This window comes from Stenella coeruleoalba (assembly GCF_951394435.1).
Source record: "Stenella coeruleoalba genome assembly, chromosome: 1".
In the NCBI taxonomy this organism is placed as follows: domain Eukaryota; kingdom Metazoa; phylum Chordata; class Mammalia; order Artiodactyla; family Delphinidae; genus Stenella; species Stenella coeruleoalba.
In genome coordinates this window covers 32,406,666-32,519,631 of record NC_137169.1, presented here as the reverse complement: position 1 = coordinate 32,519,631, position 112,966 = coordinate 32,406,666, and the positions used below count along the sequence as shown (strand labels likewise).

Here is a 112,966-nt window from a genome sequence, read left to right as displayed (position 1 = left end):
CTACTAATAAAGAAAAATGTTGCAATTAAATTAATACACAGTTTTTTACAGTGTAGAATTTTATTTTATACTTAATGAAGGAGCTCTTTCAGCCAGACTGGCATGGATTCTTGGCATGGATTTTCGTTACATCTCATGCTGCTCTGTTTCTGTGCCTTTTTATGTACATCATAATTTTTTCATTGTAATGCCAAACCACTCTGTAACTTTTACGACATTTAACATAGTAATTAAACGCAACAGTTCCAGTACCAACAATGCACATAACTTAACCAATGCTTGGGCACTGACAGTCAATAACAACAATACCTCAACTACTGATTTCAAGTCAACTTCATCCCTGTAAAATAAGTGGAGGTGGGGGGGAGAAAAAAAATAATCCAGTGAGAAACTGGGCAAAGAACATGATGATTAGACAATTCACAGAAGAGAAATCCAAATAGTCAACAAGCATATGAAAAGATAGCCAAACATGCAAATTAAAAGTAATAATGAGACATCACTTTACACCCAAACTGGGCAAAAATAAGAACTATAACAGCTATTGCAAGTGGGAATGCAGGGAGAGATTACTCCCATACGTTGATTATAGAAGTGGACACCTGTCTTTCTGGAAAGTAATCTGGAAACATCTCTTAAAATAAAAAATACATACTCTTTTTACAAATCATTCCTACTTTGAGAATCTATCCCTTGGAAAAAATAGTGTTGTTACAAAGGACAACTGTACAAGAATTGTTATTGCAGAACTGGTTTTACTGGCAGAAGATAGGAAAGTAAATGCCCACCACTATGGAAACTGCTGAATAAACGATGATTGGCCCACACCAAGAACTTTAAAAAGGCCTTATAAATGAATCAGTTGGAGCTATACCATCACTTGGTGGGATTTCCACGAGATATTTTTAAATGAGAAAGTATTAAATTAAATCATGTGAATTTCTTAATATTTGATCAGTTTTGACATACAAAAAGGCAATATATGATTCAGACTAATAATTATCCCCCAAATATGTATATTTGTGTGTATATATACAGGTATATGTGTGTATGTAAATATACTACTTATTATATGCATACTTACATTGGTGCAGAGTATCTGAATGTAGAGAAAAATACATGCTACACTGTTAACATGCACAAATTAAACAAAAGGAACATAACATGATCCTAAAGCAGATCATTGTAACACTGTGCTTGAACTGGGGATTTATGCCAAATGATGCTGGCTGCATTATATTGAAGCTTTCAACTCCCTTTATTTCAATAAATGTGTTGAAAAAGAGAACAAATTTTTCTACTGTAAATAGGAAAGCATTACATGCCACAAAATAAATAAAAATACTGAATCCAAGAAATTAAAAATTTAAATAAAACAATGAAAAGAAGAAATAATAACTCAGTCAATTTACAAAAGTACATATCTGAAAATAAGTTTCTCAATGCAAAGAATGGAATTGTTTATCAATTTAAAAGTAGGGAGAGATATTTGGATTGATGTCACTGAAAAAAAAAAAAAAAGATGGGCTTCTACATTAATGTTTCTACTTTTCAGATTTGATATGAGCCAGTACTGGAAATCCTAATTCACTTGCATGCATGGTATATAAGGACAAGATAACTGCATTTCTGATGGAGTTAGAAACTAACCAAAATTATGAGAAATTTTTGTCTAATAATTATTTCAATAGGACATCTAATACAATACCTAGAATTTGATCTTCAAAATGTGTCAAGTTGTTTGATTAAAGATCGGAGATACTGGAGAGAGGGCTCCTTATCTATTCAACTCTGCCACCAGATTCAGAAAATCCCTACGAAGACATTTTAGCAAGTCTTTCAAGTGTCTCTTCATAATCTTCAAAATATAGTACCAGAGAGTAGTTCAGATGAGTTAATCAGCATATCATCCAAACAAAAGGAACCCAACTCACCATTTTATTTTATTTTTATAGATAAAAGAACTTTTTTTTTTAATTAAAAAAATTATTTATTTTTGGCCGCGCTGCACGGCTTGTGGGATCTTAATTCCCCCACCAGGGATTGAGCCCAGGTCCATGGCAGTGAAAGTGCTGAGTCCCAACCACTGGACCACCAGGGAAGTCCCCCAACTCACCATTTTAAAGAGGTCCACCCCACGGCTCCAGTTACACAACATTGTTATTCAATGATTTTGATCTTTCAAGTGGAAAACTGGTTTAAACCTTGCCTTGCAGGACTGCATTTAGATTGTTCAAAGGATAAATCTATCTGGAGCCAGTGCCAGTTAGGAACATGCTCTTACAAATGTGATCCAGAAAGATGAAGTCATTTTAGCATCTTGAAGAGATGCTGCTCTTCAGTGGTTTCATTCAGAACCAATGAGCTTCTGAATGAAACAGAACGTGTTTGAAATCATTGCCCATCTCTTCATGGATCTGAGAAAATGGGAGAATTCAGTGACCCTCTCTTATAGGACTGATAATCTTAACTTTGTTAGGTATTTATCTTAAACCTTCACGCCCAGATTCTCCCTGTGCATAATTGGTAAATTTTATTCAAATCACCACTACTGTTCACATTTCTATTACAATTTTCAGCCTTATCCTTTAGAAATACCATTTTCACCACTGATTCATGATAGGGTCAAAAGGAAATTAACATTATGATTAGTGAGAGAGTGAGGCCCAATTCAATTTACAATTATATAAACTTCTACATATTTTCCATCACAAATGATTGTCAACTTCCAGCAGGAGGAACTGTGCTAGCACTCAGAATCATCTATACTATACTATCTATACTATCCATGCTTATGATGGTAAGTTTAGTTACAGTCGCCGACGCTGTTTGTGTCCTGTGCATACCCTTCAGACTTCCCAGTGTGCTTCAGCGATGCCAGCTGCCAGTATCTGCATCTCTGTGGTTGGGCAAGGAATTAACACTGATAACCCTCCCACTACACCCACCACCGGGGCTCAACCGATGACTCTTGCCGGTTGGCTTGACAATACCTCGTCTGCTCACCACTAGGTGGAATGATTCTGAGATTTGTATTATGCAGTTTCCCAGAGTTTCAGTGTGATTAAGCTCCAGTCTCCTACAGAGATAACTAGCTTAATAGTGTATCCTTTACTGGCTATCTTCTTTTCCCTGTCTCATTTCCCCCACCCCCTATTGGTATTTCCCAAATAAACTACTTGTGCCCAACCCTTTGTCAGGATGTGTTTCCGAGAGAACCCAAATCAGTCACTGAATGTGTGAACAATGATCTTACAAGTCATGCAGTCCTTGTAAGGTGAGTGCCTTACCAGCCTACACTACTCTAATCCCAAGCAATAATATCCTTGAAATTCCATATTTAATGTACCAATTATATTTCTTCTAATACACATTAAAAATAAATACATAGAAAATTCATCAAGCTATACATGTATAGTTTGTATACTTTCCTATATGTAAGATATACTTCAATTAAACAGTTAAAAAGATAAATATGTAGCAATTAAAATTGTCTTTCACATAGAGAACAGACTTGTGGTTGCCAAGGGGGAGGGCGGTGGGGGAGGGATGGACTGGGAGTTTGGGATTAGTAGATGCAAACTATAACATATAGAATGGAGGAACAACAAGGTCTTACTGTACAGCACAGGGAACTATATTCAATGTCTTGAGATAAACCATAATGGAAAAGAATATAAAAAGGAATGTATATATTTGTATAACTGGGTCACTTTTCTGTGCAGCAAAAATGAACACAACAGTTTAAATCAACTATACTTCAATTAAAAATAAAAAATAAAATTGTCTGAAAGTCATCCCTGGTTCTGAGCTTCTGCTTCCAGTGAATTCATTCAGTTTATAAATCATCTTGCCACTCCACTTAAAAAATCCAGAATTTTGCTGGAGTCCTTTCTCCTCAAAGGAACAACCTTCACTAACACATGAGAGTTAACAGATGGTTACTCTTTCTTCTCTTGTCCTCTCTGGAACAATCCTCCAGGGTCCGTTGGTTTCACTAGGGGGTGGGCACTCAAAGCTAATGCCCTTTCTCCATCCTGGGAGACAATGGGAGAGATTAAAGCCACCTTCTTCTTGCTTTCCTTAAACTCCCACAATATTCATAAACCAGACTGAACAGTCTTATGAAAACTTTTATGGGAGAGTCAGGGAAATTCAGAATTACAATCGTAATGAACTTGAACTCTCTTAGAAAGAAAGTACTTGACACTTTGGACTTCACAAGGACTGTAGTCACAACCCTCGTCCCACAGGTGTTATTGTCCTTGAGGCTCTCAGTCCATAACTCTCTTCCCTGGGAAAACTGTACCCCTTTCCAAAAGAAGGGTCCCATCCTCTGGCCTTTCTGCCTTATTAGCCCTTGTCTTGTGGTCTTAAGTTCTAGTTAAAGGGAGCAGATGGAACACATGTACTTAGCTCCGCTCCCTCACAAAATCCCATCATAACTGCAGAAAAAAGGGATTTAAAACCGAAAGCATAAATCCAGAAGACAAGAAATGGATGAATGATGATAGCTTTATGAGTTCTTAAAAGGCTGAATCCTAAGTGAGCAGTGGGGAAAGCCAAGAAGCAACCTGATTTGCATTACAGAATCCCCAAAAGCAAACAAATTGGTTGCCTGGGGTACTTCTGGAAATGGGGAGTGAAAGCAATGTTAAACATAGAATATTGGTTGCAAATCTGTTAGAAGCAGTTAGATTTCCAGCATCTCTACAGTACTCCACAGTCAGGTGACTGTCCTTTATCTCTCTGTGGGAGACTGGAGGAGTAGTATAAGGAGAAGATAAAACAGAGGGGTCTCTGAACTGAAGAACACCAGGCACAGTTGAGGGCAGGTACTATGCTGGAAATGGAGGAGGGAATGGGGCAAGGACACATGAAAATTTGCACACGGAACTTGAGACTCCCAGTCTTCTTCCCAGAATGCTTCCACACAGGTCTGTACTCCCTGGGTAGCAAATTTGAAAACACTTCTCCAGTGACTCCAATCGGCCCAAGAGAAAAAGATCTAAAGATACTGACATGGAAGCTTCTCCAAAGATATGGCCCAGGCAGACCACTACCCAGTTCATTATGGGCAGCTCTGGTCCCATGGCACCTAGGGTCTCATGATCTGGGATTCAATCCCCACCAAGGCCAGGTGGGGAAATAGTTACTTGCCAAAGAGGGCATAGCTTTGAAAACCATAATTGCCTTCTTGGTGATTCTTTAATTGGGGCTTATAAGAGTGTCCAAACAGTATCCTGATCTGCTACTGATCTACTGAATCATGCGGACTGAGGGAAGAAGTACCTGTAGCCTGAACAACAGGAACATTTGTCACTCTGGACTCCACTTGAAGTAGGCAGTTTTTCAGGTCACCTCCAAAATCCGTTGTGTCAACACAGCCAACTATGGTATATTTGCTTTACAAATCCAAAGGGACTCATCAAGTGCAGTACTTCTTTTTTAATACAGAGGGTAGCAAGTTCAGCATCGTGTTCTTTCCTTTAAAAGGGTCAGCCCGGGGACTTCCCTGGTGGTCCAGTGGTTAAGACTCCACGCTCCCAATGCAGGGGCCACGAGTTTGATCACTGGTCACGGTGTGGCCAAAAAATAAAAAAAATAAAAGAATCAGCCCAACATGCCTCAAATAATTCATTGATGTGGCAGGACTCCTTGTAGATTAGATTACATGATAGATTGCCTATTACTTCCTGCTTAAAACAATAATAATCATTTATTATCTCTCACAGTTCCCATAAGTCAGAAATACAGACAGGGCACAGTGCAGACAGCTTGTCTTTGTGCCATTATGTTGGGAGCCTAACTGAAAGACTCAAAGGCAAAGAGCTGGTCGGTGCTTTGTGACCACCTAGAGGGGTGGGATAGGGAGGGTGGGAGGGAGGGAGACGCAAGAGGGAAGAGATATGGGAACATATGTATAACTGATGCACTTTGTTATAAAGCAGAAACTAACACACCATTGTAAAGCAATTATACTCCAATAAAGATGTTAAAAAAAAAAAAAGGCAAAGAGCTGGAATCATCTGAAGGTTATTTACTGCCATGTAGGCCTGGCCAGGGCTGTTGGCCAGAAACCCACATATGACTTCTCTATGTGGCCTGGGCTTTCTCAAAATCTGTTGCCTTGGTATGAAGGGCAAGAGTCCCGAGACAGAGAGAGAGCCAGGAAGAAGACATATGTATTGCCCTTTTATAACCTAGCCTGAGAAGTCACACAGTGTCATATCTGCTGCATTCTATTGGTTGAGGCAGTTATAAAGGACTACTCATGTTCAAAGGGAGAGAAAATAGATCCCACCTTTCAATGGAAGAATGCCAGTGTGGGATGGGGTATATGTTGGTGGGAGCCATCTTGGAAAATACAATCTACTGTGGTGAGAGAGCCAAAGCCTCTACAGATTGAACAATTGCATAGATCTAAGAGGTGTCATATTCCTCAGATGGGGTGGTAAACTCACACTGCTGTTCTACCAAGGGAAAGCAAATTCCTTCTGATATTTTTGTTTATCAGGATAAATTCCCTCTCCAAAATTATAATGTTAATAGACATATACCATGTGTCAAACACTATCCTGATTAGATTCAGTAAGGAAATAACTTCTGGAAAAGCACCTGTAATGAGTATCACCGAGTTTGGAGGTATTAACCTGAAGAAGTTAATGGTAATTTACTGTCTTTCTCCCAAACCCATCCATCTTTTGCACCAGCTAGACTGAAGTTAAATGGACATGTGGTTCTTAAATTCTCCCAGAGATGTAATACTGCTACTGATTTATTATTTTGATAGGGAAGAGCTCCAGGAGCTTCCTCTTCTCCACTCTTTTCTCAACAGTCCTTACTTCACTGGTCAGCAAGCCAACGTGAGAATCTTTCAATTGCTAAGGGCATCTTTTCCAACTAGACACTCAGAAATGGGGAAACTACTACGGGAGGGGTTTAAGGTTCCTTCGGGCCTATGGTGAGACTGAATTAGTTCAAAACTCCATCATTACCTGATCTCTATATGCTTCCATTCTGACAAGTGGCCAACATTATGGGTACTAAGGACATACTGATAGCTAACAGTTAGTGTCCAACTGTTGCCAAAGTGTTTGTGTAGTTTCCCTAGCGTATTGACCCAGGTAAAATGGTAACGGGTCCCTTTGGGGAAAGCCAGAAGTAAGATACACATTGTACACTTATGGGGCTTTTATAAGCTCCCTCCTCAAGGACACCTGGACTCTGCATTTTTCCATCGGCTCTAGGTCTTTGAACTAGCTCAGGTCTAGCAATAGAATACAGGGCTACATTTTTATCTTGATGACATCTGTCTCCAAACCTGGAGAAATTTTGGCTATGCAGATCAAGCAGGGCTTTAGTGAGCTGCTACTTATCTGGGTTCCTATCCTCAATTAATCACCTCCAAAGATCTTGGTATCCATTCTGATTACCATAAATTGCAGGTGGGCCACTGTTAAAGGCTACTATTGGAAACGTCCCAACTCCACTGAAGATAGGGAGTACACTTTAGCATTCTTGGCCTCTAGAGAACACCTGCTAAGTCATGTTTTAAGGATTCTAAAACTCCTATAAGAAAGTATGTCTCAAGCCACTGGGTAAAGGGAATGCCTTCAGGGTTCTACCAGGGACAGGTTGGGAAAAGGGATGACATATTTGGTAATTCATTCCAGAATTCCTTGAGTTTTGGAATCTTTTCTCTACATTATACAAAGGAATTTCTGTCTTCCCAGCTTTTAGGATTGGCCAATATAATGTTTATCTATTTTAAATATGCCCAGATGCTGCATCCAGGACATTAAATCTAAGATCTGTGGTACGTGCATGCATGCCAATACATACCACCTGACCCTAAATTACATCTTGGTCTTCTTGATCGAACACTCAATATTTTCATATGGATTCCTCATATTTTTGCCAATGACTGTGTAAGTCCCTTCTTCCAGGTATTATTTGCTCCCTGATGTGATATGATGTACTCCAGATAAACTATGAGATATTCTTGTCAAAATATTTAATGTGAATCTAGACATACTTTCTAGTTTCCAGGTAGATGAAAATTGTAGAACTTTCTACGAATTGGCTTCAAAAAGTCAATGTCATGGGGAAAAAAGGTAGAGACATTGTTCCAAATGAAAAGAAACTGAATAGACCAAATGCAATGCATAAACCTAAATTGGATCTTGGTTAAAAAAAAAAAAGGAACAGAAGACATTCTTGGGATAACTGGCAAAAATTAAAAATGGACAGAATTTTAGGTGGTATTGAATTATTGTTAACCTTCATTGGTATGAAAATGGTATGGTGGTTATATAGAAGAATATATCACTCTTAGAAGGTGCATGCTCAAATATTTAATGGTGAAGTATCATTATGTCTGCAACATACTTTCAAACGACACAGTGAAAAATGTTTTCAACATTAAGTTTGTGAGATTTCTCTATGTGGTTGTATATAACTCTGGTTTGGCAATTTCCATTGCTGTTTAGTATTCTATTACATAAATATACTACAATTTCTTTACCCATTTTTCTGCTGATGGACATCTGGATTGTCTCTGGTTTGGCGATATCATGAATAATGATGAACATTCTTATGCTCATGTGCATGCATTTCTATTTGGTGTATACCGAGGAGCAGAATTACTGAATTATAGGTATATCTATGTAGCAACATTAGTAGATAATACTAAACCATTTTCCAAAGTAGTTGTATCAATTTATGCTCCTACCAGTTGTGTGTTCCCATTGCTCCACATATTTGCCAACACTTGGATTATCTTTTTTCATTTTAGCCATTCTAGTAGGTGTTTAGCGATGTCTCATTGTGGTTTTTATTTGTATTTCCCCAATTACTAATGAGATTGGGCATCCCTTCATATGTTTGTTAGTCATTTAGGTAGCCTCTTGAAGTGCCTAGTCAGGTCCACATTGTCTTTTTCCATTAGCTTGCCTTTTTCTCGTTTTGCAGTTCTTCATATATTCTGAATACAAGCCCTTTATCATGTGTTTCAAATATTTTCCCTTACTCTGTGGTTAGCCTTTCTACTCTGTTAATGGAATCTTTTGATAAACAGTTCTTAAATTTAATCTAATCAAAGTATACAGATGGCAAACAAACATTTGAAAAGATATTCAACACTACATATTAGGTGACTGCAAATTAAAACAGCAGTGAGGTACTACTACACACCTATTAGAATGGCCTAAATCCAAAAACACTGACAACACCAAATGCTAGCAAGGATGTGGAGCAATAGGAACGCTCATTCATCACTGGTAGGAATGCAAAATGGTTCAGCCACTTTGGAAGACACTTGGCAATTTCTTACAAAACTAAATATACTCTTATCATATTATCATGCTCCTTGGTAATAACTCAAATGGACTGGAAATTTATGTCTACACAAAAACCTGCACACAGATATTTATAGCAACTTTATTTATAATTGCCAAAACTTGGAAGCAACCAAGATGTCCTTCAGTAAGTGAATAGATAAAATAAACTGTGGCACATTCAGGCTCTGAAATACTATTCAGCACTAAAAAGAAATGAGCTAACAAGCCATGAAAAGACAAAAATGCATATTACTAAGTAAAAGAAGTCAATCTGAAAAGGTTACAAACTGTATGATTCCAGCTCTATGACATTCTGGAAAAGGCAAAACTATGGAGACAGTAAAAAAAAAAAAAATCATTAGTTTCCAGGAGTTATGTGAGAGCAAGGGATGGATATGCAGAGCACAGAGGGTTTTCAAGACAGTGAAACTATTCTGTATTATACTATAATGGTGAATACATGTCATTGTACTTTCGTCAAAACCCATAGAATATACAACACCGAAATGAACCATAATGTAAATTATGATAATGACCTGTTGGTGTAGGTTCATTGTTTGTAATAAATGTACAGCTCCGGTGCAGGATGTCACAAGCGGAGGAGGCTAGGTGGGGGACAGGGGCATATGGGAACTCTCTGTACTTTCTGCTCAATTTCGTCGTGAACCTAAAACCACTCTAAAAAATATAGTTGTTAATTGTTTTAAATAGTTTTACCACAGGACTTTTTGGAGCCATTACTATTTGCTTTTGTTTTGTTTTGGTTTGGTGCGCACTGCACAGCTTGCAGGATCTTAGTTCCCCGACCACGGATAGACCCAGGACAACCAGGTGCAGTGAAAGCACCGAGTCCTAACCATTGGGCTGCCAGAGAATTCCTTTTTTTTTTTTTTTGGATATTATACTCTAGATCTGTCAGTACAAGAAGTGATACAACATGCAGTCTTTTCCAAACTTATTTTAGCATTTTTGTGTTACCCTTTTAGCACCCCACGTGCCTCATAAGCTGTTCGTGAAATGCTGCTCCAAGCAGCTCCAGTCTCCCCACCTCCACTACCAAGGCTCTCATTCAGCTCTTGCCCTGCTCTGGTTCCCTAGACCTGGTCTTGTTCTCTCAAACACACTGTTGTCAGCAATCCAAGAGTGAGCCGCCTGATACTCAGATCTGACCATGTCACTCCACTGTTTACAATGCTTTAGGCTAAACTCCTTCCTAGGGTGAAGGAAGCCCCCCGTGATCTGGCCCAAACCCACTTGAGTCTCACCTCTCACCACACCTTGACTCACATCACATCTTAGAAACAGAACTGCTTGTGCTTCCTGGAATGTTCTGTGCTCTTGCAGGTTTCTGTCTCTTCCTTCACATGGTACTGTCTGGACGACTCTTCTCCTCACCCCCACCTCACCCACTGGTTAACTCCTCCCTGGCCCCCAGGACTCAGCTCAAATGCCTCTGACCTTAGGAAGGCTTCCCTGACCTTCCTAGCTCCCATAAAACATGTAAAAGAGATTCTAAGTCTGTTGCCCCATGATTCTGTAAGCTTCTTGAGAGCAGGGACTACGTCAGATTCATTTTTTTCTTATCTCTTCTTCCCAAATTCTAAAAGCTGATGGCCCCCAAGGCTCAGTCCTCTTCTCTTCATGCTCTCTCCTTAGGCGATTTCATCTGGTCTCATGGCTTTACATACCATCCACACCCTGATGACTCCCAAACCAATACCTCCACCGAACGATTTCCAACGCAGACGCCTACCTTTGCTCTCATTTTTTTCCAGATCTCCACACGATTGGCTCCTTATTCAGGTCTCAGTTCCAATGTAACCTCCTTCTGACTGTTCCATCCAAACGGTCCCATATCCACCCTCTAAACTTGTCTTACCTTGTATTATTACTACCTGAAATCAAATAATTTAGTTACTTGTTTATTGTCCATCTCTCCTACCACTCTACCCCATGAGATCAGGGAGTTTTGATTCAGTGCTTCATTCCAGAGCCTAAGACAGTGCTTGGCACATTGTAAGCACTTGTTAAATATTTGTTGAATGAATTAATACCTAACACATAATGGCACACAATATGTGCTAACATTTGAGTGCAAAGTGCCCTGTGTGCTAAATGCACCACAGGAATTGCTTCATTTTACCTTAAGTATTACCATGAGTCCCATTTTACACTGAGACCCAGGGGCTGAGTAGCTTGCCCAGGTCACAGAGTAAGAAGGGATATGAACACTGGCAGTCTGATCCAGAGCTGACTTTCTTAGCCACTGTGCTATCCTCTCACTTACACCTGGAAGTATTCAAAAGGTGTACTCCAAGGAAGGGTGGGTGTGGGCTCAGCTTTTTATTGGCTGGAGGCTGGGGGGGGAGTGCTTCTAGTTCTGATGTTCTGGGACTCCAGTAGGTACAGAAATCCAGAGTTCCCTCCCTCACAACTCTAGACACCCCTGGAGAAAGGCCCCCTTTCTGACTGCCTGGGCCTGGTCCTGGCCCCTGGGTATGTTCTGTACAAAGTTTTTTGTTTTTTAATGGAAACACAGTTGACTTACAATGTTGTGCTAATCTCTGCTGTATAGCAAAGTGACTCAGTTATATACATATATACATTCTTTTTTTATATTCTTTTCCATTATGTTGCTTATCCATCCTAAATATAATAGTTTTCAAAAATACGGAAAGTGAGGGAACTGCCCCTGGAAAGCAGAAAACCTGCGTGGAACTCACCCTCCTCCAAGAGGGACACAGTGAGAGCAAGCGAGCGGTCCTTCCCTGCAATATTTATTAAGGAATTTACACATACACAGGAGAAAGGCAACCAGGAGTTGTGATTCCCAAAGATGAAATCTTTTAAGCAAAGTTTTCTTGTTTTAATTTTCAAGTAGGGTGAACGATGACTAAGAGGAAAGCTGCCCAGGCACTCTGCCTCATACACCTGGACAGGTGGGGACACAGAGCAGCCTGGACACACCGGCAGGAGAGAGCAACTGGCAGGGCGGAGAGGGGAAAGGAGGACGGGAGCTACCAATGAGATTGTACCTTTTTTTAACTAAAGAAAAACTGGCAACAGTTTTAGGCTGTTGTTAAATTAACTCCTCTCTGTTGCAAACCTAAAACTAAAAAAACAAAACCAAAAATACCCAGAGCAGATGGGGAGGGAGTGGGAGGTGGAATACACACACACACACACACACACACACACACACACACACACAAGCAGTACACATGTTAAGCTCTGCATTCCCACGGGAGGGGTTGGTCCTCCAGCCACAAAGTCAGATCCTACTGAAGGCAGGATGGAGGCAGGGAAATGGGTGTGTGTTTTTGTGGGGAACCTTCGTAGAGTCTTTGGTGTTAATAAAGGCTGGCCGAAGCAGCAAGTCCTGAAGCCTCAGATCCAGAAAGCAATTCAGGGCAAAGTAGAGTCATATTTTTGCTCGTCCTCGTAGGAGGGCGTTTGCCTCATGCCAGGGCTAGGGCCAACCTGCTCTAAGACTCAAGGAATATTTAATTTGATTTCATTACTTTCTTCATTCCCGTAAGTCAGGGGAGCATGATGCCTCTGTTTTCACCTCAAATTTAAACATATGGAAATAGCTTATCAGACCTTTCTGAGTCTGATAGGAGGTTTCACCTGGTGGGAAAGGTGCTCAAAGGTGTGCACATTGATCCTGCTCTAAGTGCCTTCTGCCAACAGTTGCTAAGGTGCTGGTACGAGGAGAGGACCAGGGCTGAGGCTGGGGAGGGAGTCAGGAGAGCTAGGGGACAGGCACGACAGAAAACAACAGAGAGGTCCGCGTGTTTGGGATGTGGCTGGGCTGGGCAGAATGCCAAGTCCCAAGTGACGGATTGAGCAGTTTCTAAACCAAACAGAGAGAGGTAGGAAAGGGGATGGGGGTGGGGGAGCAGCTGGGGAAAGAGGAAACGGGGAGAGAGGCGGCTGAGGAGAGTGGTAGTCATCCAGGTGCGTTGTGTTTATTTCCACATCTGAGGGCTGAGAGTCTGATTTGCTGCCTGTCCGTTCCCGCCGTTCATGGACTGTCCATAGCTCAGCATGCCGTTGGCGCCACAGAAGTTCATCCCAGCCATCTGCTGGGTCATCTGAAAGGGAGAGAGGAGACTCTCAGACCAGGCTGTGGGCCTGTGGCCAATTAGAGCAACAGGCAGGGAAGGAGTCCTTCCGCCTGCGGGGAGGGGAGAGTGAGACAAAGGGGAGCTCTGTCGTGGTACATAACTGCCCTGAACCCTCTCGGATCATTCCGAGGATACCAGACCACGAAGATGAAGGCCTTTCCAGAAGGGAGATGTTGTCTGAGACTAGTGCTCAGTAAGGGGAAGGGGGAATCCTGGAGCGAGTCAACATAAAAGCGGCATGGGAGGTTAGTCTCTCTCTCTTTTCCAATCTCTCATCCTGAAAAGAAGGGGCCTGTTGTGAACTGGCCGTGGCCAACCCTGAGAGTATAAAGAGAAGCCTCCACGCTGGTGCGCCTGTCTTATCTCCAGCAGAGTCATTACTGACAGTGTCAGGGAAAGTACTCCAGCAGAGAGAAGAAGAAGAAAAGGAAACTGGACGATTCAGAATGAACAAAGGAAGGCAAAAAAAAAAAAAAAAAAAAAAAAAAAAAGACCAACATGTCTTCAGGACTTCAGTGTATGAGAAGGGAAATTGCTGGGAGAAAAGAGTCGGTGGCATCAGGCCTGGGTGGGGTTGGGGCCTCTTTATGAATTCAATTGAAAGCCTGGGCTCTGGCAGTGAACAGAAGAAGCTATTTCTCAAAGAAAAATGCCTTAAATTTCCCAAGCCTGGTCCATTTTCTGTTTAAGTTCTTTTCCTTTAGGAGAAGGTATAACTATTTTCCTTCCACCAGCTTTTAAAGAAAATTTCAAATTTACAGAAAGGTTGAAAGAATAGTACAATGAAACCCATATATCGCTCCTTAAATTCACCAATTGTTAACATTTTTGCCTTATTCTCTCTCTGATATATACATATGTGTCAGCTTTTTAAAATTTTTGATGGGCACTGAAAATTGCACATATCGTGACATTTCACCCCTTAATAAGTCAGGAGTCATCTCATAAGAAAGAATACTTTCCTAGAACCACATTACAACTAATATGTCCAAGATGTTTAATATTAACACTATATTCTAATATACATTACGTTTCAATTTTACATCTCTTTAGTCTCCTTTAATCTAGAAGAGTTCCCCCTCCATTTTTCCCTGACACTGTTTTAAGAGTCCAGGTTGGTTATTTTACAGAAAATACTTCAATTTAGATTTATCTCATGTTTTCTTATGACTGGATCCAAGTTAAATGTTTTGGGCAAAACTTCTATGTAAGTGATAATGTGTCCTTCTTAGTATAAGATACCAGGAAGCACATGAAATTAATGTGCCCCACTGTTGATAATTCTATGTTTGATCACTTATCTAAGGTTGTATCCATCATATGTTCTTTCACTGTACTTAATAAGTAATCTGAAGGGTATTTCTTTGAGAATGTGTGAATACCCTGTTCTTTCTACAATTATTAGTTGTCACTCTTCAGCAAAGAAGGCTTTCCCTCCTTCTATCCCACACCCACTTTTAAAAAATATCACTATGGACTCATGGATTTTTTTTCTTGTCTACAGAGTCTAAAAGTTTACTGGGATATGTTAGAGTTGACCATTCTGAGTCAATTTTTCCAGATACACAGTGGGTTCTTTCAATACTATATTCAAGTCTTTTATTTCTAAGAATGGTTTTGTATTATAGTTTTAAATATATTAATTCTGTTCCACTATTTTGTCTTTTTCTTTGGGAGTCTCCAAATATATTTATGTTAGGTCTTCTTTGCCTAACTTCTGCATTACTTTCTCTCTGATTCTTATTACAGCTCTCTATATTTAGTTCTCTTCTCTGAGCTGTTTCATGCCTTTCCTCAATGCCAAATATATTTTCAGTTGAATCTATTCTCCTTTGACTAACTTGTAATTCAGTCTATTTCTAAAATAATTGTGTCATTTTTCAATTTGTTTCCTGAGTTCAGTAAACTTTCACTTCACAACTTCCACTTTTTGTCCATTTTGCTTGTAAGTTTTTAAATTTCTGATTCAGGCTGTTTTGTCTTATCTGCAAGTGTTTGTTATAGGACATTTAATTCAGATTGGTGGATTGTGTAACAGTTTTCTTCTACTTCGTGACTGCTTTTGGGGAAGAATTTCCACTTCCTGAAATGTTTTGATTTTTCATTTTCTTCTCACGGTAGTTTTGTACGAATGTCATCTGCCACTTTCTGTTTAGTTTGTAGCGCTCTATTTTTCCAAATCAGCAATAATACACACAAGTGAGAGGGTCTGGGCAGACTACTAGATTTGTTAGTACAAGAGCGCCCTCTTCTGTTAGTATAGTGAAATGATTATTTGGTGTGAAGGAGAATGGTGGATCTTCTGATTTTGTGATTCTCTTTTCCACTTCTCATTTCTTACTTCCCCTTCGCCACCAGGTCTCCAAAGAGCACCCCCTCCTTCTAGGTCATCCCCATCTCTCCTAGACACATGCTTTTCCGAAGCTACCACCCATAAACCTATATATTTCAAGTCCCTTGTTTTTGATTCTCCAAGTAACCGGAGTTCTACTCCACCACGTCTCAGACCTCTTCTCAGCATGTCTCTAATCAGGACAGGGCCTTCCCTTTCTAGGGGGTGATTTTATCTATGCTCTGTCACCTCTAGCCCCCTGCTCCCTCTCCTCTTTTCACATGGTCTCTCTGTGATGCTGGCTCTGCTGGCTTTCGGTGTTTATGTGCCTACTGTCATGTAGTTTGAGGTTTGTCGTATTCTATTAGCTGCGGTAGTCGTGAGTTATGGGTGCTTTTATCTGCACTCATTGTTTCTCTGTATAGGTTGTTTTGATGAATGTGTGGAGAGTTTTAGAATTAGGCAGTTACCCTTATTCTACAGGAACCCAAAATGCCTTAGAAAGTCTGAGGTTAGACAGATCTTCTGTTAAAAAAATAAATAAATGAAGCAAACCCGAGAATGTCTCTGGCAATATCTCATTTACACTGTAAGGATTCAAAGGGTAAGGGAGAGACACTAAGTGAGACAGACTTGAGGGAGGCTCAAAACTCTTGTGCTGAGTGAAATGGAGCCGCTTACCTGAGTAAGGTTCCACTGCAGCTGCTGAGCTGGCTGAACCCCATACATAGTCTGGGGCATAGCTGCCATGCCTGCCATGTAGCCAGCCTGCTGGGTGGTCATCATTCCGTTTGGCACACCCATCATGGATGCCTGCATGCCACCCATATAGCCTGCAGGCATGGCCATGGGGGCAACCATACCAGAAGCTCCTGGCTGAGCTACCATGCCTACTGGTGGGGGCATCATGCTCCCCATTAGGCTGTTAGGAGGTGTAACCCCAGGGAAGCTGGGGTAGGCTGTGGGATATGCCATCTGAGCAGGAGCCATGAACATTGCTGCCAAGAAAACATACATACAGATCTGTTAAAGAGGAACGCGTACAAGGTGAGTCCAAACTCTCACCGGCTGCTCCTTTCCAGCTAGAATTCCTCACGATTACTCAACTCAGAATGCTCTTTTACACAGCACAACGGTTGGACAGAGCCCCTACAGGACTTGCTATGGCTTCCAGCGGGCTGCTGACCCAGCCACTTCCCCTTTAGGGTCCAGATCCGGACCCTGGGTCAGACCCCACAGAGCTGTGATGCCAGACCCCACGGAAGTATGGCTCTGAGTTACGTTAACCTCTATCTCCTGATACTTGGTAGCTTCACAAGGAATGTCATGTTCAGGTTTGTTTGGAGTGTGATGTCCTGGCCCCCAGAGCAACTAACCCTGTCACAACAAATGATTCCTGCATGTAAGGCCTCACGTTTTTGTCCGGCACATTGCCGTGACCCCCATGAACTCTACCTTGGGCAGGCATCTGAGGCGTCTGGGATCCATACAGTGAAAGGATGGAGTCTTTAGAGAGCTGCTTCTTGCCTGTTTCTTCTGATTTGCTCCCTGGCTCTGGAAACAGGTTTAGGTTTTCGGGAACACTCCCCGCGGTTGGCATGGAACCTACAACCTTAGGGCAAAGAGGGAGGGGGGTGGGGATTGGAATGGTCCTCATGGGGGGTCTCTGTAAGGACCTCCCGCACCTCTCTGCCGCTTCTAACATTTGCAAAGGAATTTGTGGCTCGAGTTAATAGCTTCCTGACACTTTTACCATACAAATATCTGGAAACACCTGATAGTTAAGCTCTGGTACAATTCTTTGTTCTTTAGCAAAACAATGTGATTTGGTGGAAAACTAACACATAAACAAATAAAAATGACCTACAACCGATGCATCCAGAGAGAACTGAACTAAGATCCCAGTGCCACCACTTACTAGTTGTGCAACAAGAAACTAGTCACATTAACTTTTCTGAACTAACATGTCCTCATCTATAAAAGATCCATTTTGCAGGGTTGTGGTGAGTATTTTAGTCTTTTTTTTTTTTGCGGTATGCGGGGCTCTCACTGCTGTGGCCTCTCCCGTTGCGGAGCACAGGCTGCAGACGCGCAAGCTCAGTGGCCATGGCTCACGGGCCCAGCCGCTCCGCGGCATGTGGGATCTTCCCGGACCAGGGCACGAACCCGTGTCCCCTGCATCGGCAGGCGGACTCTCAACCACTGCGCCACCAGGGAAGCCCTGTGGTGAGTATTTTAAATCATAAATGAAATATACAAAATGAGACACAAAATCACCTAGCACTGTGCCTGTTGTACACAGCAGGTATTCCACACACGTTAGCCATTAAAGGTTTCAAGTCTTTCCTACTTACAAACTCTCTGGCAATAACTCAGGCTGAGGAGCTGACCTAGAGGATCAGCCTTTACAATCTGACACACCTTCAACAGAAGTCCACTCAAAGGGCCCACTCTTTTGGGGCAGGAGACAACATGGAATGAATAGTAATCTTAGGCTGTAACAGAGATGATAGCGTTAAGGGAAGAATCAAGAAAACCAAAGTCCAATTCCACCAAGGAAGCATGACTTGGTTCCATGATTAAGTTATCAAAATCACCCTTTCCAGAATGCCCTTTAATCCTGAGGCACCTACAAGACTCACCTTTCTGGAAACCGAAGAAGAGGGAGATGGAACAGAGGCCAAAAGATCTAAATCCTTCTCTAGGGTATTACTGGTCTTACTGTTTGCAATGGAACAGGACACAGGAGCATCTGGAAAGACAGATCAAAGTTAAAACGTAGCACTGCTCGTTAAGCCCATTCCTTCCTTCTATTCTAGACACAAAGCAGCGAAGGCCCACATGCTCCATCATGGACCCAGAAATCTATGCTCTGGAACCACCCAGCTTGGATGGGGCATCTCACAAGAGGCCTCACCCCACATTCCCCAGAACAGTCTGGAGAAGACTGTAGTCCAGCTTTCAGGCAAAGGACAGCAGAAACCCAGGCTCGAAGGCTATGTTAGCACCACCACAAGGGGGCTGGCTGGCTCCTTTCGGGCTATTTGAGGAGCAAAGCTGTGTAGGACTCATTTTCAGAGAGAAATGAAAAGTACAGATACTAGAAGCCGAAGTACCCAATAACCTAAATCAGCAGGAATGGACTGACACAAAGTATAGCCATCAATACTGTGAAAGGTAAGAACAGGCTCTTATTTCTGAAAGGGGTAGAACCACTAGCTCAGGGTTTCAAAAGTTTGGAGGAAAATCATGATCACAAGGTAATGGGCTGCCTCAGAAACAGGATGCACCTGGAAAATGAGAGGGATGGGGGCAGGGCTCACAGGTGCTGGTTTAGTGAAACTTGCTAACGTTTAATGAATGCTTAGTTTGTGCTGGGCAAGGAGCTAAGAGTTTTAGAGGCATCATCTCTTTTAACCTTTCCAACATCATCTTTGAAGTAGACTCGTATCATCCTTACTACATAGGTTAGGAAAGTAATGTTTAGAGGTTGAGTAAGCTACCCAAGGTCACATAGATAGTAAGTGGCAGAGTTGGGACTTTGGCTTCAAAGGCCATGCTCCACCACTACTGTACTTAACCACTACTCTATCACTGTACATTTTTCACAGTACAGTGAAAAATGAAACACCTCTTAGAACAACTGCTCAGATGTAAAACAACAGGAAGAACACGAGGGAACAATCTTAGTGACGAAGCCACCAACTGAAGAGTCCCATCTCTACCTATCTTCCCAGGATCACAGAGAATTCATCAAAATTTGTATGATTATGGGAGTGGAAAAGTCTAACTCTTACCAAGGCCCAACAAATCCATGACAGGTGCTGTGGATTTCGGGGAACATTTCCGAGGTAGCTGTAGATCTTCTTTTTTCTGTGGCTAAGGTGAAAATACGTTACAGAAAAAAATAAGCAGGTGTTTTTGAACCTTCTATTCTCCTCTCTACTGTAAAGCCACAGGGATTCTTGTGGCATGGTTGCTGTTATTCAAAGAGAGTTACCAAAGAAACACAACTCAGGAAGTATCGTGTGAAAAAATCAAGTCAGGAGGCACAGTGCAGAAATCAAAGCTAAAGTGAAAAACAAAGCTGTCATCTGTGCTTATTTGGCTTTCTGAAGAGACAGACCTTTCTGAAACCAAGACAACCACAGATCAGGGTATCCAACAGGAGCAGCAGCTTCTGGTCCCAGGAAAAGCCAAGAATAAAGGCAGGTGTCCGACGGTACAAGAGCCAGCACATCTCCCAGTGATTAGAAAACCTTTAATACCGAAAAGGAGCTCAGTTAAAGGTTACCTAATTCACTCTGCCAGTATCACTAAGGAACGTGTTCTGCAGACAGTGCAATTCAGAATGATGATAAAAGACCCTTCCTTAAGCAAATAGTAAAAAGTCCTCTTTCCCAAGAATCTAAACTCCTATAGTGGAGCATCTACTAACACTGCCACAATATGTCCTGTGGGAAAAGAAAGGTGTCTACTTCCATATGACAGAGAAAGAATACAAGAAGGGATGGTTTAAAATGGATGAGGATAGCCTGGCTTCTGGACTGTCCTTAACCACAACAGGAAAACGAGGTAAAGAAGGTCTAAGGAGAGAAGGACTAATGTAGCCTCTGCTCAGAAGGTGTCACAGAGCCTTGGCATTCTGCCATGAAACGTGCCTCTTGCTCAGATGGGACAGATGCATTTCCTAAGCTCCCATCTGGACCCCAAAAGAAGTGTTACAGAGCAGATCAGGCAGCAACAAGGCAATGAGAAAGCAGCAGAAATGTCAGCGGGTGATCTAACCCAAACGTGGCCCCCCTTTAGCCCCAGGTGCAACGGTGCGATATGCTATCAACACCACCCCACCTGTCCCCTCCACATGTGAACACGCCATGTGAACAAGGCCGTCCACACAGTGCACATACTTCCCCACTTACCATTTTAACTTTCTCAAAAACAACAGGTTCCATTTTTTTCTCCGGAGCTGGTTCGCTCCCTCTTTTCCACTTGTCATCTTTTTCTTTCTATGATGATTTAACAAAACAAGACAAAGAACAGGCCCCATGGTGACTAACAGTTCAACAAATTATAACCTCAAATGGCCCAAAAGGACACAAATATCCCTACTGAATCTGATGTAGGAGTCTGACAAACTCGGGGTTTCTTGGTGTGGGGCATGAGCGTTGGCCTCTTCCACCCTGGCCTCAAGACTGCAAGAGGCATCTTTCAAATTTCTTAAGCACCTCCCTCCTTGTTCTGTCTAACACACTTATGACCGCTAGTGTGCAGATGGGGTTATCTACAGGGGTTAAACCATTTCACCGGTTTTGCTGCCCCCTTTTGACCCTAGTTTAACTTGCTCAACTTGGCACAGGGGTGAATACTGTTCATCTTACTCGGCATACAGCCTTTGTGATTTTCTAACTTCCATCAGAAGTTTTCTCCCACTTCATCTCCTTTTTTAAAAATAAGAAAATAAACCAAGCTTAAAGATTAGAAAAACAAAAACCAAGAAAATAAGGCAAAAATGAGTAAAAGGATTCAAGTATCCCTTTTAGGGTGTCCTGAATGCATCATCTGTATAAAACCAAAAAGCACATCAAAACCAGAATATTAGAAAGTCTTTCTCAGTTTTTGTTACTTTCAGAGGCAGTTTCATAATACTTTCACAGATTATACCGTTACTGGTCACATTTTTATCATCAAATCTCAATGCATAACAGAGCCACAAAGTAAACAAGAACACAGGCATATAAAAGGAAGTAGAGGCGGCGGAGGCGGGGCTCGCGTCGGGCGAGCCGCAGGCAGTGGTCGAGGAGGCGAAGCGGCGGACGGCAGCCCGACAAATAGCGCCCGCGCTGCGGCCCACGGGACCGCGCCGCGACCTCCCGGGCCGGCGCCGAGGAGCGCCTGCCGCCGCCGCCGCCGCGCGCGTACCAAGGTTATGAACGTGATTTCTGATGAAACTGGATTGGAATAATTTTCATGATTTTTGTGTATTTATATATATTTTAAAATTTTGCATTTGACTTAAAGTGCCGTGAGAAAATCTGCGTGTTGCAAGGTGGTGCTAGCCACCTCCTTGATTTGGGTGCTCTTGGATATGTTCCTGCTGCGTTACTTCAGTGAATGCAACAACTGTGATGAAAAATAGAGAGAGGACTTCCTGCTGGGGATGTTCTAGAGCCAGTACAAAAGCCTCATGAAAGTCCTGGAGAAATAGGGAAACCAGTCGTCATTCCTACTAAAGAGGGTCAAGAAAAGATGAAAGACATGTTTAAAATCTATCAGTTCAATTTAACGGCAAGTGAGATGACTGCACTCAACAGATCTTTACCAGATGTTAGGTTAGAAGGGTGTAAAACAAAGGTGGATCCAGATAATATTCCTGAATACAAGGAATATTATCACAACGAGTGTGGTGATTGTTTCCCACAATGAGGCTTGGAGCACACTTCTGCGAACTGTCCATAGTGTCATTAATCGCTCACCAAGACACATGCGAGATGAAATTGTTCTAGTAGATGAGGCCAGTGAAAGAGACTTTTTGAAAAGACCTCTAGAGAGTTATGTGAAAAAATTAAATTACCAGTTCATGTCATTCGAATGAAGCCATGCTCTGGATTGATCAGAGCTAGGTTAAAAGGAGCTGCAGTGTCTAAAGGCCAAGTGATCACCTTTTAAGATGCTCACTGTGAGTGTACAGTGGGGTGGCTGGAGCCTCTCTTAGCCAGGATCAAACATGACAGGAAGACAGTGGACTATCCTATCATTGATGTGATCAGTGATGATACTTTTGAGTACAAGGCGGGTTCTGACATGACCTATGGCGGATTCAACTGGAAGCTTAATTTTCGCTGGTATCCTGTTCCCCAAAGAGAAATGGACAGAAGGAAAGGTGATTGAATTCTTCCTGTGAGAACACCTACAATGGCAGGAGGCCTTTTTTCAATAGACAGAGATTACTTTCAGGAAATTGGAACATATGATGCTGGAATGGATATTTGGGGAGGAGAAAACCTAGAAATTTCCTTTAGGATTTGGCAGTGTGGAGGAACTTTGGAGATTGTTACTTGCTCACATGTTGGACATGTGTTTCAGAAAGCTACACCCTGCACGTTTCCAGGAGGCACAGGGCAGATTATCAATAAAAATAACAGATGACTTGCAGAAGTGTGTATGGATGAATTCAAGCATTTCTTCTATATAATTTATCCAGGTGTTACAAAGGTAGATTATGGAGATATATCACCAAGACTTGGTCTAAGACGCAAACCCCAATGCAGACCTTTCTTTTGGTACCTAGAGAATATTTATGCAGATTCTCAGATTCCACATCACTATTTCTCTTTGGGAGAGATACGAAATGTGGAAACAAATCAGTGTCTGGATAACATGGCTAGAGAATGAAAAAGCTGGAATTTTTAACTGTCATGGTATGGGAGGTAATCAGGTTTTCTCTTACACTGCCAACAAAGAAATTAGAACAGATGACCTTTGCTTGGGTGTCTCCAAACTTAATGGCCCAGTCACAATGCTCAAATGCTACCACCTAAAAGGCAACCAACTTTGGAAGTATGACCCGGTGAAATTAACCCTGCAGCCTGCGAACAGTAATCAGTGCCTAGATAAAGCCACAGAAGAGGATAGCCAGGTGTCCAGCATTAGAGACTGCAATGGAAGCCAGTCCTAGCAGTGGCTTCTTTGAAATGTCACCCTTCCAGAATTCTGAGACCAAATTTACAAAGAAAGAAAAAAATAAGGATTGACGGGGCTACCTCAGCATCCATTTCTGCCACATTCTTAAGTAGCAAAAAAGGAAAAGTGCTTTCCTCCTGTAGGATGTAGGGTTTATCAGCCATGAAAACTTAGACTGCTCTTGCTTTCACTAGCTGTGAACCGGCCCTCCTGTCCAAGGATACGAAACTACGTAGTAGCAAGACTGTGCACACTGATGTTTACAAGATTGGAAGAGTCTTTCATCAAGAATCATTGTAGGGCTTCCCTGGTGGCGCAGTGGTTGAGCGTCCGCCTGCCGATGCAGGGGACACGGGTTCGTGCCCCGGTCCGGGAGAGTCCCACGTACCGCGGAGCGGCTACGCCCGTGAGCCATGGCTGCTGAGCCTGCGCGTCCGGAGCCTGTGCTCCGCAACGGGAGAGGCCACAACAGTGAGAGGCCCGCGTACCACAAAAAAAAAAAAAAAAAAGAATCATTGTAAAGAATATTCAGACTGAAACAATCTACGAAATGTGATTTCCAGAGAGCTGTACCTTTTATGGTTTGCTTGCACATCAGTAATTTCTGCTGAATATGCTGTTATAATGAAGAGACGTTCAAGATTTTTTTTCTGATTAGAACTGGTAGCCAGTGTATTAAATATTGATATAAAAAAATGAAAAAGAACTGGAACCAGATTCAGAATCATGAAAACATTTTTATAACAATTTAAAAAACTGTATTAAACAGGGTTTAAAGGAAATTAAAACAGAACTATGAGAAGTACAATTTGTTATAGTATCAAATTTCTATATAGATTTTATACCTCAGTGGGGAAAAATAACGATTCCGATGACATTCATTCTGTTTTCACCTGTGATAGTCATGGATGCTTTTCTTTTCCCTTGGGGTGCTGAAATTGAGCTGAAAAAGTGGCTCTTTGAACATAGTTTTAATGCTTTCTACAGTTTTTTTAATTTAGTTTGTGGGCTGTTGGAATTGTAATTTTTAATTGCCTTCAAAATATGGAGATTTAAAATAACGTCTGGTCTCACTGAACAAGTTTGATATCTCAGTTGCTCTTGGGTCAACTGGCTTATAGACCTTCTCTCATACACACAAATTTCTTGTTAGATTTTCAACTTCCTAACTTGATTCAACTGATTATGCTTAATACCCAAGATTCATACTACTGTACTACAGATTTTTCGCAGCAATAAATCTTCTGTTCTTTGTTTATGATTCCACTCAACAAAAGGCCTGTAGAAGTGATTTATTATTTGGGTATTTGGAGATGATACATTTGATGGTTTTTTGGAAAACTTTTTTCACTGCATACTCAGATGTGCTTCATTGTCAAGTGCATATTTACATTAGGTTCTTGAATCGTAATGTTGATCTGCTGCTTTTTTAAAAAATAAAATTTGACTAAAAACAAAAGGAAGTATAGCATACACATGAAAAATGGTCAGCCCTGCTAATGATCGAAAAGTGAAATTTAAAATTCATTTTGGGGGGAATTCCCTGGAGGTCCAGTGGTTAGAACTCTGCGCTTACATTGCTGAGGGCCCATGTTCAATCCCTGGTTGGGGAGCTAAGATCCCTCAAGCTGCAAGGCATAGCCAAAAAAAGCACTTTTTGAGGGAGAAAAATCTTAATGATAATATCTAATATTGGTAGGGACTGAGTAAAACTACCACTCTTACCCAATGCTGAGAAGACAGTATAAAATAGCACAACTTCTAGAAAGTATATTGGCAAAAGTACAAAGAGATAAATACTGAAACCCTTTACCCTAGATAATACGGTATTTTGTAATGTATCTTAAGAAAATAATCCAAAACATGGAAAAGGTTATATACACCAAGAACTTCATCCCAGAATTTTATATGCTGAAGAAAAACTTAACCTTTATGCCACAGGGGAGAATAGTAAAATAAACTGTGATCTAGTTACTCACTGAATAAGATTCAACAATTACAAGTTGTGAAAATTAACAAGTAACGTTACAAAAAAAATGATCTGTTAAGTCGAGTGAAAGCAGGAGACATTCTATATAACTGTATTATAATTACGCCTCCAAAAAGTAGGAGAAAATGGGGGAACACACCAAAACGATAATCATTAGTAAAGATAAGAGTAGGCATGGATTTTCCACTTTAACTTTCATATTATCTATAAAGTGGTATTATACTCATGAAGAACACATGCAGCTATGTCTGTTTCATGCATAGTGTAATGCTTTAATACAGAACACTATTTCTTGAAGTTAAAAATGTCTTATCTGTCCATTTAAAAAGAATACTCTTTAATTAACAAAGCCAGTTTCTTTTAGATTTGATAATAAATGCCTTCACTTAGCAAATATTAATTCTTGGCATATAAATCTTTGCAAGAGTATTTTTTAAAAATCTAAGTACATCAAATAAAAAAGTTTGAAATAGCTCTTCGGCACATAGGAAATATTTCCTTCCTAAATGAAAACATTCAGTGAGTAAAACAGGCTGCTTTCATGGGTACGGTACACCAGCAACCTAATTACGAATGAACACTATCTATCTCCATATGGCTACTCTTTCCTCTTCTCCCACCTTCTGAATTATCTCAGATACCTTTTTCTGACCTTGTCTGATTTCATATGGTCTGGTACAATGAATAGAGCTAAGGAAACAGACCATAGTTTTCTAGTGAAAGGAAACGTTTGTGCTTTGGTTTCAAACCCTTTTTGATGATGCCATCCAAGCCACAGCTGTGCACTGGGTTAATTCTTTCTTGGGACAGTTACAATAACTTCCAGGTCCCTTTTCTGGATGACTGTGAGGTAAGAGTCCTTCATACTAAGTTGAGAAGGAATTATCTTTACCTAACTACACGTATTACCCTGCACTTGCCTACACTGAAATTCACCTCCCAGTTAGTGTCCTTTTTCACACAAGCTCAAAAGATCAGTCTGGAGCTGATTCCAATTAGCTTGACTTTAAATTACCTGGAAGGGCTTAGAGCCCTGTGTAAACTTAATGATTTCACTGGCTAGTATATCTTCCATTAAAATAAATAACAGATAGAAGATAGAGGATAGCTAGATAGGTCCTTGGCTAGAACTGGAGAATCCCATATTCTCCATACTTCCTTGGTTAGAGAAACAGTTAATTATTCCAAGGCAAATTTACTATAGAATCTTGTCAAAGGCTTTTTGAAGGTCTAAATAGTCATATTGATTGGTTCCACTCTAGTTGTCATTAGTCAGGCATATTTTCTTCTTCCAGAAACCGTGTTGTATTTCCTCCCATATGTTATACTTGTCCAGTTATCATACACTGTATTTCAGATTCTAACTACACGCCTAGGATGAAAAGTGTACTTGGCGACTGGGAGTCTCCTAAAACCCCCTCTCAAGAACAAGGGTCCCATTGGCAGTCTGTCGACACACTGGAAATAATATGCTGGTCAAACTGAAGGAAACTCTGGTGCTTTAATTACACCTAATTTTGTTGACGGCATTTACAGCAAAAAAATGCACGCACACACACACACACACACACACACACACACACACACACACGTGTATATACATACACACACATATTATTCTGTTTGGTCTAGTATGCCCAACATGTCCATTTGAAGAATTTGGAACTGGGAATCACTAACACCTAAATCCAAATCATGGTAAAGAATTCACTGGTGGTTGGTCCATCCCTGCGGCAAAAGTTTGCTCCATGATACCTCATGGTCTTGATTCTATAGCTGGCTTTTTTTTTTCTTTATGGACTTAGAGTATTTTGGTAGCTGTTCTTCAAATTCCCACCTGGGCTGATTAATAAGCAAATTACTTATTATGAACAAAACTTGAAAGATTTACAACCAACCCTAAAGGCATTGATGTCCAGACTTCGGTCCATGTATTTCTTCTTCTCATATTTATCTCGAATAAATCCCTCGACAGCTCTGCAAAAAGCTTATTAAGGATAAATCAAACAAATCTTTCTCATGGAATGACTATAAAAGGTCAATTTGTATCTCATGGAACATTGTTCTCCTCTCTCCCTCCTGCCTGGTTTCCCCATATGGCTCCTGTCTCTTCACGTGGGGTTTCCCTGACCAAAACCTTTAAATGCCTCCTTCGTGGTTACTGCAGGGAATCACCATTTCCTAGGATTTTCCTTCAGAGTAATGATAGCAGAAAATGGGATCAATCTTCATTTTGACATCAGTGGAGCCTGTGGCTGTTCTAGAATACAGGTAAAGCAGTCAGTTATCTATTTTAAAGTCCTTCAGTCAACAAGTCTTAAACAAAGGCACCCGAGTGCCCCTTATAACCTCTTGTGCCCCACTGCCAGATTCTGATCAGTGGATCCTCTGCAGGGCCCCAAATCTGCATTTAACAGGTTCCACCTGCACCCACCAAAAGCAAACTCTAACAAGATGGTCTACAAATCACATTTTGAGAAGCACTGCGTTCAGGGGGTTTGGTTTTGTGAGCTGGGTGCTATCTCCTTTTGAGGGGATGGGGGAAGAAAGTTATGGATTAACTGGTCAACAACAGTTAATTCTTTGAGCTAGGACATAAAAGGGTGTTAAAAATGAATGGTTGTTTTGCTAACTCAACATAGCACAATAAATATTCTTTTTATCAAACAATGGTTTCAGAGATCCAAAAATTATTAGAGATGTCACTTTATGGAAGAATTCACAGTGAACCACTGCAGTCTTAATTCCTGAACAGTTTTCCCCACATGACACCACCATTCTGACATTAGACAGTATATGTGGACTTCCTGTGTGTCTTGGTTGCTGGAGAGAGGAAAAGCCAGACTTCGACTAATCCACATATAAATATGGCCCAGTCAGATCATGGGTTCTGAGTCTTGTGTGACTCTCCCAAAACACCAAAAAAACCACTCAGCCTTCTGAGTTGCTCCAGAAAAGATACGGGTCTATTTGAGGTCGCCGAAAGGTCTCAGGCAGGTAGGCTTCATAAAGTCGGTTTGCCTTTCCATTCCCCATCTCTTGCATGCACTGCAATAAAAAAGATGTGGAAACAAGGAATGTCACATCAGGAAAGAACTGAAAAACTTCTCACCCAATTGTACCATTTTACAATTGAAGAACCAACCTAGGGAGTGGGAGAACCGAGATTTAAGCCTGTCTTCTGGTTTCCAATCCATGATTCTCTCTGCTCTACTCCCAACCATTTACTTTCACAGCTGTCTTTCCTGCCACCCCTCCTCCTTTTATTGAAAGATTTGTCTGACAGGATACATTTAATTCAATAATAATTCAAGATCCCATGTGAAAGTCCAAGACATAGCTGCCAATCAAAATGTCTACTTGGCAGGCAATAATCAGTGCCTAATCAGGCAGGCAATAATCAGGAACAACTACAATTCTGAGTTTATAGCAGTAATTAACCTATTCCGTTGTAGTACCAATAAATGTGCTTCTCATTAGGCTTTTGAAAGACTCTTTAACACTTGTGAGAGAGAAATTCCAAGATTTTAAAAAATCTTCAAATTTCCAAATACCTCCATGGCATGTAATTTCCTTCATAAGATACAGTAAAGTGTAACTGGAAAATATAACTAACCTTTTAGTCCTTTAGTGAATCCATAAAAATAATCTAAAGTAACTTCTAAAGCCATTTTCTATTAGGAATAACCTCTTATTTCTAACACCAACTTTAGCAACTCGTTTTGTTTGGAGCTTCTTTCCCCCAAAACAAAGGAAAAAAAATTTTTTTTTTAAATTACTTTAACAAGTTTCAATGCAGGAAGAGAATATAGAACAATGAAGCCACATCGAGGTGCAGCTCTTGGGCCAGGCTGGACTCACTAACTTAAGTGTCTCATGCCCAGCCCACCAACCTAACAGCAAGCAAGATTCATATATGCATTTCTGCAATAAAACACTATTATAAGTCTATGTGTTGGAGGGTTTTCTTCTTTTAAGTGAGTATCTAAAACTATAAATGTTAGATCTGCAAATGCCAAGGCCCTTAGAAAATAATCCAAAGATCCCCCTTTATACCTTCACGGATCCACGGGGTCCTAGTCCATAGACTATTAGTGCTTTGAAGGAAGCAAAATATAAGTAGAATAACCTGTGTCTTAAATACAAAGATTAAAAATGTTAAATGCGACATACGTGTTTAACAACTAAACTGTCCTTTACCTTCACCTTTATGCCCAGTTTGACTGAAATTCATCCGGAACTACTTTTACATGGAAATATGGGAGCAGTTGACTCACTCTTGGGCTGTGTAAATACCTGGATCTGTTCCTGAGTCCACTGGTCGAGGTTAACTGATTTTACCCTGGATATGTGCACCCCGAGATTCCTGTGGATTCCAGCACATCGAATGCAGATGAACACACCAATGTTCCAGGAGGCCCATCGTGGTCCTGTGAAGGTCAGGAAGAGGGCAATAAAGTACCAGTTAAAACAACATTCAAGACCCAAAGTGGAATATTTAGGTTATCAGACAACATTTCTGCTAGAACATAAGTGAGAGAACTGTTACCACAATCATCTTTAAAAAACTTTTTTTTAGATTTTATTTTAATTTTTTTGGCTGTGCTGTGCAGCTTGCAGGATCTTAGTTCCCCAACCAGGGATTGAACCTAGGCCCTGGCAGTGAAAGTGCTGAGTCCTACCCACTGGACTGCCAGGGAATTCCCATAATCACCTTTCTTTAAAAAACTGGTTTTGTTCATTCCTCCAAGAATCAGCTTTCTTTAAGTTTAAATTTTTTTAAGTGTACAACACAGTGGTTTTTAGTATTCTCAGACAGTGGTACACCATCACCACTATCTAATTCTGGTGATGGTGTACACCCCAAAAAGAAATCTCAACCCCATTAGCAAGCAGTCCCCATTTCCTCCCAACTTCCCCCCACCCCAGACCCAGGCAACCACAAATCTACTTTCTGTCTCTGTAGATCTGCCAATTCTGGACATTTATATAAATGGATTATATAATGTGTGGGCATTTGACTAGGGAGCAGCTTTTTACAGTATCTGATAATGTAAGTGTTGAAATGCAAATATTATAATACTGTTACTCATGGTTTTTAAAAATCCCAGGAGAACAATGGGAAGTCATGTCACATTCTATTTAGTATCTTACACGAACAGCCCTCCCTCAAGAAACATTTCAATGGTAGTGAGACCTGGATTCAGTTTTCCTACCAGGAAAAAAGATACAGACATGCCATGCCAGCTCAAGGCTCAGCCTGAAATTTAAAACTTTGTTTATCTTCCCCTCCCAACCAGGCCTATAAAATATGCATCCAGATTCACTTACTAGGATCCTTTCCCCTCGGGCTGATGTCCCTACTTTACCCAACTACAGAATTATTTAGATTCACAATTGTCAAATAATAAAGACACTTATAGCAATAAAAAAGAAATCTCAGATATGTATTTCAGTAAAATTCTGTTACATAATCTCCCATCCCCTGCCAACTTTGCTCACCCTAATAATCACTCTGGGAAATTTTCAAACTCTTCTTCATAATTTTTATACAGGATGAAACTGACTTACTTTTATATGACGCCTGCCAAACACCTGCTGAAAAATCACTAATATTTCCTCTGCCATCATTCCACTAAGCAGAAATTTACCACATAAAGAAGGATGATGTCAAAGTTAGAGGTTTTGATAAAGAGGTGAAAAGACACTAATTGATTTTCTACAGAGATAAAGAGGACCTGCATTTGGAGCAACAAAGGACATGAGGTTTCAATTCTGCTGGACACAGATAATAGTTTGGTTGGTCTAAGGGTTTTGGCAGCAGTTTTAATAAGGGAATGCTAAAATCATATGGCAGAAAATTATTCTTAGAAATTTGAATCTGCAATTACTATAAGTAAGAATGTAATTTTTGGACAAAGATATTACTGATACTATGGCAAAAACTACAAATACAGAAGGCTCAAGTCCTCCTTATAACCACCAGGTGGTGTTCTCTGCCTCAAATTTTATCCCAATACCCTCTTACTGCTCTAATCTTGCTAGGCTCAGATTTGTCTTCTAAAAAGACCTTCAGTCCCTTCAAATCCCCAGATTTGCACAGTAGATCTGCTATGTAGCCAATAAACACACAAATGATCCACACACTTCTTCCAGTGGGAGTTAACATAAACACAAAACAGAAAACCTAAATAGATGTGAATGAGGTTCCTTAGCGTGCTGTATGTCTATTTTGGGTTACAGTTTTCATAAAGGAACTCAGATAAAATCTAAATTATACAGGATTTAAAATGGGACCAAAAGTTAATATTTCATGTTTCTTTACCATTTTCCCTTTGCTCGAGATTCTAGAACTCATAAGATAGTTACATTATATTTGCTTGCTAACAAAATCAGAAGCCAAAAACACTAATTAAAAGGTAGCTGTGGGACTTCCCTGGTGGTGCAGTGGTTAAGAATCTGCCTGCCAATGCAGGTGACATGGGTTCGATCCCTGGTCCGGGAAGCAACTAAGCCCGTGTGCCGCAACTACTGAGCCTGCGCTCTAGAGCCCGCGAGCCACAACTACTGAAGGCCACACGCCTAGAGCCCATGCTCCACAACAAGAGAAGCCACTGCAGTGAGAAGCCCGCGCACCGCAATGAAGAGTAGCCCCTGTTCACTGTAACTACAGAAAGCCCGTGCTCAGCAACAAAGACCCAACGCAGCCAAAAATAAAATTAAAAATTAAAAAAGTAAAAAGTTACCTGTGGAATGTTATGCTATTTGCTTCCTGACCCTAAGTCTGGAGAAGGTGATTCCCAAACATCTAAGCTACTGTCACAACTGTGGAATTTCTCCAGATCCCGTTCCAGAGTATTTAACGTCTCTTTGCCTTGGAGGAATACAAGACTAAATCCTGATATTCTGGAGCCACTAACAAGGCCTCAGTATAGAAACATAGGCAATGAAAGGTCATGAAAGGTCAGAGGAAGCCTTCTCTGCTCCCCCTCCCACATCCCTCTTAAAACCTTTTCCCAGTGAAACACGGACAATTCTATCTCAGACACTCAGCCTCCTTTAGTTTTAAGCCACTAGATTTATTAATCAATAACTGCACGCTCCATAAAGGATTCTGAAATTGGAGAAAGGGAAAACACAGGAGAGATACTTCTATGGCTGAAAATATGGGAAAATGGTGTTGTTATTAAAAGCATAATCTTTGCAGCCAGAAAAAAACTTACATTTCGAAGGTCAGCTTCATCAATGATTAGCTGTGTGACCTTCAGAGAGATACTTAAGCTTCCTAAACCCCAGTTTCCTCATCTACAAAATGTGCACAATAATATTCACCTCACAGTGCTGAGAATATGGAGGGGTAATAATAAAAGAGAGCTACATATAAAAACATGGCATAGAATGAGATTACTGGAACCCATTTTCCATTCATCTCCTTCATGATAAGAGCATGTTTTGTTTTGTTTTTTAATTAATTAATTTATTTTTGGCTGTGTTGGGTCTTCATTGTTGCGCCCAGGCTTTCTCTAGTTGCGGTGAGTGGGGGCTACTTTTCGTTGCGGTGCACGGGCTTCTCATTGCAGTGGCTTCTCTTTGTTGCAGAGCACAGGCTCTAGGCATGCGGGCTTCAGTAGTTGTGGCATGTGGGCTCAGTAGTTGTGGCTCGCGGGCTCTAGAGTGCAGGCTCAGTAGTTGTGGTGCACGGGATTAGTTGCTCCGTGGTATGTGGGATCTTCCCCGACCAGGTCTCGAACCCGTGTCCCCTGCATTGGCAGGTGGATTCTTAACCACTGCGCCACCAGGGAAGTCCGAAAAGGGCATGTTAATGAATTCATATGTATAAGCCAACACTATGCAACACCACAGAATGCTGCTTGTTAGACAGGAATGTGAGTTCTAGTCCTAAAACGTCAGAATCAAAATCAACGGACTGAAGAGCAGAAAGAAACTTACCCTTGATACAATTTCAAAGTCTTCTAGAAAACATGAAATTTTAAGCAGCTTCTTTTATCTCCCTCAAAATATTCCTTGAGAATATACTACTTAAACCCCCAGCTGTTCCCCTTTTCTGTTATACGCCCCCGCCCTGCCCTGGTGTCCATACACGCCTCCACTGCACACACAGAGGAAGGTGGGAAGCTGACAGCCATCTGATGTGCCTGGATTCCACAGTACCTGGTACTGTTGCTACAAGGCCAGCCTACTTAAACATGGGATACATGCAAAGATAATCCAATTGTTCCATACACATTGGCCATGGCAACCAGGGAGAAAATATAAAAGATACCATTTTGAAGTTGAAAATGGAAAGAGACTCTGAGAGGCAATGTTTCAAACCATTCTGAAAGCAAAGAGGATGATAGACGGCGATACAAACTGGTAGTGATTAGCACAACATAAGAGCAAGGTCATGGCTAAGTGAACATATTCATCAGGGGCCTACAAGCAGGCTCAGGAAGCATTAAGCAATATTAAAATTAATAAATAATCACTCTGCAATGAGGGATCAGTAAAAATGAAGAAAGTATATGGATTTGGCTAATCTGCCAAGAAATCAGCTCTAGTAAGTACCAGCCCAGTATCAGGGAAATCTGGGCTTATACTGCCTAGTTACACGCCTTTTGACAAGATTCTCTAGGGCTTATTTCTCCATTTGTAAAATGGAAAGCATGTAAATAAATCCAATTTACATTCAACTACTGGATGGCTTCTGCATAACCGAGTTAACTACTGATGCCCAGCTGCAAATTCTTCTTGCTGCTGAAACTTCCCCCATCACCAGAGCTACTAGGCCTAGGAGGGTTCTGGGCTTGAGAAATCAGCAGAGAGAAAAGAACTAGAGTTACAGATAGCTTGAACCTACTATTATAATAATTACAACTTGTTGATCTCTAACCTATGGAGTTCCAAAAAATAAATGTTAAGGGGGAAAAAAAAAACATTGCTAAATCAATGGATACCCATAAGTTAGACCTGCCAGCATCTTGGAGCTGTTGAAAAACTCTTCAGCAGGAAGGGTCAAGAAAGGGAGAGAAATTCTCTTCCATCTTCCATCCAAGTCCTGTTGAATCTACCTTGGAAACTTTCCCAGAATCTATCCATTTCTACCTAGACCTTCTCATATCTCACCTATAAGCATTCATTTTTTTAAAATGGGCGTAAGATTTTCTTGTTAGCTCTTCTTTAAAAATTTTTATTGAAATATAGTTAATTTACAATGTTGTATTAAGCATTCATTCTTTTAATATTATTTATTGAGTACCTACTATGTGCCAAGCACTCTGCCTGCTAGGTACCAGGAATACAAAGGCAGAGACGATAAAGATGAGATCCCCTATTTCAAAGAGCTCACAGAGTAACAACTAAACAAACTCCCACCAGAATAATCTCTCCAAAAAACAAATCTGTACAGATCAGGCCCCCAAATGTAAACTTTTCATGTAGTCTCAAATATAGAGGTGAAAATGTAAATTGGTGCTAATTTTCTGAATGGCATATTCCAAACTGAACTCTCAATCTCTTGCCACAAAACCTGTTCTTCCTCCATTCTTCTCCATCTTAATCAATTACACCTCCATCCGTTCAAACGCAGCAGTCAGAAATTTATACATCATTTTTTCTTTTTCTTTTTTTTTTTTTTCCTGCGGTACGCGGGCCTCTCACTGTTGTGGCCTCTCCCGTTGCGGAGCACAGGCTCCGGACACGCAGGCTCAGCGGCCATGGCTCACGGGCCCAGCCACTCCGCGGCATGTGGGATCTTCCCAGACTGGGGCACGAACCCGTGTCCCCTGCATCGGCAGGCAGACTCTCAACCACTGCACCACCAGGGAAGCCCTATACATCACTTTTTATACCTCTCTTCTTCAATCGCCATATCTACACCATCACCAAGACCAAATATCTCTCAAATCAGTATCTCCTCTCTCCATCTGCAACACTATTTCTCTAATCCAAACGCACCAGATCTCTTGGACTAGTGCGATAACCTCCTAATTAATGTCTCTCTCCGCTTTTACATTCCCTTCTCCTCCAACACCAAACCAAAACCATTCTCTGCAAAACAGTCAGCTTGAGCTCTTAAAGAAGCAAAAGTGACCTTGTCACTCAGCTGCTTAAAACCTTTCTAGGGAAGCCTGCCTTCTGTCACTGTTGGATTAAAGAACAAAATCCTTAACGTGGTCTCCAAGGTCTTATATGATCTGGCCCATGGCTACTTCCCCAGCTTCTCAACTCCAATCACGCCAGCCTTCTTTCGTTTCCTCAAAACACCAACATGTTCTTTACTTAGGGCTTCTGGCCTTTGTACACGCTGCTCTCACTGCCTAAAGAGCTTCTTCCCCAACCACTATCCACCCCTTGTAGCCTGGTCAACTCCTATATATCATGAAGGTCTCAGCTGAAAAGCTTCTTCCTCAAAGGAGCCTTTCCTTGGTCCCCCAATCTAAACCAGATTATATTCTCTCTTCCATCTTTTCTTCTGGTTTTTACATTTCGTTATGGAAAATTTCAAACACACAAAAGCGGAGCATAATTAACCAGCAGCTTCAGCAATTATCAACCTCTGGCCAATCTTACTTCAGCTATACTCCCACACACTCAACTCCCAACCTTGGAATATTTTGAAGCAAATCCCAAATATCATACCATGCAATCTGTATATACTTTGGTATATACCTCTAAAAATAAGGACTTTTCAAAGGTTATAGACTTTCACTTATTTTACCCTTTACTTTTTCTTTCTAAGTTGTACCATATTTTATCATATATTTATTTATGTGATCGCTGAACATGTCTTTTCCACTAAACTATAAGTGCCACAAGAGCAGGCAGATCTGTGATGTTCACTGTTACATTCCCAGGACACAGCACAGTTCCTCGCACACAGCAGGGAGGCAAAATTTGTTTAAAAATTAATTGAGGGCTTCCCTGGTGGCGCAGTGGTTGAGAGTCCGCCTGCCGATGCAGGGGACACGGGTTCGTGCCCCGGTCCGGGAAGATCCCACATGCCGCGGAGCGGCTGGGCCCGTGAGCCATGGCCGCTAAGCCTGTGTGTCCGGAGCCTGTGCTCCGCAGCGCGAGAGGCCACAACAGTGAGAGGCCCGCGTACCGCAAAAAAATATAAATAAAAATAATAATAATTGAAAGTAAGTAAATCCTTTGAACACCACCCACCCCTGCTGTAAGAATTCATCAGGGAAACAACAGGTCAAGTACACAAAGAAATATATTAAGAATGTTCAGTAATATATTAATGTTCCAACAAAAAACATCAACAGATTCCATAAAAGAACTATGATATCACTACTCAGTTAGGGAAAAGAAAATTGTAGCTCTTTATTTAATATAGAAACATGTCCATGTTATATTAATTATAAAATACAATTTTAAACAGTATAAACAGAACAAATCAAATCATTTTTGTTTAAGAATGTGAATAAATATATATGTATGCACAGAAAAAAATGTCTAGAAGAATATATGTAAAATATTAAAAGCTATTATTTCTGGGTAGTGGGACTGTGAAATATTTATTTTCCTATTTTTTAACATACTCTCCGAATTGTTTGCAATGAACTTGCATTACTTCTGTAATGAGAAAAAACAGTACAGGTATTTTAAAAACAAAACAACAGAGCCATCCATGGCTCCTTACTGGCTGAAAGATAAGTTGAAACTCCTTAGCATGATAATAAAGCCCTTTAAGAGCCCAGTGCTTTACACAGGATGAGCAAGTCATCATTCTGAAAAATGTCATGACTCACGCCTCTTTGCCTACACCTTCTTCCTACCTGAAATGGCTTTCTCCTCCATTCCCTGCTCGAAAACTTCAAAATCTAGTCCAATGTCACCTCTTTCTGTGAGGCCATCAAGGGAATAAATCTTGACCTTTGCTATGGCTAAGAGTCCATTGCCTGCTTTGCTCTTCCAATACTTAATATCTTATCACAATTAGTTGCTTACGAAACTTTCTTGCCCTAAATAGACTATCAGCTCTGGAAGGCAAGGACCTTGTCCCTTCATCATTTATCCCAAACATTTACCACCATACTTGCAAGTAGTACATACAAAGTAAGTATTTGTTAAATGAAGTCATCAATTAACAAGATAAAAAGCATACAATTTTTTTTCTGTCTTGTAAAATGAAGGGAGAAGAACTTTTCAAACACTTTCAAGGCAAAGATATTACCCAGAAAAGGGATTAGGTTACTTTGGTGAGGCTCCAAAGGCATAACTAGCACCAGTGAGTAGAAGTTGATTTGGGCACACTCCGGGGAAGAATTTCCTAATTCATAATTAAGGTTGCGTGAAAACAAATGCAGCATATCCAAAAACAGTGGAATCCCAGTAAGTGCAAATGTTCAAGAAAAGGCTGGATGATCAACTCTCAGGGATGGTGGAGAAATGATCCCTGCACAGTGGGTGGGGTAAACCATGAGCTGTAAAGTCCCTTCTAGTACCATTGTTCTACTGGCTGATTTGTAGGAAATTTTCATGTCCCTTCCTGCTTGAAATTCAGTGGTTCTGAAGGTACAACGTGAAATAATCTATGAAGATGTTAGGTCTTTTTTTTTTTTTTTTTTTTTGGCCACATCATGAGTCATAAAGGACCTTAGTTCCCTGACCAGGGATCAAACCTGTGCCCCCTGCAGGGGAAGCACGGAGCCCTAACCATTGGACCTCCAGGGAATTCCCTGAAGATGTTAGATCTTGATGAGTCTAAAAACATGAAATCAAATTCAGTTCATGGAGCCTATGATTGGCACTGAAAGCTGGTTTAAACGTGATAGACACGTAAGGAAGAACCTCCATCAACACATTCTGATTTGAAAATAGAAGCAAATTTCTCCTGAACTTGGCCTGTCATTAACTCCAGCATGAAATTCGAGAATCAAAGCAAAGAAGCAGCAGTATTTATTTTAACAATTCTAACGCTAGGTACCTCAGTTCCACTCATTATATCCCTTCAACCCTTGATTCACTACAAAGAAGAATACACATAAACACCAGTGGCATCTTGGAGAAATTAAGCAGGGCTACTAAGAGGTATGTTTATCAGCCTATTTCCATCTACACAAAAGAGAATTCACCTAGTTCCCTATTCCAAAATAACAATAAACAGTAACTTTGAACCTCTGTAAGTACAAACATTTTAAGGAACCATGAGGCCAAAATAAAAGCTTACTCAATCAACCTCTGCTCTGAGTACGCTCTGCAAGAGAAGTAAGTCCCTTTCCATCCGGTACATCTTGTAAGAATGTTGTTTCCTTTTGTCAAAAAGAGACACTGTCCACGTTCGTATATTTGAAAAAGCAGAAGTCAATCTTTTTTTGTTTTTTTTTTTTTGCGGTACGCGGGCTTCTCACTGTCGTGGCCTCTCCCATTGCGGAGCACAGGCTCTGGACGCGCAGGCTCAGCAGCCATGGCTCACGGGCCCAGCCGCTCCGCGGCATGTGGGATCTTCCCGGACCAGGGCACGAACCCGTGTCCCCTGCATCGGCAGGCGGACTCTCAACCACTGCGCCACCAGGGAAGCCCTAAAAGTTATCTTCTTAAATGTTTGAGACCAAACAAATTGAAAGATTTCTGAGATTGATTAGAGAATAAAGGTAAATACTACACCAAGGAATTTAAAATTGAAAAATCAGAGGTGGAAAGAACATTAGAAGTCGGTGAGTCTAACCTTCTCATTAGTCATTGAGATACTTTTATCTGGTTCCTCCCTAAACAGCTCTGGTACTAAGTCAGTTATGTACCATTTCAAAAGGAAGGCCATTCTACTGTTGGATGGCATTGAATACTAGAGATGCCTTCTTTACACTGAGTCCCATTAATCTGCCTTCTTACCATTTTTACCTCCTGGTGCTACTTCTATACTACTCCCATATTTATATAAAATAACAAAAAATGCAAGATACAGATAGAGGTTTGGAGATTCTAGAAGAAGAGAGCAGCTATTCTACACTCAACTAAAATACAAGCCAGTTGAGCCAACTTAATCCAGGAGGTCAATGACAGAACAGATGTAGCAAACAAACTGCTATGATATCCATGGAGACAAAGCAAAGCAACGTTATCCTCCTACCAGGTAACCAGAAAAAGGTGGTTAGTGAAGTAGAACACTGCTGAGCACTCACTGATGAAATAATTAGTTAGTCTACATCTAAACCCATTTCAGCAGATAACTTAAAATGGTCTTTGGGGCTTCCCTGGTGGCACAGTGGTTAAGAATCTGCCTGCCAGTGCAGGGGACAGGGGTTCGAGCCCTGGTCTGGGAAGATCCCACATGCCATGGAGCAACTAAGCCTGTGCACCACAACTACTGAGCTTGCGCTCTAGGGTCCGCGTGCCACAACTACTGAGCCCCAGTGCCACAGCTACTGAAGCCTGTGCGCCTAGCGCGTGTGCTCCGCAACAACAGAAGCCACTGCAAGGAGAAGCCCCCGCACCACAATGAAGAGTAGCCCCCGCTCGCCGCAACTAGAGAAAGCCCGCGCGCAGCAACGAAGACCCAACTCAGCCAATAAATAAATAAATTCTTTTTAAAATAAAATAAAATGGTCTTTCTCTAATGACATTAAAGCTTGTAACACTAGGAAATCAACAGGGAAGTGGAATGGGGGCTAGTGGGAAAAAAGGAGGAGACATTGTTAATCTTTCTCTTGCCGTTAGCAGTGCTTACAGACAATGGATTGGCCTTGACCTTGCTCTGCTCTGGAGCAGGGGTGGTGGTGGAGAAAATTAAATACAATTTTTAAAAAGCCTACAGAAAGTAATAAAACTAAAACAATAAAACAGCCAAAGGGCCAGCGCTAGAACAAGGCACATGTCTACTGCTGGGGGCAGCAGCTTTCTCAGTTTCTCTATACACTGGCTATTCATTTCCTTTAAATCCTAGGAAAACCGGTACTTGCTCTGAATTAGTCCAGTAACATGCTTGTACATATCTCATGGTATTTACCTGACCCCTGCTAGCCACAAAGCTATGGGCTAAAAGATAATAACTGTATCTCTAAAATTAATTAAACTACTCTGAAAAGACTGAAGGAAGGGCAATTAACTTTTAGTAAATTTAGCTCCACATCAATCTTATTTGCCTTATTTATTATTGGAAGGTAAAGATTTATTGCAGGTTAGGCTCTAACTCTTCCTTCCTGGCTATCCCAGCAGTGGACGGTAACTAATGTATACTTAGGTGATGTTTCTGGTAATAAAGACGGCCAAATCAAACAACCTGTATCTTTATTACTCAACTCTATTTCCCAGAATACTTCAGAAGGGAAAGGACCAGGTCCTAGTTTGACCTTTTTTTTTTTTTTTTTGGCCTCTGAAAAGGACATTCTGCCAAGGTATGTGCTGACGATGTCACTGCCCCATTTGAAGACATGTAATTTAGACCCCCACTGTCAACTGAACTCCAAACTAAGTGTGGCTTAAATTCTTCCATGATGTGGGCCTTTCTAGAATCAATTCTTGTTATTCCTCTTCTTACTTCTATACACCAACAAAGACATCACTTCCTCTAAAACGGTGTGTGTAGCTGCCAGCTGCTAGGTTCCAGCCACACAGAGAAATCTGAGAGGGTGACTCTCACCCACAGACACCCAGAGGCCTTTCTCTGATTTGGGAACAAGAGGCAGACTGAGGGACTCCCGGACAAGGTGAGTCCCTGATTCTACACAGAGGGCCTCTGACTGCCACAGAGGTGTCTTTCCAGCCAGTCCTGGAGCAGCAGCTGTGCAGTACTGCTGGCGGTGCTCTCTAAAAGCCTGAGGCCCAAGTCTCTTGGGGTTTCCCTGGGAGGTTCTGGTATGTGATGCTATGATTGTTTTCATAGTAGAGAGCTGATATATTTTAAAGAGGGGAAAAGAGCTAGCCGAAACATCTTCTGCCCGGGTTGAAGAATCTCATAAAGTCAGTGAGAAGATTAGACTGATTACACAAGCTGATGCCTGCAGCAGAGGCCAGTCCTCTGACATTACAAACCCTGAGTATGGCAAAACGTAATAATCTAAACATGTCCACCTCTTTACTTGAGAACACAGTAGATTTTCTTGAAAAATAACTAGAAGTGAGCCCCTAAACTTTCATTTCATGGAGGAATGGTGGCTTGCCTTCAAGGACATACATGGTTACTCAAAGATATGTCAAACTCTCTCCAACCCTTAGTGACTGGTGCCAAAACACCCTAAAAGCGCCTCAGAAGAATGCAGAACAACTTCAGAGGGAAAGAATGGATGGTATGGTTGAAAACACTCATTTTCAGGAAAGCCTAGGATAGCTTTCCCGAGAAGCTGCAGGATGGGGGCAAAGAGTGTGGGAAGTGAAGAAAAAAAAAGCTTGAAAACTCAATTACACGGGTGAAATAGGTTGTAAATCATAAAAAGAGCCAGCTAAAAAGATCTACGACAAAAACTGTGCTGGAGAGGACAAATTTACCTGCTCTCTTTAGAGATTATGTGGATGACGGCAATTTGGGATTAGACAAAAAGAATGGATCAGAAAATGGAGACCACCTAGACTATGAGTCAGAAGTCGATTCAAAGAAACCCATCCATGCTGTTACTTAAATGTTTCCTTAAAAAGGCTCGAAGAAGAAAAGCAAGGAACATTTTAAAAATTATGTGAAGATGGGCTTCCCTGGTGGCACAGTGGTTAAAAATCCGCCTGCCAACGCAGAGAACATGGGTTCGCGCCCTGGTCCAGGAAGATCCCACGTGACGCGGAGCAACTAAGCCCGTGTGCCACAACTACTGAGCCTGCGCTCTAGAGCCCGTGAGCCACAACTACTGAAGCCCGCATGCCACAACTACTGCAGCCGAGCACCTAGAGCCCATGCTCCGCAACAAGAGAAGCTACCACAATGAGAAGCCCGCACACCATAACGAAGAGCAGCCCCTGCTCACTGCAACTAGAGAAAGCCCAGGCGCAGCGATGAAGACCCAATGCAGCCACAAATAAATTAATTAATTTTTAAAAAATTATTGAAGACAATCAAATGAAAAGGAGCTTACAAGTCAAATGAGAAATTTCCAAACTGAGCAACCCTCTTTGCAATTTGAATATTCACAGCTTGAAAGTGAAATTCAAAAGCTTCAGCTGAAACTTCAAATAGTGACTGAACTACATCAAGAACATATAATGAAACTTTGCACAAAGTTTATCAAGGAGGGAATTTACTGCTTAGAAGTAAAGAAGAAACTTCCCAAAGTGTACGAAAATATCAGCAGTGTACTCCCCAAGTGCAACTCCTACAGAAAGCTGGCCAAAGACCTAGAGAGAGAATTGGAAAGAAACATTTCCTTCTATCAAAGACGGATCATGTCCCATGAGAAAAAACCCTCAACAAAGTTGGCTGGCATTTCTGTTGACTGAGAGAAAGCTCAACAAGCTAAGAAAAGAAATCGTCACAGGAGACAAAATTGGCCAGAGCAGGGTTTAAATTCCAGCTTTCCCCCAGGGGCTCCTCTGCCCTGCTATTCAGCAAGAGGGTCAGGGAATCCCTCTCCCTCATCAGGTTCCCAGGGAAGAAGGAGGTCAAACCGTGAGGGCTGAGGGACCCAGGGTCATGTCCAGGTTTAATTCCAGAGCAGCCACCTCCTAAATATCCACAAGCATAGTAGGACACCTGCCTAATGTTTTCTGTCTTTAAACGTCCTCTTGATTTCTCTCTTTAGTTAATGGCTGTTATTCAATTGATGCTACATTTGCTTTTACTATAATTCCTAAGATAGGGTTTAATATAATGCTTAAGAATATATTATTTCCACTTCACTGGACTCTCTAGAATTAGACAGCATACCTGCTATACGTTGGCTGCAATAAAAGATCCTCTATTACTTAAAGCATCAATTGAAGTTTGATGTGACCAGGTGGAGGCATTTGAAACAATACAGGAAATGCAACAAGCTGTTATTAAAAATCTATACAAGTAACAATATTTATCCCTATAAATTTTGATTGGTTTTAAAAACAATCTAAAAATAAACAAAAACTAAATAACAACATCCCCAGCTAATCTCAGTACTATTTTTATTGGTTTAGCCCTAAATGCATAGATTAGGGGAATTGACATTTTGCAATTTTTTGTTTCTTGTTTTTAAATTTCTCTTTAACCTCTGTTATTTTGTTTAGCAAATGCTTTGCTGTTTAAATGTTTTAAATTTTTATGAAGTCAAAATAAAAGTTTTCCCTTCTAAAAAAAACCAGTATGTTCATAGCTCTTGTTAAATAAATGCTCCCATGAGAGATCAGTATGAAAGTTGTGGTACACAGTGCTGGGCCTCCAAGTGGGAAGCCCCTCTCTTTCTGGAGAATCTTGAGTTCAGCCTGGAGGATGAGGTCTCTGATTATGCCAGTAACCTTAGGAAGAGGCCTGGATGCCTATCCACTGAGAAATGAGTAAAAGAGCCCTAAGTGCGCAGCAGCACAAGAAGGCTAGTTTGGCTTTATCCTCTGGGTCAAGTTCTCTAGAGAGAAAATTGCTGGTGGTGGATCCTTAGACAGTACCTTTCACATGCAGGAGGACCTGGTGCTGAAAAAAAAAAAAAATCAAGCAAGGTAACTAAGAATCTACACTGGTCCTGTGAAGCTAAGGCACGTGACCTCAGGATTCTGAAACAGAACAGGGACTGGGAACAAGCCGAGCGAGGTAGGATCAAAAGTTAAACCTTCAAAGAAAAGGGTGGCTGTTTTTTAGTTTCATATATTTTGTGATAAGTTCCCTTTTTTGTTCCCTCTTTGTACTCAAAGTTCTGAATGGTGTTAACAGGGCTAAGGGAAAAGAATCAAAGGAAGTGATTTGTGTCTATATATGAGCCAGAGCTTTAGAGCAGAGGCAGCAAGCAATACGATGAAAGCCAGAAGAAGCACCCAAAGAGGGAAAGAGAAGCAGGACACACTGGGGCCACCTGGGCAACTTTCTATCTCTACCTGTGGATTCTCTTTCCTGAATTCATGTTTTGGAGGTTCACAGGTTTGACAAATAAGGAAAACTGGACTACTTATACTTTCTGGATCAACTTAATATTGCTCACAAATAGCTCTACGTGGGGTATTACTTCCATTTGCAAAACCTCATTTTGTGAAAATCTTGCTGTCTCCATCAAGCCTTTTTTCCTTCCTCTTCTGACTCTCACAGCACTGTGTCATTCTCCGGTGGCACTCAGCTATGCTTGTTCTGTCGCTGGGTTTTATATTTGTTTTTATTCTGTGAGCTCCTTTAGGTAACAACTGCCTAAGTTAGCATACTTTTTAAAAACCTAGAATGAGTATTTTTCTTATGTGGACTTGAGGTTTGAATCCCTTATTACTCAGAAAACCACACAAAGGTGATTTAAATATCCTACATAGAAAATTAGGAGGAAGGGTGTCCTTAATGTTCCTTGTATCCTGGTTAGCTCGGATATTTTGTCTCTAGCTAATTTCCTCTGCACAAAGACCCTGCTTAAAGCATTCATGAATAAGCGAGAAGAGTGGTAGCTGAGGCATGGCTTCTCTGAAAAGGGGAGGGAGGAAATAAAAAATAGCTGCTTTCACTGGGGGCAGGAAGGAGATTATTTCATTAGGAGCCAAACAGTGAGACTATCTCAGTACAAACAATTGTTTGGCTTGAAGGCTCCATGTGGCCAATTACTCCGGCAAAGGCTCAGCTGGAATAGAACACAGAGCCTGCCAGGACTGAGGGATAGAGACTGACACAGGCTCAAGTGTCTCAGTCATGGCTCTGGGATCCCAGAGCATCCCAGCAAGGATGCTCATAGAACACACTCTACCCCAATCAGCAAAGAGCATCATTCTGCACCCAACCCAGTCCAGAATGTGGATTGAAAAGAGATGAGAAAATGATGACCAAAAAAAAAAAAAAGAAAGAAAAAGATGACACTGGGGACAATGTAAAGTAATTCAACCTAAAAAGAACATTTTGGGGGTGGGGGAGAGATAAATTAGGACTCTGGGATTAACATATACACACTACTATATATAAGATAGATAAACAACAAGGACCTACTGTATAGCACAGGGAACTATATTCAATATTTTTTAATAACCTATAATGGAAAAGAATCTGAAAAAGAATATATATATATATATATATATATATATATAACTGAATCAGTTTGCTGTACACCTGAAACTAACACAATGTTGTAAACTAAGTATACTTCAAAAAAATTTTAGTATAAAATAAAACCAACATTTTGTAGCAAAAGCAATAAGGATAAAACCCAGATCTTATAAGAGAGCTAGAACATTTCAATCACTACCTCAATGGCTTTCATCAGGCTGGGGGTTGGAGGTGTGTAGAGATGGATCGCTGAGCTAACAGCTGGGCAATTATTTCAAAGTTGGCCAGGTGGACCTGATATTTCAAAACTTGACATTATAATTAAACTAATTTCCTATCACTCGTGACCTCACTTCAGGAAACAGATGTTTAACTCGATTCTCTAGAAGTTATTGTCTTCACTCCCTGGGGACATTTAGTTCTTTATGTTTTTTAAGTTACTTCCCGTTAAAGCCTTAGCTTCCTCTTTGCAACAACCAATAGCTTCTCATATTCTGAAAAAAATACTGAAGATGCAAAGTAAGCCTGCCCACTGAGGGGAGGCATATCTTTAGAAGAAGCTACCAAAGAAAGGTGATAGAGCTCTTGACCAATGAGATTGCTCTTCATCCTCCAACCCCAGGACAGGTAATAAGCAGCAGAGGACCAATATGAAAATAGATATTAAAAATAGCCACATTCAAACAGTACCACTCTTCTTTCTTTAGAGCTGTGCTTCTCAACTGAAGCAATTTTCCCCACAAGTGGCAATGTCAATGTCTGGAGACATTTTTAGTTGTCACAAGTGGCAGAAAGTTGGGGTGCTACTGGCATCTAGTAGGTGAGGCCAAGGATGCTGCTTTACCTCCTACACAGGACAACCTCTCAACAAATAAGTATCCGAAACATCAATAGTGCTGAGAAACCATCTTGAAGCCACTTAGTTTGAAGCATGTGAGACATAAGAATATGCCAATCCTGTGGAAAAGCCGTTTCTCTTGTTCTGTAACAAAGAGATAAACATTTTGATACAGAATTCCCAAACTGGAAAGAACCTTAAGGATTATCTAGTCCAAGCACAGCTGGAGAATCTAAGGCCCGGGGAGGTCAAGTCATTTACCCAAGTTCATAGAAGAAATCATCAGCTGGACTGGAATGAGAATCATCTTTCTACACCCCAAATGTGTGTTATACATAGCAGATGCTCAATAATAGTCCCTAAATTGATATCCTATTCTTCAGGGGTTCTTTTCTCTTCTCACACACACATTCGCTGCTGCTGGAAAGCCCAAGGCCTGAGCTTGTGTGTGAAGGCTCATCCACACCCCTTCCCAGCCACGTTCCTCTTCCTCAGAGGAAGCCCAGAAGTGGAGGAGAGCGAAGAACAAGAAGCCAGGCAGAACTCATTTTTCACTTGTTTGAAGGGGAGCTCGTGCTTTTCACACAGGCAGAGAGAGGCTTTACACAAAACCTTCCGAGTCAGCAAATGAACTCTTGTACAAGACCACAGACATGTGAACTTCTTCCTTCCACGACCGTGTGCAGCTTTCCCAACACATCAGAGGAGCCCCAACCAATGGCAAACAGATGGCAAACCAGTGAGAGTTTAACTGAATCACAACCGTATCCAAAAGCTAGAGAACTTTCATCGCTACAGAAACAGCAGAATAGAAATGAATTCTGGGACCAAAATACAGATGGTTAGTCCAGGGACACGCAGAATGTTAGTCATCAAAACAGCCCTGGCTTAAGGGAGCAGAGCAAAAAGTGGAGATTTGCCCTTTCAAAAGAAGATATTCACTATGTTTCAAAAGCCAGGTGTTTCAGAATTGGGTATAATGAGGTACGGGTCGGAAGGTATGGTGCAAGTGGGTGGCGCAAAGATGCCAGCCGTGTGGATAGAAAGTTCCTGCAAAGGGGACATTACGCAGAGGAACTCAGAGCAGGTCTCTTGGGGAAAAAAATCGCGGCTTCGAAAGAGCCAAAGTAAGGTTCTTCAAATTAGACAAACCTGTTCCAGCAGGAACAAGGGGAGCTTCTAAAAGTGTTGCAAGGTTATGATTAATCTCTATGGCAGCTGAGGACAGTGTCTAAATATTTACTCCCAGCCCACAAAAAGGCTAAAGGACTGCTATTTTAGCCTCCCGTTTTACACTCCCTGCTCCATTTCCCCTAAAATGGTGTGTCTCACTGAGACCTCCTACGGAAAGGGCAGAATACCAGCTCTGTGACTGGCTCCAGCTTTCAAGGTGGTACAGATGCCAGAGCACACAAAAGAGATGGTGCACAGAAGCAACTGCCACAGAGCAACCTTGAGATTCACCTGCTCGGCTTCCTGCAACGTCACAGAGCTTCAAATCTCTGAGTTAAGAGTATGAGGGTGACTTTCAAAAAACTAAACAAGATTATGATCTGAACACGCATAACTAGAATAGTGTTCACGACGGAGACACAGACGCTATGTACCCGATGCTGTGCTTTAGCTAACAGGAAAACACGGGACTCAGTCCCTCTCCTCATGGAATTCACAGTCTAAGGAAAGCTTTGTAAAACAAAAACAAAACACAGTAGCTGTTATTCCCCTTTCCACCAATGTGGGGCTTCTAATCCTCCTTCTCAGTGGACTGAGTTTAAGTGAAGGAGCCCTGTATGAACAACATAAGATGCTGATCAACGGCCCAACAGTATTTCCACATACCAAGTATATAACGTGGAAATTGCACGTGAGATATAAGAATATATCTTGGCCCATCTTGCTGTGATCATGTCCCATAAATCTGTTCCTTACGGTCAAGCCTGGATTCTCCCCAGCTCTCTGTGCTCCTTGTCTCAAATGTCCACTGCCATGAGGCAGTTCAAAATGAACTGCCCCCACGGCAAGGCCATCCCTACATGGGCTCAACCCAGAGGACTCCCTGACAACTCCTTAAAATTAGAGGGCCCACATAACTACTCAACTCTGAACACATAAATAACCCATTAGTCTCACAGCAGCACAAAAATTCACAATGTCTCATTATCTTATAACACTGAAAAATTAAGACCCAAGGGTCCAACAATTGGGCAAGAGTTAAGTAATGATATATTCAAACAATGGAATACAATAAAGGCATTTAAATGTTTTTAATGTCATGAAAAATGCTTATGATAAATGTTAAGCAAAACAATAATGATACAAAATTCTAATAGTATAAGCTGAAATAAAAAATGGGTGATAAGGATTATATGAAATACCTTCTGCATCATACTTTTTCATACTTTCCAATGATTTTCATCACAAATATGAATAACTTTCATAATGAGAAAAAATAAAGTTTTTGTTCTTTAAAGAAAAGCATTTAATGATGTTTAGCTAATAAGCACAACTGGTCTGGGAGTCTGTTCCTATGGTAACAAATTTTTTTTTTTCTTTTTTCTTTTTGGTCATCCAGAATGTGGGATCTTAGTTCCACGACTGGGGATCAAACCCCCGCCCCCTGCAGTGGAAGCGAGGAGTCTTAACCACTGAACCGCCAAGGAAGTCCCTTTTTTCCCCTTATATGCATAAGAAGTCTAATGAAACTGAGCCTTATTTCTACTCTGCCCTTGATTTGAGTCACTTGTGCCTGGTGCCTATTCACAGACTAGGCTCAAAACCAAGTCAGAATGCTCAGAGGAGGTGATTTGGAATCTTCCTGATTCCAATGTTGTATTTAATGATGCTTCCTTTCTCTCACATAAAAGCTAGTAACGTTAATAATAGCACTCACACTCTACGAAAGACCTTTGCTCAAAATTCTCCTCAGTCTGAAACAGTTTCTCCAACCCAACCCTTCACATCTACCTTCAGAGAGACAAAGTCCCCAGTCCTTACAGCTATTATTTCAATACAAATGCTTTCAGCACAGCAGAAGAGCCTGAATCTTTTCTTTCTTTCTTTTTCAAATCAGCCGTCACACAGGTCCGTTGTTGCCAGCTATTTTGAACACAAGCATCATGATAAGAACAGGGAATTTCCTTCCTATTTCTCATCAGAGGGCTTGGGTCAGTTATAACCCAAGTGGTAAAGTATCAACAAGAAAAGACACCAATGCCTCTTCCCTCACCAGCATATGATATTACCAGTTCACATGGAAAATTCTGTACGAAATTATTTTTCAAAGGCATTAGAACAAAAACCGTCTAAACAATATTAAGACAAAGTTTTTAACTCAAGGCTTGAAACACTAGAGATCTCATTTCTAAATACACACACACACAGAGGGGACTTCCACTAAGACAAGAAAAGAGGAAGAAGTTAAAATTTACTTCGTGTGCACTTCAGGAAGTAACATTGTAGGATTAACATGTAAACTCACATCTAAAGGTATAAGCTCTGAGACAGAGGCATGGGGATTTATGGTCTTCCCATCACTAGCAACTGCTGTGAAAGACAGTATGGCTATTTGCAATAGAGGAAAAGAAAAGGTGCTCTATTTTCTCACATCTCTGTGCTGGGACAGGCTTATCAGCTACAGCTGACAGTAGGTCTCTCTTCCTCCTGTATTTGCTCTACTATTTTCAACACATGATAAAATGAGAAAGTTACACATTTGTTTTTTGGGTGTGGAGAAATGACATGAAGCCTGAGGGATCCAGTTCTCATTGTTTCCGATTAAGACATTTCTTTTTGAAAGTTTTGACTTGAAATTAAATAAGGATCAACAGAGCATTTTCCAAGTGGGCTTATGAAGTCCAGTACTTTCTAAATAAACCATATCCTACAGGTATGTAAAAATCAAACCAGAATATCCATAGGAAATATACAAATGGGGAAAAGAGGGCTACGGTCAACAAAAATGGTCAGAAAACTACTTAACATTACTTGAAAATGAAAACGAGCAGCAATAATAAAATCCCAGCAATATGTTACAAAGGTGGGATTCCAGGGCGTTTCAGCCACACAGGAGGGAGCATGGGGGTCAAGGCGAGTGGTGGACAAACTGAAGACAACCTCCAGGGCAACCTTACACTGATGGATGGCCACAGATGAAGGCAGATTTGGCTCATCTCTGGGGTTTTTCACTGGGAAGGGACCTGCAGTTCAGCCATCAATGGACCAGCATCCACAAAGCCTGTGGGGAAATATAGGATCCAGAAGAGTGGGGTAGGGAAGGAGAAAGTTTGGAAAATGGAAGAGTCAAATACAGTAGTGAAATATTGTAGTTATTAAACATGAGGCTTCAAAAACGCATAGCTGTACCTCTTAAGGTAAAATGGACTGCATGGGAACAACTGGTACACTGGGAAGCAGGCTGATACGCTTTTTACAATACCAAATTACATTTCAATCACATCTGTGAATTATAGTAGTACCTGCTAAGAGGAAATTAATTTTTGGAGAAAACAGAAAAACAATGAAACCTATGCAATTTTTTTTTTTTTTTTTTTTTTACCGTTGGTAACTTTACTCAATGAAGGTTCCTTATCCATAGCTTCTGTGGAAAATAACAGCCTAAAAGCAAACATACTCACACTCCACTGAAAACCCTTGTTGGCCTAGTTCCACCAATTCCATTAACGTGGCAGGCGCCCAAAGGCAGGTGACCTGATTGACAAAAAAAGCACTTCTAGAAAGTGCTAAACTTGTATCACGTAACTCATTAAACACTTTATAATCAAGGAGAAAACTAGTAGCCATAACTTGAGAAGCTTTGTCTTTAAATGGAGCAGCAGCAACCTTCCAAATAAGACAAAATATTTTTTATTTTTCAGGTTCAGTATAGAAGATAGTATGTCCAGTGATCTTACCTCTCTCACCCAGTGGTAACTGGACTGAATCAGGAGGCGGGTGGCACAGGCAAACCGATCAAACTATTTAAAAAAATACGTGGCACAAGGAAAACTTCCTTAACTATCAAGGAAAGTCTAATCTGTACCACGTTTTAAGGCTGCAATCCTCAAAACTCTCTTTGTACATCTTAAGTGTTACTTTGTTACTCAAAGCTTTTAGTTGTAGATGGGACAAGCTCAGTGCATACACATCATGCTTAAGCCTTCCCAGAATTAACAGGGTGGGAACTTATTTTCTGAGTAACCAAACGATAAATTGTCCTGGTGGAGACCAAAAGTCAAATACAGATCCCACAGAATCCGCACATCCTAATTATATAGGCAATGCCTATATAAAACTTACATTACTTGTTACGTGACTATACAAAGTTACATTACTTCCCAGGACTAATTACTGTTCTGGCAACAGTTAAGATCCTAGATCCTTTTGAAGCACAAGAGGTTATCTGCCTGAAAATCCTTCTTATTGCTTGTCCAAAATAACTGTTTACTTACAAGGAGAAAGAATTACATCTTGGAGATTTAAGTGCCTTTGTGCCTTTGCCTGTCTCAGCTTGGATCCTCCCCTTGCTCTACACTATCACAGGGAACTACATCCCCCAGGCTCCCTTGCCAACTGATTTATGAGTAAGTTCCACCAATGGGAGGCACTGATGAGGAAAGGCAGGAGAAGGAGGGAAGCCAGGGTAATGCTCTCTATCTTACTTGGTCCGAGTTCCAGCTGCCACCAGACAGCTCTTCTTTCCAGGCTTCTAGCTCACAGCAGATGGCTCAGGCTTCTAGCCTTTGGTGACACCAGCACCTTCTAATTTCCTTAGGGGCCTAGGAGCTCCCAGGTGTTGCCAATCTCTGGGTTGTCTCACCACCCCATTGACCTTCTTGGCTCTTGTATCACCTATGGAAACTATTCCATATTAAATTCCCTCTGCTTGTACTACCTACAGTGGCTTTCTGTTTCTCTCTGAAGGGTCCCTACCTTTAAAATACATTTTAAAACTTAGCTTTGCTAAGAATTACACAAACATTCAGATAACATATAAAGGATTTCTTCTAATAAGAAACAAAGGATTTATACTGTTCAAACAAATACTTACTGAGAGCCTGACCTGTGCCAACCATTGTTCTAGGTGCCAGGAATACTATAGTGAACAAAACAGGCACAAAACCCCTGCCCTCATGGAGCTTACATTCTAGTGGATGTGTTAACTGTAGCAAGTTACAATTTTAAGAAGTTAACTAGCAGAGGAATATTTCTTTAACAATAGAGGAATTTGGTAAAAGTGAATTAACTTTTAAGGGGTGCTACTCTACATAGACTTGGTTCCTACCTTTTCAATGTGGTATGCTGAACTGTCACACTCCAGGGGCCAACACAGAACTTCTTCAAAGTTAGTATCTACTTAAACTGGCCACTTGCTCAAACAGAAGTATAACTGTGATAAGGATTTAAGCAGACACAATGACAAAAGTTAGGCACTGTATGCTTAGAATGTAAAACACATTTGTGTTTTATGCAGATTCTTGTTGGGCATCTTTTTCACAGGGGATATCATTTGGAGGAATTGAGTCTGAGTCCACTTAATAAGTCACTTTATCTCTTCCTTATGGCACAGGTAGCTTTCAACATAACATACAAAGCCAGCTGCAATGTTCATAATGAGTAAACGTGTTGTGGTCTCCAGCTGCATGACATTATTTCCAAGATGGAATTTTCAGGCAGAACAGAAACCGACAATGACTCATGTGGTGAACAGTAATATAGACAACTGTGCCCAAGAAAGCTGCCACCTACACACCATAATGACATCAGATGAAAAATGCAGAAGGAAGGAAATTTTCTGATTTATTTAAAAGCAATAGATTTGTTGAAAGGTATACTGAGAGATGTGGCTGCAACTGCCTGTTTACACATCCTAAACACTGAACAACCAAGGGCACACTCGAATATTCAACACTCTTAGACTGCTTGAGTATGAGAGCACGCTCAGCCTCAAAATTCAACGTCATCAACTCCAGAAATGGCATGACATCTACTGCTGACATTTCACTAGACTTCTCTAAGATAGTTTAATGTACTCATGAGGGTACACTTCCATGGAGATCTAGTGGGCACAATACTCAGACCTTCCTTACTACTCAGCAGTTAGAGAACATTGCATGTTTGCAATATTTATAATTCCATTTGAGTAGCAGGTGGGCTTCCAATACTAGGGGCTTCTTACACAACAGGGAGTCTAAAGCATATTCATAATCTCAATGCCATACAGCAAGTCAACTACAGAGCTAGGATTTTAACCTTATGGGTCTCTGCCTACCTTATCCCTTGCCAATCCCCAACATGTAGTGAGAATATACTAAAGAATCTCACACACACACATACACATACACACACACACACACACGGTACAGCACATCTTGCCTACTGCACATTCTGCTTCCTCTGCCTGGAATGCCCTAAATTCACCTGACAAAGTCATGCTTATCATTCAAGACATAGCCTACTTGACTCTCTGAGCCATGACTTCCTAGGCAGACTTTCTTGCTTTCTTCAATGCTTTCATTTCTCCCTGTACACAATCCTACAATGATAATTACTACATTGCATCATGTATCTGCTTACACATCTGCTTGCCCATTAGACTATAAAATCCTTGAAACCAAAGGCCCTATCTTTTAATCTACATGTCTTGGTACAGTGTCTGACACAAAGCAGGTGCTTAAGAACTATTTTCTGAATGAATATATATAGTGTGGGATTGTACTCTCAGGCTTGCAAAGAGTTCTTAAAAGATAAGGCATTTTGTACTCTCTATCTATCCCACTGCCACTGGATAATGGCAAGGAGAACGAATAGGAAAGTATCTCCCAGGGAACAGGTTTAACAAGTTAATATTAAAAGACAACCTAGTATGTACATAATAATTAAATGTTGAAATTTATGAACTACTTTTATGAATTTAGATAATTTTTAAATATTGTTAAAATTTGTTGAACTAAAGAGTAATATAAATAAAATAATTCATGTTTCAAATGGAAAAAAAAAAAGACAACCTAATGGGGACTTTTATAAATTACTTTCAGTAAAACTGTGTCAACCTGACTACAACCGTCAGAGTTAAGGTACATTAACTGTAAAAAGTCGGAAAGTTATTTGATTTTGGCTGGAGAAGGGTATTTAACAACTAGAGATGGAAGGAAAATTCCTTCTGTTGTCCAGATCTGATGCAATTAAAAAAAACCTCTTAAGAGGTGCCACAGATACAGCTAAAATAATTAGAAATTGATAGGAAAGTTCATTTCTAAGGAATGATATTTAACAAGCAATGATTTAGCTATTGACAGAAAACAAAAGTAAAGCAAAGCTAGAGATTAATTTACCAGAGTTAAAATTTGGGACTAATATTAAAAAAAAATGTCTACAGAAAGATTCCCTGGTCTAACCTTTCATACAACTTTGAAGAGTTAGGAAACATCCAGAGACCATCCTCAAGGGTACCATAAAGTCCTATAGGAAATGGTTTTGGCTTAAAAACTAGGTGGTTTTTTATTTGGTGAGTTATTCAGTGAGTCATTCTAACTGTGGCTTCCAGTAACTAGAGTATTTAAGGGAATAAAGTCTGAAAGTGAAATGAATAAAATCAAGATAAAATAAACAAGTTCAGCAATGGTAATAATAAATAATGCCTACATTTGTGTAACACTTTAGTTTACGACGCATTTTTATTTTTCAAATGAGGAAAATTAAACTGAGAAAGGTAGTGTGCTGAAGGTCACAAAGCTAAAATAATCAGAGTAATGGAGTTTAACTGTATGTTCCAACATCAAAAGTCTACAGCTCTGATTCTTTGCCACCTGAAAGGTGAGCCTACCTGTGCTATGGATGGGCCTAGGACACTTTCTAAGATGACTTCAATGTGAGTAGCCGTTTCCAAATCACTTACGCATATCTTTCAACTTAATACCCTGAAAGAATGGGGACGCTCTTTAATGTGCATGGAGAGGGACTATCCATGCCCTCCACGTTATACTGTGGACTGAAAAATGCCAGGTGCCATGAACTGTGGGTAACATGCTACTATTTGCATAAAAACACTGAAAAGAAATATATTTAAATGTAGTTTTTTTGTCCATGCATATACTATCTCTTAAAAGTCACATAAGAAATTACTAACAGTGGTAACTTGCAGAAGCACTGGAAAATGATGGCTAAGGGATCAGGGACAGGAGCACAACTTTTCACTGTACATATTCCCTTTTGAACTTTTTGAATTTTGAACCACATGAAAGTGGTTTTGCAAAGAGTGAATTGAAATTTAAGAATACATAATGGGAGTTGGAACAAAGGCAATGGTTAGGTGATTCAAAGTGAAACATTTCAGAAATGGGATGTAGCAGAAGAACAGAGAAGTAAAAAGGTATTACAAAGTTTTTGTCAGACTCCAGAATTCCGTGTGGTATTTCACAGTTAGAAGTAAGTATTCCTCAAGACCATCAAACTTCTTCCATTCTAATTCTTTGCTCATTAAACAGCTCTCAATTTTTCACTAACCTTGATACTGAGAAAGGAGTGTCCCAACAGTGTATATAAGTATTCAGGTCATCAGAAAGGTAGATCCTTTCATCGTAAATAAGATAGTGTCCAGTTTAAACAAGTCTTTTGTTGTTCCGCGGCATGTGGGATCTTCCTGGACCAGGGCTCAAACCCATGTCCCCTGCATTGGAAGGCAAATTCTTAACCACTGTGCCACCAGGGAAGTCCTAAACCAGTCTTTGACAAGGTTGATTAGGGGTTATTCCAGGCACACTGATAAAATACGCAACTGCAGAGCTAAAGACTAAACCTTAGACCAGTATAACCCCACCAAGGGTCTATCCAAAAACGGGACCTGGCCTCAACTAGATGGAATTAACCATTAACATATCTGAAATTTCCAGTATGTTTGTCCTCTGTTCTTCCACAACTTAAGTCAGTCCAAAATTTTACCCTAAAGGTCACAGTAACTTAAGGGTTTTGGGTGATGAAACCACATCTTTCAGCCTAAAGCAAGTCACAGCATTTTTTTTAAAGGCAATACCAAAGCAGCCTCCGTTCCCACACAGAAATTATTTCAATGCATTAGAGGTACCGGAAACTGGTGAGTCTTATGCTCAAGAGAGTTAAAAAACCCCAGGACCAACAAAACTTGTAGTATACAAAGAGAACACATGTTTATTCTCTATTCTGATGTTCAAATTACATATCTAAAGATAATATCATTCTTAAATCAGTTTAAGATTTTTTAAAAAAAGATTTATTGCCAGAGTTATTTTGGAACATTACAAAAATACCTGCTCAAAGGTCTGCAGTTCAGGGCTACATCATCTGATTTTTTATTAATGGATTAGCAAGCAGTCACTCACCAGGTCCTATACAATTAAGCTCTCAGTTTTCTAAGGAAGAAAGGACATGAGACCTACAGATAAATACTCAAGTACAAACCTTATTTTAGCTTACAGCTTTAAAATTCCTCCTCCCACTAAGTGTATTATTATTATTTATTTTTACCAGAGCTTAACAGCTAACTTAATCTACAGATGCAAGTGTCTCTTCCTTCCATGGTCTGACATTTGTCCACATGATGATTACAACAACTAAAATCAGGAAAAAGGAGATGGAAAATGAGTAAAAGGAGTTGAAAGAGTGGAAGGGGCTAGCTAATTCACAAACTGGATAAACTGAGGCCACAACAAATGTCTTAACTGAAAGATGACTGACTGACACATTGTCATCTCCTTTTTAATACAATGGCCGAGTCACTGAAGCCACCAAGCCAAAATGTAAAGCTAATTTGTGAAAAGAAATTGTTTCAGAAACCAGAATTCTACTATCAAGAGCAGTTAATAAAGTTTACAAACCAGCAGTTACTAGCTCTCATTAAGAATGAATTGACTAATGTTTTATTACCTGATCCCCAGTAATTCTGTTGATAAAGAGCAACGGAAAATTTGGAGGAAGAAGTGATGAATCAACCTCTCTTCCATGTGTTATATTTTATAGGAATATGAGTAAGTATAAGAGTGGTATGCAAAATAGGGGATGGGGTGGTACTAATCATCAGAATGGCATCTGACTCCCCAAATGTAGCCATGCTCACTCCAGTGGGTTGCTTCACTGTGACTTAAGATCTGTCAACTGAGGACACAAGGGAATTTGAGTAAAACCAAGAGATATACTCTTAAATTTTAAACCGAATCTTCCAATAGATCTAGCACAAGATCTCACAAGAGTCAACTATAAGAAATTAACTTACTCAATGTAAATTGATTCTAAAGTACTTTTTAAAATGAATTATTGCCAATGCAAAAATTCAGGAGAGAAGTCTGGGGACCTGCTTTCCTAATGGCACATGTCATTTATCCATTGGTAAAGGTACTAAAATATCCTACGAGGTGTCCAAATTAAAGTATCTGTCTCCTGTTCTCCTTAAATAACGTTACTTCTCGGACTTCCCTGGTGGCGCAGTGGTTAAGAATCCGCCTGCCAATGCAGGGGACACGGGTTCGAGCCCTGGTCTGGGAAGATCCCACATGCCATGGAGCAACTAAGCCTGTGCACCACAACTACTGAGGCTGCGCTCTAGAGCCCGCGAGCCACAACTGCTGAGCCCGTGTGCCACAACTACTGAAGCTCACGTGCCTAGAGAACGTGCTCCCAGCAAGAGAAGCCACCACAATGAGAAGCCCGCACACCACAACGAAGAGTAGCCCCAGCTTGCCGCAACCGGAGAAAAGCCCGCGTGCAGCAACGAAGACCCAACGCAGCCAAAAATAAAAACAAAAAATAAAAACAAAACCTTACTTCTCTAAAATAAAAGGTAATTAAGTGAAAGCGTCAATTAAGCATGTACTTCCTTTCTCGATACTGATAAATACAATTGAACCTTTGTTGTGTACTATACGCCCAACACGCTATATGGCAAACAATCCAGGCAAATTCACTGCATTATGAACAAAAGTAAATTAACAATAGCTCCCAAAATATATCCCTTTCTACCCAAACCAAAAAGGAAAAGAATTTTCCCAACTTCTCCAATTTATATTCCAAAGAATTCAGAAAGAAAATAAGGAAACAAAATATTTATAATCTATCAATTTCGAGTGCAAATATTTCACTAATAACCAAGCTTTCGTAGCATACTGATTTGTAATTGTATCAAATCATGAATCTTTGAGGGCACAGAAAACAAAGACTAAATGGCTCTGCCAATCTACAATGGTCATATTTCACCTTTAGAAGGGTGATGGCCATGAAAGCAACAAATTCGATGTATCCCTTGCTTCCTCCTCCGCACTGATTAAACCAATCCTGCACTACAGACACAGTCTGCTAGTTTCTGCCACCACACACACATCAGGCCTCCAACACACTCCACAAGCCAGGGCTAGGCTGTCTAGAAGTCCGCACTGTGTCACTGCATAAGGCAGTTCCCCCTCCACACATCCAGAAAGAGGAAAGCCACCTAAGCGCTCTGTCAGATCTCAGCAAGGCTGTAAAATGACAGATGGAACTACTAACCAAATAGCAGGCAGCGACGCTCACCACCTTTAAAAATCATTTAAGCAGTTTTCCTCCCCGTCATCTCGCTTCTCCCCGCCCCCACCCCCACCCTCGCGCGCACCACCGCAGTTCGCCCCCAGCTTCGCAAGCGGAAGGCTGCGAGCTCTGGGCTGCCTCTGGACTGACAGTCGGCCCAGAACTCATTCAGAGCCCTGAAATACAGACATTCTCACCTGCACACACCACGCCACTTCCACCCACACCACCACCGCCCCACCCCCCAACCACACACACTCGCCCTCCCAACCTCTCCCCACACCAATCCCGGCGCGGCAGAACACCTAGCAGCCTCATCAGCAACGGTAGCACGCGTTACCATTTAGATGATTCGGGCCACCTAAGCTCCAGAGACCGCCCCCTCACCACACAGGCCGCCTCCCCCGCGCTGCCCGGAGGCTGGACCCCTCGCCCGCCAGGAGGGATGCGCTACCTTTAGACTGGCAGTCCGCACAAAACTTGTTATCCTCCTCCAGCAGCAGGTTGGCTAGGACCGCCTGGTACCGATCCACGTCCTTCACCGATTTGCCCGTCATGGCCAGGGTGCCGGCGGGGGCAGAGGGCGACGCGCCCTCCTCGCCCCCAGAAACCCCTGCCTCAGTCCAGAGGTGAGGACTCCTGGTCCCCCGCCCAGGGGCACCTCCTGAGCGGGGAAGAGCCCTCTCCCACCGCCCGGCCCGGCACCCCTTCTCGGGTCAGCCGCGCCCGCCCCCCACTCTGCAGCCCCTCAGCGCGGCGCCCCCTGGCGGGCTTAGGGAAAGACCCGGGTCCCGACGACGCTGCCGGACCAGGCAGGGACCCTCAGCCCAGGCAAGGGGGGCGCTCAGGCCTCCTGCGTGCCGGGCGCAGAGACGACTCCCAGGCCTGCCTGTCTGTGAGCCGTGCGTCCCGCGCCTCGGTTTCCCTGGCAGCTGCTGCCAGCCCTGCCACCACCTCTGCCGCCTACTTCCGGCAGCTCTTCCTCTCCTCCTCCACCCCTCCCAGCCCGCGCATGCGCCCCGCCCCCACCGCTTCGGACTGGGCTCTTCCCTCCGCTCCGCCTCTCAGGAACCAATCGGGGCAGAAGTGAGGGGCGGAGCTTGGGTGGGGCGGAGGGGGAAGTGGGCCCGCCCCTGCATGTCCTTGGAAAAGAATGAATGGAGCCGGAGGAAAGCGAGTGGAGAGAGTAGAGGCAAGCGAAGGGAAACAACAATTAACATTAGCTGAGCTCTTACTATGTGCCAGGCGCTGTGCTAAGCGCCTTATATGCATTATCCCAATATAATCCCAAAACCTCTCTACGAGTTAAATATTTACCATCCTTATGTAACGTGGTGGTTGTGAATACTCCAAAGTCCTCCAGCTTATTCTTTCCTTCAACAGCCAAATAGAAGGGCCCAACCTCCTAACCCAGGATAAGAGGACATCACAACCTCCCCAGCTTTTCAGAGGATTCTGGTTACCTCTCACTTGGAATGCATGCTCCTGCCGAATTCCTGGTCCCCCTATTCATTAGGTCTCCTCTTGTGATTACTGACATCTTTGGGCATTGTTTTGCCTGCTGCCTAGATACTTTCTTGTTTCATTCCTCAGTCCTCCCAAAATAGTGCAGTTTTGTGCAGCAGACCTTTACTGAAGGTTATTTGGGGAGGTGGGGTGGAGAGGAGGGGTAATTACAGTAAAAGAAGAGGTAACTACTTTAAAATGATTATTAAACACCATTGTCCAAAGCCACCCTCACTACAGAGTGTAGTAAGTACAGAATTTCTCAATGGCTGTCCTTTTCTTTAGGGACCCACCTGCCATCTGGCAAATGTTTTTGTTCACTCATTCCATTCATTCATTCGCTTAGCAGATTGTTACTGAGAAACTTCTAAGTATCAGGCACTGTCCTGGGGGGAAGGGGAATAACATGATTCAATTAGTGGTTTTAAAAGGTCACTGCTGTTATGGGAAGAATGGTTCAGGGAAGCTGGTAAGACCAGATGCTCAGAGTTATCTTATCTCTAGGCAAACTCTCCTCCATCTCTTTACTTTCCCCCAAACATCAGGATGCCCTGAAAACTTTCATCAGAGAAAAACTAAAATTTTCTATTACTTTATCAATCAAAACAATTTGATTCTCTGTCTAAAGCTCTTTCCTTCTAAGCCATGCCTGAGGAGATTTGACTTTCATAAACAAAAAAGTTCATTAAGGTATTTTTCCTAAACAAACTCTCAGTTCTTTCTCTAGAAGGAATTCTGCCTTCCTCCTAAGCTAATTTTCTCAACCTATATCCCATTTGTAATAATTTTTCTTACTTTAACTTACTTAAATTTTCTTATTTTAACACATATTTTACAAATGAGCAAACTGAGAGTTAGAAAAATAAACTCCTTCATCTAGGGAGTAGTAGAGCTGGGATTTTTAACCTAGATCTCTATGATTCAAGAGCCTTAGTACTATCAGAGTTTTTGCTTATGTTATATATTATAATCCTCAGAAAACCCCATCAGGATAGGTATTAACATAATCATTTTTCAAAAAATGATATAACAGAGTCTCAAGTTGATGAAAGAAAGGCTCAAGATTACCCAGTTAATTGTGATCATTGTGCCTTTGTTCAAATTCTCATCTTCATCCCTGCACTATGCAAATAGCCTTCTTGCCTTATAGTCTAACCTTAGTTAATTTGATCCTTCACCCCACTTTTTGGAGAGAGCTTTCTAAATGGCAAATCTGGTTGACTAGCTCTCCTGATTAAAAACCCTTTAGTGGCTCTCCATGATCTATGACAATCCTTCTCAAAATTTCCCATCTAGAGAGAGATTGCCTAGTCTGGTGGTTAAGCACACAGACTATGGGACCAGAATGACTGGATTTAAATCTTTTAAAGCTTTAAAAGAGCTTTACCACTTACTATCTGTATGACTTTTATCATGTAACTTAACCTCTCTGTGTAAAATGTGTATGATAATGATATTAAATCCACCTATTTCACAGGATTTTTGTGAAGCTGAACTGAGGTAATGCCTGTAATATATTTAGAATAGCTCTTGGCACTCAGTGAGCAATAGACAATTAATGCTCTTCACTAAGTATCTCTGGCTTTCTGCCTTCTGGGTGCGTGGTAGGGTTTTATTTCATGGCCCTCTTAAGGTTGGATGTGGCCAATGAGTTTGAGCAGAAAGGATATGTGTCCCTTCATGCCTGAAGCATTTATTTACTGCTTTGAGACTTCTCAGATTCTTTTTCCCTCTGGCATGGAAACCATCAACGTTCAAGATGGTGGTTGTCTTAGTACCATAACAGAATACCATAGACTGGGTGGCTTATAAACAGAAATTTATTTCTCACAGTTCTGGAGACTGGGAAGTACAAGATCAAGGCACCAAAAGATTCTGTGAGAGCCCGCTTCCTGGTTCACAGCAGGGGACTTAGCACTGTGTCTTCACATGGTGGAAGGGGCTATAGAGCTCTCTGGGGTCCCTTCATAAAGGCACTAATCCCATTCATGAGGACTCCACCCTTATGACCTAATCAATTTCCAAAGGCTGAACTTCCTAACACAATCATGTTAGGGGACAAGATCTCAACATATGAATTTGGGGAATTATGGACTTAAACATTCAGTCCATAACAGTGGTTGCTCTATTATCCTAAATTCCTGAGTAGCTAATAAGTGAGAGCCCGCTGCCAACCCATAAAGGATATGTAGCATGAGCAAGAAATTAGCTTTCTTTGTGTTAAGCCACTGAATTTTGTTTACCCCCAGGCATAACGGAGCCTATCCCAACTGATACATCAAGTATTAGCTGCTATTATTATTATTATTAATAACAGAGGAGAGAATTCCCTGGCAGTCCAGTGGTTAGGACTCCATGCTTCCATTACAGGGTGCATGGGTTCGATCCCTGATCGGGGAACTAAGATCCTAGGTGGCGTGGCAAAAAAAAAAAAAGCAGAGGAAAGTGAATGCATATCCCAGGGTCTGAGAATATGGCCAAAGCAAACTTCTTCTCTCCCCAAGGACATATATTTGTTTTTGAAGTCTTGAATTTTTCCTTGACAATTCTTGCAAAAATGTTCCCTCTATTCCATAATCTGACTGTGTTATCTTGTTATAAAACTATTTCACATTAGCTACTGCCAGAGAGAAGAGTTCCCTCTCTGTCTCAGTGGCTACTGGATACAGTTTGGTTGCATTATACCTATGGAATTCAGAAAATTGGGATGAATTGAAGAGACCTGACACCACATATATTCAACTGCCAGGTGATTTCTCTTCTTGATCTTTATATCAGAATATTTTGAAACCCCAACTCACATAAATAAAAGTACAAAATAGAAACTTGTTTTTAAACTGTTATATTAGAATAGTCACTGTGGTAAAACGCCCAGAATACTACCAAAAAAATGGTATGGTGAATATTTTGGGACTGTTGCTATGGGAGAATATCATTAGTATATCTTCTTGCTAAGAGATCACATCTTCTGAGTCACATATTGAAATAAAGCAGTTTCTAATCCACTGGTCAGACACTTTACCAATTCAGGGTAATACTCAATAAATGACTTTCATCAAGAAAGCTGAGATAACCAAAAGGACCTACAGTACAGCACAGGGAACTCTACTCAATACTTTATAATAACCTATATGGGAAAAGAATCTGAAAAAAAATAGATATATGTATATGTAAAATGAAATCACTTTTCTGTACACCTGAAACTAACACAACATTGTAAATCAACTATACTCCAATGTAAAATAAAAATTGAAAAAAAAAGCTGGATAATTAGGTTCTCCATTTTATTGCTAGCTCTGTACTATTTGTCACATGTAAATGAACTAAGGGTCTCAAGTGAACTCATAGTCTATTCAATAACTCTCTTCAGCCAACTCTCAATTTTTTTTCCCAGTATAGAGAACTTGTGATTATTTAAAAGCTTCCCCTGCCTTGCAGTGGATTGCAGATCCACTGCCTTGCAAATGTATATCTGCTCCATAAGCCAACTCTTTGAGCTCTGAGGCTGAGCTACACGCCCCTCCTCTCCTGCTCCACTTCCCATTTGTCTATTTCCACAACCTGAGACTTTAGGAAGAGCCTCGATTTTCCATTGCTGATGGAGCGCACTGTGAGAAAGCTGTGTCTCTGTCAACAGCACTATGTCTTGCTGTCCATAGCATTTCTCAGGACTCCAGGTGATCAGTGGTGGTTCCTTGCAAGGACAGAGAGGATGGCCTCTCCCCAGCTCCATCACACATTTTCATCTGGGCCCCAGAATACTACCATGGAGCCTGTGCTCTGCAACGGGAGAGGCCACACAGTGAGAGACCCACGTACCGCAAAAAAAAAAAAACAGGAAATCGACAGTAACACAATAATAATGGAGGACTTCAACACCTCACTTATACCAATGGACAAATCATCCAGACAGAAAATTAATAAGGAAACACAAGCTTTAAATGACACGATAGACCAGATAGATTTAATTGATATTTATAGGACATTCCATCCAAAAACAGCAGATTACACTTTCTTCTCAAGTGCACATGGAACATTCTCCAGGATAGATCACATCTTGGGTCACAAATCAAGCCTTGGTAAATTTAAGAAAATTGAAATCATATCAAGCATCTTTTCCAACCACAATGCTATGAGATTAGAAATCAATTACAGGGAAAAAAACCGCAAAAAGCACAAACACATGGACACTAAACAATGCATTACTAAATAACCAAGAGATCACTGAAGAAATCAAAAACTACCTAGAGATAAATTACAACAAAAACACGATGATCCAAAACTTATGGAATGCAGCAAAAGCAGTTCTGAGAGGGAAGTTTTTGGCAATACAAGCCTACCTCAAGAAACAAGAAAAATCTCAAATAAACAATCTAGCCTTACACCAAAAGGAACTAGAGAAAGAAGAACAAACAAAACCCAAAGTTAGTAGAAGGAAAAAAATCATAAAGATCAGAGCAGAAAGAAATGAAATTAGAAACAAAATAAACAATAGCAAAGATCAATAGAACTAAAAGCTGGTTCTTTGAGAAGGTAAACAAAATTGATAAACCTTTAGCCAGACTCATCAAGAAAAAGAGGGAGAGGACTCAAATCAGTAAAATTAGAAATGAAAAAGGAGAAGTTACAATGAACACCACAGAAATACAAAACATCATAAGAGACTACTGCAAGCAACTCTATGCCAATAAAATGGACAACCTGGAAGAAATGGACAAATTCTTAGAAAGGTATAACCTACCAAGACTGAACCAGGAAGCAATAGAAAATATGAACAGACCAATCACAAGCACTGAAATTGAAACTGTGATTAAAAATCTTCCAACAAACAAAAGTCCAGGACCAGATGGCTTCACAGGTGAATTCTATCAAACATTTAGAGAAGAGCTAACACCCATCCTTCTCAACTCTTCCAAAAAATTGCAGAGGAAGGAACACTCCCAAACTCATTTTATGAGGCCACCATCACCCTGATACCAAAACTAGACAAAGATACTACAAAAAAAGAAAATTATAGAGCAATATCACTGATGAATATAGATGCAAAAATCCTCAACAAAATACTAGCAAACAGAATTCAACAACACATTAAAAGGATCATACACCATGGTCAAGTGGGATTTATCCCAGAGATGCAAGGATTCTTCAATATATGCAAATCAACCATATTAACAAATTGAAGAATAAAAACCATATGATCATCTCAATAGATGCAGAAAAAGCTTTTGACAAAATTCAACACCCATTTAGATAAAAACTCTCCAGAAAGTGGGCATAAAGGGAGCTTACCTCAATATAATAAAGGCCATATACAACAAGCCCACAGCAAACATCATTCTCAATGGTGAAAAACTGAAAGTATTTCCTCTAAGATCTGGAACAAGACAAGGATGTCCACTCTTACCACTATTATTCAACATAGTTTTGGAAGTCCTAGCCACGGCAATCAGAGAAGAAAAAGAAATAAAAGGAATACAAATTGGAAAAGAAGAAGTAAAACTGTCACTGTTTGCAGATGACGTGATACTATATAGAGAGAATCCTAAAGATGCTGCCAGAAAACTACTAGAGATAATCAATGACTTTGGTAAAGTTGCAGGATACAAAATTAATGCACAAAAATCTCTTGCATTCCTATACACTAACAATGAAATATCAGAAAGAGAAATTAAGGAAACAGTCCCATTCACCACTGCAACAAAAAGAATAAAATACCTAGGAATAAACCTACCTAAGGAGATAAAAGACCTGTACTCAGAAAACTATAAGACACTGATGAAAGAAATCAAAGATGAAACAAACAAATGGAGAGATATACCATGTTCTTGGATTGGAAGAATCAGTACTGTGAAAATCTATGACAAAGGAGGCAAGGATATAGAATGGAGAAAAGACAGTCTCTTCAATAAGTGGTGCTGGGAAAACTGGACAGCTACATATAAAAGAATGAAATTAGAACACTCCCTAACACCATGTACAAAAATAAACTCAAAATGGATTAGAGGGGCTTGTCTGGTGGCACAGTGGTTAAGAATCCGCCTGCCAATGCAGGGGACATGGGTTCGAGCCCTGGCCCGGGAAGATCCCACATGCCACGGAGCAGCTAAGCCCGTGTGCCACAACTACTGAGCCTGTGCTCTAGAGCTCATGTGCCACGCTACTGAGCCCACACGCCTAGAGCCTGTGCTCCACAACAAGAGAAGCCACTGCAATGAGAAGCCCGTGCACCACAACGAAGAGTAGCCCCTGCTCACCGCAACCAGAGAAAGCCCGCACACAGCAACAAAGACCCAATGCAGCCAAAAATAAAAATAAATAAATTTTAAAAAATGGATTAGAGACCTAAAAGTAAGACCGGACACTGTAAAACTCTTAGAGGAAAACATAGGAAGAACACTCTTTGACATAAATCACAGCAAGATTTTTTTTGATCCGCCTCCTAGAGTAATGGAAGTAAAAACAAAAATAAACAAATGGGAACTAATGAAACTTAAAAGCTTTTGCAAAACAAAGGAAACTACAAACAAGACGAAAAGACAACCCTCAGAATGGGAGAAAATATTTGCAAACGAATCAATGGACAAAGGATTAATCTCCAAAGTATATAAACAGCTCATGCAGCTCAATATTAAAAAAACAAACAACCCAATCCAAAAATGGGCAGAAGACCTAAATAGACATTTCTCCAAAGAAGACACACAGATGGCCAAGAAGCACATGAAAAGCTGCTCAACGTTACTAATTATTAGAGAAATGCAAATCAAAACTACAATGAGGTATCACCTCACACCAGTTAGAATGGGGATCATCAGAAAATCTACAAACAACAAATGCTGGTGAGGGTGTGGAGAAAAGGGAACCCTCTTGCGCTGTTGGTGGGAATGTAAATTGATACAGCCACTATGGAGAACAGTATGGAGGTTCCTTAAAAAACTAAAAATAGAACTACCATAAGACCCAGCAATCCCACTACTGGGCATACAGCCAGAGAAAACCATAATTCAAAAAGACACATGTACCCCAATATCATTGCAGCTCTATTTACAATAGCCAGGTCATGGAAACAACCTAAATGCCCAGCGACAGATGAATGGATAAAGAAGTTGTGGTACATATATACAATGGAATATTACTCAACCATAAAAAGGAATGAAATTGGGTCATTTGTAGAGACGTGGATGGATCTAGAGACTGTCATACAGAGTAAAGTAAGTCAGAAAGAGAAAAACAAATATCGTATATTAATGCATATATGTGGAACCTAGAAAAATGGTACAGATGAACCGGTTTGCAGGGCAGAAATAGACACACAGATGTAGAGAACAAACGTATGGACACCAAGGGGGGAAAGTGGCGGGGGTGGTGGTGGTGGTATGAATTGGGAGATTGAGATTGACATATATACACTAATATGTATAAAATAGGTAAGTAATAAGAACCTGCTGTATAAAAAATAGATAAAATTCAAAAAGAAAAAAAAGATGTGGTACATATATACAATGGAATATTACTCAACCATAAAAAAGGATGCAGTAATGCCACATGCAGCAACACGGATGGACCTAGAGATTGTCATACTGAGTGAATTCAGACACAGACAAATATGATACTGCTTATATGTGGAATCTAAAACAATGGTACAAGAGAATTTATTCACAAAACAGAAATAGAGTCACAGATGTAAAAAACAAACTTATGGTTACCAAGGGGGAAAGGTGGGGGAGGGATAAATTGGGAGATTGGGAATGACATATACACACTACTATATATAAAATGCATAACTATTAAGGACCTACTGTATAACACAGGGAACTCTACTCAGTACTCTGTAATGCCCTATATGGGGAAAGAATCTAAAAAAGAGTGGATATATGTATATGTATAGCTGATTCACTTTGCTGTATAGCAGAAACTAACACAACATTGTAAATCAACTATACTCCAATAAGAATGTTTTCAAAAAGCAAAAAAAAAAAAAAAGAGTTGCCAGCCCAGAATTCTATACCAGCAGAACTATTGCTCTAGAGGCAGCACTGAGTAAAGACACTTTCAGATACACTAGATTTCAAAATTTTACCTCCTATGCTGGCTGTGCTCCACTGCACCCACCCCCCATATCCACTCTCCACCCTTCACCCTGCTCTGTGCCCGAAGAGGCAACCTCTGTGTATGGTATCAGCTCAGCTCCCCTGCACACTGGCTTCTGGTTGAATTCAGCCAGTTGGAGGCATGAGTGGGATATCAGAGGGCAGGAGTGAATAGAAGTTGAATTATTTATTTTCCCTGCTTTCTCCCTGCTGGCAGAACCACCACATTCCTAAGTGACAGCCAGAGTGCCTATGGGGTGGCCCTCTCCTGTGGCTGTGGCTCTCACCACCTTCTGGGAACACCAGCTCCTTTTGCCCCTTTCAGCTTTGAGGGTAGCAGCTTTCGGCTGTTGCTAGCCCCGAGGTACATCATGCCCCTTGAATTTTTTTAACCCTGCCCACATTTTGTAAAATGGTCCCTTCTTTAAACTCTTTTCAATTGCCCTCTTTGTGTTGGCCATATGCTTCCTGTTGGAACCTAACTGATTCACCTCCCATGCATACTTTGTCCAAAATGACAGAGTAAATCAAGGAAAAGGGAAACACCAAATCCAAAAAAGAGAGAATTCAACAGGAAAAAGATAGAGGTTATTCCCAGTGTGATGGAGAAGGGAAATTCCAGGGTGACAGTTATACAGCAGAGTAGCTACCCCAGATTGGAGCAGTAGAATGGCCAGTGCCAAGAAAAATGAAATTTATAGATTAGGTGATGTGTTGGAACCAAGAGGAAATTCTCTTCTGTCAGAGGATAAGGGGTATGAATTAATCATAGATTCATAGAGAATTAAGCAAATAAAAAATGGAGCAATTATTGACTCCAGAGGAAAAAAAAGTTTAGCCAGAAAAAATGTAATCAGTGAATACAAGGCTCAGCAGTCAATAATATTTAGTCATAATATGAGAGACATTGAGTATTAATTGAGCAAAATATTGTTATTTAACTATATTGGGAAGATGTGGGACAGGAAGTAGGTGGTGTGTGTGGGGGGGAAGGATATAGAAAAAGAAATCTAAATGCTCATCTTCCATAGCAGGACACGAATAAACAAAGCCAAAAAGATATATAATGGTAGTATTAGCATGTCATTTAGGTAAATTTGTAAATTCCAGAAGAAACAAGAGGCATTGTAAACGATTGCCAGGGACTTCCCTGGTGGTGCAGTGGTTAAGAATCCGCCTGCCAATGCAGGGGACACGGGTTCAAGCCCTCGTCTGGGAAGACCCCACATGCCACGGAGCAACTAAGCCCGTGTGCCACAACTACTGAGCCTGTGCTCTAGAGCCCGCGAGCCACAACTACTGAAGCCCGCACGCCTAGAGCCTGTGCTCCACAAGAGAAGCCACTGCAATGAGAAGCCCACGCACCGCAATGAAGAGTAGCCCCTGCTCACAGCAACTAGAGAAAGCCCACGCGCAGCAATGAAGACCCAACGCAGCCAAAAATAAATAACTAAAATAAATAAATTTATTAAAAAAAATGCTTGCCAAAAAAAAAAAAAAAAGATTAAAAAAACCCCAAAAAACCCCCTGAAAACAGTTGCCTCAGAGGAGTAGGAGCAGGGTGGGTAGGGGTAGGGCAGGTCATTATCATTTGTCATTATAAGCCTTGCATAATTAGACTTTTAATATATTGTAACATTTTAGTTTGATAAAAAAAATTTTAGTTAACCTAACATTTTTAAAAAACCACAATTTTACTATAATCATACCCATGGACTCTGAGAAATGTTTCAAAATATTTCCTGTTGAGGCGGTTTTTACTCCATGCTAAGTTAGCCTCAAATAAGCATCCTTCTGGATTTTTCTCTCCATCTGCCCTCCCCACAGAGTCCAGCTCTCTGTAAGTTCTGAATGCTTTTGAATGTGAGTCATAAGAAAGCCAAATAACCATGGCTTAAACAAACAGTGGTGTATTTTCTCACAGAACAAGAAATCCACAGGCAGGGCAGTTATTTACATTGATTAAGCTACCTGACAAGGCCATCATCACCCAGACTCTATCATTCTGCTTTGCCCTCATTAGGCTATTGGATTCCCACTCTCACATTCAGTGGGTCTCAAAGAGTGGTCCCCAGCCCAGCAACATCAGCATCACATGAAAATTTGTTAGCAGTGCAAATTCCCAGGCCCACTTCAGACCTAGGAATCAGAAACTCTGGAATAGGTCCCAGCAGTCTGTGTTTTAAGAAGCCCTCTGCATGATTCTGCTGCACACTCAAGTTTGAGAACCACTGCTCATGCTAATCACCTCATGGTCACAAAATAGTTGCCACAGCTCCAAATATCACATCATCTTTGAAGACAGAAAGAGGAAGAAAGAATGCCTTCAATCCCTTTTATCAAGAAAGCAAAGTTTTCCCCAGAACCTCCCAGCAGACTTTCCTTTAAGGCTCCTTAGCCAGAACCAGGCTGCATGACTCAACCCCTAACTACAAAGGTGGTGGGGAAAGTGTGTGACTGGTTTTCCAGGCCCTATACTGGAAAGCAACAGTAGAGAAGGGGGCTGGGAATGGCTGTGGACAGCCAGCAGACAGCATCTGCCACAGGGTTTATGATGGTCAGAGTCATAGATAACATAATTCCTGACCCCATCCTGGAAAAGCAGCAGAAGATTTTGTCACTCTTCTGCAAAAGTAGCCTTAGAACTTGCGAATTCTTCAGATGGGAGAATCTACAAGACATAGAAATCGAATTCTTATTAATATTATCTGCCTCTCATGGAATGGTGGTTCTGATCATAATTCATTATGCTGAAAGAATCCCTTTCCATTAGAAATAAGCAGGGGAAGGAATAGAGGAAAGAGGGGACAGAAAATCCTCTCCAGTCACACTGGCTGAAAGAAACACTGTTTTTACATGTTAACATGGAGATTTGACATAGTGACTGTTTGATACCATTGATCAAACAGCCCATCAAAATACCCTGTTTTGGTACCTATAACACACAAAAAGAAGTGCTTAACTCTGTCTTAATAGAGTAAGTTTCCAGGCAATCAAGCAGGAGGACATTCCAGGCAGAGATATACGTATTCATGAAAAGGCAGAAGTGGAAAAGGAGAACTGTGAATTGTTAGAAAGGGTACATGTGATGAGTGTTAGGAAAAGCTGGAGAAGGAACAAAGGGCCATATTATAAAGGACCTTGTCTGCTGTGCTGAGGAGGTTGAACTTCACAATGTTCCTAATATCATTAAAGCTTGGAGGGTATCTTAACCTGGGTCCATAGGTGGACTTTAGTGCCTTGTCAACCCTCTGAAATTATAAGACAAATTTCATGGGTGTGTGGGTGTGTTCACTCTTCTGAGGAGTGGGTCCTAGATTTGAAAAATATGCATAACCCAAACAAGGTTAAGAATCACTTCTTTGAGGAATCAAAGAATTAGTCATTAAATTTTATATGTATCACCAGAATAAATGCAGACTCCAACCAGATTCTAGCTCCAGGTTAACTAGAAAAGGACAGGGCTCAGACTAGAACCAGGGTTCTGTTTTCCTGTCCAGAGCCCTTTCCTGTGAAATCTCTGAAATGGGCAATCTCCAACAAACGCCGAGAGAGATGGGTACTGCTCCAGTGTGTGTGAAACATTTGCGAGGTCATAGAGTTCCTCCTCTCTCCATAAACCTCTCAGTCCTGCCCTCTACCACCTCTTCCAAATGATGGGAAGGGAGGAGATGGGACATCTATGATGCAAGAACCACTGCTCTCCACCAAAGCTGGGACACTCCAGAATGGCACTCCCTGCACCAAGAAGTCACCAGAAAAATGGAACAGGAGTGGATATTTCCAAGGAGAGTGGGACAAGTGCAAAGGAACTCCTCATCTATGACTTGTCCCTGTGATTCCTGGTAAAGTGTAGGATCAGTTGGATCTGTTCCCTACTTTGTGTCTTCAGAAGTCTCTCAACTCTGGAGGCTTGCAACCATTATTTGTAATGAATGAACAAGCATAGTAGGACAGAATATTATTGCTTATTTTTCTTAAAGAGAAATGACTTTATAAAAAAATGTTTTAGAAGATGATACAGAAATGTTCTTCACATGACTAAACCTATTCGACAATGGTGTTCTTTTGGTTCTTTCCAATAAGTTCCTGAGTTTAAGAAGGCTTTTAGGTTCTCAGCCCTTTAAGTACCATATACTTGGAATATTCATCCAGGTAGACTCAACAGACCTCCAAATAACTTTGTCAGTACCCTCGAGTGAGGAATTTCCCTTGATCCAGCAAGGTGGGGCCCTATTACCCAAATATATTATACAACTAGTGCCTGAACAGGAAGTAGCCCAGATTTGCAAGTTGCCACACAAATTCAGTTTTTCACCAATAATACAGTCTTTCTCTTGGTTTTGTCTCTTACCAGGAAACAGGTGTATCACCCATTCTTGAAGCCCACTTTCCTCTGTTCTTGAAGTCCTCATTGATTCCTGGACCTCTTCTGGTCATGCTCTTATGGTGTCATGGAGTAGGGACCTCAGGTTTGTACATTGTCTTCTGTGCCTTTTGCTAATCTCCAAAACGGTGTGATGGGTCTGATCTGATCCCTACATATCTGGTGCTAATGTACCCTGAGGTACGGCTGGTTCTGTTTGGGTACCCTGCTGAAGGTCATGGCTGGGGAAGCTCGTGACTTCTCCCCTGGCTCCTCTGGCCTGGTCTCTGGTACTGAACCCAGCTGGGCAGCCACTCCATGGCTTCTTGAGACAGAGATCACATGGCCACACACCTGCTCCCCGTTACTGGTGGGGGATTTACCTCCACAGCCTCTGAGGGGGCTGGAGAGTACTGTCCACTCCACCAACCTTTGCCCTCTGAAAAGGCTGGAGACAGTTCTTGCTGTCTATCTGACTCACCAGCCCTCTGCTGTTTCCAAAACCCACCTACAAGATACCATATTGGACAAGGGGCTCCTGTGAGTGACCTTAGAAAGAATGGAAAATGGGTGCTTGGAATGCAGAGAAAATAACACCACACAAGTTGTCATGAGGATTAGAAATAATGAAGAGCTCTCCACTTGCTCTCTATGTGACCTCAACCTACTTAACCTTCATGTGCCTCGGTGTTCTTATCTCTAACATGGGATTAAAGTGGTGGTTATGAATATTTGAAATAATATATGAGAAGTACCTAAGAAGTATCTGGGATATTGTAGGTATTTAACAAAGCGGGGGGGCCTATCCTTTTTTTAAAAAAATAAAATTTATATATTTTATTTATTTTTGGCTGCGTTGGGTCTTCGTTGCTGCACGCAGACTTTTCTCTAGTTGCGGCGAATGGGGGCGGGGGCTACTTTTGGTTGCGGTGTGCAGGCTTCTCATTGCGGTGGCTTCTCTGTAGTATAGCACGGGCTCTAGGCACATGGGCTTCAGTAGTTGTGGTGCACAGGCTCAGTAGTTGTGGTTCACGGGCTCTAGAGCGCAGGCTCAGTAGTTGTGGTGCAGGGGCTTAGTTGCTCCGTGGCATGTGGGATCTTCCCGGATCAGGGCTTGAACCCGTTTCCCCTGCATTGGCAGGCAGATTCTTAACCACTGCGCTGCCAGGGAAGTCCCAACAAAGGGGGCCTATCCTTATTATTAACTATGAGCAGCAGGCCTATTTTTTGACCCCACTTTATAACTGAAGTCACAAAACTTCATGCATTAAATAACATAGCACCAACAAGAGGCAAAAATAGTAATCTAAGAAAAATTCAGAGAAATGCAATTGTGGGAGCATTTAATACATTAAATGTCCCAATAGAAAAATAGGGTAGGTGATATGTGCAGGGACTTCCACTAAAAAACAAAATGATCAATAAACATATGAAAAAAATTTGCTCTCACTAGAAATAAATACAAATTAATAGAATAATAAAATTGGTTTCACCTGTTATATTGGCAAAGCTTTTAAAATTATGATACCCTCATTTGGTCTAGGAGGTAGAAAACCAGTAATCCTGTATACTGCTGTGGGGAGGGGTACAGATTTGTTAACACAATTCTGGGGAACAATTCAGAAATATATATTAAATGTCTTAGAATATTGCATGTTCAGTCATGATAATTCCACTTTAATGAATTTATTCAAAAGGAATAATTATAGTTGAATGCAAGGATATCTTTAAGCACAATTTATAACACATTAAATCAGTTTTATTTATTTATTTATTTAATTTATTTTTGGCTGTGTTGGGTCTTCGTTGTGGTGCGCGGGCTTCTCATTGTGGTGGCTTCTCTCGTTGTGGAACACGGGCTCTAGGCACGCAGGCTCAGTAGTTGTGGCTCGCGGGCTCTAGATCACAGGCTCAGCAGTTGTGGCGCACAGGCATAGTTGCTCCACAGCATGTGGGATCTTCCCGGACCGGGGCTCAAACCCGTGTCCCTTCCCATTGGCAGGCGGATTCTCAACCACTGCACCACCAGGGAAGCCCTCAAAATGAGTTTTGTAAAGGTGACTATTTAGAGGCTGTTTCCATGGAATTATCTAAGTATGAAAACCATAGAAGATTTCACATGTACAAAAAATGTAAATCTATATGCTATAAAAATCATAAATTATATATAAAAGCAAGCAACAAGCTGGAAAAATATGTATTACAAAACTGACAAAATGATAATATCCTAATACTACAGTATAAATCAATAAAATGCCCTCCAATAGAAAAATGGACAAAGAATCATTCAAAGACAATTCACAGAAAATGTACAAATGGTTAATAAACATAAGAAAAATATTTAGCCTTATTAGTAATGAAAGAAATGCATATGTAAACGAGGTTTTTAAAAACTTACCAGGTTAGCAAAAGAAGTTTAATTATAATACCAGCATTGTTAAAGATATAAGGGACTATGCATTTTCATTTACTATTGTTAGAAATTTAAATTGGTTTAATTTTTTTTTCTGGAAAACCACCAGCAGTATATTAAATACTTTAAAAAATCAGACCTTTTTTTGGCCGAGCTGCGCTGCTTGCGGGATCTTAGTCACCGTGCAGCTTGTGTGATCTTACTTCCCTGACCAGGGACTGAACCCTCGGCAGTGAAAGCTCGGAGTCCTAATCACTGGACCACCAGGGAATTCCCCAAAAAATCAGACCTTGAGCTCCCATTCCAGCACTGTATAAAGGAGACAATCCAGTAAATCCACAATTAATTATGTATTGTAACTTTCTTCCCAGCATTACTATTTTTGCAAACATAGAGACTGGTTAAGTAACATATTTCTGTAGGGGCGGAGGGTGAGAGTAAGGGGACCATTGGCATTGATCTCATCATCTAGCTCCTTGATGCATATTCTAGAAGACACCACAAATATAACAGATATAAATGATTTGATATAAAAATGATATAACAAATACAAAAATATATTGAGAGATATAAAAATGAGTTGAAAAGTATGACATGTGATAGAAATAACAGATTTGAAGATATTTTTCTAATATAATATGTAGAAGAGAAGGAAAAAACTCTGATGTCAGACTTTCCCCCACTCCTTTCCCCTCCAGCCTGACATAATTTTGGTCCTTCTAGGTCAGGATTCTTTTCCCCTCTGGATCTCCATTGGCTGGTCCCGCTGCTCGGAAGACCATGCCTTACTCCACACCCCTCATCCCCACTCCATCCCTCCTCTTCACTTGGCTAGCTCCCACACATATCCAGACCCCAAATCATAAGAGGAAACCCTGGAAACATAAAGACTGGTTATATTAAAAAACCAAACCAAACAAACTCCTTTCAAGAATAATGTGTACTACTGTTGGGTGGGATGGAGGGTTTGAAACCTACTAGCGTGTGTTCCAGCAACTGCCTTTAGAGAGGATAGGTGGATTTGGTTAAAAGTAGGGCTTTTGTTTTGCAAGTTTGGGCTAGAGTTGAATTGCTTAGGATAATGGAGGAGTAAAAGAATACTTCCCTCAATAGGTCTCCCTCTCCAACCTTCCCTTATACAGTATTCTGCTCTCAGTTGAATACATTTGGAATGAATAGTTAAAGACTATTGGCTTAAGTGGGTGACAAATTAGTGTTCTGCCCAAAACACTCAAGGGATCATCTAGCGTGTTTCTGCTCATCTGCAGGTTGTTGCCTAAACATCATTTTCTCAGTTCTGAGCACTCAAAAAAAATTATAGAATGAATAGATTATGTGATGGAGTAGAATAGTGACATGACTGGTTCTTTCAGAGAAGCTTAAACTCGGAACCAGAGAAAGAAAACTGTGAAATAAGCCCATGTTTGTAACCTGGGGTTTTCTGTTTTCATGCAGCTGCTTCCTGCCATGGTGTGTGGGCATGAGCTAGAGGAAATAGTGTGGAACTGGGATTCAAGAGAGCTGATTTTCTTTCTTTTTTTTAAATTGAAGCATAGTTGATTTACAATGTTGTGTTAGTTTCTGGTGTACAGCAAAGTGATTCAGTTATACATACATATATATATTCTTTTTCATATTCTTTTCCATTATGGCTTATTTAAGGAAATTGAATACAGTTCCCTGTGCTATACAGTATGACCTTGTTATTTATCTATTTTATATATAGTATAAACAGTATATCTGTTAATCCCATACTCCTAATTTATCCCTCCCCCACCCCCTTTCCCCTTTGGTAACCATAAGTTTGTTTTCTATGCCTGTGAGTGTGTTTCTGTTTTGTAAATAAGTTCATTTGTATCATATTTTAGATTTCACATATAACTGATATCATTTGATATTTGTCTTTCTTTGTCTAACTTACTTCACTTAGTATGATAATCTCTAGGTCCATCCATGTTGTTGCAAGTGGCATTATTTCATTCTTTCTTATGGCTGAGTAGTATTCCATTGTATATATGTACCACATCTTCTTTATCCATTCACCTGTCAGTGGACATTTAGGTTGCTTCCATGTCTTGGCTATTGTAAATAGTGCTGCTGTGAACATTAGGGATCATGTATCTTTTCGAATTAGAGTTTAAGAGAGCTGATTTCTGAACCTAGTTCTGCCACTTGTGGTATACCTTTGGGTAACTCATTGGAACAGTAGAGGTGTTGAAAATATTAGGTCTGTAAAATACCGGGTACAATTCTGATTAAAACATTTATATTCATAAACATAGAGTGAAAATGTCAACCAGATCAAAATGGTGTCATCAAAATGTCTGGGACAACCTCCCTACTAATAAAAAGAAAAGGAATTACTTGGCTAGCGCATGTTTTTCCTATCACGATCGCAAACACATGAAATATAGGTAAGGTCTGGTATTAGTGAGGGTGTAGAAAAATGGCAGGCTCACAAACCATGGTGGGAGCATAAAAGAGGTTACAAACTTCTCAGAAAGTGGTTTGATACATAGTTGGAGTGGTATTTAAATGCACATACTACTGAACAAAGGACTCCTCTTCTGGGGATGGATCCTGCAGAAATAATAGCAAAAGCACCTTAAGATGCGTATTCAGTGGCATCCACTGTTTATGTAATCCTAACACATCCAAGGCAGTCCAGTCTTCACATGGAGTCACATTAAAAGATGTTCAGCAATCATGGATGGACCTAGAGATCATCATACTAAGTGAAGTAAGCCAGACAAAGACAAATAACATATGATATTGCTTATATGTGGAATCTGAAAAAAAACAATAACATGAACTTATGTACAAAACAGAAACAGACTCACAGACATAGAAAACAAACTTATGGTTACCAAAGGGGGAGGGGAGTTGGAGAGATAAATTAGGAGTATGAGATTAACAGATGCACGCTACTGTATATAAAACAGATAAACAACAGGGATTTACTGCATAGCACAAGGAACTATATCCAGTATCTTGTAATAAACTATAATGGAAAAGGGCTTCCCTGGTGGCGCAGTGGTTAAGAATCCGCCTGCCAACTCAGGGGACACGGGTTCGAGCCCTGGTCTGGCAAGATCCCACATGCCGCGGAGCAACTAAGCCTGTGTGCCGCAACTACTGAGCCTGCGCTCTAGAGCCCGCGAGCCACAACTACGGAAGCTCACGTGCCTAGAGCCCATGCTCTACAACAAGAGAAGCAAGTGCAATGAGAAGCCCGCGCACTGCAACGAAGAGTAGCCTCCGCTCACTGCAACTAGAGAAAGCCCAACGCAGCCAAAATAAATGAATGAATGAATAAATAAATAAACTTATTTAAAAAAAGAAGAGTCTTTATGTACTGATCAAAGAAATCCATGATACGTTGATATGTTGAAGAAAAGCAGATTGGGTGTATGGTGGTGGGGAGAGAGAGAGAGCTTGAGAGAGAAAGCATTTTTAAGAGGTGGGAGTCTGGATGCTACTTACTATTTTGTTTTTCACAGAAAACAATAAAAAATAAAAGCAAACATGAACCTTTAAAGCTGAGGAGTCTCCTTTCCATCAACAGAAGGGAAACTCCTTGACTACCCTGGGGTGTGACAGTTGGGTCTAGAAGTGTTGCCTTCTGAGCTGGGAATCAGCAGAAACTATTAGCGAGGCAACGGTCTGGCCACTCAAGGCTCTCACTTCTGCCTCTGTCATTCACAGCTCAGCATCACTCCCACGAGCATGATGATTGCCTTGGACACCTCTGCCAAAATCCTCCAGCACATCCTGCAGTGAGAGTTCACAGAACAGAATGTGTGAGCTGGAAGGAATCGTGTCCATTACTTCTCAAAGCAAACTCATGAAGAGCCTATTTCATAGTGGACCCTTGCGGGGCACACATAGAGGACACAGCAATGGGGCAGACACATTCCCTGCCCTCATGGAGTTTACAATCTAGTGGGGGAGACTGAAAAGTCCACAGGTCATTCCAATGCCATAGGACACACCCTGCCTTGAGAAACGTGCTGGAAGGTGTTGGAGGGAAACACCTAACACAGGGAAGGCTTTCAAGAGAGGATGATGCTCAACTAAACTCGATACTGAACTCAATGAACAATGACCTTGATGGCAGCATGGGAACTATGTGGCTGCATGAGGCTGTATTGCAGGGTGCTTGAGGCGGGACTGCAGGGGACGGTGAGAGACTGTCCAGTGGGTAAGGACGGCCAGACCACAAAAGTTGCTTTATAACAGCTACAATAGGAATTTGGTCTGTATCCTGAAGTCCATGGGGAGCCATTCAAGATTCATTTTAGGTTTGTTTTTTCAGTTTTTTAATTGAGGTATAATTGACATATAACATTATATTAATTTCAGGTGTACAACATGATATGTTTTCCCCCAAGACAAAACTCATTTAAGAATTTTAAGCAGTGGACTTCCCAGGTGGCGCAGTGGTTAAGAATCCGCCTGCCAATGGAGGGGACACGGGTTCGATTCCTGGTCCGGGAATATCCTACATGCCACGGAGCAACTAAGCCCGTGAGCCACCACTACTGAGCCTGCATGCTGTAACTACTGAAGCCTGTGCGCCTCGAGCCCGTGCTCCACAATAGGAGAAGCCACTGCAATGAGAAGCCCGCGCACCACAACGAAGACCCAATGCAGCCAAAAAATAAATAATTATTTTTTAAATTAAAAAAAAATTTTTTTTAATTAAAAAAATAAGAATCTTGGGGCTTCCCTGGTGGCGCAGTGGTTGAAAGTCTGCATGCCAATGCAGGGGACACAGGTTCGTGCCCCGGTCTGGGAAGATCCCACACGCCACGGAGCAGCTAGGCCCGTGAGCCATGGCCGTTGAGCCTGTGCATCCGGAGTCTGTGCTCCGCAACTGGAGAGGCCACAACAGTGAGAGGCCCACATACCGCAAAAAAAAAAAAAAGAAAGAATCTTAAGCAGGGAACTAACATGACTGAATTTGTTTGGAGAGACCACACTGGCTAAAATTTGCAGGGGCGTGGTAGGCAGAATAATGGCTTCCCAAAGATTTCCACATCCTAACCTCTGGAACCTGTGAATATGTTACATTACGTGGCCAAAGGGATTTTGCAGGCATGATTAAATTAATGCTCTTGAGATGAGGAGATGATCCTAGATTAGCCGATGGGCTCTATGGAAGTGGGGTGAGGGCAGGAGGAAGAGGCAGAGGAGATTTGCTATGGAAGAATGATAAGAAAGATGTATCATGGCTGGCTGTGAAAAATGGAAAAGGAGGGCCATGAGCCAAGGAATATAGGAAGCCTTTATTTATTTATTTATTTATTTATTAAATAATGAACTGGGTCCTATTTATTTATTTAGCTACTCTTTAGTGGGGTGCAGAGGACTTATTGTGGTGGCTTCTCTTGCTGCAGAGCACAGGCTATAGGCATGCGGACTTCAGTAGTTGTGGCACACAGGCTCAGTAGTTGTGGCTCACGGGTTCTAGAGTGGAGGCTCAGTAGTTGTGGTGCACGGGCTTAGTTGCTCTGCAGCATGTGGGATATTCCCGGACCAGGGATTGAACCCATGTCCCCTCCATTGGCAGGCAGATTCTTAACCACTGCGCCATCAGGGAAGTCCTAGGAAGCCTTTAGAAGGTAGAAAAGTAAAGGAAATAGACTCTCCTCTAAAGTCTCTGGAAAGGAAGACGGCCATGCTCACATCTTGATTTTAGCCCAGTGTCGGACTTCTGACCCACAGAACTTTGAGAGCACAGACTTGTGTGGTTTTAGACCACTACGTTTGAGGTAATTTGTTACAACAGCAATAAGAACTAATAATACAGATTTGGGGCTGCTGTAACAGATATCTGAATAAGTGGAAGTGACTTTGGAATTGGACTGTGGGAAGAGGCGGGAGAAACTCTGAGGGGTATGAACGAAAAAAACCGAGATCACCTTGAACAGACCTTAGTAGAAATATGGAGACTAATGACTCTGCCAGTGAGGACTCAGAGAGAAGCATGCAGAGAAAACATAAATCGACTTGCAGGATACCTAAGTCAGCATGAACAGACTTGGTAGCAATATGAATGCTAGAGGTGCTGCCTGTGAGGCCTCAGGCTCAGAAGGAGATGAGGAACATGTCATTGGAAACTGGAGGAAAGGGTGATACCCAGTGGCCAAAAAAAAAACCAAACAAAAAACCCCCAAACCTTAGGACTGTGTGCCCTGCAGTTCTGTGGAAAGCAGAACTTATCAACAATGAACTTGGATATTTAGCTGAGGAGATTTCCAAGCAAAGAGTTGAAGGGTGTGGCCTGGTTTCTTGCCACTTACGGTAAAATGAGAGGGGAAACATAAATTGAAAGAAGAACTGACCAACAAAAAAGAACCAGGACTTGATGATTTGGGGAATTCTCAGCCTATCTAAATTGCACATGATATTAAAATGAAGAGATTCACAGCCAGGAAAGCTGCTTGAGGGGAAAAGCTGAGGATGTGCTGGACAATCTTTTGTTAATTTCTCTGAAAGATCCAAAGATTTGCGCATTCAGCCACATAAAGGCTTTTTGGAGAGATTAAGTATGTGACCCAGAGATTCCCCTCAGCTATCTCAACAGAAGCCAAAAATAGAAATGAAACGATCTAGGGAAGATCTGTGGAGGAGCCTCTTGTCTAATGGAGTGAATTCTTGGGACTTACATGAGAGACCTACAAGGTTCTTGAGAATTTTATACCAGGAGAAACAGTGGAACTTGGACTGAAAGGGACAGAGAGGATGAAATGAAAGAAGATTACATGACTCCCAAAATTCTACAGGCAAGAAACAGGCTGATAAAACTAGCCTTGAAACAGCTGCTATCTTTCAAGAAAAAAGAAAAATGACTCAGGAGGCAGATCTGTGGGCCTGGAGAGCTGAGCCTTGAGCTACAGTGTATTATTCCTAGGCCTTGAAACTTACTGGAGTTTGTCCAACTTAACTTTGAAATTACTTGGGACTGGTGATTCCTTTATCTCTTCTTTTTCTCTCTTTTTGTACACGAATATCTATAACTGTTACCTTATGCCAGTAGCACCATTCTATTTGGGGAGCAGAGAGCTTACAGGTCCACAGATGGAGAGAAACTTCACTAGATTATACTGAGTGTCATCCAATACCTAACAAACACAGACAATTTCAGTGGTGAGACTTGAGACTTTTGAGCTGATGAGATTTTGGACTTTGAGTAGATACTTTAGTGGGTTGAGACTTTGGGGGAACTTTTTGGAATGAGGTGAATGTATTTTTCATGTAAGACAGACATACTTGGAGGGCAGAGAGATGACTATGGTGGGTAAAATAAGAGCTCTCGTGTCCACATCCTAATCCCCAGAATCTGTGAATTTGTAGGAGGATCTTTGTAGATATAATGAAGTTAAGGATCTTGAGATGGAGAGATTACCCCAGATTATACGTGGGTCCAAATGCAATCACAAGGAAATGTGATTTTTTTTTAATTAGAGGAAAACAGAAGAGAGAAGCATAGAGAAATTTGACTCTGAACGAATGGTCAGAGAGATGTAATTTTTCTGACTCTGAACGAATGGTCAGAGAGATGTAATTCTTCTGGCTTTGAAGATGGAGGATGGGAATCATGAACCAAGGAATGTGGGAAGCCTCTAGAATGTGGAAAAGGCTAGGAAATGGACTCTCCCATAGAGCCTCCAGAAGGGAACACAACAAACAAACAAGGGGCAAAACTGAGGCAAAGAGTCAAATTCAGAGGAGGTTGTAATCCAAGCAAAAGAGGCTGGAGTCCAGAGTTGCAGTGGGGATGGATTGATAAACATATATGAGGTATTGTGACTGGAACATGGTGATAATACTTCTGGGGGAGAAGAGAGGGAAGAGTCCAGGCTGACACCCAGATTTTTGGCTTAAGCAACAGGGCAAAGGAACCATTGGCTGTGTGGGCCACACAGGAAGAAGAGCAAGCTTGGGGGCAAGCGGATCATTTCATTTTGGACATATCAAGTTGGTGGTACCTGGGGAACATCCAAGAAGCAGTTGGATAAGTACTTTGAGGCTCTGGGGAAAACTTAAGTGATAGCTAAAGTCAGTGGAGTGGGTTAGGTGGCCCAAGAAGAACATATGCATTAAGAAGAAAAGGACAAGACAGGACCCTTTGGAGTGGTAAATAAGGGTATGCAGGGAAAAGAAGCCCACAAAGGAGCTTGAGAAGGGACACCTATAGAAAAGCAGGAGGAAAACAAGGAGAATATAACTCATGGAAGCCAGCACTGGGGTTTACCAATGTTGTACCAGAACTGGGAAAGAATCAGATGCAAGAAATAGGGGGGAATATGGAACCAAGACCAGGATTGGGCAGTTCACAGGAGTCTGGAGGAGCTCTGCTCTGGCTTGAGAAGGAAGCATGGTGGTTGGCATTTTCTGCTAGGCATATGACAGCAGCCAGAGTCCAGGGGAGCAAACCTACTTAAGGCTGGGGCTCCGCTTAGAATGGGCAGCTGGTTCCAAGAAGGGCTTCTAGCTCCTCTCACTGTGCTGTGGCTAAGAGACCCATGCTCCGCTACCCCCACCCCATTCCAGCAGAGAGGAGGGCTCTTGTTATCTACCCTGTGCTCTGAACATTCGTCCTGTTCCCTGTCTTTACTTACAAAGTTCCTTCTACCTAAAATAAATATCCAAAGCTTGCAGGGCACCGTGCTAAGCACTTCATGGACATCAAGAGGCATTAGTGTTGCCTCTGTTTTACAAATGAGGAAACTGAGGTTCAAAGAGGTGAAGTGACTTGCCCAAGGTCACACAATTAGTTTGTGGTAGAGTCAGGACCCAAGTTTAGCTGAATACAATTTCTAAGCTGTAATTCCCCAGAAGCTGTGATCTCTCCCTCAGTGACTTCCCACCATGTTTTATCTTCTCTCTCCATTCCATCTCCCTAGGAACTTTTCCACCTGAGAAAAAGGCTTTTATTCACCTTGTGAAGTTTTCAGCATGGTGTTATGCGGCAGAGAACCACTAGGTGACACCAGAGGACCAGAACCCTGATTTTCTGCAGGCCAGGAGTTGGACTCTCCCAGAGAGGGAGGAATGGGTGGGGAAGGGGGCGTGACCTTTTATTCGTGACCCAAGTCCACATCTCCTTCCCATCAGAATTGCAGAGAAAGGATCAGGGATTGGAAGATTAGAGATTAGAGATCCGAGTATTGTAAACTGGAGTGGCACAGGCCTCAAGTCTAAGAATTCACTAAGAGGAATTTCCCTGGTGGCTCAGTAGTTAAGAATCCACCTGCCGATGCAGGGCACACGGGTTCGAGACCTCTTCGGGGAAGATCCTACATGCCGCGGAGAAACTAAGCCCGTGCGCCACGACAACTGAGCCTGAGCTCTAGAGCCCGTGAGCCACAACTACTGGAGCCCGAGTGCCACAAATACTGGAGCCCGCACGCCTAGAGCCGGTGCTCCTAACGAGAGAAGCCACCGCAATGAGAAGCCCGCGCACCGCAACGAAGAGTAGCCCCCGCTCTCTGCAACTAGAGAAAGCCCTCGCGCAGCAACGAAGACCCAACGCAGCCAAAAATAAATACACAAATAAATAAATTAATTAATTTTAAAAAAGAAGGTCTAGGAGCAGCAAAATAAAAGCGATGGCAGGCTTGTGGCAGGGCTGGATTTCATTCCACTCCCTGCTCTGTCATCCATTTTTGTGCAGAGCTCAAATTGCACAGCCATACACGGTGATCTTAGTGGAAAAGGGAGGAAATGCATATTACTGGTACCTACCATAACCAGAAACAGGGGAAACCCAGCTGAGCATCCTTGGGGAAATCACTTCATTCCTCTAAGCCTCAGTCTTCTTTTCATAAAATGGGAATAATCAAGGGACCCACCTCATCCAGGGGTTGTGAGGACTTAACAACCAAATGCACATAACACACTAGTACAATATTTGTCATCTAGCAAGTGCTCAATATGTATTATTATAAATATATAATTATATTATAATAATACAAATATATAAATGATAAATGGTCCTAATAAATAGTAGTTTTTAGCTATCCTTTTTATGATTTTGTCACTTAATTAATTCCTCACACTATAGGCCTGACACATAGTAAGTAGGTCTGTGGGAAATAATAGTGGAAAAAAATTTTTTTTAATGAATTTCAGTCATGTGCTCTTGGCTAATCCAGGTTGGCTAATCCAGAGGCTGGGAAGACTTTCTGGAGGGGGAGTCTTTAAGGACCAGCTAAGGATAACCACACCCTCTGTAGTACACAGAACAGTGCCCGGGTATAGAAAAAATGTGCAGCGAATATTTTAAAAAGAAGGAAGGGAAAGAAGATAAATGGAAGGAAGGAAATGAGGGAGGAAGAGCAAAAAGAAAGAAAAACTCAAGGAAATTTTTTGGTTGAGCTAAGCATATCTGAGAAGGAACTACAAATAGGACCCCTAGCAAAATCCTTGGTAGAGAGTTGACATCAATATACCCTTGGCCCCCATAGTTCTCCAAGCTTCCTATAACACAGCCTACAGCATGCTTCTTTTTTATCTGACCCCCCCACCCCCAAGTGTGAGCTCTGTGAAGCGTCTACCTTGTTCAAAGTTATACCTACCCAGTATAAAGCAGGTGTTCACTAAATAGTGTTAAATTCCTAAATTGGGCTGAGTTCCAGTTCTGGTAACAGTGGAGGAAGTTGTCAAAATATTCAACAAAAAAACTGAATTATGGAACAGGAAAGTGACCAAAAGCAGGCATAAACTGAAGGAGGATTCAGCATTTAAAATAAGGGAGCCACGCTAGATGTGGATTTTCTGCCAAAGGTATTTCTCAATTTTCACAGCACAGGGAAACTAAAATTCAAACAGAAATCCAGAATCCTATCGGTTTGATGAATCAGAGGACAGAGTTCAGAGCTGCCACAGTGACTAAAAATTTAGGGGAAAACACCAGAAACAAAAGAGCCAAAAGGAGGGATGGCCAAAAATTTGTACATAAACTGCCTTCTAATCCTTGGCTAACTTCTGAATTGCACATGCACAAACAAGACTCCAAGTACCCCACGGAGAAATCCATAATGAAGGATGAGAGAACTCAGCAAAGATTTTAGCTGCTGTCCACTGCAAGAAAGACAGTTTGGAGTTTAAATTATGCTAGGTTAGAAATGCTTGGTAAATACCCAGGATTCTATTAAAATCCCAGAAAGACCACAGCTTAGGAAAAACCTCTATATCCTATAACTAAGAGATATATCCTAGATCTAGGAGCAGAACCAAAAGTCGACTTACCCCAACAAAAAGCTAACATCTGTAGGTTCAGGATGATCCACCAGTAAGTTAACTGTTGGCTGAAAAATATTTTGACACTTTGACACTCTTCAGAGGAATATTACAAAATTCAGAGTCTCTATAGCACATCATTCATGTCCAGTGTATATATATATATATATATATATATATATATATATATATACACTGAAGAAACCAAGAAAATGTGATTCATAGTCAAATAGAAAAATAAGTCAATAGAAACAGAGCCATACAGAAATAGAGACACAGATGTACAGAACAAACATATGGACACCAAGGGGGGAAAGTGGCAGGGGTGGGTGGTGGGATGAACTGGGAGATTAGGCTTGACACATATACACTAATATGTATAAAATAGATAACTAAGAAGAACCTGCTCTATAAAAACTAAATAAAATTCAAAAAAAAGAGAAAGAAACAGAGCTATAGACAATCCAGATATTGGAATTAGCACCCAAGGACTTTAAAATAACCATGAAAATATACGTTTAATAGTCTACAAGAAAAGATGGATTTTATATTAGGTAAAAAAATGAGGAAGTTCAGGAGAGACTTGGAAACAGTAGAAAAGAACCAAATGGAAAGCCTAGAAATGAAAAATGCAATATCTGAAATTTTAAAATGTATTGGATGTATTAATAGCAGATTTGACACAACTAAAGAAATAATCCATACATGTAAGACAAGATAATAGGAATCAAGCAGCCTGAATCATAGAGAAAAATAAAAGATTGGGAAAAAATAATCACAAATTTCATGACCTATGGGACACTACTGAAGGGTCCAATATATGTATAATTAGAGTTCCAGAAAGATTAGAGAGAGATTATGAGAAATAACACATTTTTGAGGAAATATTGCTAACAAATTTCTAAATTTAATTTTAAAAAAACCCGTAGCAATCTATATACACAGGAAGCTCAGAAACACAAAGTATGATTAGTACAAATCAAACCACATCAGAATACATAATAGTCAAACTATTGAAAACTTAAAAATAAAGAAATAACTTAAAAGTGGCCAGAGATTTTCAAAAAACATATTACATACAGGGAAACAACTATAAAAATGACAACTGAGTAGTCACTAGAAACAGTGGATCCCAGATGACACTGGAACAATATCTTTAAAGTGATAAAACAAAACAAACAAAAAGACCCCTGCAAATCTAGAATTCAAGGTCCAATGAAAATATATTTCAAAAATGAAGACAAAAATGAAGAAATTTCAGTTAGATTGAAGTTGAATTTGTCACCAAAGACCCAAATGTGTGAAATGATGTAGACGGGACTTCAGCTTGAATGGAAATTATACAAAATGTCACTTTGGATTTACACAAAAGAAGGAAGAGCACTGGAAATGGTAAATATGTTGATAAACATGAAGTATATTATTTTTTACTTTCTAAATTCTTTAAAAGTCAGTGGGGGCTTCCTTGGTGGCACAGTGGTTAAGAATCTGCCTGCCAATGCAGGGGACACGGGTTTGAGCCCTGGTCTGGGAAGATCCCACATGCTGCAGAGCAACAAAGCCCGTGAGCCACAACTACTGAGCCCACGTGCCGCAACTACTGAAAGCTGTGCGCCTAGAGTCCATACGCTGCAACAAGAGAAGCCACCGTGGTGAGAAGCCCACACACGACAACAACGAGTAGCCCCTGCTTGCTGCAACTAGAGAAAAGCCCACATGCAGCAAGGAAGGACCAATGCAGCCAATAAATAAATAAATAAACTTATTTAAAAAAAAAAGTCAGTGGACTTTTGGAGAGTGATGTCAGCAGGATGGTGCAATAGGAAGTCCAAACCTTGCTCCCCAACAAAGATACAGACTTAACAACAATATACAGTTCCGAATGCCTTTATGAGAACTCAGAAACCAGTTAAGAAGTCACGGTACCCCAGGCAAATGCAAAGCCAAGAACAGCCATGTTGAAACAGTAATAGAAGATAGTACCTAAACTATTTGTGGAATTTAATTCTAAAAATACAAACGTTATAGGTTCTTATGAAGATAAAATATTTTTATTTCTCTTGGAAAAAAGGTCAATGGACTTCTTAAAGCAAAAAATAATGACAACATATTGTGGGGTTTATAACATATGTAGAAGTAAAATATACAACAAAAACAGTATAATGAACAGGACGGGTGGCAATGAAATTATACTGTCGTAAGGTTCTTACATTATACATGAGGTGGTATGATATTACTTCTAAGTAGACTGTGATAAGATAGAGGAGCATATTGTAAATCCCCACAGCAATCACTAATAAAAGAATACAAAGAGATATCATTAAGATGCCAGTAGAGGGGTTTCCCTGGTGGCTCAGTGGTTAAGAATCCGTCTGCCAATGCAGGGGACATGGGTTCGAGCCCTGGTCTGGGAGGATCCCACATGCCGTGGAGCAACTAAGTAGTTGTGCCGTGCGCCACAACTACTGAGCCTGCGCTCTAGAGCCTGTGAGCCACAGCTACTGAGCCGGTGCGCCTAGAGCCCCTGCTCCACAACAAGAGAAGCCACCGCAATGAGAAGCCCGCGCACCACAATGAAGAGTAGCCCCCGCTCACGGCAAGCCCGCACGCAACAACAAAGACCCAACACAACCAAAAATAAAAAATAAATAAATAAAATTTTTTAAAAAAATAAATAAAATGCCAGTAGAGGAGATAAAATAAAATGCTAAAATATACTCAATTATACCAAAAGAAGACAGGAAAGAAGGGACCAAGAAACAAGAGAGAAGATAAAAGAAAATAACAAGTTGATAAAATTAAACCCAATCATGTCTATAATTACTTTAAATGTAGGTGGGCCACTCTAATTAAAAGGCAAAGATTATCAGGCTGGAAAACAAATCAAGACCCAACTATGTACTGTTTACAAGAGGTGAAATGTAAATATAAAGACACAAAAGGTTTAAAGTAAAATGATGAAATAAGATGTCATGCAGGGGTTTCCCTGGTGGTGAAGTGGTTAAGAATCTGCCTGCCGATGCAGGGGACATAGGTTCGATCCCTGGTCCGGGAAGATCCCACATACCGCGGGGCAACTAAGCCCATGTGCCACAACCACTGAGCCTGTGCTCTAGAGCCCGCAAGCCACAACTACTGAGCCCACGTGCCGCAACTACTGAAGCCCACGTGCCTACAGCCTGTGCTCCACAACAAGAGAAGCCACCGCAATGCGAAGCCTGCGCACTGCAATGAAGAGTAGCTCCCACTTGCTGCAACTAGAGAAAGCCCACGTGCAGCAATGAAGACCCAAAGCAGCCAAAAAAAAAAAAAAAAAAAAAAAATGGTGTCATGCAAACTCTAAACACATGAAAGCTGGAGTGACTATATTAACATCACACAAAATAGCCTTCAAGACGAGGAGTATTACCAAAGATAAAGTGGGTAATTTTATAATGATAAACAGATTAATCAAGAATACATAACAATCCTAAATATCAATACATTTAATAGCAGAACTACAAAATACACAAGACAAAAATTGACAAAGTGAAATTGAAAATTAGACAAATCCGCAATTGTAGAAGGAGATTTTAACACCTCTTTTAAAATAATTGGTAGAATTTATAGACCAACAAACATGAGTAAGGATATAGAAAATTTGAACAACACTACCAGTCAACTTCGCCTAACTGGCATTTATAAAATCTTGAAAGCAGCAGTTGAAAAAACACTTACGTTACCTCAAGGGAGGAAGAAGCAATGTGAATGCTGATTTCTCACCAGTAACCATGAAGTCCAGAAGGAAGTGGCACACTTTTCAAATGTTGAAAGAAAAGACTATCAACCCAAAATCAGTGAAAATAAACTTCAATAATGAAGGATAGGGCTTCCCTGGTGGCGCAGTGGTTGGGAGTCCGCCTGCCGATGCAGGGGACACGGGTTCGTGCCCCGGTCCGGGAAGATCCCACGTGCCGCGGAGCGGCTGGGCCCCTGAGCCGCGGCCGCTGGGCCTGCGCGTCCGGAGCCTGTGCTCTGCAACGGGAGAGGCCACAGCAGTGAGAGGCCCGCGTACCGCAAAAAAAAAAAAAAAAAAAAATCAGGTAATGAAATGTTAGCAAGGATGAGGAGAAATTGGAACCCTCATACACTGCTAATAGGAATGTAAAATGGTACTGCTGATTTGGAAACAGCCTGGCAGTTCCTTGAACGGGGAAGCCCCAGAATTTCTTCTTTTTCTTTCTTTCTTTTTTTTTTTTTTTTTGCGTTACGTGGGCCTCTCACTGTTGGGGCCTCTCCCGTTGCGGGGCACAGGCTCCGGACGCGTAGGCTCAGTGGCCATGGCTCACGGGCCCAGCGGCTCCGCGGCATGTGGAATCTTCCCGGACCGGGGCACGAACCTGCGTTCCCTGCATCAGCAGGCGGACTCTCAACCACTGCACCACCAGGGAAGCCCTCATTACCTGATTTTTTATTATAGCCGCCCCAGTGGGTGTGAAGTGCTACCCATTGTGGTTTTGATTTGCATTCTCCTAATGACTAATGATGCTGCATCCAGGCTCTGTGCATCCTTTGGGAGAGATGAGGTTGGTAGGGTGTGATGTCAATGTTTCCTTCTGATCAATGTTTCCTTCCTGGCTTCTTGGGCCACCATTTTCAGGTTTATTCTTGCAGAGGTAATTACTATGGTAGGTGGAAAGACAAGAGCAGACATTTGAGTTTCTTTTTTTGGCATTTTGAGGTGATCTTAAACTTTTCTTCTTTAATAATGTGGTGAATTACATTAGTAGATTTTCTAATTTTAAACTCGGTATAAAACTAACTTGGAATTTATAGACTAAGTTGACATCTTTGCAACGTTGAGACTTCCTCTCCAGGAATGTGGATATATGACTCTCCATTTATTCCCTGTTCCTTAACAGCTATATGAGATTGGCTGGAACCTCTGATCCATGTCTTGTGTCTAAGATTTCTCCTGATCAGCTCCTGCTTTGAGCTTAAGCTTCCACTGGACTGGTTCAGTTTATAAGCCCGAGTGTGCTAGGTTGTACTTTCCAAAGATGGCTGCACCAATATATGTCCCGTCCTCCATGCTCTTCTTCTTCCTTTTTTTTGGGGGGGGGGGGGTTGTTTTGTTTTGTTTTGTTGGTTGTTGTTGGCTTAAACAACAGAAGTTTATTTTCTCTCAATTCTGGAGGCTGGTAGTTCAAGATCAAGGTGCTGGCAGGGTTGGTTTCTCCTGAGACCTCTCTCCCTGTCTTACGAGTGGCTGCCTTGTCGCTGTGATTTCACACGGTCTTTCTTTTATGCATGTGCATTCCTCATGTCTCTGCTTCTTCCTACTGGTCTTGGAGGGTCTCCTGGGGAGGTGGGAGGGAGGCCTTCTCTTGGGACATGAAAGCTGGTGGCGAACATACCTGGGAGTACTCACCCGAAGGCTGACATCTTGTTTGGGCCCCCATGCTCTTCTTGAAATGTGACATTGACACTCATCCATCAGGAGTTGAGGGTCTCTGTTCCTTCCCCTTGAAACTGGGCAAACCTTTGTAATTGCCTGCACCAAAAGAATGTGGTGAAGTTGACACTGTGTGATTTCCGAGCCTGGGTCCTGGGAGGCAATTCTGCTTTAGTCTGGTGTTGTCCTGCTCTCACTGAGCTGCTGTGTAAGAAGTTCAGCTACCTAGAAGCTGCCATGTGGGAGATACTTGTGGCAAGCTCACAACGGGATCAAGGAGAGAGCTGCCCAAGAAATTCCATTTGTTCCAGCCTATTGAAGGCTTCCCAGTACACACACCAGAAACATGAGTGAAGAAGCCTCCTGCTGACCCCAACTCCAGTCACCATCTGACTGAAAACTTATAATAGACCTCAAGTCAGAACCAATCAGTAGAGCCATTCTTGAATTCCCAATCCAAGAAATGGTTGTTTTAAGCCACTCAGTTTTCAGATGGTTTGTTATGCTGCAATAAACCATGAATACACTCATGTGTGCTGTCCAAATGTGAAGCTCATCCCCTTTTCACAAACACACAAAAGAACAACACTTACTCCTCGGAGGCTTTTGTGTGTTTAGTCTACAAAGAGAGGAGGAAATAAACAACATAAAACCAACAACTTTGGACATCCCATTTCTTAGACGTCCTTTACAAATAGTTCCGCACACCCAGGCAGTGCCCATCAGCCCTCTCTCACCTCTTCCTCCTCTCATCTTACTTCCTACAAACTCCAAATCCTTCTTCACTCTGTTAGGCAGTGCAATTAAGTTCTCTCAAGCCCTTTCTCCCAAACTCAGCTCCAGGAACCCCTTTCAAAGCCCAAGGCCCTTTGCCAACATGCCCAATGGAGCTGAACTTTCCCAGGTTCCAGAGAGTATTCTCCTTCGCTATTTTAGCTGACCTGCTTGTGGTTGTTTTCCCCACATTGGGTGCAGGACTGGTACACAGAGAGTCCTCAATAAATCATAATGAAAGCAGAAGTGTATCAAGCACCTACTATGTGCTGCTTGCTAGGGTAAGGACATCCTATGCATCATCCCGTTCAGTCTTCACAAAAACCTGTAAGATAGGGACTATTATTATTTCTTTTTACAGATGAGCAAACTGAGACTTCATATGGTTTTAGGTCCTGTGGTCATACTCAGTGACAGAGTCAGATTCCAAAGCACTCTACCAACATTGCTTACGTGAATGAAAGGGAAGGTAAGAAACTCTGGAGAGAGGCTATACTTGACAGGTTGGTTTTGGAAACTCTGGTAAATAAGGTGATGGTTGTTTCCATGATCATGGAGGAGATCACTTGGAGGGAGAGAGCTGGCCAATCCCACAGACTCTGGTGCTTAAGGGAGCTGCAGAGAAGAAAAAGCAATAGAAGAAGGGCTGGATGGTGGACACCTGGACAGGGAAGTCTTCAAGAATGGAATGGCCAAGGCAGACCCAGGTGCCAATAGCTTCATGACCGGAGGACTGAAGAGGGGTTAAGCCTCACTGGTGACCTCCAGCAGGGGCAGAAGCAGGGAGATGAGAGGAAGATGAGGAAGTTTAGAAGCGCTAGTGAAGCCAGAGGGAGGAGGCGGAGTGGGTATTCACAGGATGGCTGATCCAGGAAGGGTATGTTTTAATACGGAAGAGGCCTGATTGATTGTTTGTGGAGAGGGACGAGGTGGGTGGGGAGGGGCAGAGCCTGCTCCAAGGTCTGCAGAACCTGAGGCACCCTGGGCCTGGGCCCTGGCGTAGAGCACCCAGGCCGGGGCTCGCAGGCAGAAGTGGCCGAAGAAATGGCTCAGGGGATGGGACGCAGACTGTGGGTCGGGGAAAGGGGCTGGGTCCTGGAGATCAGGCTGGACAGGAACCTGGGAAGGCCCTCTGCCTCCTCAGAGAGAAACGGAGGCTTGGTCCCCGTCCCGCACCCTGGCGGCTCTTTGGATTACCCGGCCGATGCCTCGGGGAAGCCCGAGGCGAGGATGGAGGGTGGGCGCTGGCGGCTAGACGGAGCGGGGCGGAGCTGGGCCGACGGCGCCGGCCTCCTTCCCCGGGTCCTCTCAGGTGACAGACCCCCGCGGGTCCCCTGCCCCGCCCCGCCGCATATTCAGGAGGCCGGACCCGCCCCGTCCGAGAGCAGCTAGCGCGGCCGCGCCGGAGCCTCAGCGGTCGGTGCGTGCGTGGAGCCGGCACCCATCCTCCTCGAGTCCGCCGCCCGCCATGGCCCCTGAGGCCGCCCGCCGCAGCCTCCTGGTTCTCCTGCAGGTGCTCGGGCTCGCCCTGGCGCAGATCGTAAGTCCCGCGCCGGGGTCCGGAGTGCGGGGTCTGGGTCCGGGGTTCAGGATCCCGCGGTCTAGTCAAGGGCTCCCTCTGCCTGACCTCCACCCTCTGCTGACACTCCCTAGCGCGAGGGGCAGCTTCGAACAGTCCCGCGGTGCACGTCCCCTTAGGAGGGGCACAAACGGGGGGCGTCTCGGCACAGTGAAAGGAGGTGGATAAGCCGGGGAGCCAGAGGGACCCTGTCCCGAGATGCTCGGCCCTGCCTGGGACGGGCAGCGTGCGGCGAGAGCTGGCGCCGGGTCCTGGCAGCCCGGAGAGCCCAGGTGGCGGGGGACACAATGGTGCCCATTCACGGGGCTCCGGATTCTCCGCCCCCGCCGCCTCCCAGGGGGCGCCGGCTCCAGCCAGACGCCGCTCTCGCTGGCTGCTGCCTCTCTGCCGGGCTCGCCCGCTCGCGTCTCACTTTCGAGGGCCGGCTGGGGGGAGGGGGGCCTAACGGGACGCGGGCGCGGAGGGGCAGGGCCCGGGCGCCAGCCTGGCACTTCTCGGCCTGGGGAGGGCGCGGGCACCTGGCAGGCGGGGGACCCCCACCCGAGTCGGGGGTGGCCCCGTAAGAGAGCCACCTAAGGGAGGACGGAGGAGCGTTGCTGCGAGAGGGGTGCTCTGAGTTAGGAGGAGAGAACACGCTTCCCTTCCCTGGGTTCCCTCACGCCCCGTCTCTCTGCGCCTCCCCAGCTGTCCCGTCGGACTTTATCCGCACCGGGGGGAGAGGAAGGGGTACCTACTCACCTTCAGTATCTGTTGTTCACCTAAAAATAATGCGAGCAACCGTCCATTGAGGACCAAGCGTCTCTAGGCACCATCTTCCTTACCATCGGTTATTTATTTGAGCCATCAGCATCTCCATCTGTTCCCACCCACGACAGCGCAAGGGCAACATGGTACAGTGGAAGGAGGTGGGCAGACCGAGGACGGAATTCTGGCTCCACCGCTTACTTCCGGCGATCACGGACCCCTTCATCTTTCTGAGCCTGTTTCCTCAACTGCAAACTGGGGCTTGCTAGTTTCGGCCTCACAGTTCTGAGCATTCAAGAAGATAATATATGTAATGGTGCACAGTATATGGTACACAGTGGGTTCTCAATAAACGGGGAGTTCGCGGCTCCCTGAGGAGCTCCCTTTCCTTAGGGAGGGGTGCACTCCTGGATGCCCAGTTCCCTGCACTATCTGAGGGCTGCACCCCTGTATGTGTTTTCAGAGAGGTCCACCAGGAGAGCGGGGGCCACCGGGGCCACCGGGGCCACCGGGGCCACCGGGAGTGCCTGGATCCGACGGAATCGACGTGAGTCTCTAACCTGGGAAGGGAGGGGGAGAGAGGCGGCGGACAAAGGGGAACTTTGTGAGCCCTGGGAGTGGGGGGCGGGGGGCGGGGCGGTGAGGTTGACGCCTGGAGATGCAGTGCCCCCTGTTGCCAGTAGGCGACGCCAGCCTGCACCACAAGGAGACCGTTTGTTCTACAAAAACCTCAAACCAGCCCCTAGAGGCAGAGCCCCTTATAGCCGCCGGTGGACAAGGAGCTGCTGTTCTGTCTGCCCACCACAGCTCACAGCGATTCCTTATCCCTCGCCCCCTCCTCCCTTCTTTTTTCGGGTGGGAGACGCCCTGCCTCCTCTCCCTGCCCCCTGGCACGTCTGGATGCTTCTTCAGGGTAGCTTGGAAGCCTTGGCCAGACCGCTGACCCGCTAGGGCCAGACTCCGGTCTCTTCCCTTTGCATTTTTCTCCCCGATTTTAGCTGGTCTCGTTCCCTGCTCTCCCTACCACAGTGAGGGTTAAATAGCTCATTCTGGATGCTCCCCCAGGAGGTCAGCCCCATGTTTACCCATCTCGACAGCCTTCTATTCAACCTGGTGCCCCACCCTCCAAACACAGGGTGAAGGGTCCCTGCCAGGCTCTCTGGCCGCCACAGGCTCTGAAATGCCTGAAAGCCTCTCTGGGGCTGAATGTGATTCCACAGCCCATATCTGTCCTCCACCAAGGATCCTTTGTCATAGGGGAAGGAGGTCCTTCTTGCCTTGGTGACACATTGAATCTGTCCCCTTGGTCCTTGCCCCTGCCCCATCTCGTTTTCCTGACCCTAACCCAGAAGGCCGCCACTGCCCCCTTCACTTACCTCCCCTTCATGTTTTCCTAAAAACCCCACGTTTCTCCCCACACTTGCTCAAATCCAAGAGGCACCTGCTCTCCGAGGTAACCCGGAGCCAACAACCCTGTTCGCAGGTCTCCTAACTGGCCCCTTACCAACACTGGCTTGACTAGAACCCACTCACATGCTGTTATCACCCTCTCCAGCCTGTCTGGGATTGGTGTCAACCCACCTATGGTTTTCTTGAGGGAAAGGGAGCTATTTTCCTAAAAAGCACAAGGCTTGAGAGGACCCAGGACAGAAGAGAGGAGAGTGAGGAGAGGAGCACGTGGGACGGGCCAGCCAGGGCTTGTGTGCCCATCTGGGGGAGCACGAGCCATAGTGTGCTGTCTCAACAACTTGTATCTTGCAGGGTGACAAGGGGCCCCCTGGGAAAGCTGGCCCTCCGGTGAGTACTTTTTCCTCCTTGACCTCTGACCCTTCCAGGTCTTGCCCTCCTGTGTCTAATGTTTGCTCCACTTCTGTTTTCAAGGGACCTAAGGGAGAGCCTGGCAAAGCGGGGCCAGATGGGCCAGCCGGCAAGCCCGGGATTGACGTGAGTACCTACCTGAGCGTCAGGTAGGGCAGGTGAGGGCTCCACCCACTGACTTCCAGAGCCCAATTCTGGCATCTTCCCTGATCTGCTATTCAGAGCAAGATGGAGACTCTACAGCTGTGAGCCCCCCTCACCTTCATATGAGATTGTGGCCTCACACCACCCCAGGAGCATTGAATCACAAGCAAATGGGGGTCCAGAGAGGGGTTCTGGTCATCGGCAGCAGCCAGAGTTTAGTCTCACATTTCTGGCCCTAAGTATCAAACTGAATACTCTGGGCAGAGCTGTCCTTATGCTCCCTCTCCCTTCCTCTCCTTTTCCCTTCCCCACTCCACCCGTCACAGCCCCAGGCACCACTCAGGAGAGGAACGGTATTTGGCTGATAGCACAGAGTTCCCGGGGACCCCAAGGTCACAGGCTCCTGGACACAGCCAGGGGCAATGGGAAGTCTTCTTGTTGGGGCATACATTTGAGTCAGTCACTGAAAGATGGGAGGAAGAAGAGGCCCCCATGAGTTGCCTTTGCCCTGTTGGTGCAAGAGGTGCCCATTAGGGCTGTGACCAGCCACCAGGGCCGTTCCAACTCGTCCACGGTTACAAAATATATTGCCTTCCACATTGGTTTTCATAGCCACCCAGAGAAGCAAGCATGATTATTAATCCATTTTGCAGATGAGAAAACTAAGGCTCAGAAAAAGTTGCCAAGGGCCAGACATCAAGAAAATGGCTAATCCAGACCTATGTCTATCTAGGTTTTCTAGACTCCTAGACTGGAGGCATGAGGTCTGGGCTGACAAATCTTTGGGCCTTGGTTTCTCATCTTCCAAAAGACAATAATCGTCAAGGACTATGGTGGGAACTGGGGGAAGGGAAAGTGAGGTGTAGCCGCCCTTAGGCCTTCATGGAGTGTGGTGAAAGGCAGCCTGGGCCCACCCAGGAGAGACCTCTGGACCCGCCCTGCCCCGCGGGTCAGGGAGCAGGTTCGCCCCTCACGGATGTACCTTCTCTTTCTTCGCCAGGGTCTAACTGGAGCCAAGGGGGAGCCTGGTCCCATGGGGATCCCTGGAGTCAAGGTAAGTAGCCTGCTGGGGGCCTCAGCAGGGGCAATCTAGCGCCAGAGTTTGGGAGGGGCTTTGGCAGACAGGAGCAGGGACCCAGGAGACCCTAGCCTCTGAGCCTCTCCCATTGCTCTTGCAGGGGCAGCCTGGGCTCCCAGGTCCCCCCGGCCTGCCGGTGAGTATAACTGGCAAGGGCTTTAAAGGACCCTTTGTGGGGAGAGGGACTTGTAAAAGATGCCATGAACCTAATCTCTTCTTCTGTTCCAGGGCCCTGGCTTTGCCGGACCTCCTGTAAGTCTGCAGGAATGGGGCAGAGTTCCTGGGACTCTCTGGGAAGGAGGGTACAGAGGGCTTCCAGGGGACCGACCAGCATGGGGAGGGGCCAGCATTCTGTGATGGTGTTGGAAATGGGCAGACTTGTCAGAGAACTCTGGGAGTATCCACTGGCTCTGAGATTCTCTGGCCCTTAAAGCCCTAATCTGTCAGCTTCTCTGGTGTTGGTTGCAAAGTGAAAGTGGGGAAGAGGGCTCTGGGTCCCTCTGTGCCAGGACTGGGCTGACCCTCTGAGGCATCCCAGCCACTGATGTCTCTGTCCCTAGGGACCAGCCGGACCTGTTGGCCTCCCTGGTGAGATGGGACTCACGGGCCCCAAGGTGAGCCCCAGCTAGCCCTCTGCTCACCCTGCCTCCTGCCCTCTGCCTTCAAGCTGGCAAGTTCAGTATCTCTCCAGGATTTCCTGAGTCTGCCTCTGGCCACAAGGGAGCTCCTGCAGTTCTGGGGCAGAAACCCCTCCTGCTGAGCCCACCCTGTGGTAGGTCTTCCAGGGAGGCCAAGGGCTGGGGCCATCCCCCGAAGATCAGGCCTTGATCTCCCCAAGAGCCCAGATCTCAGGAGGTGACCTGGAGGGCAGGGTGGACAGTGCAGTAGCAGGAACTGGAGGAGGGGGCAGGGGTGACCTAGGCAGGACTGGACAAGGGTATGATTTGGGTCCTTCTTGCTTCCAGGGGGATCCTGGACCAGACGGACCAGCAGGGCCCCCAGGGCCCCCTGGGAAACCGGTAAGTGTCCTCAGACCTCCCACATGGCAGTGTGTGGCCGGGGAAGGACAAGAGTCCTTGGCGCCAGCCTGGGGTGGGGACAGTTTGCTTCAGACTCCGTCTCCATACATCTTTTCTCAGGGCCGCCCAGGAACCATTCAGGGTCTGGAAGGCAGCGCGGACTTCCTGGTGAGAGGCGGCGGGGGTTGGGGGGGCCTGGGGCGGGGCTAATCCGGGGAAGGGGCGGGTCATCTTGAGAGGGGCGGGCAAGGAGATAGGTTCCTTCAGGAGGTAGGGTCAGAGGGAGATGGGGAGGGGCTGCAGCTGAGAGGTGCAGCCAGGTGCGGTGGGAGGGGGGAATCGGAGCTGGCAAGATGGGGAAGCAAGGCCCAGTTGGCCTGGGGCTGGCCAGTGACCACAGAGCCCTGCGGGATTTCCTTTCCAGTGTCCAACCAACTGTCCAGCGGGCGTGAAAGGGCCCCCGGGGCTGCAGGGAGTGAAGGTGAGCTCCTGGCCCAAGTCTTGGGGGCCGGGGGGGGGTGGGGGGCGTGGGGGGGGGAGGGACCTACTCTGAGCTCTCTCCTTCCCTGCAGGGGCATCCTGGCAAGCGCGGGCATCTGGGAGATTCCGGCCGCCAGGGGAAGCCGGTGAGTGTGAGGGCTGAGGGCCCTGGGAGGGTGTGTGTGGAGAGGGGCCTACAGGAGCCTGCCCCCCATCCTTCTCCCTTCCCCTTCCCCTGTGGGGCTCTGGGGATAAAGCCTTGAGCTGGGAGGCAAGAGGCCTAGATTCTAGGTCAATGTGTCCCTGGGCAAGTCCGTTCTCCTTGCTGTGCTTCCATTTCCCCATCCGTTCGTCACATGGGACCGTATGGTTTCTAGGAGGGCTTCCTGTCTGCTTTTGCTGGGAAGAGGATGGTGTCTTTGGTTGTCTGTTTGTCTCTCGATCTGCCTGCCTATCTGACTGCTCTTTCCTGCCCCTTAGGGTCCCAAGGGAGATGTGGGTGCCTCTGGAGAGCAAGGCATCCCTGGACCGCCGGTAAGGAACACTTTCCAAGGGCCCTCCTCACCTCTCCTGGGAGACCTTAGTGGAGTCATTCTCGTGCTCTGGGTTCTAACTTGTGAAAGAGACACCTGTGTCCAGCTGGTGTGTCTCTGGGTGGGGGGGGGGGGAGGGAGGCTGAGGCTGACTGTGAGAGGCTGGGGGACAGGAACAAAGGCTGTCAGCCAGAAGACTCACCTGAGGCCCAGGTTCGGCCACTGTCCCTTTTGAGTGACCCTGGCGAGTCTCTCCCATCTCCGAGCATCAGTGACCATCTGTGATAGGGACTCCGTGCCTGCCTCAGAGAGGCACTGAGAAAATTGGGTGGGGGTCAGGGAAGGTGTCACGAAGTGGGCCTTCTAGTTGCCATCGCTGTCATTCTTCTGTCTTGACAGGGTCCCCAGGGCGTCAGGGGCTACCCGGGCATGGCGGGACCCAAAGGAGAGACGGTGAGTGGGTCTGGGGTGTCCTGCAAGAGCTGCTGGAACCAGCCCCCTGGCCTCTGGGGTCCAGCCAAGACTGACCCGCGATCTCTGCTCTCCCCAGGGTCCTCAAGGGTACAAAGGCATGGTGGGCTCCATCGGCGCCGCCGGGTCACCAGTGAGTCTGCTCCTGCTTCCGCCCACACCCACCTCCTCCAGACACAGCTCCTAGGGCTGCGGAGGGCTGCGGCTCCCCCTGAGCCCACATAACTTGCATTTCTGTTTGTCCTTCTTGCCAGGGTGAGGAAGGTCCTCAGGGGCCACCAGGCCGAGCTGGGGAGAAGGGTGACGTGGTGAGTCCTCAGGCACTCCTGTCCAGTCACGGCCCCTGGGGAGAACTGGGTGGACTCAGCTCCACCCAAGGCTCACGTGCGCGCACAAACGTGTGTGTGTGTGTGTGTGTGTGTGTGTGTGTGTGTGTGTGTGTGTGCATATGTTATTCTGCGTGTCTGTGCGTGTGGGTGACTGATGTGAGAGAGGAACGTCTGTGCCCAGAGCCCAGCCAGCCCCCTCCTCCAAGCCCAGCCTGTTGCTGATCAAATTCAGACTTCGGGAGAACCGTGTAATGCAGTCCCACGGTCACTGGGGCCAGACAATGAAATTCCAGGGAATCAGTCATGGGGCTAATGGGATTTGGTCCAGATCCCAGTTCTCTTAACTCTCTCTTTTTTTTTTAAAGTAAAAGACTATCTCTTTTGAGCAGTTCTGAGTTTACAGAAAAATTGAGCAGAAAGTAAAGTTAGGGTTGTTTTTCTTTTTGTTAGTTTTTTTATTGTGCAAGTTTTTTAACAAACGCAAAAGTAGGGAGAATAATATAGTGATCCCTTATGTACCTACCTCCCCAAATTAACCTTTTACCGCTCTCACTTCATCCATCCTCTTCTTCCTTTCTTTTCCTCACTTCATTGCTTTGCTGATATTTTCGAGCAAATTCTTAACATTACGTCATGTTACCCACTTCCGAATGTATCTCTTACAAATAAGGCTCTTTCCTCACATAACCACGATATCATTATCCCTCCAACAAAATTATCAATTATTCCTGAACATCATCTAATCATCAGCTTGTAGTCAATTTTTCCCAGTGATATCAAAAATGTCTTTTCAGGGTTCTTGTTCAAAGCAAGACCCAAACCAAGTCCACACATTGTCTTTAGTTGTGTTTCTTCACATCAGTGTCACTCAGGGCCTTGGTGGGTCTCAGGAGCGCTGGCTCCTCCCCTGTCCTGCTCCAGCCCAGCCTGCTTGGTGCTGACCTCTACTCCCTCCCACTAGGTCCAGGGCGAACTCATACAACTAGGCCCCTCTCCTCCAGCCCCTGCACAGCATGGCCTGTGCCACAGGGACCCTGGGACCCGGAGGCCACTGTTCTTAGCTGTTCCCTTCTCTGAACAGCCAGACAGGAGTTCAGCCTCCTGAAGCTGATCTGATCTCTGTCTGCTTTGCAGGGCAGCCAAGGTATCCGAGGACCCCAGGGAATAACAGGCCCGAAGGGAGCAACCGTAAGTGGACAGAGGGCGGGGTCCAGGCAGCTCTGCAAGCCCCCAGAGGAGGAGGAGCCTGGGATTCTAGACTGAACTCTGTTGCCGGTGGGCTGTCACCTCGGGAAATGCCCTCTTTCTGCGCCTTAGTTTTTTCACCTGTAAATAGGGTGGTGATGTAGGAGAGGTCCCGGGACACTCATCACCCACACAAGGGAAGGACTGTGGTCCATTCCATGATATCCCTCCCCACTTCCACTCTCCCACCCCCAATTAGCTGGTGGGGCTTCCCAAGGTGACCCGACCCACACAGGGACACGGGTGGGTGGCCTGACCCTAGGCATCTCCCCATTGTGAGTGTCCCTTCACTTTCCTCCTGAGCAGGGCCCACCAGGCATTGACGGCAAGGACGGGACCCCAGGCACACCTGGCACGAAGGTAGGAGGGGGGACGGCTGGTGGGATTGGGGCAAGGGTCAGGGGCCTTTCCAGCTGAGGCTCTGAGTCCTGTCACACTGAGCCTGGAGGCCTAGGAGCCTGGGATCCTCACACATGTCACGGACACATTCCTGGTTGCCTCGGGGCCTCAGTTTCCCTGCCTCCACTCGGGTGGGAGACTCATCTGTGTCTCTGGTTCTGTCTCTTGCAGGGCAGTGCAGGTCAGGTGGGGCGGCCAGGAAACCCGGGCCACCAGGGCCTAGTGGTGAGTATGGGGCGGAGCCATGGGGGCTGCCACACAGCCAGTTGCTTATCCTCCTCCAGGAGTCCAGGCACTCTGTGGCCCACCTCCCCAAGGTGGTGTGAGTGACTGATGAGATGGAAGTCACACAGCCAGGGCTGTGCTCTAGTCCTTGTCCCCACCCAGCTCAGGCCTCCTCACCAAGTCTGGCCTGGCCTAGGCTTCGTCATTTGGACAGTTGTTCCGGCTTTCTCTTTGACCGTTCCAACCGTCCATGTTGGCTAAGTGGAATCTGACCATTTCCCTGCTAAACACCTTCCGTGCTCCCCCTCCCCTGCTGCCTCCAGGAAAGTCACTCTGTCCAGTCATTCAATAGAGTTACTGAGGTACAGTAAGTGGCAGGGAAAGTTACGAACAGGACAGCTACACTCCTCGTCGTCACAGCTCATCTTAGCATCTCAGCACCACCATAATCTGACCCCAGCCTATCCCTCTGCCTCATCAGCCACTGCCTCTCTTCATCCTCTCCCTTCTCAACATGGCCTTGGCTTTTCTGCCTCCACACATTCAAGCCTGTACTGGTCCCTCAGCTTGGAATGCCCTTCCCATCTCTCTGTGCCTTCTCACCGTCAGGCCCACCTCCAGCCCACACCTTCTGGGAACCCCCGTCCCTCCCTGCCAGAGGTACTGAGGCCGAGGCCTGCTAACATGTCCACGTGCAGACTGCGCTCCTTTGCGCACTCACATGTGGCCCTCTTCTCCCCATGGACCACAGGCACTTGTAGGCAGGCCCTTCTGTACCCATCTCCTCTCTCACCAGGGATTTGCGGCTAGGCACAGTCAAGTTCATGGCTGGGCCTTCTGCTGTTCAGCTCCCATAAGGCAGGGGAGGAATCCGGGAGGCAAAGCAGTAGGTGCACAGGGCTCCCCCTGCCAGGGGAGAAACTGACATCAGCTTCCTTCTACAGGGTGTGCCCGGCCAGCCTGGGACAAAAGGAGGCCCTGGAGACAAGGTAAGAGGGCAGAGTTGGCTTCATCTGAGCAAGCGAGCCTGGGGGCAGGGACCAGGGACACGGCTTAAAGACTGCAAGGCGCCGTCCTCAGCCCAAGCTCAGAGACTTGGCCTGGACACAAGTCCTTTGGGCCTAACCACCTCCCTCCTGTCACCTCCCTCCCACCCTCATCCTGGCTAGAGGAGACAGGATGGCATGGCTGCATATCTAGATGAGAAACAGGAAGATCAATGGAGTCCAGAGGACTTCACCAAGAACCCTCTCCTCTCCCCAGCTCATTTGGTTCCAGAGTCTTTTTAAGGTTCCCTGGGCTTCTCCAAGGCCAAGGGCCTGACTGGGCTACACAGACTGACCTCAGAACTCTGTTTTCCTGCAGGGTGAGCCAGGCCGGCAAGGCTTCCCAGGAGTCTCTGGTTCCCCTGGGAAGGAGGTGAGTGTCCCCTCTTCTGACACAAGGCCTCTTGCTTTGCTCCCTTCCCCCGCTCCCCCAGGCCTGAGGACCCTGCACACATTGTATGGGGCCTGAGTGAGACTGTGAGGTGGAGCCCTAGCCTAGGGGTGCCCTCGGTGCCAGTCGAGGCTCTGCCACTGACGCAGGGAAGCTCTCCTCTCTCTGGGCACCGGTTTCCCTGTGTACAATGCAGAGAGGGTGGGAGCTGCTTCTGTCCTGGGGTAGGACCTCTCCAGATGGCCCAGCTGACTGGGGCTGAGAATCCAGCAGGAAGTCATTCATTCATTCATTCCATAAACATTCACCAAATATCTGCAACCCGCTAGACGCTGAGATAGACAGTCTCCTACTCACATGGAGCTTACGGTTTCGTGGGAGAGACAGACATTAAATTAAATAAATGATCGCATGATGACTACAACTGTATTTGGTCCTATGAAGGAAAAGTACAGGGACCGGAAGATGAGGAGGTGAAGGAAGTCTTCCTGATGAAGCAAATTAGCTGAGCCCCAAGGGTGGGTAGGGGCTGGCCAGGTGCGGAAGGGAGGGATCCTCCAGGCTATTGCTCACCTCTGATTTCTCTGTCCCCCAGGGAGAGCCAGGGCCTCGAGGAGAAATCGGTCCCCCGGGCATCATGGGGCAGAAGGTAAGTGCCTGGCACAGCGGCCCCTCCCTGGGGTCCTCTGCAACAGCTGGCACTGCTGGACCCAGGATCTGGGTCCTCTCAAGGGTCCAGTGCCCGCCCATCCTGCCCAGCCTGCATGAGGCCTCCCAGTCAGGGCCTCAGTCTGCAGGTCTGAAGTGGAGCCCAGGACCTCCACGGTGGTGACAGCAGGAATGGAGGGCACCCTGACCACAGGGTCTGGTATCTGGCAGGGAGAGGCTGCCCCTGCTGAGAGCCAGGATGTGACGTTCACTTTCCATTTCAGGGTGACCACGGTGAGAGGGGGCCAGTGGGGCAGCCAGGCCCTCAAGGCCGACAGGTAAGTGCAGGGTGGCTGGGATGGGCATGGGGAGCCTGTCTGGGCACCTCATCTGACTTATTCCTCTGGTTTCTTTTCTCCTCAGGGCCCCAAGGGGGAACAGGGTCCCCCCGGAATTCCAGGGCCCCAAGGCTTGCCAGGCATCAAGGGAGACAAGGTACCAAATGGGGCTGGAAAATACCAGGGAAAGACGTCTTAAGACTCTGCGGGAGGAGTCGGTGGAGGGCAGTGAGATCCTTGAGCGCCGCAAATCTTCGTGGGAAAAGTTCTCCCTGCGGGTCCCAAGGGACGCCGGGGTGTGGGGGGTGGCGGTGAGAGGCAGAGCTGCAGAGGGGCGTGTGGCCAGGAGCCAGGGTTGGGGGGACCCTGTGGACCCAGCCTCCCCTGGACCCGAGCTCACCAAGCCCTGGACTCCCCGCTTTCTCCAGGGCTTCCCAGGGAAGACCGGGCCCCGCGGCGGAGTGGTGAGTGCCAGCATGTCCCCTTCCCCCGCGTCGGGGCGGGGGACGCGGGTGTCACAAGCCAGCACAGCCGCCCCGCCCCTGCTCCCACGCCACGCGGGGCCACCGCGGTCTGACTCGGTCTCAATCTGCAGGGCGACCCGGGGGTGGCTGGCCTCCCAGGAGAGAAAGGCGAGAAGGTGAGCCGGCTGCGGGGGGCGGCGGGCGGGCCCTGGGACCCCACAGCCTCGTGACCGCGCTTCCTTGTGCTTGCAGGGCGAGTCTGGCGAGCCGGGGCCCAAGGGACAGGTGAGTCCTGCAGCCGCGACACCACCTTCCCCCTCTCCCGCCACCCCCCTTCCCTCGGCGCCGCTGGGGACCAGGACCGCGGCTCCCCAGGCTTCCCTTCCCTCCATCCCATCCTTCCCCGACCCCGACCCCCGCTGCTCCCAGCACGTGCGTCCTCTGACCCCGGCTCTGCCCCGACCCCACTCGGCAGCAAGGAGTCCGCGGAGAAGCCGGCTATCCGGGCCCCAGCGGGGATGCAGGCGCCCCGGGGGTGCAGGGCTACCCCGGGCTCCCGGGCCCTCGAGGACTGGTTGGAAACCGAGGCTTGCCCGGACAGCCCGGGAGGCAGGGCGTGGCGGTAAGTTGGCCTCCAGGGCAGGAGTCATCTCTTTGGAAGGACATCTCTTTGGGTTGCTGCTTATCGCTCCAAAGGCTGGGAATTCCCAGAGGAAGCTGGCTTCCCTGAGGCTGGTTCCAAACCTCAGGGTCAGAGAGGATGGGTGTGGGTGCAGGAGGGATTTCAGTCAGATGCTGAAAATACTTCTGGTGAGAAAACGGGAACAGGAGGGGGTCATCGCGCTGGAGCGGTCAGCCCTGGCAGCCAGGGGCTTCTTCCTGAAAGACCTCCTCTGCTTTCAGGGCCGAGATGCCAGTGACCAGCACATTGAGGATGTGGTGCTGAAGATGCTGCAAGGTGAGGGGCGGAGGGGCAACAACTCCTGCTCACAAGCCAGGGCATCGCCATCCTTCAGGAGCCTCTTCAAGTGGCCTTGCTGGAGTGTCTGGAGTCAGGGGCGGCCATTCCAGCTCTGCCTCCAAGGGGCTGGGGACCTTACCTACATCCCTGCCCTCTCAGGACCTTTGACATCCGTACAATAGCCTGAGGCAGGTGGAGGTTAACCCCCAGGCTATTCTGCGTGCACACGTAGGGACCAGGGGCCAGGGGCCAGGGGCCAGGATGCTCTGCCTTCCCCAGTTTTACTGAGCTGACACCCAGCTTACAGACTTCTCTGTCTCCCTCCCTCCCTCCAGAGCAACTGGCAGAGATAGCTGTGAGTGCCAAGCGGGAGGCTCTGGGTGCGACTGGGATGATGGGTCTCCCAGGACCCCCTGGGCCTCCTGGGTACCCAGGCAAACAGGGACCCATTGGGCACCCTGGCCCTCGGGGCATTCCTGGCATCGTGGGAGCCGTGGGTCAGATTGGCAACATCGGGCCCAAGGGTGAGTGCTATTCTGTCTGTGGTGGCCAGGGGATGGGGGTTTGGCCAAGACCAGCCCCTGGGGGGTCCTCAGTTACTGAGCTGACTGCCCTGCCTCCTGTTTTGTCTGTCATCATCCCCTTCCCAGGGTGAGGCATAGACACGTGCACCCATTTCTCCCACATGTGGCTCCTGCGCTTGCTTTTTCAGTAGCAAATTGATAGAAATGAATGTACTGTTTTACAGATTGGGTTTTTTGGGGGGTTTTGTTTGTTTTAAATTTACTTAGTGGTACTCCATAAACCTCCTTCCACGTCTCTAAAAGTGGGGAGGCAGATTAACAAAATACTCAAGAAGGCAAGCTTGAGTCACAAGACAGGTGTGAGTCCAGACTCTGCCACTTTCTCACTGTGGCTCCTGAACAAGTTACCTGTTTATCTTCCTGGGCCTTAGATTTATCATCTGTAAAATGGGGATATTAATAGCAACAACCTCGTAGTTGTCATGAAGATTACATTTATAGGTAACTTACATAGAGTTGGCACATAGTAAATGCCAACTATTGTGATTATTAGACACTTTCCTGTAAAGAACTTTACCAGCTGTATAGCCTTCCATCCTTTGAACTTGCCTTTATTTAATCAGTTCTGCAGTCATTTCCAACTTTCCCCTATTATGAACTAGCACAAAACAAATAATTGTTGTGTGTGAAATAGAAATTAAGTAGCAAGCCGAGTAGAAAAAAAGCATTTTCCTCTTCTGAAAAACTAAGGCTTGATTCTTTCTCTGCAGGAAAACGTGGAGAGAAGGGTGATAGGGGAGAAGTTGGACGAGGGCATCCCGGGATGCCTGGGCCCCCAGGGATCCCAGGTAAGATCTTGGCACTGCCCAGTGGCAGTTGTGTCCCTCAGCTCTGGGATTAATGATCCAGAGACAACTGGGTCTCTTCCATGGAGGCCTCATGCTCGGCCAACTCAGTCCCACACAGCCGGTTTTTGATACTTTTGGAGCACCCAGGAGCCTCTGGGCGGGGTCTGGCTGAGAACTGGGCAGCTGGGATTCTGAGGACTTCCTGGGTTGCACAAAAATCTGCTTCGTGGAGGGAAAGGAAGGGGCATGTGCTCCCCACGGACACTGATTGGGAGTTGGGAGGAAAGGACAATCAGACACGACTCTCAGAACCTCTGTGACTGGGGCAGAGTCCCTTCTCTCTGTGGGGTCCTTGGCTTCATTTTCCCCACCTGAAAAGTGAGACAGGAAATCTAAAGCTGAGACAGGAGGAGGCCTTGATGTCTTGACCTTCTCCCTCTCACAGGACTGCCTGGCCGGTCTGGCCAGGCGATCAACGGCAAAGATGGAGATCGAGGGGTCGCAGGGGCCCCAGGAGAGGCAGGCCGACCTGGCCTGCCAGGCCCCATGGGGCTGCCAGGATTCTGTGAGCCTGCGGCCTGCCTTGCAGCCTCAGCCTACACGTCTGCACGCCTCACAGAGCCTGGATCCATCAAGGGGCCATGAGCATCAGGCCAAGATGGAGCCCAGTGGGCATCCTGGGGGGAAAGGACTGGATGTCCTCTGGGTGGACATGCATCCCATTCCTCTGCCCAGGAAACTAGCTTTCCCGGGACCTCTGTCTGGGACCCAGGAGTCTTGAGGAAAAGGAAATTCTAAAACATGGGGGAAGGGAAGGGAGGACATCGGAGTGAAAAGGTGAGGCTAACACAGGGCAAGTGGCACCGGAGAGTGCGAGGTCCAGAGGGTGGGGTGGCTTTCCTTCCCGGAGCACCGCTCAGATGTCACCAAAACAAATGTCTCCTTAATTTACACCATCCTCCACTGGCCATCTTGTCCTTGGGGCAAGTGGACTGACGCCTTTGCTGGTTCCTGATTCCATTTTCACCCCCTGGGCTTACTGGGTGACTGCCCAGAGGTGGCCATCCTTAAGCCAGTCCACTACTTCCTCCCTGCATTCCTCCCATCTGGATATTTAAACACCCATCTCCCTTCCCTTTCTGGCATCACCTTCTCCCACCAAACCGCTAGATCCGCCCAGGCCTTTCTGTAAATAAAAGCCCCTGACTTGGGTACAAACCAGGATGCAAATGTTGGGCTTAATTTCTTGTGGATTAGGGGTGGGCCTCCACGACCTAAGCAGGATGGTCAAGGGCTCCAGAAGGGGAGGGTGGAGGGCGGGGTACCTGCCTCTGGGCACATCCTGAATTATGAGGATGGTACAGCATATTTGAGGAACACCTGTGGGATGAACCTGCAGGTAGAGTTAGGATGGTGACCCTCTGTCTAACTTTGGGCAGATCCTTCCCAGCCCTTGTACAGCTGGGCAAGGACTTGGCCTTGCCTCATTTATTCAGTAGGGCGCACCCAATGTCTTGCCAGGGCCTGACACACAGGAGGTCCTCTGTGAGCTTTGGCACCCACCGTGTGCTGGCCCTGGGGCAGGAGCTGGCAGCCAAGACTGGAAGACCTGGCTCTTGCCTTCCAGGGGCTTCTAGGCCCGTGAGAAAAACAGACCTGGACCTGGATGATGAGGGCAGAAGTGACATTCACTCATGCCACTTTCACTGAGGGAACATCTAGGGGAGACTGACTCAGATCTGATGTGTCAGCCTGAGGGCTCCCAGCCTCATAGCCGTGTAGGCCAGCAAGGCCACTCCAAGCAGCAGCAGCAGGAAAGGGCGTGGCAGGTACCTCTGACCCATGCAATGATGGGAGCTTTTGAAATTCAGGGAGTGACCAATCCCTTTGCGCCATTATTGATTTGGGCATTTATTCCCCCAAATGAAGCATTCTGCCAGCTTCCTCCTGGAGACACAGGACTCTGGCCTGAGGTCCCAGCATTTGTGAAGCTTGGTCTCTCTTACACCTCACCCTAAACTTGCCTGTAAGTCTCCACTTACGCTGGAGCAGGCTTCTCTTCCTCTGGCCAGCAGATGCTGAGAACTGCCCTCAGTAGCCTCCCCTGCCCCAATACACACACACACATATACCCCATGGGTGACCTCTCAGCCCCCTTACCTCAATCCAGGGACAGACAGGAAGGAGAAGGCAGGGTAGCCCTAAGGGCCACAGAGGTGGCTTCACCCTCAGAGCTTTGGCAAATCCGGAGTCACAGCATCCCAGGCCCCTCCGAAGGCCCCGCTGCTGCTGTGGCTGCCAGGGGAGCTGTTGGAATGCGGCATCTAGAGCTCAGTGCAGGGGAGAGGGTGAGGGCTACAGGAGGCAGCTGAACCCTGGCCCTGAGCAGCAGGCTCTCAGGCATCTCCTACCTGCTGGGGGAGGGCTCTCCTTCCCCAGGCCATGTCACTTCACTTGTCCCGGTGCCTGAAACTTTGGGCTTAGAGAGCCAGTCTATTCCTTGAGGTTTCCTCATGCGCTGGCCCTGGCCTCTTTCCTTCTCCTTCTCTGTGACTTTCCCTGAGAGTAGTTCCACTGGAGGATTTGAATTACACGATTCACAGATCTTATGCAGAGTTACACCTCATTCCTTATGACTCAGGCATTTGAAGGAGCCAAAAGGGGGCTGATTCCTAGGAACTAGTGGCTGGTAGCCTTTCTGATACTTCCTGGAGGGTGATTCACTCAGGAAAAACACACGTCCTTACTTTGATCTTACAATTCTCCCAGAAGCCTCTCTGACCTCAGGTCCACGCTTGGACCCTGGTACATTCCATTCCAGCCACTCCAGCCCCTGTGCTGCTCCTCAAACATGCTGCGCCAACACACATGCTATTTATGCTCTCTACCTGGAATGTTCTTTTTCAAAATATCACGGTCAGCAACCTCACGTCAGGTCTCTACTCAAAAGTGACCTGCTCACCCCTACCCCGATATTGATACCCACCTTGGGTTTCACTATTTCTCCTTAGCACTTATCACTATTCAACATACAACATATAAGCTCCATAATGGCAGAAACTTTGGTCTTGTTTGCCACTCCATTCCCCAGCACGTAAACCAGTGCCTGGTAAAACGTAAGTGACTCTGGTTGATAAGACTATATAATTGAAATTTGCTAAGAGGGTAGAACTTAAATGTTTCACCAGAGATATATACATACATACCTCTGTACATAAGAAAAAAGTCATTTGAAAAGAGAAGAGAAAACAAAAGAAAGTTTCAAAAACAAAACCTCAAAACGGTGCCTGGCACATAGCAGGTGCTCAATAAAATAGTTGTTAAGTGAATGAATAATATGTTCAGGGTGCTCAAAGAAGACCCCACCAATCGTCAAACCAGGAAGGAAGGGATTTGGTCTCAGCTTGTGTGTGGCTGAGGCATTTTCCAAGACGACCCAGAGCATCCGGGTTATTCCCTCCTCCGCCAGGAATGGGAACCATATGATGGCACCAGGTGGGCTTAGAAGCTGACAAACCCTCGGCCGGGTAAGCACTGGCAAGAGCAGTGGAGCAGCAGTAGACAGGCTAATCCAAAAGATCCTGGTAGGCGCAGAAATTTCCCCAGGATAAATGGTGGGCTTGTATCTTACCTGTAAAGGAAGGCTTCCATTGGTGACAGGACCCATAGCCAGTTGTCCTGGTTAATGGGCCTCTGTCCTGCTGTTCATGAGGTTACAACCAACTAAAGTCAAGTGGATGAGAAGAAATGTGTCCTTTGCCCCTTTGCACACCCTCTCTGATAAGCACCTCAAACTCAACTCATCCCAAACTGGTCACTCCCTGCCCCTAACCTGTTCCTTCAGGGTCTCCTATCTCAGTAACTAGTTCTACCATCTACCCGGTACCCAGGCCTGAAACTTGCATCACCTTTAACTCCTTCTGCCTTCACCTGTTCTTGCTAATTCATCTCCAATCTCCACCTTTTCACTCATTTGTTTAGCAAATATTCATTCGTTCTGTGAGCGCTGTTGTCTCAAGTAGAATGTTGTGGGATGCATGTGGGATCTAGTTCCCTGACCAGGGATCAAACCTGGGCCTCCTGCCCTTGGGAGTGCAGAATCTTATCTACTGTGTCACCAGGGAAGTCCCTTGTGGAAGTATTGCAAGAGACTCCCAACTAGTCCCCTGCTTGTACCCTTGCTCCTCAACATAGCAGCCAGTGATCCTGTTAAAACTTAGACCATGTCACTCCCTGGCCCAAAACCCTCCAATGACTTCCACTGTAGTCTAATAAAAGCCTGAGTCCCTCCAATGGCCTACAAGACCCTGTAAATCTGCTGCATCCCTACCCGTCAGACTTTATCTCCCACCATTTCTTCCTAGAACATCCCACCCCAGCCTCTCTGGCCTTCTGGTGTTCCTCAAACAGCAGGCCTGCTCCCACATCAAGGCCTTTACACTTGCTGTTCGCTCTTCCTGGAATGCTCTTTCCCCAAACACCTGCAGAGATCACCCACTCACTCTCTCCAGGTCTTTGTTCAAACATTACCTTCAGTGACACCTTTTATCAACTCCCCTCCTCCCCCCAACCCACAGACACCTCAGGTCCTCCTTTTTCTCTAAGACATGTGTCACCATTTGATACCTGTTTTGTGTATTCTGACCGTCTATTTCCCACACTAGAATGTAAACTCCACGAGGCGGGGATTTTCTATCGTTTACTTACTAACGTGTTCCCTAGCACCTGGAGCAGAGCTTGGTACAGCACGTGGGCACAGTATTTGCTGACTAAATGACAGATGGAGAAATAAAGGCTCAGTCAAGTTCCTTACCCGAGGTCTTCACAGTAAGTGGTGTGCTGCATTCTAGAGCCCTGCCCTGGATCTTAACCCTAAGTTATGCTTCCCTGTTTGTCAATCATCAGGCAGAGAGCCAGAGGGGAGCTCTGACCTGAAGGCACAGGTTATTTG

The 112,966-nt window shown here is 44.0% G+C and overlaps 2 protein-coding genes and 1 pseudogene across 7 annotated transcripts; 2 read left to right on the top strand and 1 right to left on the bottom strand.

Annotated features, from left to right (window-relative positions):
- Window positions 1-12,112: 12,112 nt before the first annotated feature.
- Window positions 12,113-59,885, bottom strand: SMAP2 (small ArfGAP2). 5 transcript variants are annotated; one of them, XM_079938068.1, is made up of 12 exons: window positions 59,356-59,885; window positions 52,657-52,761; window positions 50,507-50,610; window positions 29,773-29,906; window positions 28,439-28,524; window positions 27,375-27,453; window positions 20,726-20,812; window positions 19,601-19,682; window positions 18,446-18,555; window positions 17,259-17,415; window positions 16,485-16,801; window positions 12,113-13,438 (listed from the first exon to the last, which is right to left on the bottom strand). In XM_079938068.1, the coding sequence occupies exons 5-12, from the start codon at window positions 28,519-28,521 to the stop codon at window positions 13,313-13,315; spliced, it is 1,041 nt and encodes a 346-aa protein (XP_079794194.1). In that variant the 5' UTR covers window positions 28,522-28,524; window positions 29,773-29,906; window positions 50,507-50,610; window positions 52,657-52,761; window positions 59,356-59,885; the 3' UTR covers window positions 12,113-13,312. The 5 variants fall into 5 exon arrangements, with proteins under 5 accessions (XP_079794194.1, XP_079794192.1, XP_079794193.1 ...); XM_079938066.1 differs by having other exon boundaries at window positions 50,507-52,761; XM_079938067.1 differs by lacking the exon at window positions 59,356-59,885 and adding an exon at window positions 55,878-57,401 and having other exon boundaries at window positions 50,507-52,761.
- Window positions 20,914-27,366, top strand: LOC307194974 (polypeptide N-acetylgalactosaminyltransferase 1-like; annotated as a pseudogene). Its single transcript has one exon. The product of its transcript is annotated as a polypeptide N-acetylgalactosaminyltransferase 1-like (transcript).
- Window positions 59,886-94,059: 34,174 nt separating the features above from the next.
- Window positions 94,060-109,232, top strand: COL9A2 (collagen type IX alpha 2 chain). The gene is made up of 32 exons (XM_079927482.1): window positions 94,060-94,271; window positions 95,518-95,601; window positions 96,816-96,851; window positions 96,936-96,998; window positions 98,017-98,070; window positions 98,195-98,230; window positions 98,323-98,346; window positions 98,655-98,708; window positions 99,060-99,113; window positions 99,234-99,281; window positions 99,538-99,594; window positions 99,686-99,739; window positions 100,074-100,127; window positions 100,526-100,579; window positions 100,677-100,730; window positions 100,852-100,905; window positions 102,061-102,114; window positions 102,478-102,531; window positions 102,742-102,795; window positions 103,740-103,784; window positions 104,161-104,214; window positions 104,828-104,881; window positions 105,165-105,218; window positions 105,304-105,375; window positions 105,647-105,682; window positions 105,814-105,858; window positions 105,935-105,967; window positions 106,158-106,304; window positions 106,586-106,640; window positions 106,979-107,167; window positions 107,938-108,015; window positions 108,461-109,232. The coding sequence occupies exons 1-32, from the start codon at window positions 94,200-94,202 to the stop codon at window positions 108,658-108,660; spliced, it is 2,076 nt and encodes a 691-aa protein (XP_079783608.1). The 5' UTR covers window positions 94,060-94,199; the 3' UTR covers window positions 108,661-109,232.
- Window positions 109,233-112,966: the final 3,734 nt, after the last annotated feature.

Excerpts from the sequence above, each read along its gene's own strand:
- COL9A2 (XM_079927482.1), top strand. The coding sequence starts at position 94,200 with ATGGCCCCTGAGGCCGCCCGCCGCAGCCTCCTGGTTCTCCTGCAGGTG. Across the intron at positions 96,999-98,016 it reads CCGGCAAGCCCGGGATTGAC|GGTCTAACTGGAGCCAAGGG; the intron begins GTGAGTACCTAC and ends TTTCTTCGCCAG. Across the intron at positions 99,282-99,537 it reads AAGGCAGCGCGGACTTCCTG|TGTCCAACCAACTGTCCAGC; the intron begins GTGAGAGGCGGC and ends TTTCCTTTCCAG.
- SMAP2 (XM_079938065.1), bottom strand. The coding sequence starts at position 59,458 with ATGACGGGCAAATCGGTGAAGGACGTGGATCGGTACCAGGCGGTCCTA. Across the intron at positions 18,556-19,600 it reads CATGGATTTGTTGGGCCTTG|ATGCTCCTGTGTCCTGTTCC; the intron begins GTAAGAGTTAGA and ends CTGTCTTTCCAG. Across the intron at positions 17,416-18,445 it reads CTTCTTCGGTTTCCAGAAAG|GTTGTAGGTTCCATGCCAAC; the intron begins GTGAGTCTTGTA and ends CTTTGCCCTAAG.